The sequence below is a fragment of the Spermophilus citellus genome, assembly GCF_964194105.1.
Source record: "Spermophilus citellus genome assembly, chromosome: 3".
In the NCBI taxonomy this organism is placed as follows: Eukaryota; Metazoa; Chordata; class Mammalia; order Rodentia; family Sciuridae; genus Spermophilus; species Spermophilus citellus.
Window position 1 is genome coordinate 226482458 of NC_138184.1, and position 144179 is coordinate 226626636.

The 144179-nt window shown below is 44.3% G+C and overlaps 3 protein-coding genes across 15 annotated transcripts in view; all 3 read right to left on the reverse strand.

The window, feature by feature from the left end:
- Positions 1–21824: 21824 nt before the first annotated feature.
- Positions 21825–32309, reverse strand: CRYGN (crystallin gamma N). 3 transcript variants are annotated; one of them, XM_081286464.1, is made up of 4 exons: positions 32258–32309; positions 27018–27266; positions 24999–25144; positions 21825–22015 (listed from the first exon to the last, which is right to left on the reverse strand). In XM_081286464.1, exons 2-4 carry the CDS (start codon positions 27180–27182, stop codon positions 21880–21882), a joined length of 447 nt encoding a protein of 148 aa, XP_081142590.1. In that variant the 5' UTR covers positions 27183–27266; positions 32258–32309; the 3' UTR covers positions 21825–21879. The 3 variants fall into 3 exon arrangements, with proteins under 3 accessions (XP_081142590.1, XP_081142588.1, XP_081142589.1); XM_081286462.1 differs by lacking the exon at positions 32258–32309 and adding an exon at positions 29216–29757; XM_081286463.1 differs by lacking the exon at positions 32258–32309 and adding an exon at positions 29216–29275 and having other exon boundaries at positions 27018–27412.
- Positions 32310–53505: 21196 nt separating this feature from the next.
- On the reverse strand, positions 53506–100082 carry RHEB (Ras homolog, mTORC1 binding). 3 transcript variants are annotated; one of them, XM_081282959.1, is made up of 9 exons: positions 99637–100082; positions 79918–79989; positions 77734–77805; positions 71568–71635; positions 65097–65179; positions 58026–58082; positions 57846–57893; positions 57085–57166; positions 53506–54019 (listed from the first exon to the last, which is right to left on the reverse strand). In XM_081282959.1, exons 1-9 carry the CDS (start codon positions 99686–99688, stop codon positions 53927–53929), a joined length of 627 nt encoding a protein of 208 aa, XP_081139085.1. In that variant the 5' UTR covers positions 99689–100082; the 3' UTR covers positions 53506–53926. The 3 variants fall into 3 exon arrangements, with proteins under 3 accessions (XP_081139085.1, XP_081139087.1, XP_081139086.1); XM_081282961.1 differs by lacking the exon at positions 79918–79989 and adding an exon at positions 88182–88366; XM_081282960.1 differs by lacking the exon at positions 79918–79989.
- A 27974-nt stretch (positions 100083–128056) lies between these two features.
- PRKAG2 (protein kinase AMP-activated non-catalytic subunit gamma 2) overlaps positions 128057–144179 on the reverse strand; it is a 268473-nt gene continuing 252350 nt past the window's right edge. For 6 of the 9 annotated variants that reach the window (XM_081283031.1, XM_081283030.1, XM_081283034.1 and 3 more), the window contains 9 exons: positions 144145–144179; positions 142510–142555; positions 140684–140738; positions 139504–139630; positions 136447–136612; positions 136017–136054; positions 134635–134781; positions 131789–131882; positions 128057–129111 (listed from right to left, as the gene is read on the reverse strand). The exon at positions 144145–144179 is cut by the window's right edge and continues 24 nt beyond it. In XM_081283031.1, the coding sequence (XP_081139157.1) occupies positions 129080–129111; positions 131789–131882; positions 134635–134781; positions 136017–136054; positions 136447–136612; positions 139504–139630; positions 140684–140738; positions 142510–142555; positions 144145–144179 (740 nt within the window). In that variant the 3' untranslated portion in view covers positions 128057–129079. The remainder of the gene's footprint in view (positions 129112–131788; positions 131883–134634; positions 134782–136016; positions 136055–136446; positions 136613–139503; positions 139631–140683; positions 140739–142509; positions 142556–144144) is intronic. The other 3 variants (XM_081283035.1, XM_081283033.1, XM_081283032.1) reach the window with 2 other exon arrangements.

A 144179-nucleotide genomic window follows, 5' to 3' on the forward strand; every position in this document is an offset into this window, starting at 1 on the left:
CTCGTAAATCAGCTTGCACCTCAACTTAAGGAGTGTCGACTTCCACGAAGTGACCTTCGCAGGTGCAGGGGAGCAGGTGGAGGAGTAAAGGGCGTTCTAACGGAATGTGGAGTCGTTGGAGGAGAGCAAGGATGGTGGAGGCGGGTTGAACCCAGGCAGGAGGCTCCAGGAGAGAGGACGGCAGAGAGGGGGAGGACGGGACAGGCTTCGTTGTGCCCAGGGTTGGGTGGATGAAGACAGTTTTCAGATGTCCCTAGTGGCTCATCCTGAGTTCATCGCGGGGGTGGGGGGACCTGTGAGCTTCAGGGAGTCTTTGCATCTTCATCTGGCTTGAAGACTGGTGGGCAGCTGACTGTACAGGTGGCCACCAGGTGAGGTAGGCTAGGAGGTCATGGGCAGCTATAGCACCAGCCCTGGGAGAAGGTGAGGTGAGCATGGTGGATACCAAGACCCAAAGAACAGCCAGAGGGGACCCATGTGTTCTGGGCAGAGTTAAGGAAAATCAGGACCCCTCCCAACAAAGAAGGGGAGGGTGTTAAAGGGGAGAGGCCAGGGCGGTGGGATGGACATGTCCGGCCCTCAAGGAGCTTTCCGCGGCCGTGGGCTGGACAGGACCACCTTGCTAGGAGAACAGTTCCACTTTCCCGTGGCCAAGCAGTGTTCACTGAGCAGGATGGGACCCTACGCTTCTGTTCCTCCATCCAGCTGAGGTAGGATAGAAGAAATAGAGAGAGAAAAGAGACTAAGGGTAAGGAAGAAGAGACTAGCGATGAATCTAAAAGCCCCAGGCCCATTTTTTTCTCCAGGCTGGTCACTCCTAAATTTCTGAAAAATCCACAAACATTAGAGTTACTGTAAATAAACTCATTTATGAAAATTCTCTCATTTTGATTTAGAGTACTGTGAGCCCACAGGATGTATTTTCAGATTAGATAAAGCAAAGATGTGCTTTAAGAAACCTGTCATCGAGGCACATTCCAAAGCCTATCTAGACGGAGGAGGTGGTGTGAACCTGAAGACCCTGGAGGGGACGGGAGCTCCCTCAGTGCCCATGATCAGAGAGCTGAGCTCACCAGGCCGGCCTCGTGCCCACGTGCCTTCCCAGCGCCCCCTCACAAAGTTGCCTTTAAAAAAGAAGAGCCCATGGGGCTGCAGCTGTAGTTCAGTGGTGGAGTACTTGCTGGCATGTGCAAGGCCCTGGGTTCAATCCCCAGCACAGGAAAAAAAAAAAAAAGCCAGATACCCTGAAATTGTATTTTGCTTTCAAGATGGCACAGGTTCTGCTCTGAGAATGTGTATCTTCACCCTTCTTAGCAAAGCTCTTGCTCTCTTTGCTAAAACCTGATTTGCACTTAAATTTCTTCTATTTGTCAAGACCCTGGAAGATCCAACTAGAGGTGAGTTCTACCTTTGGAGAGACCTGCTTGATCCCCCTTATGGTGACACAGCCACCAGCAAACTATCCATCTCCATCCTCAGCCTCCAGCATGCAGAAGGTATCCAAAGCCACCAGCTGCCACCAGCTTCCCAGCCCTCAGTCCTCACACTGCTGACTCTACCAACTGCCTCCTTCCAAACTGGATTTTTTGTTCCTGCCTTTCCCTACCCCTCACTGCTTGGGCACAGTGTGGCTCCCTGGTGGGGGATGACCCTTGCCATTCTTGGGGAAGGGGTGTACTTCCCGGTGGATGGGCATGCAGTAAAGGTGTCTGGAGCCAGCCTGTTTCCCTTTTTGCTTTGCCATTTGCAGGTTACAGACTGCTCTGGAAAATCTAACAGGAGTACCAGGACATGGGAAAGTCGGAAGGCAGCACCCAGTTCCCCCATCTTGAGATACAGCTATAGCCATCCAAGAGCCAAGCTGGTTTGCCAGCAAAACTGATATCAGCAATAACTAGTCCCCCCCCCAAATTCCTCTTTACCTCTCCTCCAGAGCCCCCTAGAGTCCTCATACTTCCTGGAGCAGGAGAGCACATTGTTTTACAGAGGGGGACACCAAAGAAGAGGTCCTGGTGGGGTAGGCAAGATTCAGAAGCAGGGAGGGATTGGTGTGTGATCAACAAAAATGGGTGAAATTCCCACCCTGGCACCAGTGGAAAAGATACTTTGCCAGGGAGGGCCATGCCCACGTGCCACATGGATAACTACAATTTCAACTGCTGTGAAGAACCACCTGCTGGGGTTTCTGTGGGAAAGGTGGGTGTTCTCAGGACTGGGAGGTGGCAGAGGGAGGCACCTTTTGGGTGCCGACAGGAAGGGGTCAGAGCTTTTTCAGAATTGTTCTTTCTCTCCTGGTACCAGCTGTACTGCTACGGGGAGGGTGACCCGGCTGTCCCTATCTTCCTTGGTGGGGTACTTAGCATGTGTCAGGTACTGTGCTAAGTGCTGGTATTTCTCAAGAGGATAAATGTTCCCAGCCCATAAGGAGAAGAGTTCAGAATTTCCAGAAGGAAATGGGAAGCCCCTGAAGGTTTTTCAACCTGGATGAGAGTGGGTGACCCATGGTGTATTTTTTGGAAGATCAAACTGATATCAACAGAGGAGCTAGTTGGAGAAAGGCAAGCAAGACCTGGAGGGGTACGCATAAGGAGCTGAAGATGATAAGGTCAGATTTAAAGGTTGCTAATAAAGAACTTACAGGGGGGCTGGGGATGTGGCTCAAGCGGTAGCGCGCTCGCCTGGCATGCGTGCGGCCCGGGTTCGATCCTCAGCACCACATACAAACAAAGATGTTGTGTCCGCTGAGAGCTAAAAATAAATAAATAAATATTAAAAACTCTCTCTCTCTCTCTCTCTCCTCCTCTCACTCTCTCTTTAAAAAAACAAACAAACAAACAAACAAAAAAAAAAAAAACAAAGAACTTACAGGGGCTGGAGTTGTGGCTCAGTGGTAGAGTGCTTACCTAGCGCAGGTGAAGCACTGGGTTTGATCCTCAGCACCACACAAAAATAAATAAATAAAAATAAAGTCATTGTGTCCACCTACAACTAAAAAAAATATTTTAAAAAGAAAGAACTTACAGAGAGGAAGAGTTGAGATGTTGCAGAGAAGGGGTGATGGAGTGAGACTCTGAAGAAAGTGGAGAGGAGGGAGCAGGAGAGATTTGTATTAAATGTGTGGCGAGAATGCCTGATTCTGGATGGAAGGAGGCAGGACTCCTCCATATCAAAAGCACCAGCCTCAGTTATTCAGGGCCCAAGTCAATCATGTGTAATCATGGTGGTGGGAACATACAGCTTTATTATATTGTTCTTAATACTTTACACTTGAAATATAACAAAAATAAGTTACAGCTTGGCATGGATATGGACACCTGTAATTCCAGCTGCTCAGAAGCACGAAGCAGAAGAATCGTAAGTTCAAGTCCAGCTTGTGCAACCCAGCAAGACCCTGCCTCAAAATAAAACCAATCAATAAATAAGGGCTGGAATGTGGCTCAGTGGTAGAGAGCCTCTGGGTTCAATCTCCAGTAGAGGAAGGAAGGAAAGAGAGAAAATGAAAAGTCAATGCACTGAATGGGAGAAAATCATATATCTGATCAAGGCCTATAATCCAGAATATGTGTGTTCCATTTCAACAGTAAAAGCCAACAATTCAATTTTTTTCTTAACCATGAATGTGTGTATGATTTAAAGCCTGCATCACTTCTTGGGATGATGAGATTCCTAAGTCCAGAGCCTGCTGTGTAAGCACCTTCTTCATCCTCTTGGTCCTGAATCTACCTCACTGAAGTTTTGAAGCTCCAGTTCCCGTGTACACCTTCCTGAGCTAGGAGAAGGCCAGAGTCCTCTCAGCCCATTTCCCACCTTCTCTTCTGACCCTTCCTGGATTCCCAGGGCCAGGGCCAGGAGAACCCTTGGGTTCCAGGAAGGCCTGTCCAGCCTGGGCTTTGGGGCCAGTTGGAAGGGTACCTGGAGTACAAGAGGTGGGTATCCACTGCTGCATCCAGTGGCTCCTCACTCCTGCTGCGTCAGTGAGCACCCAGAAATCCAGTTCTAAAATGGAAAAAAACTGGAATAGACGTTTTCCCTAAGATGACATACAAGTGTCCAATGAGCTCATGAAAAATACTCATCTTTCGCTGTCATTAATTACTGCATTTTCCTAAATGCAGTTAAAACCACTGTGAGATGCCACTTCACGCCCAATGGGATGGGTGATTGTAGGATACAACTAATAATAATAAAACAGAAAGCAGGTATTGGCGAGGGTGTGGGAAGACCCCAGCCCTCAGAGTGGCTGGCAGGAGACAGTGCAGTTGTGGGGAAGCAGTCTGGCAGCTCCCATATGCCCCTGCAAGTCCACCCAAGAGATAGCATTGTTTGTAATAGCCAAAAGATGGAGACAGCCCAAAAGTCCATCTGCAGATGAGTGTGACACCATGTATCCATGCAATGGAGTGCTGTTCATCCCTAAACAGGAATAAAGTGCTGATACACGCGTGGAGCCTGATTTTTTTTTTTTGTCCGTTTGTTTATTGCAATGCTGGGGATCGAATCAGGGCCTCATGCATGTGAAGCAAGCATTCTACCATTGAGCTGCATCACCAGCCTCCCAATAGGTGAAAGCTACCAATCACCAAAGACCACATATTGAATGATTTCATTCATAGAATTCTGCAGGTACAGACTTTATTACCCAGTGGTTGCCTAGGGTTAGGGGAGGAGGTTCAGGAGAGTAGGGAGCTGATAGGTAAAGTTTATGGGGTTTGCTTTTGGGGGTGATAAAAGTGTTCTTTATCTGTGACTGTCCTGCACATCACTGAACTGCACACTTGACTGAGCAAACCATGCAATGTGTGAACATCTCCATAAAGCTGGTTTTTTTGTTTTTAAACACACACATACAATGAGATGCCACCTCAGCTCCACTAGGATGGGCATAATTTTAAAATGTAAAATTGCACACCTTGGCAAGGATGTGGAAGAAATGGAGTGCTTACTTGCTGCTGGAGAAAATTGAAAATGGAACAGACACTTTGAAAAACTGATGGTTCCTCAAGAAGATGAAAGAGAATTGCCATATGACCCAGCAATTCCACTCATAGGTATAGAATTGAAAATAGGTGTTTAAACAAAAACTTGAACATGAATGTTCATAGTAGCTCTATTCACAACAGCAAAAAAAAAAAAAAAGGAAACAACCCACAGATGAATAGATAAACAAAAATGTGCTATATTCATACGATGGAATATTATTCGGCTATAAAAGAAACAAAGCCCTGGTCCATGTACAACACAGATGAACCTACAAAACACTACTAAGTGGAAGAAGCCAAACACAACAGGACAAATACTCTGTGATTCCATTTATATGAAATATCCAGAATGGACAAATCCAGGCAGCAGATCAGTGGTTGCTACAAGAGGAGGTACTGGGAAGCGGAGAGAGAATGCGTAATGCCCCTGGTTTCCTTTTGGAGGGAAGTAGCTAGATGACGTCATGACTGCTTAATACCCCTGAATCGCACACACCGCGGCTGCAATGGTAAACTTAACTGTGTATTTTAACACTCACACAAACTTGTGCTGTTTTTTAAAGGCTTTATTAACCCTCAATTATTACTGCTATTTTAGCACTTAGGGAATGATCATCAGAATATTAGAATTATTAATGTTTGGAGACTCTAACACTTGGCACCCCGCACATGCATGTGTCCCAGAAAGTGAGTGACACTGGTGTCCAGAGGAGGCTGGGTCAGCCCTAGGTGTCAAAAAAGCCCTGCAAACTCAGAGCAAGTCCCTGAGTCAGGACTGGTCCCCCGCTCAGGCCTGGCCTGCTCCTACGGCCCCCATTCCCAGGACAGCATTCTCTCCGTCTGGCTCCAAGGGGTCATGGTCCATTTCCAGTCGGGTTCAAAATCAAAAAGGAGCCAGCATTAGGAAACCCAACTGCTTTCTTGTGCTAAAAAATTCCCCTTTGTACTGGCCACTGCTGGCCACCACTCCAGCCGCCAGCCCTGGAAGCCAGGCAAGAGCGCTGCTGCTGGATGCTGGCCCTGGGTATAGGGGGAGGTGCAGAGTCTGGACATGCATGGGGTTCTCTGCGGTCACCCCACATCCGGAATGTTGGGCCTTTCCTGGGTCTCTGACCAGGGCTGTGTTTCCTAAGAGCATGTCTGTTCTGTGGAGAGAAGGCCAGCTGGTAAACACCCCATCCCCCCCCCCCCCCCCAGTTTCCACTTTATCTCCCTCCAGCCTTTTCCTGGAAGCTTCAGAGCACTGTCAGAGGCTGAGGAGACCTAGGGCTGCAGTTTTGAAACAGCTTTCGGTAGTCACTGACTTTGACTTCCACTCTGGCCCAAATGACAAGGTAACAAGAACCGTTCACCCTCCCTCCTCCTGTCTGAACAAAAACGGAAAACACAGAGGGCGGTGGAGGACATAGTTTCTGGGAGACTGGAAAAGGAGGCTGAGCCCACCACCGGCCCAGCCTGTTGCCTTCAGAGAGTGTCCAGACCACAGAATGGGAAGGGGACCCAGATGGGGCCTGGCGTCTCCTGAGCTGAGGAAACAGCAGTGACCGGGAGGGTAAAGTGGCTAGAGTCGGTGGGACAGGACAGAGAGGAGGAACCCTGGAGGGTCCCTCCCCAGGACTGGGTTGAACCCTGTCAGGGCATGTGTATGAGACAGGATAGGAGGGAACTGCCCCACACCCACAAAGGGCCCAGAGCAGTGCAGACAGGTGCAGAAAGTGGTCATTCTGTGTGTTTTAAAGGTCACGTAGGAGCGGAGGGAGTGTAGAGTGCATGCTGAGCTTGTGCAGGGCCCTGGGTCTGATTCCCAGCATCCCCTCCCCAGAGAAAGGTTATGCAGAAGCAGGGACCATGTCAAAGGGCCCCAAACTGACCTTCTAGAGATGAAAGCAATGTCTCAAATTAAACAACACTGGATGGATTGATAGCAGATTGTGAAGAAAATATTAGTAAACTTGAAGGCACAGCAGTAGCTTTCTGAGACAAAAAAACAGAAAGGAAAAAAAAGTGTTTGAAAAAACGAGAAAAGAAGACCAGTGATTCAGAACAACTGAATGGGGGGGGGGTGCGGGGGGGGGAGTACTGGAAGAGATGATGGGTGAAAAGTTGACGAATTTTATGAAAATCATAAATCTATAGACCCAGGAAACTCAGTGAATCCCAAACATAAAAAAAACAAAAAACAAAAAACAACAACAACAAGAAAAGCCTGAATGACCACAGCTGGATCAAGGGTAGACCATGGGATAGCTGTGGATCTTTAAATTTTGAATTTGTAACTGATCATTTCCACAAAGAAGTCTCAAGGCCTATGGACTCCACTGGGGAATTGGGTCAAACATGTAAGGAGGAAATCATAGATTCCTTTTTTTTTTTTTAAATATGTGTGTGGGGGTGGGGAGGGATTCTGGGGATTGTAGCTTTATCACTGTGCTATAGCCAAATCCTCTGTATTTTTTTTTTTTTTTTGAGACAAGGCCTCACTAAAGTGCTGAGTCTGGCCTTAAACTTTCCTCCTCCTGCCTCAGCCTCCGAATCCATAGGTTTACAAGTCATGCACCACCCAGCTAATACAGATTCTTTACAAATTGTACCAGAAAATTGAAGAGGAGTGAAGACTTTTCAGTGCATTCTGTGAGGAGAGTATAACCCTGATACCAAAATAGAATACAAATTACACACCAATATCCATCATGAATGCAGATGCAAAAATTCTAAACAAAACTTTAGCAATCAAGTTCAACAATGTATAAAAACAGTAAAATATTGTGATCAAGTGAGGGATCAATCCCAAGGATTGAAGATAATTCAAAATTGAGTCAAGGTATGACATAAAGATAAATGTATGGATCAATTGAAAAGTCAGACAACCCAAAGATAAACCTGTCCATCTATGTAAATTCATTCACCATAGATGAAGAGAGAAAAGGGTAAACTTTGTAAAAGATGGTTCAGGAACAACTGGACAGCCACATGCAAAAGAATACATTTACACTTGTACCTTATACCACACACAAAATTCAACACATAAATCAGACCTGAATGTAAGAGCTAAACTATAACACTCTTAGAAGAGAATATAGAAGTAAGTTTTCATGTTTTAGATTTGGCAATGATTTCCTAGATTTAATTAATACCCAAAGCATAAACAAACAAAAAATTGGTTTCATGAAAACAAAAAGCTCTTGTGCTTCAAAGTACACTAGAACCAAAGTGAGAAATCAACCCACAGAGTGGGAGAAATTATTTGCAAATCGTACGTGTGATAAAGGCTTACTCCCGTCCACGTCCCATACGTATTGGGAATGCAGGTCCCCTTGGTGGAATGGGCTGGCTGAGAGATAAAAGGTAGGAAAAGCAGAACAGCGAAGAAACCACAGGACAGGAAATGTTTTCAGAAAGCGGGGGGTGGGATGGGCTATCCCATCATGGAGCCCTCACTTGGTTTATTTATACCGGGGAACATCCAAGGCCTTCCATAAAAGGTGGGCTGTCCAGTTCCCAATGGTTACGCCCATCTCCAGAGCTACTATGAAGGATCTTCCTAGTAGAGTGGAGATAAAGGTCCTGTGCCTTGGGCAATTGATCGTGTGGGAGAGCCACTGATCGTTCCCAAGGTTAAACCCAGCCAGGGAGATTTTAGGTTTAACTTTGGGAACTATCAAGTATTTCATGGTGGCTTCCCACAGCTTACTATTCAGAATATATTTTTTAAAAATTCTTATAGTTCGACCATAAAAAGACAGCTCAATATAAAAATTGGCAAAGGATTTAATTAGAAATTTCTCCCAGTAATGGATGAGCAGATGAAAAGGTGCTCCACATCCCTATGCATCAGGGACCACAGGAAGAGATCCCTAGGCACCTGTCAGAATGGCCCCCCAAATAGACCTGACTGCCTGTGACTTCTTGTTGGCATGAACAGGGAGCAACTGGAGTGTTCACGTCTGGCAAGAATATAAAATGGTATGGCAGCTTTGGAGAGCAGGTTGGCGGTCTCCTGATGGACACCACCCCTGACTCCCCCCTCCTCCCTGCCCAGAATGATGTGTCCATGCACAAACTCTGTCGCGCTGATCCCCATTATCCGCAGTAGCCACGATGGGAACAGTTCACACGTTTCACAGATGAGTAGGTAGACGAAGGGCAGAAGGTCCACAGGAAGGGGTGGCCCCAGCAAGGAGCAGGGCTAGGTGTTGACACACACAGTAACACAGGTGGATCTCAACAGCATTGCGCTGAGTGAAAGAAGCCAGATGAGAAGCTGATCCCCACGGACGGGCCTCCCATCAGTGGTTGCTTGGGATAAGGGGAGGGGACAAGGAGTCGTAGGGGACAGAATGACAAAGGAGCAAGGGGGAACCCCTGGGCCAACAGCAGGTGAACTATCTTGCTTGTGATGATGGTTTTACAAATGTGAGCACATGCCAGATGTATTCCAGTGGTGCCCAGGCAAAGATCTCAGGCGTCCTGCACCAGCTCATCCCTCTTCTTGCAAGGGGCTTGTCACAGGATATAGGAAGGCTTCCTGGTTAGAGGGAGCATGTGTGTGTGTGTGTGTGTGTGTGTGTGTGTGTGTGTGTGTGTGTCTGCATGCATGCATGTGAGAGAATGAACTGTGAATGTGCATGTGTGTGTGCAAGAATGCACTTGTGTGTGGGTATGAAGTGTGGACGTGTGCATGTGTGACAGTGTTTTTGTGAACGTGCATGAGAGGAGCCCTGTGTGGGGTCGTGTGTGTGGGAGGAGGAGGGCCGGCAGGAGCCCTGTCTGCAGCATCTGTTTTCCCTCATTCCAGAAGCCTTGTAGCTGCTCACAAACGATGTGTTGGCTTGTCCTCCGTGTGGGTCCTGAAGCCAAGATGAGAACTGGGGTTGTTAATCCTATGGAGGGCATTTTTGGTGAGTTATACCTCTACAGAAGACAGAACAGCCGTGTCACTGACCTCACACCTGCCTTTATCCAGCTGGGGGCAAGAAGGAGGAGGATGTGGATATTGTTCAGGACTCTCTGGTCGCAGCAGAAGAAATTGGAGTGTAATGAGCTTAAGCAACAAAAGGATTTACAGCTTCATGACCAGGGGCACATACCTGTGACCCCAGACACTCAGGATGCTGAGGCAGGAGGAGTGCAAGTTCAAGGTCAGCCTTGACAACTTAGCTGGACTGTCGGGGCGCCCTGAACAGGAGCTGAGCATGCCCCCCAGCGTTGCGTGATGGGGTGTTGAACTGGCATCGCACGCAGTGCAAAGCAAGGGGGCTTCACCTTCGCTGGGCAAGGACGTGCAGCTCTGGGTCTGGACGTCACCCTGTGGGAGTGGGAGTCACCCCCCTGTTTGTTGTAACACAATCCCTTGCCTGATTGGGGTGGAATATTCTACTGAATGTCTTCCCCCTAATAAAAACAGGGCTTTGGGGTGCGCTTGCTCTCTTGCCTCCCTTGCTCCTCTTGCTCTCCGGAGCGGGAGCTGTCCCCTGAGGTTGCAGAGTCTCAGAGCCATCCCTGACCCCCGAAAAAGGTATTTTGTGTCTGTGTGGTCTTTTTGTTGCAGAGTGACCCTGAATCCGTCACCCACACAGGACATGGGCGACACTGAACCCTGTGTCAGAAATGAGAAGGGCTGGGGTCACAGCTCAGTGCGTGTGCAGGCCCCTGTACCAACATAGGGAGGAGGGGATTTATTTACTGGGTGGCGCTGGGGAGGGAACCCCGGGCCCCACATATGCGAGGCAAGAGCTCTGCCAGCGAGATATACTCCCTGCCAAAAAAGGGGGCTTACTAGAAGGAACCAAGGGAAGGCAGGGGAGGGTGTCCAGATTGGAAGGATAAGCTAGGGAACGACCAGGGACCTTGACATCAGAGCTGGTGGCATTGTCCCTGGGTGCTGCCGTGGCTCTGCTCTTCCTTCCCCCTGCTCTTCCCACCAATTTTCTTCCCAAGGAGAGGGAATTCATTTCTCTACCTTGGGTCTAACTTGGCTGGGAACAGAACCCTGTCACTGCAGCCCAGGGAGAACCACAGCAGTTTTGCCGAGGAATCCAACAAGTCATCCAGAGCTGTCCCCCTCTGAGCCGGCTAGGCTCACACACAGTGCCGGTTCACCAGGGTCACAGATCCAGAGAAGCCCCTGCTTCACCTTGGAGCCACACCAAGTGGAGTGACCCAAACCCTCTTTCCTGAGAGGCCCAAGTCCTTGGTGGCCCTGCCCGTGTTCGGGTGCTTGGGCTCCCTTGGCCCTGGTTGCTGGAGCCACGTGGCCTTCGTGGTGGTGATGATGCTTATTGAACCCAGGTACTCACAGGTACTGCTTATTAACCCTGCGCTCACAAGAACTTCTGCAGAGGTCCTGGGGCATCTGGTAACTCTCCCAGGATCACGAAGCAAGCGGAGAGGGTGGATTGTCCCCTGAAGTTAGGTCCCTGCCCGCGAGTCACCATTGTGCAGCAGCAGCAGCGGCAGCATTTGGGAGGTCAGGGTAGGTGCCCGGCAGACTCTCCACGCCCCCCCAGCCTGTGCCTCCTCAGACCATCCTCACAGCGGCCCCCGGTGTCCTAGATCCCATACAAGTTCCCGTGTTTTTCAGTTTGTATTGACCTGAGGAAATGACCAAAGGTCTGAGGTTTAAACACCGCCGGCAAGAGGTCGCGGGACGCACACGTGGTGCGTGTGCAGGCGCAGCAGGGTCTTCCTGCAGGGGCCAGGCTGTGAACCAGCCCAGGCCGGGGACCCACCTGCTCACCCAGTGCCCCTCAGCCAGGCCTCTCGGACCTTCCCGTGTCTACAACAGACATTAGCGAATGGGTGGCCGAGGCCCACTCCTGCCCCCGCCCCCGCGATGCCTGTGGCAGGGGCTCCCCGTCACCCCCTCCTGCTGGCTCTGGGACCCCACTGGCTTGGCAGCAGGCAGTGTCCCCTTAATACCTGAGCTTCCGTCCCCTGTCTACCCTGTTGGGGGGGTCTCAGGGCCCTCTTGGGGGCAGGTGATGTGGACACACGCTGCAGGTGTCCCCACAGCCTGAGAACCGTTCCTCTGTGGCGCCAAGGGTTCCGTCCTGCTGTGTCACTGTAGTGCCCTCACGGCTGCGTCAGCCTGCCCAGCAGATGTGCCCCAAGCCAGCACTCGGAAGGAAGCGTTGTCCCCCAGTGTCCAAGGCCTGCCAGGCACAGTGGTGCACACTTGCCACCCCAGGGACACAGGAGGGTCGAGGCAGCAGGATCCCGAGTTCCAGGCACCTGCACGACCTGGCAAGACCCTGCCTCAGAATAAATAAAAGGGCTGGGGATGCAGCTCCACGGTGGAGCAGCGCTGGCATAGCACGAGCGAGACCCTGGGTTCCACCCACACAGAAAAAACCCTCTGCCCCAACCACGCCCTGCTCCTCTCTGGTCGGCCAGGCCCCCTCGGAATCCGTTCCCAAGGCGCTCCTCTGCCTTTGGCCTGTTTGTCACCAAACTCCTGCGCTCCCTGGGGGCTCCTGTCCTGCAGTTCTACCCCTAGTCCAAGCTGTCCAGCTGAAATCCCCGCACCGGGGATCGAGGATGAGGCCCCCCACACAGGGCCAGTTCACTCTCCCCTCCACGGAGGACGTCTTGGGGTGCCTAGAGGGCTTCAGAGGACTCGTGACTTCTCTTGAGTCTTCCATATCCACCCACAGGTCCCCACTCGGGCCCTCAGGGGCCTCTTTCTCTTTGTATCAGTGCTTTAATTTCACACAGAAGCTCTGAGTAGTCTGTGGATACAACTGGTGCTTTCACTTGGCCGGCGGCAGAACGTGCCTCCCACTGTCTCCAGTAAGATTTAGGTCCTGACACAGAAAGGCCTTGAGTTCACTGAACACCTGAGACAAGCTACATAAGGTTTAATTTTTTTTTTTTTAATATCAGAGAATTGAACCCAGGGCCACATCCCCAGCCCTTTCTTGTATTTTATTTAAAGACTGGGTCTCGCTGAGCTGCTAGGCTGGCCTCAAACTTGTGATCCTCCGGCCTCAGCCTCCTGCACTCCCTTCCCAGGGCTGCCCCATGGACCTGTGGTTAAACACACAACCGGCCATCTCACGGTTCTGGAGGCTGTGAGTCCTCTGGAGGCTCTGAGGAGTCCAGAGCAGGGCTGATTCCTTCTGAGGCTGGGAAGGATCTGCGTGGTTGCTGGCAATCTGGCATGCCCTGGTTGGGGGAAGTGTCACCAATCTTAACCTTTGTCTTTTTTGGGGGGTGGGGGTATTAGGGATTGAACTCAGGGGCACTTGACCACTGAGCCACACCCCCAGCCCTATTTTGTATTTTAGAGACAGAGTCTCACTGAATTACTTAGGGCCTGGCTTTTGCTGAGGCTGGATCCTCCTGCCTCAGCCTCCTGAGCCACTGGGATTACAGGCGAGCACCACCGCCACAGCTTAGCCTTCTCCTTGACATGGTGCCCTCCCTGTTGCATCCTGAGTCCAAACATCCTCCATGTGTAAGGCCACCAGTCAGACAGATAAGGCCCAGCTACCGCAGCGTGGTGGTCTTGCTGCACACTGAGGCATGTCCTGGTTCATGTGGGGAAGCTCTAACCTCAGCGTGGCTGTTCTTGGAGATAAATGACTTTTTAAAGAAGATCTCTCTTTCTCTCCCCCTCCCTCTCCCTCTCCCTCTCCCCTCCCTTTCTCTCTCTCTCTCTCTCTCTCCCCCTGTCTCTCTCTCTCCCTCTCCCTCTCCCCCTCCCTCCCTCTCTCTCTTTCTCTCCCTCTCCTTCTCCCTCTCCCCTCCCACCCTTCCTCTCTCTCTCTCTCTCTCCCCCTGTCTCTCTCTTTCCCTCTCCCTCTCCCCCTCCCTCCCTCTCCCTCTCCCTCCCTCCCTCTCTCTCTTTCTCTCTCTCCCTCTCTCTCTCCCCCCCCCCTCTGCCATGGAAGGACACAATGAGAAAGCTGGGAGGAGACCCTCCCTGAAGGGCCACCAGCGGGGCCTTGCCCTTCCTGGAGATGTGGGATGCGGTGGGTCTGGCCATGTGGCAGTCTGTGCTGACCAAGCAGACCTCGTCCTAACCTGGCTAAGCACGTTGCAGTGACCCAGGTGAAGTCCCAGGGGTCATTCCCTGAGGCTAGGGGTTCTGGGGAGACAAGGCGGTGCTGCCCAGCAGGGAGGGGGATGGCCTCTGGGCCCTCCCACCCCCAGGGCTGGGCTTCCTTTGCCTGCTGGGAGACGTGGCTGCAGGTAGACCCGAGGCCCCAGACCTGGCCTCCCCTCCTCCCCACCCAGCTCCGAACCCAGCACATTTTTCTTCCTGGGGGGCCCAAATGTGGCTCCTAGTGCTGCTGTTTGCAGCCTCCATGTTCCACAGGATTCTCTTCCAAAGAACGTGGGTTGGCCCTGACAGACACTGGGAGGGGCATGTGCAGGAGGCGGGGAACCTGTGGTCACAGTTACTTTCCACAGAAAATTGAAGGACTCAATGATCTGTACATAGTTTTATTGGGAGCAAATTAGGTTGTGATGGTCCTGGGGAACGGAGGGCCAACGAAGCACTGCACACCAGGGTGATGTGACCAACGTCACAAGGTCACCCAGGAGCCACTACGGCACTGCAGCCCTGCAGGGAGGTGAGCCCCGCGGGTCAGTGGACTGCAGTGCACCCGGCAGCAGGAAGACATGCCGCAGAAACCATGTACCTGAGGCTGTGGTTTTGTTTTTTGTTGTTTTGGTTATTGTGTTGATAGTTAGGAACACTCTCAGTTGTAGAGAACCATGTCTCTAACTTGACAAGAAGGTGGCCATGTGACACTGTTTTAGCAGCTTAGAGCCTGCGTCTCCCTAACTCCTTTTACAGTAGTCTCACAAGCATAAGAAGGCTGCTTGCTCCTGGCATCACACCTTCATTCAACGCAGGAAGACAAAGGGGGAGGCTTCTGGTTAAGAAAGTGAAGGCTTTTCCCAGAGTCCTTTTGACAAAGGACTTTTATTCGCTAGAGCTGTGTCTCATGGCCTGGGAGGGAGGGAAAAGAGCTGTCAGCTTTCTAGACCTTTCTGTGAAGGTGTGTGAGGGTGAGCTCCTGGGAGTGGAATAGCAGTCACTGAGCAGCCCACATCTCCTTAAATGCTCGTGTGTTTCACTGTGAGGCGGGCTTGTGTTTTTCAAACTGGAGAATTGTGATCCACTGAGGAGTTGTGAAATCAACTTAGTTGGTGTCTGACCAGCATTATGTTAAAATAAAATAGAAAATACCCATGTTCAACTCAATAGCAGAGATAAGGCTCATTTCATGACACAGCTGTGCCCGTTTTATAGACCCTGGCCCTCACGTGAGTCTCAGTCAGAAAGCTCTGGAAGCCCTGGTTGTAGGGCCTGCTTGAGGCAGATGGCCTGGGGAACTCGGCCTCATTTACCATGTATGGTATGAATCTGGTCAAATAACCTTTAAAGTCTATTCTTCAGTTATAAAAGAGGAAAATGATACATTTACCTTATTCTACGTAAAAACAGGGCCTAATACTCGCACAGTGAATGTGTTGCTGTGTTAGTATTTGCTGAGAGTTAACTACTGTCAGGCCCCCCTTCAAACACCCACTTAGACTCACTTAAAATTAGCTAAGTGAGGCAGATCCTGCAATCCAGCTAGGTGGGAGGCTGAGGCAGGAGAATCACTAATTGAAGGCCAGCCTGGGCAACTTAGCAAGAACTCGTCTGAGAATAAAAAAATTAAAAGGGCTGGCGAGTAGTTCAGTGGTAAGAGCACGCCTGGGTTCAATGCCCAGTACCCCCAAATTAGCTGAATATTCTTATGTAAATAATTATTAGAACGTTCTCTCTCACAAAAATTTTACTTTAGCTTAATACCACTGGCCTAGCCCTATAGGGTATCATCAGCAAAAATGCCAGAGAACTTGCTGTTTTCTTTGGAGGAGGGGTGATGCTGAGAATGTGGCTCGTGGTCATCAACACGGGCGTGGCCGGCCCATGGGAGAAATTCACCTCCGACCTAAGCCCCAAGGACTGCTGTTCTCTCCTGGAGAACTAGTTTCTTTTCTCTTCTGGACTCTGCGGGTCATCAAGTTGATTCCTTTCTGTCTCGCGTGGCCTGGGTCGGGACTTCCACCCACAGAGAGCAGGGCTGTGTAATGGGGGATGTCATGGCCGCTAACCTGGCCCTGGTCTCACCTTTTATTCTACTAAAGAGCTCTCCACAGACTGTTTCTCATTCTGTGTTTTGTGAGTGAGATAAGCGTCCTGCCCAATCTTGGGGTCCAACACCCCATGATGGGCAAAGCTGCTGGGCGCCCCTTCTGGGCTTAGAGGCCCACTGCCCGCTTGAGCAACAAGCAGCCCCCCTGGACGGGCAGCACCCATCCCTACTGCCCTGCTGGCCTCTGTCCACGTGGCTCAGGAGCTGAGGACCCAGGGTTAAGCTGGGCACACTGTGAGCGGGTACCCGCCCTGCTCCCTGTGCCTGGCATCCCGGCAGCCTCTCTAAGCCCCAGGATCCCCTGGTGTAAGGGAAAGGGCACAGGAGACCACCCCCAGCCCACGGCAAAGGCCTGTACCAGTGGGTGGGAAGTTGGGCCAGCTCCCCAGACCTGCTTTGACCCTCAGCCAGAAAGTCCCACATGATCCCATACCCTGTCCCGCCGTCCCTCCCCACCCAGGGAATGCAGGCCTGGTCCCAGGGCAGGCTCGCGTCAGAAAGGTCACCACCACCTGCGGCCAGCCTGCCCACACGCTGCCACACCCCCTGAGACAGGGCTGCCATCGCACCCATCTGCTCTAGTGGTGTCCCCACTCCCGCGCACACAGACCAGGCCAAGGAGAGGCTGCAGCTGGCTTCCGCAGGGTCGTTGTGAACCACGGATGCCAAGGAAGCAGGCCTCACTGCGGTCTCAGAACCACTCACTCACTCGCATTCCTCCCACGTCACCAGCGGTGGAGGATGGGCCGGGAGACAGGGAACCCTAGGTGTCCCCTCCTTGCAGGTGGAGCTGCTGCTTCCTGGGGAGTCCCACGCAGAGGCCTGCACTGGATGCCTGGTGCAGGGGTGTTGCCGGCCCATAAGGTAAGAGAAGCCAGAGAAAGGCAGGTGTGGGGCAGGTGTGGGCAGGTAGGAACTTCAGGTCCCCAGGACCCAGGAACAGCCCAAGCCCTTCAGCAGAGGACTCAGACTTTTGTACTGGGCAAAACCCACAGAGCATGCAATCCAGTCTGCACCTCCCGGAGTGCACAGCTTGGTGGCACTCAGTACGTTCCCTGAAACTCCAGAGCTTTGTTCAACTTTTTTTTTTCCCCCAGGGCTGGTGACGGAGCTCAGGGCCTTGGCCTGCTAGGAAAGTGCTCTGCCACCGAGTCACCCCCAGCCCTGGAGCTCAATCTTAAAGCCTGGCTCATTGAGCGGATCTTGGTTGAAAATCTGTTCAGGCTTCTCAAGGGGACGAGAGATGGAGGTGCAGCCCTGCTCAGAAGTGTCCCCGCAGCAGGGTAGAAGGCAGAGCCCAGAAGCCACCAGCCAAGAATGCACTGTCCGTCAGAGACAGGCAGGGGGGCACCTGGGGTCCCAGGAGGGGCGGGGCAAACAAAGACTTCTAGACCACTACCCCCCTCCACCCCCCCACCCCCCACCCCCCCCCCCCCCCCCCCCGCTGCGGAGGGCTCTTCAGAGTCCTCCCTGTGGTGACCTGGGCCTGATGAGCAGGTGCCTGAGCTGCGGGCAGCCTTTGGAGCACCAGGCTCTCGGCTCTTAAAAGCGCAGCTCTCCAAACTGCAGAGTGGAGACAGAAATATGTGACCATGTGTGGCTTGAGCAGCTCTGTCCTGGGTCCTCACTCCCTGGACAGACTGCAGACCAACGCTCTGGGGCGGGAACCTTGTTTTCCCTCTTTCTGACAAAAAGCAGATCTGCTGACAGATGAGGAAGCAGGGGGCTGGGGTGAGGGGAAGGTCACCCAGCAGCACCAAGCACTAAGTCACCCGCTAATGAGGTGCTGGTGTTCCTGGGAGCCACAGGAGGACTGGCTCTGGCCCTGGACTGGCTGGTGGGCTGCGGTTCTCAGGTGACTACCAGGAACTCCTGGGGTGGATACTCTCCCACTGTGGGCCGAGGGCAGGAGGCAAGGACTGCAGCTTGTCCAAGGTCACACATCCTAGGGAAGTGCCCTGTCAGAGGGCCTCCTCCTGCTCTAACCCGCTCCCACCCGGGAGGCCATAATGCTCCGGGCTCCAGAAATATTCAAGTCCAACTGCTAGGAACACAGGTTTTATTCAAAGTCAGCTTTGAAGGAAGGTGGAAAAAACTTAATTGCTTCCAAAGTTCCAGAACCTTTAAAGGACAGGGGGCCACCAAGGGACAAAAGAGAGGAAGGCACCCCTGCGGACGGAGCCGGCCTCGGCCTCCGCGCCCATTTTCTTGGCCCCTGTCAGGAATTTCAGATGGGAGGACCCCAACTCAGCCTGTCTCAGTGCTTCCCCCAACACCATGTCACTGCTACCAACAACAAATCCTCATGTGGCACCGGCTCCAGGGTCACACGCTTGACTTTTAAAGGTGTATAACAGCGGGTAGGACAGTCACGATGGCATGCATTTTACAGAGCAGGAACTGAGGCTGCAGAGGCTTTGGGTTTGGCCCAAGTTCATGCCAAATAGACCTATACATACAAATGTGCAGTGTGGAGCAAAGTCAAACCTGGGTTGGAGTCCTGCCTGCTGGGTGACCTTGGGCCAGTTCTTAACCTGTCTGGGTCTAGCACTCCTGGTTGGTACAGCAGTGCTAAATGTTATATTCTTGGGGTTACTGTACGTGTGGATTCCACTGACGGCAGAGCCTGGCATGAAGTTAGTTCTCAGTAGGTTTCTGTTAACATCTATTAGCATTATCATCACCACCAGCAGGAAAGACCTGTGAGATCCTAAAGCACAGGCCAGCTGGACACTGCTGACCTTGGAGGTTGAGGGGTAGCAGGTGGACAGTTGCAGGACAGACCAGATGTGCAGGCAGGGACAGGGCCTGGCCTCCAGGAGGCCTCGATGACAGATGTGCCCACATGGAGACAGGCCAGCTGGGCTCACACAGAAAGCCCTACTCTGTGAACAAACTGACAGAGAAACGAAAGCCTCAGGCGTGATTTTAAGTAAACCCTCTTCCCAGGTGAGCAACAGTGAGGGGAGATTTTATTGCCGATTGGTTCCAGGCTCGGAGCTTGGAGGTGGCTGGCTCGTTGCTAGTTTTATGGTGGTTTCTCAAGTTCTTGATTTGAGCCTCGGTACCCTGGAAACTAGGATTGTTGTAGGGACAGAAGAGACAAGGCACCGAAGACAGCAGGAAACAGTTTTATTGGGCTGCAGCCAGGTTCAGAGGGCACAGCTTTTGCTATAATCAATTAATCCCCTGAACCCCGAGTTCAGGGAGTTTCAGAGTTTTATACCCAGCCTGTGAGGGGAGGGGCTCAGAAGTTCCCAGTCTGCAGAAGTTCACATAAAGCAGCTTTTTCTGTCACTGTTCTGGGCAAGTTAACCCTTCAAGGACCTGAGAGGGGGAGAGCTTCTTCTCCCCTCCTCTCCTCCCCCTGCAGCTGTTACCAGGGAGCCCAGTTGGTAACTTCTCTATCCTAGAAATGAAGACATCTCTGTGAAGCCCAGCTCAGGCCAGAGGCCTGTTTACACATTTCTACAAACTACTATACTGGATACGTTTGTGAGAAACTAGTGAGGGGGTGTCCAGCACCTGGAGTGCTGGTATCTTCCCGGCCAGTGGCCAAGTAAAATAGGAAGTTTGTCTACAGTGAACTCTTTTGCAGAGACTTTTTTGCTGACAGACCTAAAATCAGCCATGGTGAGGATTTCTGGAGAAGCCCAGGTAAGAGGAGGGGGTGCCACTACAGGACAAGGGAAACCCTCCTCACTGGATGACCATCCCCTTCTCCACTGTCAGCCCCTGCGGAAAACAGCCCCTGAGATCCAGGATCCCAGGTTTCCCACCCTCAGCTCTGGGTTCCATTCATTAGCAATTCCCCATTCCAAGCCTCTGTCTGTTTATTTTTACAGTACTGAGGACTGAACCCAGAGCTTCATACATGCTATCAAGTGTTCTACCGCTCCGTCATCCTTAGCTCTCCAAGCCTCTTGACTTGTCTCAGTTCCAAATATTCAATATGAATTTAGGGCTGGGGTGTAGCTCGGTGGCAGAGCACTTGCCTAGCACACTGTGAGACCCTGGGTTCAATTGCCAGTACTGGAAAAGGAAGGAAGGAAGGAAGGAAGGAAGGAAGGAAGAGAGGGAGGGAGGGAGGGAGGGAGGGAGGAAGGAAGGAAGGAAGGAAGGAAGGATTAAAATATTTTCTAAGGGGGGGTCACAAGTCAAGTGGCCAGCCTGGGAGTGGTGCTTCCCATTTGGACCCCCTTTACCTATTTAAAAATCTCCAGCAAAATGTGTGGTAAAAACCAGGTGCCAGTGGTGCACACCTGTAATCCCAGAGGCTCAGGAGGCTGAGGTAACAGGATCAAAAGTCCAAGGCCAGTCTCAGCAACTTAGTGAGGCCCTAAGAAACTCAGCAAGATCCTGACTCAAAATAAAAAATAAAAAGGGCTGAGGACGTGGCTCAATGGCGAAGTGCTCCTGGGTTCAATCTCCAGTGCAGAACAAGACAAGAAAGATATGAGGAGTGAGGGGCAGGCTTGTGGCCAGTGAGGAGCCAGCTGGTGGCAGAGGGGCCTGGGTCAAGTGTGGGGTTTGGAAAGCTGGACCAGGAGCCTGACCCACAGTGGGCCTCAGCCTGGTTCTGGCTGGAGCAGGCATCCCTGGGTCCCCCATCCTCAGGGACTCAGTGCTCCAGGTCCTCAGAAGCCCCAGAGGGTCCCAGGTCCTTCCTCTCCTGGGACAGACTGATTCCTCTGGAGGAGGTTGTCTCCACTTGCAGTTTCCATTCAGGATTGAGGCAGGGGGAGGGTCTGGAGCAGGAGCAGGAGTTACCTGGGCTACCCCCAGTGTCTAGCAAGTTCCCCTCCAGGGACTGTCCTCTCACTGGGCATGACGGGTGGAGTTGGGGGCATGGACCCTCTTCCCAGAAATTCCACTGCCTGGGCCCAGGAGTCTCCTGTCCTCTCTTAGGGAGGGTGATTCCCTCCAAGTTCATGCCCACCCCCCAACAGGTGGACCCAGGGGCCTGGAGAGGCCACAGGTAAGTTCCTTAGACTGGCACCTGGGGGTGAAGGTGCCCGTCCTGGACCCAGGTGGCCGGCCAGGCCCTGCCTCTTGCAGGGGCTGGGGTCGGAGCAGACGCAACCTTTGGGCCTGCTTCTTTGGGCCCTGAAGGTCCTCCCAGTCTCCCCTCCTTTCTGTGGAGCCCTCCATTTCTCTTTCCCTCCAGGACCCCTCACAGGGGCAGGTGCGCCCTGGGCTCTCTTCTTCTTTTAGAGGGGCCCCTCATAAAATCAGCTGAGGATAAAATCCAGAGATACCGATGCACAAGCCCTGCCTGGGTCAGGCCTTTGGCCACCAAGCAGACCACGTGGCCTGGCAGCCCTGTTGCTGAGTCAGGGAGAGGGCCCCATGCTGGACACAGCTCGGGGAGAGCAGGAAGCCAGCCTCAGCTCGCCCCACAGCCCCCTTCTCCCCCTCCCTACCTAATGGGCCAGGGGTCCCTGGGTGGGAGGAAGCACCCTGGGCCTTGTCCCACCTGCCCTACTGTCTTTCTTTGGGACAGGAGGCCTGTGGCTGTGTTAGATTAAGGGATTGGTCTCCTTGCCCTAGAGGGTCCCCTCTGGCCCTAATGCAGGCCTCCCAGTGCCTTCCTCTGTCTGTCGAGTCCCTTGGGTCTCAGCCCCTAGGCCAGCAAGGGGCCAGGAAAGCAGAGGCCAGCTCAGCGCTCCTCTTTCAGGACCTTTATTGCCGGCGATCCTGAGGCCCAGGTGGGGCCAAGAGGGGCTGCCCTGTCCCCAGGGCTAGAAGAAGTTGACCACCCTGCGGAGCGACTGCACACGGGCACTGTGGGCCTCCCAGTCGGAGAAGCTGCGGAAGTCGCCCCTCTCCACCACGTACATTCGGCCACGGTAGTTGGGCTCCTCATAGAGGACCCATCTGGAAGCCAGGGAAAGACAGGTCAGGGGACACAGGAATGCCAGGACCCAGCCTCCGATCAGAGGACCTCCCACCAGCCCTGCCACCCCTTCCTAACCCAGTGGATCCCCGTGCTCTGCAGAACATCAGGGTGCGCAGCCGGCACTAGGCTGACTCCCTACCTGCTGCTGTGTGGGTCAGGGCTGGGTGTGGCGCCGGAGAGGCGTGCCCAGTAACTGGCCATGGTTTAAAATTGGCCAGTCCACTCCAGAAGGCTCTGGCCCCCGTGACACAGCCCCATCCCTCCTGCTCTCTGCCAGGACCATCTCACACTGATGGCAGCTGCAGCAGCAGGCAGGACACTGGGCACAGACTGGGGACAAACACCTCCTGCTCATTCATTCAGCAAACACAGTCGAGCTCCAGGCGTGTGCCTCACTGTGTGTTAGGAACCGGGGTGCTCAGGTCCGACAGATGGGCTCCCGTCCCCTTGACACCTCTGCTCCAGGGAACAACAGACTGTGGTGTCTGCAGTTGCAGGAGGGGACAGCCAGGATCCTGGCCGTCGTCCCCAGTGGGGACCTGTCCCCCCAGCTATGAGTGCACAACAGCTGCCTGCAGCCCAGGAGAGACCATGGCCCCTCATCACCCAGGAGGTGTGGGGCTGCAGGTGAAGGGCAGCGCAACCCAGGTGACCAGGAAGGTGTGGTGGGGAGGCTAGAGCGGGGCCTGGAGGGTGGTCTCCATCTGGGAGGGGAAGTGTGGACCAAAAAGCCATCCCTTCCTCTGCCATCCCTGAGCCAAGTGTGGTACTGTGGGGAGGGGCCCAAGAAAGGTAGCACAAGTGTGTGGCTCTGGGGGGTGAGGTCTGCAGCCTGAACTGACCGCCTGGCCCCAGCAGAGGACTGGGAGTCGCCGTGGTCAACAGCGGGCCTCTACCAGGCCTCAACTCCTCCCCTTCACTCTCTCCATGGAAAACTGCCTTTCTCTGCTTTCAGGGACAGGCAGTGGCCTTGGGCAGCTTCCTCTTGGGCCTCCCACAAGGGGTGCACAGACAGCTCTGTCTTTGGGGTCCATGTGGCCTGGACTCCGACCCTGCCTCTTTGCAATGAGTGCCCACCTGGACCCCAGTAATTCTTGCCCACCACCCCGAAAGCACTTTGCTGTTGAAGGAGCTTCTTCCCCATGGACACAGCCCTTCTAGCCTGAGCCCAGCCTACAGATGAGGTCAGGGAAGGAAAGTGAGGGCCCACGGCCGCAGGGCCCTCCTCCCCACTGTCTGCTCCCGCCAGTCTCCTGACCCCACACCTGGTGCCTGGGGCAATCCACTGCTGGGAGAGTCAGGGTCGGTAATGGTCATGAAGAGGGAGGGGGGCGGGGAGTGTGAGCAGGGAGAGGGCACCTACTGGGGGACAGCCTGGTGCAGCAAGACCTCCCACCCCACAGCTGCAGCTCAGAGGGAGTGGGCCAGCCCCGGCCCCCTAGCAGCAGCTGGAAAGGCCCAAGCAGTGTCTTGAGCCACCCTGGGGCTCAGGTGGACGTCCCCCAAACTAATGGGCAGGGAGAGGGCTGGGCGTCGCAGCAAGCTCCCCCCTCCTAGCCCAGCCAGTTGGGGAGAAGGCAGAGAGAGGAAGGCAAAGGGCTCATTCTTCTCTTAGAGGGCAGGGGGGCTGCTGGGGATTGAACCCAGGGCCTGACACAGGCCGGGCAAGTGCTCTACTTTGGCAACACCTCCCGGCCCTGAGGCTCAGCTTTTAGGAGATGGGAAGTGGAAGTGGCAGAAATGCCAGTGTTTTTCCCTCCAAGTGCCCTCCAGGACATGGGACGAGGGACAGGCCAACTGGAACTGCATGGAACCCAGAGGGAACGCTCTTGTCCTGCGGGAAATGGAGGGACCCAGCCTCATCATCACCCAGGTCCCAGGAAAGGCTCTGTGGAGTGTCACCATCCAGACCCAGGGCATCCAGCATCGCCACCCATGCAGCTGCCCCTTGAAGAGGGCTTACAAGTCACAGGGCCTGGGAATGTGGCTCTGTGATAGAGTGCTTGCCCAGCATGTGTGGGTTCCATCCCCAGCACCACAGAAGAAAAAAAAATGAATTAAAGACACAAGAGGTAAAGGAGAAGTGTGCTCTGGGTCCACATAGGGAGTCTACCATTTCAGCTCTGATTAGCTTCCTGGCCACCAAGATGTCCCCTCTGAGGGCACAGGATTCAAGATCTATGCCCCTACAGTCAAACAACGCAAGCCCCTGCCTCCCCCACCTGTTCCTCAACAGCCCTGAAGTCTCCAGGCTGTGGAGAGGCGGGACAGTGTCCTGGGTCTCAGGACATTTAGCATGCCCAGGTGTGTCTTTGCCTCATGGCACAACTTAGCCAGCAAAATTTCCAGGGTGAATTGTTCTGAAATTCTACCCCTGGACTCCCAGATGCCACCAACTCCTCAAACCAAGTCACACCTCCCTGAAGAAAGGTAGATAGTATCTATAGCTCAGTCTGGGTCTCCTTCAGTCCCTCCCGACACCTCACGAGGGTCCCTGAGGCCAAGCCTCAGAAATACAGAAGACTCCTTAGCTTCTTCAACAAGAGCCAAGTTTCTGGACCAGCCATAGAGGGAGGCAGGACCGGGCCTGGGGCTCTTCTCCTGAGGGGAGGGGCTGAAGGCACCGGCTCTGGAAAGCAGACTGCAATCCCAGCAGGGCCTCTCTCCAGGGCCAAGTTAACCTTCCAGTCTCAGTTTGCTCTTCTGTAAAATGGGGACGATATCTACCCAAACAAAGGTTAGAGAGATGGTCAACTGGAAAGTCTCAGGGCAGTGACACTTTACACAAGGGGAGGGCACAGGGAGTATGGGCTGCCCTCAGCTGATCAGAAGGAAACCTGCGTCTGCAGGGGGCGGCCAAGGACAGAAAACGCAGGATTCTGACAGCTGTTTTGGGCCCAGTGTCCCTCACTGAGGCCTTTCTGGGCCATAGGGAGACCAGCAGCCCTGGCCGCCACTCACGCTCCATCCCCGTAGACCTTTACGGCGTTGACGCAGCTCCTGGTCCAGCCCTGGCTCTGCAGGAAGGGGCAGTCCTCCAGGAACTCCAGGCACTGGCCCGTGAAGTTGCAGCCCTCGAAGATCTCTAGCCGGAAATGCTCCCCATGCTCCAAGGCACAGGCAGGCGGAGGGTGGGAAAGAGGAAAATGCTCTGAGTCCCCCACCAGTACAGGTGGGAAGGGATGTGCAGTCACCCAGGGCTCTGGGCACCCAAGAGTTCCTGGGCCTGCTGGGGTGTGGGTTGGTAAGTGGCCCCATCTCAACACACACCCTCTGTTCCTTCTTTCACATGAGATGTGTTGACGGTTTTATGACTTTAAAAAGCTTGGCTGGGGGTGGCGGTGCATGCCGGTGATCCCAGAGGCTTGGGAAACTGAGGCAGGGAGGATTGTTAATTTGAGAGCAGTTTCAGCAATTTAGCAAGGCCCTTAGCAACTGAGACTGCCTCAAAATTTTTAAAAAAGCATTAAAAGAGCTGAGGATGTAGCTCAGTGGTAAAGTGTCCCTGGGTTTAATCCCCAGTACAAAAAAAAAAAAAAGAACAACAACAACAACAAAAGAGCTTCAAAGCCCCTGAATCGGTCTAGTGGTCCAATCTCCTCTTTTTACAACTGAGGAATCCAAGATCCAGAGAGGGGGCAAGACTGCCCTGAGACCAGGGCCACTTGGACCAGGGTTGGGATCACTAACTCCCTCCAGGTGCTCAGCTTTGACTTCTCTGCCCGCAGGCCACAGATGATAATATTTTAGAACTGTAATAGAATCTTTTATTAAAACATGAAGCCAAAAATCTAAAACAAATAACACATCTCGTTTGCTGAAATCCCTGCTGGCCTTGACGTCATCACTCACTAACATCAGTACATGGATCTCTCTGCGTGATTCCGGTGTTTCCAAAAGACAAAGGAGGGCCAGCTCCCCACAGGCCAGATGTGAGGGGGGACGGCTCTGCCTCATAGCTGGCCCCAGGCATGGCCTTTTTGAGAAGAGCATTCACAGGATGCCTAGTATATTTTTAATATAAATAGCATTATACGGGATCCAGGGCCAACCATTTTAATTCCTTTTTCCAAATGCCCAAGGCCTGGCAGAGATACTAAGAAAGTATTCTTACATTTGAGAAGCCAAAGTGCAGCCCGTTTTGCAGCTGATAGGAGAGGGGGCCCCAGGCAGAGAGGCACCGCCCCCATGATTCCTTAGGTGTTTGCCAGAGCCCCAGCCCAGGCGTCCAAGGGAGGGCCCTCTGGCCAGCAGTCTCTGAGTAGGGCTGCTCACTGTGAGCTTGGGGACTGGTCATTTACCATCCAAAGGACCAGAACTCAGAGCAGGTCAGATAGTGCTGTGACTTGGGTTAAGCCTCATTCCTCAAATCCTACCCTGAGTCATGCAGCCATAAAAAGCCCCTCCCCACGGAAGAGCGACACCCCTGGTTTGTGCCCCACCTGTGAGATGAAGCCACTTGTGCAACTCCAAGGGACCTGCCCCACACGTCCTGCTGACTGGCCTGTGATACTTCAGCTTCTTCCATTAGCAATTCCAAGATTAGGGTTTGGGAGGTGCGCAGAATGGCTACAAGGCCATGTGCCCAGCAGGTGCCCAGATCCAGGCAGCCTGACTTAACTTTTGCTGAGTGCTCCACCTTCTGGTCACAAATCCAAACTTATAATTTTTTTTTCTTTTTTTGGGTGTTGGAGAGGGAACCCAGAGCCCACGCTCTACCACTGAGCTACACCCTCCAGCCCCCAAACTTCTAATATTTTCAACAGCATTTTAAATAGAGAATTTAGCTACATGTTTGGATGGGAAATTTAAAGTGGTTTCCTGAGAACTCCCAGGGGCTCGCCTGCCTGGTAGCCCTGATTGAACCCCAGGTGTCTCACCCTCCTGCCAGCAGGGGTCTGGGTAGGGCCTTTTAAAGTTGGGAGAACCCTCCTACAGACTCCAGGAAGGCCCCAGCCCCCAGGCGGAGTGGGTGCTCACCATTCCTACAGGCTGGCAGGAGCCCATGTGGTCATTGTGGCCGTTCCAGCGGAAGAAGTCGGGGTAGTCACCGTGCTCCAGGATGAACTGCTGGCCCCGGAAATCGGGGTGATCAAAGCAGACCCAGGCGCCACTCTCTACCCGGATGGAGTTCACTCTGTTCATAAAGCCTCGGTCCTGGAAGTTGTCACAGTCCCCGAAGACCTCCAGCTTCCGGCCTGTGAAGTGCTTGCCCTCGTAGAGAGTGATCTAGAAGGCCAGGTCAGAGCCAGGGTCAGGCTTCTCTCCTTTCAGTTTGGGGGGTCTGTCCTCTGGGACCTCTGCATCCTCTACGAAACCCAGATTCCCAGGCCACCAAGCCCGGCCCTGCTGTGCACAGGAGGTGCCCGAGACATCTGCCGATTGGGCAGAGGATGAAAGGTCAACAGGCTGCTGTCAGACACAGCCACTGCCCAAGCCCCCCGTGGAGCAGACCAACTGCAGCCCCTCTCTGGGGACAGGAAGTTCCCCTTTGTCGAGGTGTCCATTTGAAAACCTGCTCGTCACAAACTTCCACCACATTTGTTAAACTCAATTTTTGTTTATTGTTAAAACAACACATTCATAATAACATTAAAGGAAATCTTTCCAAAAGAATAAACTTCACCTACTACTCACCTTTATGTTTTGGAAAGCCAGGTTCCTGGGGCTGGGCCTCCTCAGCTGGAGAGGCTGAACCTGTGGAAGCCAGGCCCAGGAATCCCAGCCCAGGGTGAAAGTCCTCAAAAGCACACTCTATAAGTGTCACCTTGTCCTTTTTTTTTTTTTTTTTTTCCTTTTAAGGCCTGACAGACAGATAACTAGGTAGCATGGACAAGTTGTCCTTCTCCCAAACTTTAGTTTGGACGGGAGACCCTGGGGCACTTTACCACTGAGCTACATCCCTAGTCCTTTTTATTTATTTATTTATTTTTAATTTTGAGACAGTATCTTGCTAAATTTCTTAGACCTCTCTAAGTTGCTGGGGCTGGCCTCAAACTTGTGATCCTCCTATATCTGCCTCTTAAGTCTCTGGGATTACAGACAAATGCCATTGAGTCCAGCTCCTGTCCCCACACTTAACAACTCAAGCAACAACAACCCCCTCAACTTATTTCCTGCCATGGAACCTAAAATTCCAAATACTCAATAACTCTTGGGTCTCAAGAATTGTGGTCCCAAGGGACCCTATCAAGGTATAGTAACCCAGTAACTGTTGTCATTTGTGCTTTGTAAATGCTTCCTGTTCTCCCAGGCCCCTGGGAGCTAGGGCAGCTGAATGCTCTGGCCAAAGGAATGTGTGTGGGAATGGACACTTGCAAGCCAGTGCATGACTGATTTGGGGGTCTCTTCCTTTCCCTTTCTCATGTTACTGTCAGCCTGGGGCATAGGGAAGGGTGTGAGGACAAAAGTACTTATACCCATGATGGATATGAGGTGCTAGGGAGGCAGATACCCTAGTTGATGTATGCTACCAAGCTACTGGGGTTATTTGTTTCTGAAACATAACCTAGCCCATGCAGAGGACTCTCATGGTGCTCTCACCACTGAAGCACTTGAATGGAGCTTCTGGAGCCCAAAGGCTTCATGGGATTACCCAGGACAGGGTCACTAGAGGAGGAGAGAGGTCTGAATTGGCTACCCTTCCAGCACAAGGCAGGTTTGATAGAGTCACCCAGACATTCAATGAGACCTGAACACCCTAAGGATTTGGAGGTCCTCAAGGCTCAACATTTTGCTGAGAAACAGCCCCACATACCCGTGAAGACTGGAGAGCAAAACACACACTTTGCCCATCCTCTCATAAAGAAGAGGCAGCCAGGGTGGGCCCTGTATGATCGGCAAGTCTAACCCACCCCAAGCCAGAAAGCAGTAGCCAAGTTTGACCACCCTCCCTGCTCGTGACTTGGGGGAGGTGGTTAGAACCCCAGAACACCTGAAAAAGGGGATGGAAGAGGGCGATCATCCTCTGCACCCTCACCAGAGAGGCCCGCAGCCAACAGCCAGGCAGCTCCATTTAATTAAGAAATTAAGCCAGCTTTGCTTGGGCTTGTAGTCCCCAAAGGGCGCACGGAACAACAGTTTGCATCTCCCCATGCCCGGTTTGCACCCTCCCGCGCACTGGGGCAATCGCCAGCCCCCTGCTGGTTTGCATTGGGTGGGGAAGGGCGAGGACTCACCTTTCCGGAGCGCTGCGCCATGGTGCGCCGCCGTCCTCCACCGGACTCAGTATATACCCGGCGGCGCCCTGCTGGCTCAGCGCCGCCAGGGACAAAAGATTTGCTTGGCCCGGCACCGCCGAGTTAGTGCTGTCGGGCGTGCTAAGCCAGAGAGGGGCCGCCGGGCGGGCCGCTGGGACCCGACCCTCGGCCACCCTGCGCCACCTGCAGAGGGCCCCCCCGCCCCTGCCAGCCCCCAAGACCTCCGTTCCCGGACCCCTCCTTCCCAGCCCACCCGCTCTCCTTGCTGAGTCAGGACCACCGCACCACCGCGCCCACTGCGATTGCTGGGGGCTGGGAAGGGGTCTCCCAGGCCCTGCGCCTCTTCCCCAGGGCTGCACTTGCGCCCCTTCCCCACTCCACGCCTCCCTCCTTTCTAACCTCCCGACCTCCATCACACCCGACCTCCATCACACCCGGCTGCACTCTAACCTGTTCCCGCCTGGTTTCTTTGGGACCTAGGATGGAGTCCATCCAAGCTTCCTGGGGCAAAGAAAGTCTTCCTCTGCCCCTTATAACTAGCTTCCCTGATCTGAGCTCCCAGCCCCAGCCCCTGGCCGCCCTCCCTCCCCAGCCTGGGCTCCCGCGTCCTCCCTCTTTGGGATACTGTATCTCTACCCCTGGAGATCCTTCCCAGGTGTCCCCTGATCCATGCGGCACCCTATGCGGGGGTCGGGGGGCCGCAGTGCTCTGCGTCTGAAACTCTACACTAGTGCACAGAGCAGGCCACCCTGCGTGACCGTGACCGAGGATGAGTCTGCAGAGCATTCCCAGGGCTGAGAAGATTGTTTATGGAGTAAATGGAATAAACACGGAGGCCACAAATCACTGGGGAGATGAGATGGGGTAATGATTGGTGGGCAGTGTGTGGGGGGTCGCGGGGCAGGCTCTAGAGCAAAGGAGAAAGAAGCCCGGGGCTGCGGGGTCCTGGAGTTAGTGGACTGGTTTCTGTCTTTGTTTTTCGCGGGTGGGGGATTGAGCAGTGAATGCAACTTTTATTCTTGATTTGTGAGAGACTCACAAATTAACTTCTCAATCTGCTGCACGGGGAGATGGGGTAAAGGAAATGAGGGGTGGGTAGGTAAATAAAGGGGAGGAATATTCATGCCTTTTCTGGGAGTGGGTGGCGATTTTCTGGGACTCCAGGTATTACCTCTTTTTCTTTTTAGTACTGGAAATTTAGCCCCAGGGCACTTAACCACTGAGCTACATCCTCAGCTCTTTTTTATTTTGTTTTTGAGACAGGGTCTCACTAAGTTGCTTACAGCCTCAATAATTTGCTGAGGCTGGCCTTGAACTTGTGATCCTCCTGTCTTAGCCTCAGGAGTCACTGGGATTACAGGCTTGCTCACCAAGCCCAGCTCTCTTTTCACTCTTCTTATGGTTCTTTCCAAGTCATCGGATGGCCACTATCATAGCTCTGGGGATATGTCATTTAGCATGCAGATGGATTATCATGAAGTCAGAGGTGGTCCATCTTGACCTAACTTGTTTGGGCTAGCCCACCTGGAGAGGAACTTCAGGTCTTCAGGTATCCTGTCTTCAAAGATAAACAAGAAAAGGACCAGGTAGAAATTCAGCTAGGTCACTGAGGCAGTACAGACTCGGGCAGGTAACAGGGCTATGCACCTAGCCCTGTCCAGTGTATTTTTATCGTCATTTCACAAATGGTGAAGGGACAGCAGGTCACATGATTCTTGGGGCAGAGAGTGACCTTGCCCTTGCCCTAAGAAGTCATCAAAGGCAGACAGGGCATGGACTGGATCCCACAGGTCACCCTCTTAGCTGTCATGCCTTCCCCCAGGGCAGCTGCTGCCTCCACAGGTGGCCATCCACTCTCCAGGCCACACCTTCCAGCGCTTGCCTCTGGACATGGGTCGTGTGGGGACATATCATTAAAAACAAAGTTTCCTGCCAATCTAGAAAAGTGGTAGAGAAAGAAAACAGTCATTATTAAGTCAGTTTTAAGCCAGAATGTGATGGGCTTCACGGGTGACCTGCTAAGACATTGCAACATCTCAGCCTAGGGGTCAGTGGCAGGGCTCATCTGTAGCTTGAGTAAGGCCCTGGGTTTGATTCCTAGCACTTCGAGGGAGGGAGATGGGGAGGGAAGGAGAGAAAAGGAAGGGGAGGGGAGGGGAGGACTTCTCAGAGTTGGACCTGATATGGTGACCAGCCAGTCCACAGTTTGATCAAGACTACTTAATCATGGGTATTTCTTAACTCCTGCTTTTGATTTCTCCCAAATTAAAACAGAGCTCTGTCAATACTCCCCAAAGACAGGGCTGAGGATTCTAGTCTTCCCAGTCTGGCTATACTGAATAAATATTTCTTTTCTTTCTTTTTTTTTTTTTTTTTTTTTTGCACTGGGGATTGAACCCAGGGGTGCTTAACCACTGAGCCATATCCCCAGCCCCCTTTTTATATTTTATTTAGAGACAGGGTCTCGATGAGTTGTTTAGGGCCTAAGTTGCTGCAGCTGGCTTTGATCCTTCTGCCTCAACCTCCAGAGCCACTGGGATCACAGTCAGGTGCCACTTCACCTGGTCTGAATAAGTTCCTTTCCTTCCTTTTTTACCACCAGCTTTTCTGCTTGGATTTTGAGGCAAGTAGCTAGACCCGGTCAGCAGGGACTCCCTTATGTCAGGTCCCTGTCTGTCCCAGAACTCTGATAACAGAGCCCACAGATTTTGTATCACCATGAAGGTGATGTGAATGGAATATAAAATATTAACAGTGATTTGGAGCATTTTCTGAAAAGCATACACAAAAAAATGCCACCACAAACTTGACTCAAAGAATTGGTAAAAATGAACAGGTGGATCAGATTTCAGCAATTTCAAGTCCTCCCCCCATTCCAAGGGCAGACACTCAAGTCTCTCCCACAATTTCCATTACAAGTTGGTCACCAGAGGAAGGCTCTGCCATGCCCTGTAAGACCCCTTGCCGCAAACAGCTACATAATATGTAAATGCCACCCTTAGAGTTAAATCATTCCATTACCAGAGTCCCGGGTCAGGGGGGCCTGACTTCACAGGATCCCAAAAGAAGAGCTCCAGGATTAACTAAGGGACAGAACAAAAAAGTGTGGAATGGATAAAGAAATGTGGTATATATACACAATGGAGTATTATTCAGCCTTAAAGAAGAATGAAGTGATGACATTTGCTGGTAAATGGATGGAGCTGGAAAATATGCTAAGTGAAATAAGCCAATCCCCAAAAAAACAAAGGCCAAGTATTTTCTCTGATATGTGGATGTTAACTCATGATGGCGGTGGGGGTGAGGTGCTAGAGAAGAATATAGGTACTTTGGATTAGTCAGAGGGGAAAGAATGGAGGGGAGGGGTATTTGGGTAGGAAGGATAGTAGAATGAATCAGACATTATTACCCTACATGTATGTGTGACTACATAACAAGTGTGACTCTACATCTTGTACAACTAGAAGAATAAAAAGTTATTCTCCAGTTACGTATGTTGTGTCAAAGTGCTTTCTACTGTTATGGACAACAAATTACAACAAGTTTAAAAAAAGTGTGGAGCTGGGCACAGTGGCACACACCTACAATCCTAGCAGCTTGGGAGGCTGAGGCAGGAGGATCACAAGTTCAAAGCCAGTCTCAGCAACTGAGTGAGTCCCTAAGTAACTCAACAAGATCCTGTCTCTAAATAAAATACAAAAAAGGGCTGGGATTGTGGCTCAGTGGTTAAGCACCCCTGGGTTTAATCCTGGGTACCTTAAAAAAAATTGTGGATTCCCCCCGCCCCCACCCACTCCTGGTACTGGGATTGAAACAAAGGGTGCTTTACCACTGAACTATATCACCAGTCAGTCCTTTTCCACTTTTTTTTTAAATTTTGAAGCCAGGGTTGGCACATGACTCAGGGGTGGAGAAGTCAAGGCAGGAGGATGGCAGGTGTGAGGCCAGTCTCAGTAATTGTGTAAAATCCTGTTTAAAATAAAATTAAAGAGGACTGACCTTCCCCACAAAGGTGAGATCTTGGAACCCTACACGAGCACTACAAATCTATAGGGTAAAAACAATAACACACTAGATCCACAGAGTTGGAAAGGAAGACACATGAGCAATGTGAAAAGACAGGGAAGAAAGAGCCACAAACAAATCAAACAACACATCATTAGAAGCATTGGTAGCTACAGCAGAAAAAATGACAGAAAGATTTCAGGATATACATGGTTAAATGTTTTGGGATCTTAAAGAAAACATAAGAGAACAAATACAGGCAGTGAAAGATCACTTCGACAATGAGCTACATAAACAAATCCAAGAAGCAAAAGATCACCTCAACAAGGAGATAGAGGTTGTAAGACTGGAAGACACCGCACCACACTACACCACGCGACACAGATCACCTGAGAGGTTCCCCTTTATTACCAAAGGCTGTGTGTTTATATAGGTCTAAGGAGAGGTAGCAGGGCTGAGGTAGATAACAGGTCGCCCGTTTATGGGCAAGCTCTTCCATGTGTCAGTTCCGGAGCCCAAGAAGTTAATTCTTATTGGGGCTAAGGCTTCCCACCAGCAGGATTTGAACATTGGCGCTGACGGGAACATTTTGCGCCAGTGAAAGAAACAAAGAGGAGAAAGAGGGTCATTAGACGCCATGTTGGGGTTTTTCTCTGGGGTGCTGCTGCCGTTATATGTTTTCCCAACAGAGGTTATATAAAACAAACAAATAAACAAACAAAAAAACCAAACAAACAGAAATCCTTGATATGAAGGAAATAATAAACCAAATTAAAAACTCAAATGAAAGCATCACTAACAGAGTAGACCACTTAGAAGATAGGACAATGAAGATCAAATAAATCATCTTGAAAAGAACATAGACCACACAGCAAAAATGATAAGAAATCAGGAGCAGAACATTCAAGAAATATGGGAGGTCATAAAAAGACCAAATTTAAGAGTTATTGGGATAGAGGAAGGCACAGAGGTCCAAACCAAAGGACTGAACAATCTATTCAATGAAACAATCAGAAAACTTTCCAAACTTGAAGAATGAATTGGAAATCCAAATTCAAGAAGCCTACAGGACGCCGAATGCGCAAAATCACAACAGATCCATACCAAGGCACATTATAATGAAAATGCCCAACATACAGAATAAGGAGAGAATTTTAAAAGCCACAAGAGAAAGGAATCAGATGACTTATAAGGGAAAACCAATTAGGATAACGGGCAGATTTTTCAACACAGACCCTGAAAGCTAGAAGATCCTGGAACATATATCAAGCTCTGAAAGATAATGGGTGCCAACCAAGATTCTTGTATCCAGCAAAACTAAGCTTTAGATCTGAAGATAAAATAAAAACCTTCCACGATAAAAAAAAGTTAAAAGAATTTATAGCTAGAAAACCGGCACTACAAAACATCCTTGGTAAAATATTTCATGAAGAGGAAATGAAAAACAGCAATGAAAATCAGCAGAGGGAGGTAGTACCATAAAGGAAAAACTAATCAAAGAAGAAAATAAAGTCAAGTTAAATAATGAAAATAAACAAATATGGCTGGGAATACAAACCATGTTTCAATAGTAACCCTAAATGTTAATGGCTTAAACTCACCAATTAAAAGACATAGGCTAGCAGATTGGATTTTAAAAAGTCCCAACAATATGCTGCCTCCAGGAGACTCATCTGATAGAAAAAGACATACACAGACTGAAAGTGAAAGGTTGGGAAAAATCTTACCACTCACATGGACGTGGAAGCAAGCAGGGGTGTCCATACTCATATCAAATAAAGTAGACTTCAATCCAAAGTTAATCAAAAGGAATAAAGATGGACATTACATACTGCTCAAGGGAACAATACACCAACAAGACTTAACAATTATAAATATATATGCCCCAAACAATGGTGCAGCTATGTTCATCAAACAAACTCTTTTCAAGTTCAAGAGTCAAACTGACCTCAACATGATAATCTTGGGGGTGACTTTAACACACCTCTGTCACCACTGGATAGATCTTCCAAACAAAAGCTGAATAAAGAAACTTTAAAACTCAATAACACAATCAATAACTTAGACTTAACTGACATATATAGAATATTTCAACCTGCATAAAGCAGATACACTTTCTTCTCAGCAGCACACAGATCCTTCTCTAAAATAGACCATATATTATGCCACAAAGCAACTCTTAGCAAATACAAAAAAGTAGAGATACTACCATGCATTTTATCAGATCATAATGGAATGAAATTGGAAATCAATGACAAAATAAAAAATAAAAATTTCTCCATCACCTGGAGACTAAACAATATGCTACTGAATGAACAATGGGTCACAGAAGATATCAATGAGCAGATTTAAAAATTCCTAGAGGTAAATGAGAACATAGACACAACATATGGAAATCTCTGGGACACTATGAAGGCAGTACTAAGAGGAAAACTCATTGCATGGAATTCGTTCCTTAAAAGAAAAAGTCAACAAATAAATGACCTCACACTACATCTTAAAGCCCTAGAAAAAGAAGAACAAGCCATCAGCAAAAGCAGTAGAAGGCAAGAAATATTTAAAATTAGAGCTGAAATCAATGAAATCAAAACAAAAAAAAACATTGGAAAAAATTGACAAAACAGGGGCTGGGATTGTGGCTCAGCAGTAGAACGCTCGCCTAGCACGGGCGGGACCCTGGTTCCATCCTCAGCACCACATAAAAATAAAGGCACTGTGTTGTGTCCATCTACACCTAAAAAATAAATATTAAAAAAATTGACAAGGAAAAAAAAGCGTGTCACATTAGATTGGATAGAGAGAAAGGATGGGAGAGGGGAGGAGTAGAGAGGATAGAAAGGGCAGCAGAATGGAATAGACAATATGATTGATGTATGTACATTCCATGTATGTATTATATATCAAAATGCATTCTACTGTAATATATGACTAAAAATAAATAATAAAAATTTAAAAAATTGAGAAAACTAAAAGTTGGTTCTTTGAAAAAATGAATAAAATTGACAGACCCTTAGCCATGCTAACAAAGAGAAGGAGAGAGAGAACTCAAATTGCCAGCACACGTGATGAAAAAGGCAAAATCACAACAGACACTACAGAAATACAGGAGATAATTAGAAATTATTCTGAAATCTTATACTCCAATAAAATAGAAGACATTGAAGGCACACATTTCTTAAGACAAATTTGTTAAGTTATATGATTTGCCCAGATTGAGTCAGGAAGATATACACAACTTAAACAGACCAATATCAAGTGAGGAAATAGAAGAAGCCATCAAAAGCTTACCAACCAAGAAAAGCCCAAGGATGGATACACAGTCGAGTTCTACAGACCTTTAAAGAAGAACTAATACCAATACTCTTAAATTTATTTCAGGAAATAGAAAAAGAGACAGTAATTCCAAATTCATTCTATGAGGCCAATATCACCCTGATCCCAAAACCAGGCAAAGACACATCAAAGAAAGAAAACTTCAGACCAATATCTCTAATGAACACAGATGCTAAAATTCTGGCAAATCGAATACAAAAATATATCAAAAAGATTGTGCACCATGATCATGTGGGATTCATCCCAGGGATGCAAGTTTGGTTCAACTTGTGGAAATCAATAAATATAATTCATCACAGCAATAGACTTATAGATAAGAATCATATGATCATCTCAATAGTTGCAGAAAAATCATTTGACAAAATAAAGCACCACTAGAAAAACTAGGGATTACAGGAACATATCTCAACGTCATAAAAGCTATCTATGGGCTGGGGATGTGGCTCAAGCGGTAGCGCGCTCGCCTGGCATGCGTGCGGCCCGGGTTCGATCCTCAGCACCACATACCAACAAAGATGTTGTGTCCGCCGAGAACTAAAAAAAAAAAAAAAAAAAAAAAAAAAAGATTTCAGTTATAAAAAAAAAAAAAGCTATCTATGCTAAGCCTCAGGCCAACATCATTCTAAATGGAGAAAAATTGAAGGCATTCCCTCTAAAAACTGGAACAAGACAGGAATACCCTCTTTCACCACTTCTATTCAACATAGTTCTTTTTTTTAATATTTATTTTTTAGGTGTAGATGGACACAACACAATGCTTTATTTTTATGTGGTGCTGAGGATCAAACCCAGGTCCCGGGCATGCTAGGCGAGTGCTCTACCGCTGAGCCACAATCCCAGCCCCTCAACATAGTTCTTGAAACACTGGCCAGAGCAATTAGACAGACAAAAGAAATCAAAGGGCATGTATAGGAAAAGAAGAACTTAAATTAGCACTATTTGCTGATGATATGAATCTATACCTAGAAGACCCAAAAAACTCCACCAGAAAACTTCTAGAACTAGTAAATGAATTCAGTAAAGTAGCAAGGTATAAAATCAACACCCATAAATCAAAGGCATTTCTGTATATCAGTGACAAATCCTCTGAGAAGGAAATGAGGAAGACTGCCCCATTCACAATATCCTCAAAAAAAAAAAAAAAAAAAAAAGACACTTGGGAATCAACTTAATGAAAGAGGTGAAATATCTATACAATGAAAACTTCAGAACCCTAAAAGAGAAATCAAAGAAGACCTTAGAAGATGGGAAGATCTACCTTGCTCTTGGATAGGCAGAGTTAATATTATCGAAATGACCATACTACCTAAAGCACTATACAGATTTAATGCAATTCTGATCAAAATCCCAATGGCATTCCTCATAGAAATAGAAAAAACAATCATGAAATTCATCTGGAAAAATAAGAGACCCAGAATAGCTAAAGCAATCCTTAGCAGGAAGAGTGAAGCAGGTGGCATCGCTATACCAGACCTTAAACTGTACTACAGAGCAATAGTAACAAAAACAGCATGGTATTGGCATCAAATCAGACCAGTAGACCAATGGTACAGAATAGAGGATACAGAGACTAACCCATAAGATTATAATTATCTTATATTAGACAAAGGTGCCAAAAACATGCACTGGAGAAAAGATAGCATTTTCAACAAATGGTGATGGGAAAACTGGAAATCCATATGCAACAAAATAAAATTAAACCCCTGTCTCTCATCATGCACAAAACTTAACTCAAAATGGATCAAGGACCTAGGAATTAAACCAGAGATTCTGCGTCTAATAGAAGAAAAAGTAGGCCATAATCTTCATCATGTGAAATTAGGCCCTAACTACCTTAATAAGACTTCTATAGCACAAGAATTAAAACCAAGAGTCAATAAATGGGATGGAATCAAACTAAAAAGTTTTTTTCTCAGTAAAAGAAACAATCTCTGGGGTGAACAGAGAGCCTACATTCTGGGAGCAAATCTTTACCCCTCACACATCAGATATAGCACTAATCTCTAGGGTATATAAAGAACTCAAAAAGCTAAACACCAAAAAAAAAAAAAAAAAAACAAAAAACAAAAAAAACCAAATAACCCAATCAACAAATGGGCCAAGGACCTGAATAGATACTCCTTAGAAGAGGATACACAATCAATCAACAAATACATGAAAAAAATGCTCATCATCTCTAGCAATCAAAGAAATACAAATCAAAACTACCCTAAGATATCATCTCACTCCAGTCAGAATGGCAGCTATTAAGAATTCAAACAACAATAAGTGTTGATGAGGATGTGGGGAGAAAAGCACATTCATACATTGCTGGTGGGGCTGCAAATTGGTGCAGCCAATATGGAAAGCAGTATAGAGATTCCTTGGAAATCTGGGAATGGAGCCACAATTTGACCCAGCTATCCCTCTTCTTGGACTATACCCAAAGGACTTAAAAACAACATACTACAGGGACACAGCCACATCATTGTTTATAGCAGCAGAATTCACAATAGCTAAACTGTGGAGCCAACCTAGATGCCCTTCAGTGGATGAATGGATAAAAAAAATGTGGGATATATACACAATGGAATTTTACTCAGCAATAAAAGAGAATAAAATCATGGCATTTGCAGGTAAATGGATGGTGTTGGAGAAGATAATGCTAAGTGAAGTTAGCCAATCCCCCCAAAACAAATGTTTTCTCTGATATAAGGAGGCTGATTCATAATGGGGTAGAGAGGGATACATGGAACGAATAGATGAATTCTAGATAGGAAAGAGGGGAAGGAGGGAAAGGGAGGAGGCAGGGGATTAGCAAGGATGGTGGAATGTGATAGACATCATTATCCAAAGTACATATATGAAGACATGAATTGGGTGTCAACCTACTTTATATACAAACAGAGATATGAAAAATTGTGGTATATATGTGAAATAAGAATTGTAATGCAAAAAAGTACATGTATAAAGACATGAATTGGCGTGAATATACTTTATACAAAGATATGAAAAATTGTGCTCTATATGTGTAATAAGAATTGTAATGTATTCTGCTGTTGTGCATTTAAAAAATAAATCAATAAAAAATAAATGAAAATAAAAAATTAAAGAGGACTGGGAATATATATATGTGGTAGAGTGCCCCTGGGCTAAATCCCCAAAATGCATTTTTTCTTTTTTTAATTTCAAGACAGGTTCTTGCTATGTTGCCAAGGCTGCCTTCAAACTTGAGATCCTCCTGCCTCAGCCTTCCCAGTAGCTGGAATTACAGGCTGCACTACTGCACCTGGCTTGCAATTTGTTTTTTGTTGTTATTAGTAACAAGATTTTCTGAAATGATAAATGAACAATTCTTGGTAAAGTTTCCTAGAAAACTAAGTAAAATATTCTATCTGCTTGTTTAGAAAATGGCAAACTCTTGCCAGGTACCCTGGCTCATGCCTGTAAACCCATTGATTTGAGAGGCTAAGGCATGAGGATTGCAAGTGCAAATTGAGCCTCAGCAAACTAGCAAGGCCCTAAGCAACTTAGCAAAACCCAAAATAAAAAGTAAAAAAGGCTGGGGATGTTGCTCAGTGGTAAAGCACCCCTGGGTTCAATATCCAGTACCAAAACCAAAACCAAAAAAATGAAAAGTGCAGACTCTTTGATGTGTATTTAAACAATGCAAAAATGCTGTGTGCTTCTTTTCTAGGCAACATGGTCAAGTCCATGTTGTGAGACATCCAGCATTTTCCCTTTAGATACAGCTTTTTTTTTTTTCTTTTTTCCTACAGGGGATTGAACTTAGGGTTGCTTTGGCACTGAACTACATCCCACAGCCTTAAAAAAAAAAAAAAAAAGAAAGAAAGAAAAGAAAAAAAAAGAAAGATCCCCCTTCAAAAAATTTTGAAACAGGGTCTCGCTAAACTGCCCAGGATGGCCTTGAACTGGTGGTTCTCTGATTCTCCTGCCTCCAGCTCCCGAGGCTCTGGGGTTGCAGGCATGTGCCCCCACTCAGCTCCTCAAGGTGCTTTAATGAGGCTCTACTAAATGTGACACAGGAATTGAAACAGGGATGGGAGGCTGCTGTTACTAAAAGCAGATTCCTGAGACTTTTACTTGGGCCTGGAGGTTGAGGGGTGTCCAGCGTCCCAGGTCCTGCCCCTTGCAAATCTGCCAGTCCCCTGGCGTTCTGACACAGGAAGCACCACCAAGTTCCGAAGGCCCTTTGGTGGTACGCACTTGACAGTGAAACAGCCTCAGCCATCAGATGTCACAGCAGCATGTAAAAGGGCCCTGCCACCTCCAAACCATTTTTGGGGCTGGGAGAGGGAGGTCCAGCTGCTGTACATCTGTTCATGTATATGTTGTCCATTTGGATTTGCTCCTTTATAAATTGTTCTTCTTCTTTGTGTATTCTCTGATGGGTTAACCCACCTACTCCTTCAACGCATGTGTTAGTAACGCGTGTCTGTCTGTTCCGTGTGTTAACCTGTAATCCATTCTTTTTTTTTTTTAATTTTTATTGTTGGTTGTTCAAAACATTACATAGTTCTTGATATATCATATTTCACATTTTGATTCAAGTGGGTTATGGACTCCCATTTTTACCCCGTATACAGATTGCAGAATCACATCGGTTACCCATCCACTGATTTACATATTGCCATACTAGTGTCTGTTGTATTCTGCTGCCTTTCCTATCCTCTGCTATCCCCCCTCCCCTCCCCTCTTCTCTCTCTACCCCCTCTACTGTAATTCATTTCTCCCCCTTGTTTTTTTTCCCTTTCCCCTCACTTCCTCTTGTATGTAATTTTGTATAACCCTGAGGGTCTCCTTCTATTTCCATGCAATTTCCCTTCTCTCTCCCTTTCCCTCCCACCTCTCATCCCTGTTTAATGTTAATCTTCTTCTCATGCTCTTCCTCCCTACTCTGTTCTTAGTTACTCTACTTATATCAAAGAAGACATTTGGCATTTGTTTCTTAGGGATTGGCTAGCTTCACTTAGCATAATCTGCTCTAATGCCATCCATTTCCCTGCAAATCTATGTTTTTGTCATTTTTTAATGCAGAGTAATACTCCATTGTGTATAAATGCCACATTTTTTTTTTTATCCATTCGTCTATTGAAGGGCATCTAGGTTGGTTCCACAGTCTTGCTATTGTGAATTGTGCTGCTATGAACATCGATGTAGCAGTGTCCCTGTAGTATGCTCTTTTTAGGTCTTTAGGGAATAGACCAAGAAGGGGAATAGCTGGATCAAATGGTGGTTCCATTCCCAGCTTTCCAAGAAATCTCCATACTGCTTTCCAAATTGGCCGCACCAATTTGCAGTCCCACCAGCAATGTACAAGTGTACCCTTTTCCCCACATCCTCGCCAGCACTTGTTGTTGTTTGACTTCATAATGGCTGCCAATCTTACTGGAGTGAGATGGTATCTTAGGGTGGTTTTGATTTGCATTTCTCTGACTGCTAGAGATGGTGAGCATATTTTCATGTACTTGTTGATTGATTGTATGTCCTCCTCTGAGAAATGTCTGTTCAGGTCCTTGGCCCATTTGTTGATTGGGTTATTTGTTTTCTTATTGTCTAATTTTTTGAGTTCTTTGTATACTCTGGATATTAGGGCTCTATCTGAAGTGTGAGGAGTAAAGATTTGTTCCCAGGATGTAGGCTCCTCTCTTATTGTTTCTTTTGCTGAGAAAAAACCTTTTTAGTTTGAGTAAGTCCCATTTGTTGGTTCTAGTTATTAACTCTTGTGCTATGGGTGTCCTATTGAGGAATTTGGAGCCCAACCCCGCAGTATGTAGATCGTAGCCAACTTTTTCTTCTATCAGACGCCGTGTCTCTGATTTGATATCAAGCTCCTTGATCCATTTTGAGTTAACTTTTGTGCATGGCGAGAGAAAGGGATTCAGTTTCATTTTGTTGCATATGGGTTTCCAGTTTTCCCAGCACCATTTGTTGAAGATGCTATCCTTCCTCCATTGCACGCTTTTAGCCCCTTTATCAAATATAAGATAGTTGTAGTTTTGTGGATTGGTTACTGTGTCCTCTATTCTGTACCATTGGTCCACCCGCCTGTTTTGGTACCAGTACCATGCTGTTTTTGTTACTATTGCTCTGTAGTATAGTTTAAAGTCTGGTATCGCTATACCGCCTGAATCACACTTCCTGCTTAGAGTTATTTTTGCTATTTCTACAAGAAATGCCGTTGGGATTTTGATTGGCATTGCATTAAACCTAGAGAACTTTTGGTAATATCGCCATTTTGATGATGTTAGTTCTGCCTATCCATGAACAGGGGTATATTTTTCCATCTTCTAAGATCTTCTTCTATTTCTCTCTTTAGGGTTCTGTAGTTTTCATTGTATAAGTCTTTCACCTCTTTTGTTAGGTTGATTCCCAAGTATTTTATTATTTTTGAGGATATTGTGAATGGAGTGGTTGTCCTCATTTCCATTTCAGAGGATTTGTCGCTGATATACAGGAATGCCTTTGATTTATGCGTGTTGATTTTATATCCTGCCACTTTGCTGAATTCATTTATTAGCTCTAATAGTTTCTTTGTAGACCCTTTTGGGTCTGCTAGGTATAGAATCATGTCATCTGCAAATAGTGATAATTTAAGTTCTTCTTTTCCTATTTTTATGCCTTTAATTTCTTTCGTCTAATTGCTCTGGCCAGTGTTTTGAGAACTATGTTGAACAGAAGTGGTGAGAGAGGGCATCCCTGTCTTGTTCCAGATTTTAGAGGGAATGCCTTCAATTTTTCTCTGTTCAAAAGGATGCTAGCCTGAGGCTTAGCATAGATAGCTTTTACAATATTGAGGTATGTTCCTGTTATCCCTAGTTTTTCTAGAGTTTTGAACATAAAGGGATGCTGTACTTTGTTGAATGCTTTTTCTGCATCTATCAAGATGATCATATGGTTCTTATCTTTAAGTCTATTGATGTGGTGAATAACATTTATTGATTTCCATATATTGAACCAGCCTTGCATCCCAGGCATGAATCCTACTTGATCATGGTGCACAATTTTTTGGATATGTTTTTGTATCCGATTCGCCAGAATTTTATTGAGGATTTTTGCATCTAGATTCATTAGAGATATTGGTCTGCAGTTTTCTTTCTTTGAAGTATCTTTGTCTGGTTTAGGAATCAGGGTGATGTTGGCCTCGTAGAATGAATTTGGAAGTTCTCCCTCTTTTTCTATTTCCTGGAATAGCTTGAAAAGTATTGGTATTTGTTCTTCTTTAAAGGTTTTGTAAAACTCTGCTGTATACCCATCTGGTCCTGGGCTTTTCTTAGTTGGTAGTCTTTTGATGGCTTCTTCTATTTCCTCAATTGATATTGGTCTGTTTAGGTTGTCTATATCCTCCTGACTCAATCTGGGTAGATCATATGTGTAGTCCATTCTTTTTGTGTGTATTACCTTGGCAGAACCCCTGAGTGGATTTCTCTAAAACGGACATCTGTTCCTGGCCACCCTAGTCCCTGCCCCTCTCCCTGCAGAGTGTTCTTTCTTCTCTCCTACAAAATTATAAATTATTTCAGGCAGACAAAAGATCAACACTAGTCAATCTGCCTTTCAGGTTAAGAAATAAAACTTCACAAAAAGTTGGGGATGCTGGGTGCCTCCCCCTAATTGGAAAAACCTGTTTTAGCCACATCAATGTTTATAGCAGCACAATTCATAATAGCTAAACTGTGGAGCCAACCTAGATGCCCTTCAGTGGAAATGGATAAAAAAATGTGGCATATATACACAATGGAATTTTACTCAGCATTAAAAGAGAATAAAATCATGGCATTTAGAGGTAAATGGATGGTGTTGGAGAAGACAATGCTAAGTGAAGTTAGCCAATCCCCCCAAAACAAATGTTTTCTCTGATATAAGGAGGCTGACTCATAGTGGGGTAGGGAGGGGGAGCATGGGAGGATTAGATGAATTCTAGATAGGGCAGAGGGGTGGGAGGGAAAGGGAGGGGGCAGGGGATTAGCTAGGATGGTGGAATGTGATGGATATCATTATCCAAAATACATATATGAAGACTTGAATTGGGTGTCAACATACTCAGAGATATGAAAAATTGTGATATATATATATATGTGTAATAAGAATTGTAATGCAAAAAAACCAAACAAAGTACATGTATAAAGGCATGAATTGGCATGAACATACTGTATATACAAAGATATGAAAAACTATACTCTATATGTGTAATAAGAATTGTGATACATTCTGCTGTTCTGTATTTACAAAAATAAAATCAATAAAACTAAAAAAAAATGATAATGTGTTCAAAAACAAAAACAACAACAACAAAAACCCCTAAAATCCTGACCAGCACCGGAATCCCAGGGAATGGAGAGGCGGCTGAGGTAGGAGACCTGGACCCTGGCAGATTTGAGGCCAGCCTGAGCAATATAGCGAGACCCTGTGTCATGATAAAAAAGTAAAATGGCTGAGGATGCCGCTCAGTCTCCAGAAAACAAAATCTGACCGGGCCACCTTCCTGCCTGAAACCCCTGGGCGGCTTCTCCTGCCAGCCGGGAAAGCAGGGTACCAAGGCCACAGCATCCGGAGCATGAGAACCTCCTGAGGTGCTGTGCCTGGGCACCTCCCTGCACGGACATGGCTCTCCTGGCCCCCAGTGCTGTGCGCTCTGGCCAGGGCCAAGGGCGCCGGCCTGTGGCAGCGGAAGGGCGGGGAGGCTTGGAGGCTTGGTCCCACGGGCGCGGAGGCTCCTTGAGGCCGTCCAGACGTATTTATACCTGAGGCCAGGGAGGGAGAGGGCAGGAGCCTGGCCAGGGCAGACACCGGCGACTTGGGGACCCCACACCCAGCCCAGCAGCAACCACTGGCCCGGCTGGATCCTGGAGCTCGCCGAGGTGAAGGACGAGGGAGGGAAGCCCCGGGTGGTGTGCGGGTGGGAAAGGCGGGTGAAGCCCCCTCCTCCCTGCAGGCCACACCGCAAGCTCCCAGGCTCCCCATCTCCAGGCCTTCCAGCCTTCCACCTTGCAGCGTGCCTGGCTGCCTCCGCCTAGGAGGGTCCCTTCTGGTGCTCCAGGGAGGTTATGGAGGAACAAATGGACGGCAGTGAGCACACGCAGGCGTGCTGCCCGAGGCGGGGCTGGACCTCCGCATGGGGAGAAAGCACCTCTGAGCCAGTGTGTGCCCTGCAGATGGGACGGCCACAGGCTCTGAGTGCCCCCCCCCCCCCCGCCGCCCCGCTCGGGGCGCCCACCTTTGGAGCTGGCTTTGGGAGATGAGTTCTGGTCTTCTCCCGGCCCTACGTGCGCCCCTCCGAAGCCTGACCTAGTCTCCTTCTCTGGGCACGTTATCCTCTGTCACTTGCTGCCTCTGTAAGGATGATTGGCACCCAGAGAACCAGGCAGAACAGTTGCCTCTCAATGTTGGGTTTCTTCCTGCCCCCGGGGAGCCCCATTTTCAGATCTCTCTCTCTCCACCCCAGAATCTGGGAAACCAGAGAAGGAGACTAGGGAGGAGAGTGAAGAGGGAGAGAACCGAACCCCTGGTACAGCAGGAGCCCTGCAGGGAGCCCGTGGGACAGGCGGCAGGCAGCTGGTTTTGGCTTCTTTTGATGGCTCAGAGAAGAATCTGACCAGACTTCTCTCCCAGTTTTTGGTGTTCTGGTGACCTTTGGCAAGTCCTGGCATGTGGAGGTATCTCTCCAACCTGTGCTTCCATTTTCAAGCAGCTTTCCCGGGTTGGGTATCTGTCTTTTTGTGTCCAAATTTATTCTTTCTTTTATCTTATTATCATTATTATTTTGGGGGAGAGGGGATAGAACCCAGGGCCTTGCATGTGCTGAGCAAGCACTCTGCCACTGAGCTATATCCAGGGCACTCACCACAAACTTTTTTTTTTGGTACTGGGGATTCAATCCAGGAGTGCTTTACTACTGAGCTACATCCTTAACCCTTTTTATTTTTTATTTTGAGGTAGGATTTTACTAACTTTCCCAAGCTGACCTTGAACTTGAATCCTGCTGCAGCCCCAAGTTGCTTGGATTACAGATCAATACCATCTCACCCATTCCCAGCCCTTTTCATATTTTGAAACAAACTAAATTAGTCAGGCTGGGCTCAAACTCAATCCTGCCCTTTCTCCTGAGCAGCTGGGATTATAAGCTCCTGCCACTGCACCTGGCTCTAAATTTGTTTTTCCTCCAAAGATACTAATCACTGGACTGGGCTCACCCTCATCCTGTATGTACTCATCTTAACTTTTCATTAGTAAAGATCTGATTTTCAAATACGGTCAAATAGTATAAGAAACCAGGTATTAAGGATTAAATTGAATTCAACCTGCTACACTTGCACAGGGTGGTTGATCACCGTAATATGCTTTTTCTTGGTACTTAGGATCGAACCCAGGGGTGTTTTACCATGGAGCTATATCCCTGGACCCTTTTACTTTATTTTTCACTTTGAGACAAAGTCTCATTAAATTATCCAGGCAAGCTTGAATTTATAATCCTCCTGCCTCAGCCTCCTGAATCCCGAGGATCACAAGCGTGTGCCATGTGCCTGGCTACACTCTACTACACTTTCAAATCCTGTAATCCAAGATTCCCACCTGTGAATTCTTATTAGAATGTTATTCTAAGAATTCTCTCTCATTATTTCCAAGTCAGTGGTCCTTGAGCTCACTGCAGCTGCCACAGCTGGGGAACTGCGAGGAAGGCAAAGGTCTCAAAATCCCCTTGGGTCTGCGGGATCTGGCCCTGTAGGTGACATACACGCCAACATTGGGGACCACCAAAACAGGTGCTCCAGGGAGTCAAGGGGTGGTGGCAGCCTGATTCCTAGCAGTGACCATCATTTTAGCTTTACACACTGCTATGGTTAAGCACAGAGAGGGCTGCGCCTCTAAAGAATCTGCCACGTGTAATGAAGATGCCGTCAGTGCGGAGGAATGTGACCTTTCCAGCTGCTCCAGCTGTCAGCGGCAGGCTGTCCTACTTCAGCCTTTTAGGGTAAAGTTCAAGACACATCTGCCTCACCAGCCGTGACACACACAAAGCCGTAGATCACTGTCCATGTTTTGGAATTCCTCGCTAGTCTGACACGGATGAGGACAAGAGGGGGTAAAATGATAAAGCAAATCCTCAGGATGCTGGCCACGCACAGGGCCTCTCCCTGCTGGAACAGGGAACTGCGCAGGTTTTGTTCCAAGAGACACAGCGCCACCTGGGCCTTTTTTGGGCAGCCGGAAGAACTGGGTGAAAGGTCTTGATCACTGAGGTCACAATATTTCTAGAATCTGTGCTAGTTTTTGTGAAGTTACATATCTTAAAAAGCATAGAGTTGGGCCAGGTAGCTGTGCCTGTAGTCCCTGCTACTGAGAAGGCTGAAGCAGGAGGATCACTTGAGTTGAAGGCCAGCCAGGGCAACATGGTGAGATCCTGTCTCTTAAGAAATAAACCAAGAGGATGGGGGAAGGACATGAAGGAATGGAGGAACTTTAGATAGGGCAAAGGGGAGGGAGGGAAAGGGAGGGGGCATGGGGGTAGGAAAGATGGTGGAATGAGATGGACATCATTACCCTAAGTACAAGTATGAAGACACAGATGTGTCTTTGTGAACAACCAGACATGAAAAACTGTGCTGTATTTGTGTATTATGAATTGAAGTACATTCTGCTGTCATGTATGACAAATTAGAGTAAATAAATACATAAAAAGAGAAAGAAAGAAAGAAGAAAGAAACCAAGCCAGGCATGGTGGTGCACACCTGTAATCCCAGCAGCTCAGGAGGCTAAGGCAGGAGGATCAAGAGTTCAAAGCCAGCCATAGCAACTTAGGGAGGCACTAAGCAATTTAGCAAGACCCTGTCTCAAAATAAAATATAAAAAAGGGCTGAGGATGTGGCTTAGGGGTTAAGCACCCCTGGATTCAGTCCCTGAATCAATCAATCAGTACGTACATACATACATACATACATACATACATACCTCTCCTAGGTGGTAGCAGATGCGGAGCCTTTGGTGTCATCTCCCATGCGACTCCCACTTCAGTGAATAGCTGAGGTCCCGCCACTTTTTCGAGTTGTCAGCCTCCTTGAGGTGACACACTCCATTGTGCTGCAGCTGTGTTAAGCTGAGCAGGTGTGGCGCTGAACTCCAGGGCCCAGCCAGCAAACACTGGTGCGTGCACACGGCAGGCCTGCTTCTCCCATCAGGACAGGAGAGTCCCAAGTTCTTGATGCCTTGGGTCAGGCTAGAATATTTTTTCTCAGATCTGGTAAGCTTGCTGGAAGAGGTCACTGTGGCTCTTAACATTGCCTTTTTGGATGTAGAGCCCGGGGGTTGGGGTGGGGGGGAATGAGAGGCAGCTCTGCAGGAATTCCAGTTACCCACGATGCTGGCTGCTGTTGAAGATACCCAGGCAGCTCCAGGACAGACCTCAAGATGGTGGTGGAGGTCAACGTGGTCCTCCTCAAGACTGTGACACTGTGTTCCTATAGAGCTCTGGGAGCACCCATATTTGCAGACTTCTGGCCATCACACCACCACCCCACCCCACCCCACACAGGATGGTTTCATGGATAGAGAAGACCAGAGTTCAAGGGAGCTGCCCAAAGACACAGTCAGTAACAGAGTAGGGCCAGACCTGGGGTGTTCTGAGTTTCAGTCCAATGCTGTTTAACTGAGGTTCCCTGAGGGTGCCGGGGGTCAGGCTCATGGCCTGTGTTTAAATGTAGCATAGTACGTGGTACAAGGGGAAGACCTTACCCGTTGCCCCTTGAGAGCAGCTTTAGGTGACTTCTCTGGAAACCAAGATGTTGAGCGAGACCTTGGATTCTTCTCAGTTTGATTTCTACAGTAGGCTTTAGTTGGTCATATCAGGATCTTATCAAAGTTGAGGAACAATAGTATAAAGCTGGCCCTATTTATTCAGTAGCATTGAGAATTGAACACAGGGTCACTCTACCACTGAGCTACATCCCCAGTCCTTTTAAGATATTTTCACAGGGTCTTGCTAAGATGCTGAGGGTGACCTTGAACTTGCAATCCTTTGCTTTAGCTTCCTGAGGAGGGATTGGCAAGGATGGCCATTTTGCTTCATGTTAAAACTGTGCCCTCTTGGAGGATGGGAAGGTGCTGAGCAGCTCTGGAATTTCCAGGGGAAGGAATGCTTCGGAAGGCCTCCAGACAGCCAGGTGGTCTCAGGGGCTCCTCTTGGTGTACACACAGACCTGGCCAGATGGAGTTGCTGGCTGCCTGCACAAGCTCCTTCTGGAGGTTCCTCAAGTATCACGTGGCTCTAGGCGTGGCAAGTGGGCATGGAGGCAGCAGCACACAAATCTCCCACGTGCAACACAGCTCTTTTCTTGGGATTGTTACTAGATAGTAACGTAGAAAAGCAGCAGCATGTTCTGGGTCATCTGGATGGCTTCCTGATCACCAGCTTAAGTTGCGAACTGAGCTTGAGGGCACCAGGTAAGTTGGCCCTTCCTTCTTAGGAGGCATGAGAGGACCAACATGTAACTCAAGGTCAATGGCATCACCACGCACCCTGCAAACAGTAGGGGCTTTCCAGCTCAGCAGACGCAGTTCAAATCCACAAAAACCTGTCCAGAAGCAAGGCTAGGGAAAATTCCTATTTACCCTATAGGGTGGGGCAATCAGAAACAGTGCACAGGGACCTCAGAACACAGTGAGAACCTGGCAGAAACTGTCCCCAAACCCAGCTTCCTCAGAATCCTGAAGTTAACTTTGTAAGTCTGGGAGTGTCAAGAAGGATGGCAAAAAAAAAAGTGACAGTCTACCAAGATGTTTACACCAAAAAGATTATCCTTGAAAAATGAAGAAATGAAGACACTCCCAGACAAACCACCACGAAGGGAATCCCCCCAAGCACACTTCTCTCCCCAACTCAAGGAATCCTGTAGGCTCAAACCAAGAGACACTAGATAGGACCTGGACTCCACCTGAGAAACAAGGGGCACCCACTAAGGTAATGAATTGCAACTTTTTTTTCCACTTCTATTTAAAAGGCAACTTTATAGAGCAATTACCCATCTATTGATGGGCACACAACCTATGCCATCTATATGACAGAGCAGCACAAATGACCCAGGGGGGAAATAGCTGAACTTTCCTATATGATTGGAGTCAAGCTGGTATTCCTCTGAACTAGAGTTGTAAATTAATGTTAATTCCCGGGGGGACCACTAAGAACTACAGAAACAGAGTAAAAGAGACAAGAGACATTAATATTACAGTGTAAACTTCCTAGCCCTGAGGAGTTTGGAACAGAGGGGTCTGGGGCAGTAGCTGTTCCTGCTGTGTGGCCTAGTAACACACAACAGACACAAGGACTCAGATGATGATCAAGTTATGCTGCACACTGTCCCCTGGGATAAAATACAGGTTCAGATTCACAGAAAAGTGCTCTTCAGGGGAGCTTGGAAGGCCCTGGGACAAGATGATATGGAGGAGTCCAAGCCCCAGGAAGGCTGTCCCCAGGCAGAGGGAAGAGCAAGTGCCGAGGTTGCAGGGCCAAGAGCCCCCTACTTCAGGGAAGGAGCCACACCAGTTTCTGGGCCAGTCAGGGCAACAGATGGGAATGCATTGGGCAAGATCATGTCTGGCTTTAAAAGAAGGGAAGTGTGGATATGGCACAATTATTTGTGAAGAGTTCTAAAAAATAGCAACACAGTTTGTTGGAGACCATGGCTTTGGCTTCGGGGTAACCGTGTGGAGGGGATGCAAGTGGATGGAATACAAATCACATCACCCAGGACTGGCCCTTGGGATCTCTGTGTGGGGTGGGCGTGGGGGTGCTGGGGCTGGGCAGGGGACTCAAGGCAGGAACTGAAGGAGGCTCCCAAGGTGTTAGCTTGAAATATAGTATTTAACTGAAAATATTTTAAGCACAAGGCTGGCAGTTCCAAAAATTGCTTTAGAAGCTTAGATGACACAGTAACTTACAGGGACAGGGTGAATTTGATCATTAAAAAAAAAAGTTAAAAGACAGGATCTGGCTAAATTTCTTAGGGCCATGCTAAGTTGCTGAGGCTGGCCTGGAACTTGTGATCCTCCTGCCTCAGTCTCCTGAGTTGTTGGGATTACAGGCATGTACCACTGTGCCTGGCTATTGCTCCTGTTTCCAGTTGTGTATCTTAAATAATCACTTAACATATAAGACAGTTTCCTCATGTGGAAGTAGGTGTTACCTACTTTACAGGGTCAATGATTGGTGAAGCAAACCAGGACATGAACATGGGATTTGCACTAGTGGTGCCTGCTGTCATGACTTGGGGCCTCCCAAACCTAGCAAGGTGTTTGGCACATGTAAGCAATTCAAATGTCTCATGGTAGGGTCACTTCTGGGCCCACAGTGGCATCTCCAAGGCTCAATGTAAGCCCCACAGGGCTACGGAGCTCTGCTGTGTTGATATCACTTCAAACAGCCCCTGGCACATTGTAGGTGCTCAGGAACCAACCAAAAAGCAGGTGGACCACCCCATGCAAAGGACTGACACTGTGCTCCCTGCAGCCAGGAGGTCCAGTGCTTCAAGGTTCACTTCATGAAAACAGAACTAATGTCTAGTTTCATATTTGTACAACCTTCTAGTACAAGATTCTGTGAGAGTTTTCTTTACACAGAAATAACTTTTTAGATGCAAAGGCTGATAGGATGAACTGGATCCACATTTAATGTGGACCCATATATTTTGAACCAACATTTTTAGTTCTAAGATTAAACCCCATTAATTACTGTCCAAATTAATACTTCAAAAGTATATATTTGGTGGAGGTCTTCTAAGGCTTGAATTTCATCCAAGGATGTTAAATGACATAAAAACCTTAAAGATTCAAAAGAATAAATAGCATGCTCTAAAACTACAGTTTTTCATTAAAAATCAGTTGTAAGCCAGGAGTGGTGGCATGTGCCTGAAATTCCACCAACTCAGGAGGCTGAGAGACTGGAGGACTGCAAGTTCAAGGCCAGTCTCAGCAGTTTGGAGAGGCCCTATATCAAACCCTCAAAATAAAAACAAACTAGGAATATAGTTTAGTGCTAAAGCACTCCTGAGTTCAATTCCCAGTTTAAAAAAAAAATAAAATCAATTGCAAAGCAAAAGTATATAGAGTCAATGGTAGCATTTGCTGATGCTAGAAAACAACCCTGAGAAATTTTAACTGGGAAGAAGTCTTAATTTAAAAACCACAGCTCAACTCCAGGTTTGACTTAAAAGACCAGGTGAGGGCTACCCCAGCCTCAGCACTCACCCTCACACCTGGACCTGAGTGAGGCTACGAAGTACCAGGATAAGATGCTGGAAACATCCACATCCTCTAAACTGCCAAACACTGTGGACAAAGCAAATCTAAAGTGTCTCTTTTATTTACTTTTAGGTGGTGCTGAGGATTGAACCCAGTACCTCACATGTGATAGGAAAGTGCTCTGCCACTGAGTTATAGCCCTATAGCCCTAGCCCTATTTTGTATTTTATTTAGGGACCAGGTCTTGCTGAGTTGCTGAGGCTGGCTTTGAACTCGTGATTCTCCTGCCTCAGCCTCCTAAGATGCTGGGATACAGGTGTGTGCCACCACACCTAGCCTTAAGATGCTTCTTAATGAATTTTCTTCAACTCACACACAGAAAAGGTGACAAGAACATTCTGCCGGGGAATTCCATGGCCCTCCCTCCCTGCTCTCAGCATCAAGTCACAGTTCAGGGCTCAGAGCTAAAGGGGACAAGAGTCATTACTAGGGAACTACCTCTGCCCTCAAAGCCTCTCAGTTCTGGTCAGCAATCCATCCCATCACTGTCTGGGCAATGACAGTGCCCTGTGGAGAGAAGGTACCTGGGAAAGTTATGGGCCATGTCTTCCACTCATTCCTGGGATCCCTCAGAGTCCTCCTGAACAGCAGGAAAGAAACTCAGGTTTTCCTTCAAAAGTCACATTATGTAGCACAAAGAATTAAGGTTTGCAGCTATTTATTTACAAGTATACATTTAACACAATGAAATAAACACTGATATATTGAAGCCTCCTAGTTAATAGTAGTGTAACAATATGTATCATTTGGATGATTACATTATTTTAAACAACAAACTACACTGAAAAATTAATGCCGATAAAATTCTTGGTCATAATATTATTAAGAAATACAATATATAAATTGAAAATATGATTGCTTAAAATTTGAACATGGAAGTGAACTCATTTGGACAGAGTCAGAGTTTAACATAATCTGAGGGTCGGGGGGAGGGCTCTGACCCAAATGATATCTTTCAGGTTAACAGAAGAAAAAAGAAGCATAGTTTATCTTAAAGGATAACGGGCAGTTGGCTTCTTCAGGTAGAATATATTCCCAGTGTCCTCAGGTTTGCAGCAGTTATTACATCACTGAGCACGAAGACTTTCCTTGTGAAGCTGCCCCATCAATTTTTTCTGCCTCCAAAATTATCCTTCTAAAAACATCAACGGCAGTCTGAAAAGGAAGAAAACCAGTTAGAAAGCTAGTTTTCAAGTAGACAGTTTCACTGTGGACAGGATGAGGAAAGAGCTCCCACTACCATGGCTGCAGGAGGGGGCTGGAGGGCTTAAAGAAGTCCCAGGACTTTGGGGCCTCCTCATTTGGACTCCCATTCTGTGCCATCCCATATCTTCTTCAGGGTCCTCTGGACCTTCAGGGCCCCTCTTCACTGCTGGCTCTAATCTCCCTTGTAGACCTTGCTTTCTTTCCCTGCAGCTTTCTGTTCCCGAATCCCTGACTCCAGGAAGAGAGGTGCTTTTCTTGTCCTCTCTGTCCCTTCAGCCCCTCTCTCCCTACACCTTCCAGCCAGCTTCGACTGACACCTGCAAACCCCAAATTGCCTGCCTCCCTGCAGTCCTCCTGGTTACCACCTATATATCACATCTGCCTCCTGACTCCTTCCAGCCCCACTGTCTCCTCTCCTCTAATGACTGTCATCTCTACCCCAGCGTCAAGAACCTCATGGTCCTTCATGAGAAGGCATGCCAGCTTGAGTGGGAAACCCTCTTTCACTGAAGAACTAGGCAAATTGCCAATCCCTTCCTTTAAATGCACTGTGATGATGAAAAATATGCTGTTCTCAAAGTCCCACAGGTGGGCCCCAGCCCAGGTGTCGTCATCACCAGCAGCACCCTCCTCCGTTACCCACCACACCATCTTCCTAGTCCATTTTCTCTTCAATTCCCAGATTCTCAATCCACAGGAACCTGATGTGCTGATCTACATTTTTCCTGTCCTGCAGCCGATTCTTATTCTCATTTTCCTTCTGGGCCAGCTTAGATTCCACAGTTCACCCTTGTGGTCACTGAACTTCATCACCCTTCTCTCCAAGTGTCCACCTGCACAGTGCTGCAGGCACAGCCCAGAGGAGCACACAAAATGGCTGCTCACTGTACACCCACAAGCAGGAACTTGGGGGACTCTTGGTGCTACCCAGCAACCCAACCATAGCCCCCCACCCCCATCACTCCCAGAAGCAGGCTCTAGGTCTGGCCCTCTCCAGACTCCCCCGCTCTCAGCTTCGCCTGATAACCTGCTTGACATTTCACTGGCAACATAAGCTCCATTCATAAGAGGACTCTGCATCTTCCATACACCAAATGGACCCACCCACGTACTCCGCCTTCCAGCCTGTTGGTATGAATGATGTACTTGTGTTCCTGACTGATCTCAAGCAGGAGCAGGGACCATCCTTCTCATTTAATCAAGGTCACTGGCTTAGGATCACACCTCACTATCAGAAAACATTGTGTACAGGAAAAAAGATGAGATTTGGGTTAGATTTAAATTTAGTCCTAGTTCTCCTATCATACAGAGAGAGCTTGGGGGAACTTATTTAACTTCTTTAGACCTTAATTTTCTCATTTCTAAAATTAGATGATTCAACTACATAAAGACAGAGCTGATACCCAATAAATGTTGAATTCAATTTTTAAAATGTAGCCATCTCTCATTTACTAATCTCAACTTTTGTTACATAAATTCTTACTATCTGTATTCCAGAACAGAACAGATTCAGATAAATTGCGTGCTATATGGAACCTGGAAACCAATTACAGATTTAATATCCTCCAGGTTTGAACACAGGAATGAAAGATTTAATGATCAAAGGATACCTGGATTGATAAAAACTTACCGAACACAAAAACATTGTACTCAACAGTATGGAGAATATAAAGGTGAGTGAGACTTTTGGATCTCAGAATGAATTAGGGGTAAGAGAGAAGAAACGACTCTAAATTTTAGGTGGATGAATCAGGAAGGGGCCAGTGAGAAGGTGAGCCTTGAGGGCTAGGAATTTCATCATGGGGGAAGAAGAGGAACATGACAAGAAGGATGCCAGCTGACTGCTGGCCTCATTGACCGGCCACCAGCCACTCTTGCTGGATTGCAGTGTCCTCAGAAAATGAAAACCATATATTTATCTTGCTGGAAGATCAAATTAGATCATATACAGAAAGCACTTTATAAACTAGGCAACACCACGCAAATGTATGAAGACAGGAGACAAAGGACATTTTGGGCCACAGACAAGACTGAGCAAAGTACCCACTGTGTTTAAGGGAACAAGAAGCATGGAGTGACCAAGAAGCACAGGGACATGTGAGACCCTGTGAGAGAAGTACAGAACCGAGCACTGGGGCATGAGGGCTGCTCCACACACAATGCCAGGAACTGGCACTTTGCAAGCAGAGATGGCACCATCGGTTTGCAGGTTTAAAAAGTTCAGGGCAGCAAAGAGAAGTGGTGAGAAAATTGAGGGCGGGAGACGAGCTTGGACACTAAAATATGCACTCAAGAACAGGAGTCTGAACTAAAGTCACAGAAGAAAAAGGAAAAGGCAAATATGTGGAGCCAGAGAGAACAGGCTGACATCCTTCCTAGGACATGCTGCAGGGCCGAAACTGATAATAAAATGGCTCCTAATAATTTCTGTGTTAAAAATAATAAATACATGACTCACTTTATTCTATAGAAAAGAGGGAGGGAAGAGTTACAAAATTAGTGATTTAGTTCTGTCTCATTTCTATACTAACAATAAGAACAAAATTAATATGTTCACAAAAGGTAGTATTTCCTTTACTATTCTGCTGACCCTACAAATATTATAGGTCCTACCAGAAGTAGAGTACCCACTGAACTTATAAAAACAACATTACTATCTTTCTAAACCCAAACAAAGAAAGCTTAGTTATTAGAAATGGTGAAAAGTGCTATGCATGTCCCTATAATCCTAGTTATTCAGGAGACTGAGGAAGGAGGATTACAAGTTCAAGGCCAGCCTGGGCAACTTTGAGAGGCCCTGTCTTAAAAAAGAAAAAAAGAGCTGGGGATGTAGCTCAGTGGTAGAAATCCCCCAGATTCAATCCCCAGGATAACCCCCCACCACACACACACCAAAATAACAATAAAGAAAAATAGATGGCTGAAGACTAAAGTTTAAGTGGGCTTGATAAAGACAGGGGTCAAAATGCCTGTGACTGAGAAGGTATGCAAAATGAGTTTTAGAAACTACATACCTGATTTTCCTTAGCAGAAGATTCCAAAAAAGCTGCATTCCAAGATTCTGCCAAAGCTTTCCCTTCTTCATAACTGATCACCCTACAGGAAAAAGAACGTTCCAATTCTTTGATCTTTATTGGATAAAACACCTCATTACAAAACAGGCTCCACTTTGATCGATTTTCTTGTGAGGCAGAACCATACCCTGCTAGACACCACCAAGAAGAAACAGAAGAGCACTGATTATGCCTGGGTTGGGGAATATAAAGGACCTTGCCTTATGGGGTTACCCACTCTCCAGCAAGCTCTGGGTTCAGAGAACATGACTACATTTCCCAGTATTCCAATATCTGTAACAACTGCCTACTTCATAGCAGGGATGTGAGGGCTTGCAGTTCACTTGTGCTGAGCAAAGGTTGCACAGGGCTCCTCCACCCTGCTACTGGGCTCCCTGGGTATGTGGACCCTGCTTCCCAGTTCATCACTGCAATCCCAGCCTCAGTACTCAAAGTATTTGGTGAAAACAATGGATGCTACTTTTGTCACAGCAGATAATCTCTGGAGAGTTTTCTACACAGTTTGCTGCCTATTCTAGAGAAATGTGGTGGTATTTACATTGTAGTTTTGCTTCTGCTGTGCATGACTGCAACACTGCTAAACAGAGAGAAACACTACAGCTAAAAAGACTATCAAACAATACTTAAAACTGGCAGCTCAGTGACTAAATCAACTTGGACTTGATCTTATAAATCAACAAATGATTTAAAAGGCGACATACCTTTCCATATGCAGGTCTTTCTTATTTCCCACCAACATAATTGGTATTCTATTTATAACAACAACAACAACAAAAAAAATAAAAGCCAACAAAACACAAATTAGTGACAGATTTTATTACTCAGATGATGCTATTATAATAAGTTCATGTAAACAAAAAAGATAAAATAGTGCTACTTACTGTACTTTCCCCACCATATCCAACAATTTGCCATGGATAACTTTAATCACTTCAAAACTATAAGACAAAAAGTATGAAATCAGACATCTACTTTAATGTTTTCAAATGTAAACTGTTTACAGTGGAAGAAAAATACCAACTAATTGTTTTAACATAGAATTATTTTCCCTACCAATCCTTTCCCACATGTATTTGACACTCTTTTTTTTTTTTTTTTTGTAGTTATGGGAATACCCAAACAGGTGAGACATTAAATGGGCAAGTTTAACAAGAGGCCGAGAAACACAAACTTTAACCTCAACTCATTTAGTAAAGAACAAAGTATTTAAATAAAAACTTGTAGTGCTTTTGCAAGCTGTTGTGTCTTGCACTCAGCCCTGACACCTCCTTTTGCTTACTAAGCATAGTCACTCTTTCTGTGAGAGCAATCTCTTTATTCAATGTGCTGATGGTTTTAGACTGTAGTTGGGTCTCAATCACACATCTCTTGGACCCAACTATGCATTTTTATAATGTCACAATGATAACTTAAAATCTGCCATTGAGATTATTTATGCCACTGACTGCTGGCAAATGACCACAAACCATTCTTACCCTCCCCCAGAAAGCCCGTCATCAGCATTAGCCAGCACACTACAATCAACCTTCACAGCTGTCCAGAATCAGAGTCTGACTTCTTACCCCTTTCATCACCCTGGCCCAGCTCCGAGCCTCCCCTATTGCAGCCTGCATTACCTACTGCTGCCCCTTCCCTCCAGCCTCTGCTCAGCACAGCAGCCAGAGGGATCTGCAGCAGCAGCCTTTAATGGGCACCCACCTCAACTTGGCAAGGCCCTCCCACCACTGACCTATACCTCCTTCTACCCCCACCTAACTCCATCCACCTCCATCCTGAGGTGACGCCACCTCTTTCTACCTACATCCATCATGCCATTCCTCTAGCACTGCCAGAGCCTCCAGTCGCCTTCCTAACACTTGGAATGCTCTTTCGGTTGAGATTCCCTCACTTCTTTCCAACTCTCCATTCAAGTGTCACTTAGAACTTTTCTGCTCACCCTACATGAATTCACAAATTCCCTTCATACTTCTCATGCCCTTGCTGCTTTCTGTCTCTTGAATAGAAACAATCTCCAAGAGGGCAGGGATTTTGCTTTGTTCACTGCTGTCTTTAGCTTTGGAACAAGTACGCCTGCTGAATGCATTCCACACTATGCTATTTTAACCTATGCACACTGTTACTTGGGTAAAAACCTAAAATAAACTTAATTGCCTTCCCACCACCACAGGTCAACAATGGATAGGATGTCCCAAGCACTGCAGGCTGCATTACAGAACCCTGGTTCCCCTAGAATGTGCTGTGTTTGCCTGAATCTAAAATGCACAAGTTCTTGGAAGATGGTGGTCAGTCACATGAGAGGCAGTTGAAAGGACTGGGACTGATGGTAGGTGGTGTGAGGCTGGTTCCTCAGCTGCCCTGCTCCGGGAGCTATACCCTGTGCACTCTCCTAGAGGGCAGGACCTGGTGACTTGATTCTAATGAACAGAACATGATAAAAGTAATAAGAAGCCACTTTTAAGTTTAGGTTATTGGAAACTGTGGCTTTTGCCTTGCTGAACATTCTCTGTCACTTCCTGTGTCCTGATAGAAAGTACCACCTGGTAAAGAACTGAAGGCAATCTCTGGCCAGCAAAAAACTGAGAACTCATTCCAACTCTCAAGGAACTGAAACCCAACAATGGCCACACCAATGACCTTGAAAACACCCTCCCCTAGCCAATCATCTGCATGGGACAAAGTCCTAGCAGACTCTAGCCCCTGACTCTGCAGCAGAGAACTGAACTAAGCTCCATCAATGTTCCAGATCCACAGAAACAATGAGGTAAGTTGTGTGTTGTTTTAAGCTGCAATATTTTTGGATAATTTATTATGCATCATCATACAGACATTCTTTTAAAGGCAAGTAATCTCTATTTTTGCCTTCAAACATTGCCAATTTGTTATGTGAAAAAAACAAAACAGCACTTTTTTTTTTTTTAAAGAGAGAGTGAGGGGGGGGAGAGAGAGAGAGAGAGAGAATTTTTAATATTTATTTTTTAGTTCTCGGCGGACACAACATCTTTGTTGGTATGTGGTGCTGAGGATCGAACCTGGGCTGCATGCATGCGAGGCGAGCGCGCTACCGCTTGAGCCACATCCCCAGCCCCAGCACTGTTTCTCTATAGGTCTTAAAAGACCATGTTAGGGCTGATGAGGGAACACTGTAGCAGACGAAATTCAGAGCCTGTCTACAAGATGAGACAAGACAAAAAGATATCCTGGAATGGACCGATTGTGCACAACAAGCCAACAACTCCCCAATCCATTCCAAGAGTCCCTTGGATTCCCCTTAACCTTGAAGCAGAACTTGACTGAAAGCTTAACAGACATGTTAGACCCTCTCAGCCAACCCCTACTTAAATGACTAAAAGGCTGACAACAGGTCAGATGGTTGAAGTCAGCAGATTTTAAATTAGGATGTTATCAATTTATAGGTTTTTGAAAAGTTGCATTAAAAAAAATGACATAATGCCTTGCACAAGAGAAAAGAATCAGTAATATCATTCTGAGAAACACTGTCAGTGCACCACAGCTGCCTCTAGCTAAAAAACATGATAAAAGATCCACCTGTTTATGCCAGTTAAATTCATCATAAAGTCACAATTTATACAATAAACTCTTAAAATGAGTATAGTTTTTTGTTTCTCTAAAAACTAAAAGTCAAATACTGTGGACCAATTTACTAAAGATACTGTTCCTTGTTCCTTAGTGGGGGCAGTGGTACATGCCTGGAATCCCAGCTACTCAGGAGGCTGAAGTGGGAGGATCACAAGTTCAAGGCCAGCCTCTCAGCAACTTAGCGAGACCCTGTCTCAAAAGAAAATAAAAAGGGCTGGAGGTGTAGTTCCGTGGTAACCACACACCCCGCCCCCCCCCCAACAACACACACAAAGGAAAGAGAGACAAAACACTACTCCTTAAGAAGGCAAGAAGGTGCACCAAAATTACTGCAAAAAAAAAAAAAAAAAACCTAGGGGAAGAAAAATGTACAAATCTGTAAATAGTCCAGAATTAGACTGTTTCACAAGTATCTCATTCTTAAGAAACTGGAGATCAAAGTTGTCACATTCTGTGCAAGTGATATAAGAAAGGGAGACACAGAACATAAACGAGTAAGCTCAGACTCATAGGCAATGATTCCAGAAAATTAATGTCCGAACATGTATTTATGCTTTAAAAGAAAATACTATAGAGATTCATGATCTCCTTTATTGATTTTTTTCCCCATTAACCACTTTTGCGAATGTGGAATTAGAAACTGAACCCAGAGGTGCTCTACCACTGAGCTATACCCCAGTTATTTTTATTTTTTTGAGACAGGGTCACTAAGTTGCTCAGGCTGGCCTTCACATGAACTTGCAATTCTCCTGCTACTTTTTAGCCTCAGCTTCAGGAGTAGCTAGGATTCCAGGTGTGTGCCACCACTCCTGGGCCATTAACCAAAGTTTTTTTTTTTTTTTTTTTGGTGGTTGGGTACTAGTGATGGAAACCAGGAGTGTTTAAAAACGGAGCCACATCTCCAGCCCATTTTATTTTTTATGTTGAGACAAGGTCTTGCCAAGTTGCTGGGGTTGGTCCTCCTGCCTCAACCTCCTGAGTCCCTGGAACTACAGGTGTGCACTGTCATGCCCTGCTAACCAATGTTTGTTAAGTATGTATCCTGAATGCCTCAGACAGGAGTTGTTTGTTTAAACAGACCTAATTCATAATTTACAAAGGTGACTCATCCAACATTATCAAAGGGGATAAATGAAAACCCAAACATTCCATTTTTCAAATCTGGGTTCTTTTCTGTTTCTAGGATTAATTAATTAATTAATTTTTGGTGTGTGTGTGTGTGTGTGTGTGTGTGTGTGTGTGGAGTGTGCCAGGGATTGAACCCAGGGGCACTTAACCACTGAGCCACATCCCCAGTATATATATATTTTTAATTTTGAGATAGGGTCTCACTAAGTTCCCAAGGCTGGTTTTGAACTTGCAACCTTTCTGCCTCAGCCTCTGGAGTGGCTGGGATTACAGGTGTGTGCCACCACACCTGGCTCTATTTGTAGAAATTATAAAATGGAACGTATTCTTCCTTTATATTTGGTCAGAAGAAACAATTCTTTAGGGACTTTATGATAAAAAGGTATAACTTGATAGTTCTGTTTTATTTCACAAAATAATGAACAATGATTATAATTCAGGTAGAGGCTGAATTCAACAAAAAGACAATAGTTCTGATTAACAAAGTTTTATACAGATTTCTTTAAAAAAAATTAAACAAACAGCACTCCTCCCTTATTTTCTCATGTTTGAGATGTACTGAGAATCCTCATTAAACCAGGATGAAAAGCATCACTCAAACAGAACACTCCTACTTCACAAGAAAAAACATGGTCAGAACTTGCAAAGGTACCACTGCGATGACATGGGACACTTTTTTCTCTGCTTTGCATTAGGTCATAATATACAAAGTCCTTAGTGAGCAAGTTTTCATATTTTTAAATCTAGTTCAATAAATTTTCCCCAGTGACAAATACGGAATTTCCAACTTCAATGTCATCTATTCTATGGACACCAAAAAAGGAGGTTAAAAAAAAAAAGAAAAAAAAGTAATAAACACATTAAGAACATTTTTTATTCACTATTTTAACTCCTCAGAGTGATAATTTATAAAGTAACAAATATTATTTTTTAAAAAATTATATTTACAAACAATGAAAAAAACCTGAATAGTGTTTTCCCAAGTAAATCAGAGAAATAATGGAAAACTCACAATCAAATCTGATCTTGCAACATTCATCAAATTATTGGTATATTGTTTTGGTCAAGGCATTATATGTCAGGTATATAAATTGAAAATTGTAGAATATATTCTTTTTTTAAAAAAATATTTATTTTTTAGTTTTCGGCGGACACAACATCTTTATTTGTATGTGGTGCTGAGGATCGAACCCAGGCCGCACGCATGCCAGGCGAGCTCACTACCGCTTGAGCCACATCCCCAGCCCTGTAGAATATATTCAACAAATGAAGCCTGGACTGAGTTTTGTGTGTAATAAATAAGTTCTAAAAACACATAACACAAATTAGAAAAATATTTGTTAGTATGAAAAAAAGAATGAACGTTTCACTATTTAAGGTATTCTTCCAAGTCAAAAAGTAAATTAACTGGTACCAAATTAAAAAGAAGGCAGTGATTTTATGTATAAAATCTAATCCTTGTTTAGTGACCAAAAAAAATAAAACATACAGGTAGAAAAGTGTCCTTCTACTATTGAACAAGGAATCTTATATAACCACTTACTGTTTTCAAATAGTAAGAAACATGGGAAAATGTATATGGTAAATAAAAATATGAAACCATGAAAAATAAAGTATAAAACAGCATCCAGAGAGCAAATATAAACAAGAGAACAATCTACACAGAATAAAACAAAGACCAGAAAGAAACACTCCAAGATGCTAATAATATCTATGTTTGGGTGGCCTCCCCACTTTCTATTTCTCACATTTCGCCAGTTCTCTTTAACACATAGTTCTAATCCTTGGTTTTGTCTCACTTGTAGGCTTTCTCAGGGACTGCCAGTGCGGGGTCTATTCACAAGAGTGGCCACAATATCCAAACAGTTTATAGTTAAATCTTAACACCTCAAAGTATGTTTCCCTGCCATGGAGAAAAATGTTAAGTAACACATTCCTAGAGAAAAGGAGACTACAATTTTCACTGGCAGGATAGTGTACAGCGATGAGGAGCCTAGACACTGTCCAATATGGCAGCTGTCAGCCACATGTGGCTACTGAGCACCCGAAACGTAACTAGTGTAATTGAGGAAATGAATTTTTAATTGTAGCCATTTAAATAGCCACATGCAGCAAGCACACTACAGACTTCCGTCACTGCTGGAAGTTCTACTGGACTGTGCTGGACTTGACTGTGGCATTGTAGACGTGGATATGAATCACAACACCGTCACATACCGTCAATGCCCCACTGAGCAAGTTACTTTACCTCTCTATCAATCTACCTCTTGTCAATTCCACCTTCTACTGAAGGTAGAAAACAAAACATTTCTGATCAAAGATTGTTTACGGTAGCAAATAATATATTATTAAGGCAGACTGCATAGCAAACTCCCTCCCACTGACAATGACATTTCCATTAAGTCGAAGAAGACAAGCTATTCCTAATGCCCAGGGGTCTGCTTCTACATAACCATCTCCATTCTGTTCAGAGTCACTAGTGACAATACTTGCCAGCTTTGGTAATGGGAGATAGCAAAATAAATACATGGCTAGAGGAACCAAAAATCCACCTTAGCAACAAAAACAGTGGCTTCATTTTTATATAGATGAGGCTTTATTACATAAAACCTTATTTTGCAAATTCAAAGAATAAAGTATTCACCAAACTCAGCTGCCCAAATTGTATTGGAAAATCTATTCCAGATCAATATGGTGAAAACACAAAATGTAAAACCAATTCACAAATCTCCCATACCTTTTCTTTTTTCTTTCTGGTATTGAAGGTTGAGCCCAAAAGTGCTTAATCACTGAGCAACATTCCCAGTCTGTTATTATTTTTTATTCTGAGACAGGGTCTTGCAAAGCAAGCTTATGCTCGCTTTGAACTTGTGATCCCTCTGCCTCAGTCTCCTAAGTCATTGGGATTACAGATGTATGCCACTATGCCCAGCTGTAGTTCCCATTTTAATTAGCAGAAAAACTCAAGTCATGTTCCATCACTATCTAGGCAGCCTAAAGTAAGAAAAAAAAAAAAAAGATTTTATTCTATTAACATAACAGAATTTGTATGGGTGACACTAATTTTCCCCTAATAACCTGACCGCTTTAGGAGGGGAAAAAAAAAAAAAACCCACTAAAATACATTTTGTATAATAATCAAGTCTAATTGTTACTACTACTAATTTAGCATCATCCTTTAAAAGGATTTGTGCTATCTATGTGTAACAAATAAACTGAAGCCTTACCTTTTGATTGATGTAACAGAATACACAAGAATATAACCATTAATATCTATGGAGTATGTCTGAGGAAAAATGGAATATTCATCCTGTGAAAGAAAAAATAATTAAAGTCTTCATAGACCATAACAAACACACATTTACCCAAAGTTTTTCATATACTACAGAAATCAAAGAAAATCAAAGAAAAACAAATAAACACAAAATGTATTATTATCCTAGAAATGTAGTTTTCATACTGAAGATTTAAAAACGGTTTAGAGGTGATAATGTGCTTAATGAAGACATTCATCTTAGACCTCATAGGAAATTATAATGCCTACTAGTTATACCTATCTGTATTTTCTTAAACTGTCAAATTATGGCTTGTCCTATTCTCTGCATATAAGTCAAGTGGCCTGGGCATCACTTTATGGGTTGTTTGAAAGCTGCTGCCACCATTTGAGGGAGAAAGAGAGTAAAGAAATATTAGAACTAATCAGTGTATTCAAGACCTTTGAGGACCAAAAGAATTATTTCTGAACAACTTTAGGAGTTAAATACGAAGGTACACACTATGCAATAACATCTCTAGTCTTATGAAGCAGTTTCACAAAATTTTGCTTTAGATACTAAATTGTTAAAGTATATAAAAAGTTCTAATATCAACATAGATTTCATCACCAGGAGTCACTGGTACAAACATTTCATTCTCAGTTGAATGTAACTGTCAACATACCACATACCCCAAGCACCCAAACACTATCAGAGAAAACTCACCCCACCATCAGATCAAGCAGTGTCTGCTGACTTTGCAAACCCAGAGTATGGTCACAACTACTGTTCATGGCCCAGAATCATGGGTATGGTGGCACACATCTGTAATCCCAGCTACATGTGAGGCTCCCAAGTTCAAGGTTAGCCTGGGCAACTTAGGGAGACTATCTCAAAACAAATGCTAAAAAGGGCTGGGGATGTAGTTCAGTGGTAGAGCACTCGCCTAGCATGTGGGAGGCCCTGGGTTCAATCTCCAGTACCACCAAAAAATAAATAAATAAACAAATGGGTTTTGTTTTAAACTTCTTTGATATTAAAAAAATAGCCATTAATCATAAAATAGCTTTTCTACTTCATAGAACTTACTATATATGCAAAATTAAACAACTGCTTTCACTTATCAGTACAACTTTCATTAAACCAGTATTGAAGATTGAACCTACCATTGAGCTAAACCCCAGCCTTTTTTTGTGTGTGTACTGGGGACTGAACCCTGGAACACTTAACCACTGAGCCATGTCCCCAGCCCTTTTTTGTATTTTATTTAGAGACAAGGTCTCATTGAGTTGCTTAGGGCCTTGCTAAGTTGCTGAAGCTAGCTTTGAACTCGCAGTCCTCATGCCTCAGCCTCCTGAACCACTGGTATTACAAGAGTGCACCATGGCGCCTGGCCTCCCAGCCATTTTTAATTTTTACTTCGAGACAGGGCCTCATTAAATTGCCCAGGCTATCCTGAATTTGCAATCCTGCTTCAACCTCCAGAGTAGCTGGGATTACGGGGTTGTGCCACTATGCCCAGCTCAATATTGACATTTCAAATCAGTAAGAATAAAAATGTATAGGAACAAGTACAGAGCAGTCTTGGGATGGTTGGTTATGTCAGATCTGTGATATGCACTTTGGCAAAAATGTAGTTGAGAGGAATCAAGTATTTAAAGATGAAAATTTAGAGTAAATGCAAAGCAGGTGGGAGAAATTTTAAAAAATCAATTAAATAAATGAAAAAATCAATAAATTTCAATGTAAAAATGTTCTTCATGGCTGAAATCTCAAACAAAAGCCATAAACAAAAGACAAACTGAGGGGCTGGGGATATAACTTAGTGGTAGAGCCCTGCTTATTAAGCATGCGTGAGGTACTTGGTTCAACCCCCAGTACTATCATAAGGAATAAAACCAAAACCAAACCCAAACAAAAAAGACAAACTAAAAACAAAACAAACCTTGCATCTCAGGTCATAGACAAACTGCTAATTTTCTGCACCATAGTAAGGGATCTCTAAGTCAATAAGCAAAGACTAAGCACCCAATAGGTAAAAAATGGCAAAACACACAAACAGGATAACTTACAGAAAGTGAAATACAAATGTCCTCAAACATAAGAAAATAGAATCAAAGTCCCTTCTAATAAGAAAAAAAAAAAATTAAAATTACACTGGGGAGCAATTTCCCTCCATCAAATTGGCAAATATTTAAAGATCTGGTAACACATGGTGCTGGTGGGGGGCTGGGAAGCAGGCATTCTCATTTGCTGATGGCAAGAATGTAAACTGGCCTTATGCAATATCACACCCATAAGTTTCCTTACATATATACTCTTTCAGATCTAAAAAGACACCTGGCGTGACACCTGAGACATTCACAGCAACATTATTGGTGGTGGCAATACTGGCAACAACTTAATACTAATTTGCATATTCATGTACAAAATACTTTAGAAGCATATACCAAAAACAAAGAATAGGGGTTGTGAAAGATGCTAAGAGTGGAAAAGACTTTAAGTTTTCTATTTATTTTCCTATGCAAATTTTATTTTTGTACCATGTGCATTTAAACTGATTTTTTTAAAAAAATTAAAGGTGAATTTAAATTCCATTTTAAAATTGACCGTTACTCACTGTCTTGTCATTGAATTATTTCAATTACTAAAATAGAACTTTTTCTCCTCAGAAGTGGGGATTTAACCGAGGACCTCATGCATACTAGGAAAGTGCTCTATAACTGAGCCATATCCCCAGCCCTTTTAAATTTTGTTTTATTTTTCGAGATAGGGTCCAAGTTGCCTGGGCCGGCTTTGAATTTGCAACCCTCCTGCCTTAGCCTCCCAAGTACCTAGGAATGAAAGGTCCAGCGACAGCTCACATTCTTACTCAAAAAATCATTTAAGGTGTATGCTTTCACCTCAAAATTAGGCCAAGCCAAAGTACTTTATACAAACTAAAAACAGTCCTGTTTTTAAACTAAGCTCATCATTATCCCTAGCTGGGCAATGAAACCACAGTGCTATACAGTCATGTACCAAGTTAACAATGCTTTGGTCAGTGAGGGACCAAATATATCGTGGTGGTGCTGTTAAGATTACAACTGAGCTAGAAAATTCCAATCCCTTTGCGATGCTATAGTTGTAGCCATCTTAACAGAGTACCACAACACACTTTGTGGTGATGCTGGTTTTATATGACTGTACTTCCAACCTAGTTGTATAAAGATATACAACACATATAGTCATATAATCACCAATGAAGATGACAACAGTTACAGGTTTCTATACTTACACTATAGTATGTTTTTTGAAATTTTACAGTATACTCCTTCTATTTATTTTAAAACAGGGGGAGGGTGTAGCTCAGAGAGCGAGCATTTGCCCAGCATGTTCCAGGGCCTGAGTTCAAATTCCAGTACTACTCCTCCCACATATAAACAAGAGAGAATGAAAAAAACAAGAAAACACTGTCTCTTGCATCATTTTTCTCTTCGGTTGTTTTGTTCCCAGCCCTAGGAGAGCAAGTCCATACTACAGACACACACATACACTGTACAGCCTAGGCTGCAGTAGACTATACAAGTAAATTGTACTCTATGATGTACACACAATGGAAAATGGCCTAATATTGCATTTTTCAGAAGATGTCCCCATCTCATCTACTGATCAAATACCACCTGCTATCTGTGTTGCAATTTAGCAATATACTGAGTGTAATTTTACTCCTAAAAGGAGTAACAAGTAAACAAATTTTCTCTGCATCACCTTTTTTCTTTTTAGGGGGATGGAATCTGACTACATTGTCCAGGCTAGTCTGGAATTCCTAGAATCGAGAGATTTTGTCGGCCTCCCAAGAAGCTGAGACTACAAGCGGACACCAGTGCACCTGGCTACAGATTACTTTTAAAAGAATTTGCCCTTTCATCATTTCTCCCTACTATTATCAGTCTTAACCCCAGAACTAGCTCAGTTTGAATGCAAATGTAGGAGTTTCATTTTCATCAGGTTTTCTACAGAATGTGGGGTAGAACCAAGGCAGGAAGATGCCAGTTATTTCACCCTCATGAATCATAAATACAAGCGTATCTTATTATTTTTATCTCCCAACTGAATATTATCTTTAAGAACTATCAGCTGCAACAAGAACCAATTATTCAAAGTCATCAAGTATAGGTATACTTTTCTGTAAAAATTCTCTAAACACTGTTTTCCAGTAGTAACAGAACCCAGAGAAGCAGCAGAGCTGGTAATGTAACCTCTGCTCCTGTTCTATCATATACCATATCCTCACTCCTTTAAGTGTGATTCTTTCAGTTTCATTATCTGTATTACAATATCATTAAAACACTTGTGAATGTTTCAAGCATAGGCTCTAGTGTAGAATAGTACCTCCAAGAACAGATCTTCTAGGCTGATAAGGAAAACCAGCATCAAAACATTTCCTCTCCAGCTCTGCCAGTGTCTAGAACCCTGTGCTACCACACCCCCTTCCCCCCAGACACTCATGGCTGTCGATATCAACTGTTATCACCTAGGTCTCTTCCAGTCTCAGCACAAGGACTAGAGAGAGTAGTGTATGATAACCTATGATAATAGTCTATGAAGGCAGATGACACTGTCTCCACCCCTTTAAAGACGAAGGTGAGGGCCCAGCAAGGCTCATTCACTTTCTTGAGGTCACTGGGTAAGAAATACTGTGTCTCAAAGCCAGGCAGTGGAACTGTCCACACTCTAGATACCTGGGAAGCCCTGGGTCCCTACTGGCTTGATGTAAATTTCTACAGCAATATTCATGGAAACGATTTATCAGTTTACAAAGTTACCTCTACTTTTCAGGAGCTTAAATAAGTTCTTAAAGAACATTTCAAATAAGGATATAAAAGCAAGCCAAAATCTTAATGCCAGAATCCCAATATCAACGGAAAGGCCATACTTATTGGCCCAAGATACTCTAAGCTTACACCTGTTGCCATTACCAGCAACACCCCCTCCACTAAATGTCTTGGCTCAGGCAATAAATGATCTAGTTACCTTAACCATAAAGACAAGACACAGAATCCCATACAACTCCCTGCCCAGAGGCTCAGGGAAATCTTGTCAACTGCTTCTCCTCTGTTCCAGTTAGCCCCAGTTTACATTCTGCCACAGAACAAGTGCCTTGCAGGGCAGAGCCCACAATGGCTCTGCTTGAACAGGACTGCCAATACGTCCTGATCCAATACGTCCTGATTATACTAAAGTTATATTATATCCACCACCAAGTATGATTACATGGGGTGAGGGAGGGAGGTGCATCCCACAGCACTATGTATCAGCTCAGAGATGGACACATTTGGTTTATTTTCATCCAAGCTTTCAGAATGCAAACTCCAGGGTTTCTCCAGTGCTAACACCACTCAATATAGCTATTTCTTGTTTTATGAGGGGGACATACTTTCCTTCTATATTCACTTCAGAACATAAAGCAGAGGGAATTTATTCCCAGACCACAGGGCACATTACATTATCCTGGGTATACTCCAATTTCCCCAGATTCCAGAGAAAAAGTCTTCATTCAATATGGCAGATCAGATTATACCACCCACCTTGCTGCTAGCCTAGTCCTTTGTGATTATGAGATGCAAGGGAAGGAGGTGTGAGGCACTGAATTCTCAGTTCTTTACACTCCCCACCCTCCAGTGAACAGGGATAAATTCATTCTAATAGAATGGTTTCTAGTAAAGGCGGTCCTGGGTGCCATGGAAACCAGGCAGCTAAGCTGTCAAAAGGGCTTTTTTTGTTTCCAGCAATACTCTTCTGTCTTTTCCCTTGTTCCCAAGTCAGTTCCCCTGGTGATCCATTTTACACATCACTGCTATAATGATTAACCTGTGAGTATCCTTTTGGAGGGATAATTTAACTTGGGGCAATTACCTACTGTCTAACAACTCAAACTGATACTCTTTAATCTAGTAATCACTTTCAAATCTGTTCTCATCATATAATCTAACTACATAAACTAAAGACAGCACTCAAGCTGGATCTTAGGCTCCAATTAAATCAGTGTTCCAGTGCCCAAGTCTGTGTAAGTATAACCAGCTATTTTTGCCCCTTACTCTTCTCTTGCTGGTCCCCTGAGAAACATATGCTTTTGCTCCTAATGTAGAACACATAGGATGGAGGGAGCGCTGATGCAATTATCTTAATACAGAACTGAGGTTCAGAATATAGAAAAACACCATCCTGCAGGAAGTGTCAACCCTCACAATGCTAAGAACACACAATCCTAAAGTAGAAAACCAAGTGACTTGGAAACCTGCCATATGTGTCTTAGAAAAGACAAAACAGATAGCATATTAACATTCTGTTTTACACAGAGCATGAGGGGTTTTCTTGGCATCACTGCCGTGTTTGGAACTCTATTAGGCTGGGGCCATTGGACATGCTGCATGAGATTCTGAGGCTCCAGAGGTCACTTACTTGCCCAGCCGTGTCTACAAGTTGAAGATGATATTCTTGTCCATTTACTGTGATCAACTTTGTGAAAGCTACAGGGAAAAAGGGAATTAAGTATTAGTTTAAATAAATTAACTCTAGACTACTTAAAAGTTTGAATAATGACAACTCATCAAGCACATGGTCCCTAATAATCTCACAAAAAGGTTCCATGAATGAAAAGAAATGAGTCTTTGGAGTTGTATAGATTCTCCCCTACTTCCGTTATTTAACTAAGAATCACTCAGGCTGACCACAGTTCAGCTTGGGAAAACCCTGAGTCTTTTCCAAAACAAACTGTAATTAGACAATTGATATCCAAGAAAAATAATCTGAACGCTCTGTGATGAGTCCTTTCTCTTGTAAATAACTGTAATGTACTTCATAAAGTCTGAGGTCTAGAATGAAACAAAACCACAAAAACTTTCCATTAATTTATAGATATTCTGGTATCAAGAGCATAAATAACTAATATTAATTGAAGTGCTAAGAATTTTTAAGCACATAAAAATTTTAAACAATTTTATCAACAGATAAAGCAACAATGCAACAAATGCTCTGTACTGAAACCACCATTCCTTCTTAAAGATCAAAGCAATTGATCATCAACTTCTTTACCTTACCAAGGGTGACGGGGATCAGATTTTAATAACTTTGGGAAGTCAATTCAGAATTCTAAGGAGAGAGGCTCCAAATAAACATTCACAAAAAAGAGGAAAAAACCATCAACAGTAACAGAATATTGTATACCCAGTCCCAGCCTATCTCCTGGCTGGTCATTCCCTGTGATCAGAGCCAGGCGGCAGAATACACCCCTTGCACACCTGAGGTCCTACTCTGGTTCTCATACCCAAAAAGAAGAACAAAACAATAAATGCAAATTATTCAAGAAAACTTTACATTATAAGGAGGAAGACAGGAAATCCCATCTTAACTATAAAAGTTCCACAAGAAGAGATGGTGGCTAACATCACTAGCTTTACTCTCTTCAATACAAGCAGGAGTGCCAGCAGGCCAACACTGTACACTATCCTCCAACCTTTTCTGAAATGATCACTTTAAGGAATCAGGTAAACCAGATGAAAACTGAACCGGAGTATTTCAAGATGGGAAGTGCCAATGTGACCTGTTCACTGATTCTAAGAAAGAATTGCATTGTGATTTTTCCAACTTGGGAACAACTGGCACTGCAGGACCTTGAAATCACTGTCAGCCAGTGGGCTGTCTGTGAGAACCTTTCAGTCAGGTGTCAAAAAGTGTACATTGCCAGGCATGGTGCTACATGCCTTAATCCCAGTGACTTGGGAGGCTAGGGCAGGATTCCAAGTTTGAGGCTAGAACCAACAAGACCCTGTCTCAAAATAAAATAAAAAGGGCTCAAAAGGTAAAGGGCCCTAGGGTTCAATCCCCAGCATCACCCTACCCTCCACACAACTGTGTGTTTCAATCTGATGAAAATTATGAGAAACATTGGTGAGCAATAAAACCAATGACCCTTAATTAGAACTCAGCACAGATGGTTATGATGTGTAAATAATTATCACAAAATTCCTGAAACAAACATCACTCATTCATTCAAAAACTACTTCTTTGCTGTCACTACCAGCAGCACTGTTCTATGTGCTTGAGATGCTATAGGTTCCTGACTGGCAGCTGACATGTCATGAAGAGACTCGCATACCTACCTACCCTGCTTGGTATCCAGTGTGATCTGGGGAAAGATCATTTGACACAGGTCACAGGGAAGTGAAAAAAAGCAATAATGTCAAAGCTCCTGAAGCTAAGAAAGAAGGCAGGTAGATAGCTAGCTGGAGAGTTATACAGTTTGGAAGAGTATAAGGTGGCCTTAGGAGACTTTGGATCTTTATTCTCAATGTGATGGGAAACCAAGATTCTTGAGTAGGAGAGTAACCTGATCTGATCTATATCCTTAAAAGGTCACTCTGGTAATATTCACCTGAATAACAGGTGAAAATGAACACAGCGGTAGTCAAAAGGTAGTCAAGCAGAAGCCAACGACACAGTAACCAGCAATCCTGACTAACTAGACTGCTGTGATCTCTAAAAGATGATGATGGACTGGATTGGGGGGGGGGGGGGGGAGACAGACTCTGGATGTGCTCAGAGGCAGAACCAAAAGGATCTGACTGGTTAGAAGTGGGTCATGAGAGAATAGAGTTGGGATGATTCTAAAATTTGGGTTTAATAGTAAGATGAAGAGAGCTTTTGCTAAATCTAAGAAAAGACTGGGGAAGAATACTGGGGGTCGAAGAGAAAGGGGATGAATAGTTTGGTTGGTTAAGCTTGCAATGCTTGTTAAATAACCAAGATAATGAGGGCAGTTAAATAAACATATCAATGAAGAGAATGAGGCTGGGGAGGCACATTTGTGGGTCTATAGCAAACTGAAGAGGGAAGGTCACGGGGAGTGCAAAGCAACCTATACTGCTAAATCAGGGAGATGCACAAGATCAGTCAAGGAGCCTGGGGAAGTACTAGCCAGTCACCTAAGAGCAAGAGGGCAAGAAATATATTGTGCCTAAAAAATAAAGTAAAGAAAATACTAACATTCAAGGAGATCTTCACATATAAAGGGATTTAAATTCCTTTACACAAAGCAGAAAATGAAACTGAAGACCTTCTATTTTATCATGGGAAAGGGCCTCTGCTGGTACTGTAGAAAAAAATGGAAGAGAGGACAGAACAGCAGCAAGTCTATTCTGTCCTCTAATTCCAACCAGGAGTAGAAACAGAAAGCTGACTTTCTCTTGATATCACTCTCCTTAAGCCTTCTCTATCCTCCTTTTTCAATTACTAGAGAAATGAATACACTCCATTCTAAAACCCTCAAATTCCCTTAAGTAGATTAATAGCTATTTACCAGTAGCAGCTACTAGGCAAGCTAACAGAGGTTGCTAAAATTTGGCATTCATGAAGTGAGATTTGTGTTACTTTAGTAACACAAATCTCACTTTGTAATGTGCTCAGTATTGTTTTTAATTCATATCCCACTGAGAAAATCTAGCATCAGGCAAGCTTGATAACACTGCAAAACTTCTAGAATTTCCCAAATTCTCATAGGAGCTTTATCATTCATCAATAGTGCTACTGTGAGATGGCAGAGGTTATAAACTATTGCTATCTTTGCTTTTTAAATGATAAGCTCACATTTGTTTAATTTTACTGTATCAGTAAGTCTGTATTTTGTTTGATTAATGCAATAGTAGATGACAAAGCACTTCTGCATATGCATATTTCTGGCCTAAAAGTTTTCCCAAACTAGAAAACATGTGGTTTTATTCAAGTTATTTTCTTATACCCCTATTGTTAAAGATGACAGGATCTCAAAATTTTAGCTTTTACAGTAATACTTCATTGAAATCTGACACCACTGAATGTCTACTATAAATAGCCCATTCTCCCACTGTAAAGATAACTATAAAATAAATTGCTATATAATTTCCAGACCTAGGGAGTACTGTATTTTTTAAAATCCGAAAATCATCCATATTAGCAAAATGTTCACAATAACCTTTTCCTCTCTTTAGAATTCACTGTTATTGCTAAAATGTTTTTCCACCAAATAGAATCAGGGTAGAATAGATAGTCTAGCAAAGACTAACAGAAACATGATGTTATTGTCCAGGTATGACATGGACCCTGAAAGCACATGTGAGACAAAGAATACTGATAAGTGAAATGCTTGGGAAAGCTATAACCTAACCAGTGAATTCATCCATTTGGTGGATTAATAATTTGAATGGATTAGTGGGTGGTAATTATTACAGGTGGGTAGGACATGACTGTAGAAAGTGGTCCAGAGGAAGCGCTTGGGGATTATGTATTTTGTCTTTGACTCCTCAAGTGCCTTCTCTGCTTCCTGGTTACCAGGAGGAGAGCAGCTTTCTCTGCCATGCCCTGCCATGATGTTCTCTCCGCCTCACCTCTGGCCCAGAGTAACAGAGTTGGCTAATCATGGACTGAACCTCTGAAATTGTGAGCCTAAAATAAACTTCTCCTCTTCTGAGTTGTTCTTGCTAGGTCATCGTGACAAAAAGCTGACTAACACAGAGTGGACAGAAATTGAACAGATTTTCATGCCAGAATATGCCTCACAAACCCTCAAGGGAGTCATGAAATTTGACATTCATCTCTGCTCTTGCCTAAAAAAGACTTTAATGAATAAACTGAATTCATGTTTGAGATTAAAAAAAAAAAAAAGCCCTCACTGTTGAGCATTTAGGGAAAAAATTTAAAAACACAAATAAAGATGACATTGACACTGTTGAGAAGTCTAGCCAAGAGAGGAGGTGTGTGCCTATTGTCCCAGCTACTTGAGAGGACACTGCTTGAGCCCAATAATTGGAAACAAGCCTTGATGATATAGCAAGACCCCATCTCAAAAAAAGCAGAGTTATACCATTCTGTTTCTAAGATAATTTTCTCAGATAATATGTAAGTTGAACTTTCTTCTATCAATTACTTACCTATGAAGAAAATCTATTTATATAAAACACCATGATCTTCCTTCCAACTCAACTCTAAATGGCACAAATCTACAATTATAATAACCATTATTACATGCAGAGCTACCAAGAAAATGATCTTCTACTATTCTATGAATAAAATTCCCAAATCAGCCTTATCTTTTTAAGACCATAAAGTCCCAATTTACTATATTTGGCAAATATTAAAGCTAAGATCTTTGTTTTCTTATGTTCTTATTCCAGCAGATAGATAACCAAACCATTCACCTTAGCATCAAATTAATGTGCTTATTCTCTAAGTACCCAGCTAAATGCAATACAGCCTGTTCAGGACTCCTCTCTGCAGATAACCAGCAGTGCTTACTTCCAAAAGTGGGTCTTGAGTTAGTTTAGCAAAGGACAGATTTCCTTTTTCACCAGGATAGTGGGGCACAAAAGACAATTTTAAGCCAGCAGTTTAGCAAACTTTCCCTGTAGAGGGCCAGAGAGTAAATAGTTCAGGCTTTGTAAGCCACACAGTTTAATTATGCCACTATAGAGCAAAAGCAGTCAAAGATAATATGTAAAGAAATAAGCAAGGCAATAACATAAATGTTCCAATAAAACTTTATTTCTGGGTGCTGAAACCTGAATTTCATATACTTTTCACATGTCACAACATTCTTTGGACTTAAAAAAAAAAAATCATTCTTAGCTTGCGCTATACAAAAACAAGCAGTGTGCCCTTCTAACCTGCAGTCTGCAAACCCTCTGTTAAAAAGCAAAGCACTGAAGTACTTCTTTTGCAAGATGCAGGCATGAACCGAGTTGTTCAGTCTGCTTTATGTCTACCATACCAGAAGGTTTTGATCCATCCCATATTTAAATCTGTGTTCCTGCTGACAAATCTTAGATCTAAGACCTGATTTCAAGAATCTGAGAAGACTGGTTCCAGGGTTTACCTAGGATTCTAAAATAGCTTGAAATAAGATCAGTTTTACTCCCAGCAACTCAGCTTCCCTGGATGTTACTATTTAGATTATCCTCTGTGGTCCCTAGAATTCTTGTGGAAGATTTTTAAACCATTGATTCAAACTAAACAAAGGTTGGTTGTGGCTGGTTCTGGTTGTCTGTGCTTTTTTTCTGCACATGGCCCGAAATGCCAACAGGTTCCCTGAGCCAACTTCTTTTTAATGCTATAACTATTTGCTCCAACCCCAGAATAGCTTGTTTCTCTGTAACCTCTTTCATGTCTTTAGGGCTGGAAGTGGTTGGGGGTAGCTAAGCTTCTGCAAGAGTAAGAGATTAGGGTATGGAGTGTTTTCAGCTTGAACTCTCTAAAAAGGCTACTTCAGAGAGGAAGAAAGAAAGGAAACAACAACAAAAAGAATGTGCTCTCTACTACTATTTTCTTAAAGCATATTCTGCATATGAACATTCCAGGAGAGGACCAGATCCTAGTGACATGAGTAACAATTTCTACATGGCAAGGAATTTGGGCACTGAATGAAAATAATCATTCAGTGTAAAGTAGAGAAAGTTTCTGGAAACTTTCTTTGACCCTAGTTGGAAAAACACAGATTAAACTGAATATCTCCCTACAATAAAGGCCTCCAGGAATACACACGACCATCTGTATGCAAAAGAAGCCTTCTCAACTTAGAAGAACTCAAAACAATACTTACTGTTTTCTATGGTTGGATCATAGGAGTCCACAAACTGGCCTTCAACAAACTGAATCGTCAGTGAGGATTTCCCTATGGAAGAGAACAACAGCTCAGCATGTACTGGCATGTTAAGGTAGACAGATTCTGCTTAAAAAAAAAAAAAAAAAAAGTCACTCTAAATTTGAAGAAACTAAAGGACCAGGGTCAGAAAACATCTGTAATTATCATTTGAGCAATTTCAAAAAGCAAAGTACCGTTCCTTAATTTGCTTTATATAAGACTTAAAGCAATTAAGCCATTATGAACTAAACAATTCTAAGACATTAACAAGTATCACTGACCAATAAGGACATCACATATCCAGTTAAATTGTAAACTCTTCAAGAAGATCTAAACTAGGCTGACTTCCTCTGGTGTCCTCGAAATCTGGCTATTTAATTTTATTATGAAAATGTTGTTTACATGTGCTCTTTTATATATGGCTGTTAAAAGCGTTACCAGGTATAGCTTTCAAAATCAGTAATATGAAAACATGTAACATAAGCCTTTTATTTCAAAAACTCCTTCAGATAGAAATCCTATTCCAATTGTTCAGCATTAAAGACCTGGGAGTGTCTAGAAAATTAAGAAATATTTTAGGGGCTGGGGATGTGGCTCAAGCGGTAGCACGCTCGCCTGGCATGCGTGAGGCCCGGGTTCGATCCTCAGCACCACATACAAACAAAGATGTTGTGTCCGCAGAAAACTAAAATTAATAAATATTAAAATTCTCATTCTCTCTCTCTCTTAAAAAAAAAAAAGAAATATTTAGATTTCACCAGTACCAACTGGGCCTACATGTTAACACAAGAACTTCCCACTTCCCTATTTGTTTTCTGAAATTTCTACTGGAGAACTTCAGAACAGGGTATGTAACTATTCTGGGAAGAAACATGGAGAACTCAAATCGATTAAATTATCATCAAGATGGGATTGTGGCTCAGCGGCAGTGAATTGTCTGGCATGTGTGAGGCACTGGGTTTGATTCTCAGCACCATATATTAAATAAATAAATAAAGGTCTAACAACTAAAAGAGAGAGAGAGAGAGAGAAAGTTGTTCCTCCCTCATGTCACTTCTAAACCTTTCTCTTTCACATCCTCAGAACATTATTAAACACATGCTCCACATGCTTGCCATATTCTCTTCCATCTCAAAAGGTATGTATGACAATCACACCCTGCACTGCTAGGGTCTGTAATGATGGGCACAAAACCACAGGGAGGCAGACTCACAAGCTGTGAAAGGTTTTCACACCAAGACATTCCCCACAGGCTCAAAAATTAAATCAATTCATTAAAAAGCTGGAATAAAAGCAGGATCTGCTGGGAGACAGCTAGAAAATCGTCAGACCCATTGACTCCTGCTGCAGTCAGAATGAATTCTCATCTCTGACCACAACCTGCCAGTTCTGGCTGCCTTTCTGGCCCCTGAACCCCCCAGGCTCCAGTCACATCCCTGGTGTTTCTGCCAAGTTCCTACTACCTTAGCCTCTTTATTCTAGCTACCAACCTTCCAGATCTGATGGTATGACTCATTTTTGTCACTCTGGTCTGTGCTCCAACATCAGTTCTACAGAGAAGGCCACCTGACTTAAGATAGCACCTAGCCCCTAACAGTCTCTTATCTATCCTGTTTCACTACTTCTTACTACTTCAGGTTAGCTGAAATTGTCCTCTTATTTGTTCACTAAGACCAGTGTACTACCTGACACATGTAGACACTCATTTCTTTTTTTTTTTTAAAGAGAGAGAGAGAGAGAGGAGAGATAATTTTTTAATATTTATTTTTTAGTTCTCGGCGGACACAACATCTTTGTTGGTATGTGGTGCTGAGGATCGAACCCGAGCCGCACGCATGCCAGGCGAGCTTGCTACCGCTTGAGCCACATCCCCAGCCCCTAGACACTCATTTCTAAATCAACGAATGAGATTAAAGCTCAGACCCCAGTCTTCCATTCAGATACTACAAAAGATCTTAACTTGATATTGTTCATAGAGACAAAGGAACAATAACTAGTATTCATTGGCATCCAATCATGGGTCTGTCTACCATATAGGGATGCAACAGTAGTTTAGAAACTCCATCAATTTCAACTAGATTGTGTTCAAAAGAAATCATGCTGTATGGGACTGCTATTGTAGCTCAGTGGTAAAGCACTTGCCTAGCATGTGTGAAGCACTGGGTTCGATCCTCAGCACCACATAAAAATAAAAAGTATTGTGTCCATCTACAACTGAAAAAAAAAAAAAAAAGAAAAAAGAAACCATGCTGTATATGCTAGCCCACAAAATGTAACAATTATTTTAAGTAGTGAACAGAGAGAAAAAAACCTTGTCAGTGAAACTGAAAAGGGAGTTAAAAAAATTCTTATTTATGTATATCTAACATTATTACCTGAAGAAAAAAAACCTTTAACCTTATGTAGGTATGAGGCACTGTATGTACATCTTACAAATGAAAAGAAGGAAGAAAGCAGAGGACAAAATTTACCCTAAGATAAAGGTCCAAGTTATAAAGAAAAAAGGAAAGAGGATAAAAAGAGTCCTGTAATGTTGCTAAAAGTAGGACTGGATTAAAAGTAGTAGAAGCGCTGAACATGATCGTACATGCCTGCAATCCCAGCTACTGGGGAGACTGAGGCAGGAGAATCACAAATTTGAAACTACTCTGAGAAATTTAGCAAGACTGTCTCAAAAAAAAAAAGGGGGGGGGGCTGAGGATGTAGCTCACTGGTAGAACACCCCAAGGTTCAATTCCTAGTACTGCAATCAATCATTCAGTCAACAAATAAAACAAAAGAAAGAGGTCATATATGATATATAAGATCCCCAAAGGTGGGAAACTAGCAGAAACCCTGGAGATGACTTTCTCTGCACTGGCCTCTATACTGGCCCTAGAAAAACTTACTAGGAAGGGTGAAGGAGGGGGTGAACAGCCTCTAGAACTACCATATGAAATGCAGAAATCCACATTTAAGCAAAATACATCCAAGTTACATACATTAAACAAGATAGCATGAGAGAAGGGCTGGGCACAACAAAGTGAAAAAATGGATAAATAAAAGGGCTTGACTATATTTAAAAGATACAATATTGTTACACATTCAGAGTTCCCTATTTTTATTATAAAGGGAATAAATTGTTTGACAGACAATATTAACATTTAACTTGAAAAACATAAGTAATCATTCTGGCAAAAACAAAATCCTGACTGGTGTCTGTCTTGAGTTGGGATACCAGAGTTGGCATAAACTGGATTTCTCAATCAGACAGCCCCTGGGAGGACATTAGCATAAGTGGGACTGAAGAGAAAAGATGATTTTCCCTTGGACTCTCCCCCTAAGGGAGATCATTAATTATTAAGACTTTAAAAATGGACACACAAAAAAGCTCTATTTGCTGACATGACATAGCTATTTTACCCCATTTTCATTAAAAGTGGGATTATTAGAGAACTAGTATTTGAATCTTTATAAGTCAGCATTGAATATTAATCTTTGTAAGCAAATCCCCCTACTTATTTTCAAGTGTTCTCAGCTCTGGCTACCAAATTTTCTGGCTTTAGGGGATGTCTCTGAGGAAGCAGTTCAGCAACTGCAGTCCAGCTCTGTGTGCAGCTTGCAGGCAGCTACTAAAAGGCCAATGCTGATCTATAGCCAATTATGTTCTTCATTGTGATCATTTTTTAAAAGCCTCCCTCATACTTTCACGCATTAACTTGGCTTTTGTCCTTAAAAAAACCAGGTTCTGAAATACCAACTATTTCCTAAAGATGACTTGGCGCTTAGAAGGCTTATAAATCTGTACAACTGAAGATGAATCCCAAACTCCAGATCAACTCTTGGGAGAAAAGAGTTACATGACAAGAATCCAAGAGAGATCTGAAAAGAGAAAAGCAGCACATGATCAGGTGTAAGCATATCTGCACAGTAACAGACATAAATCACTCATTTCCTAACACATGTTACCAAAAGGTTTTAAAAGAATACATCCCAATCTCCACAAACAATTTCCACATACTCTTCCTCCAAACCAAAAAACACCAAATATACAAACCATAAAAAATCATTTAAACTAGGCCTGGTGATGTACACCTGTAATCCCAGTTACTCTGAAGGCTGAGGCAGGAGAATCCCAAGTTCAAGGTCAGCCTAGGCAACTTAGCCAGATCCTGTGTCAAAATAAAATCAAAAGGGCTGAAGATGTAGCTCAGTGGTAGAGTGCTTGGTTCAATGCCTCATTCCTCAAAAATACCAAAAACCAATACAAAAGCCAAAAGTAAAACACTCTTCTGAACTTTTAACAGGTAAAAATGGCAAAGATAAAAAACTGGCAAGACAAAACAGTACCCTGCAAGGTTTTTTTACCCAATATTTTAGCTATAGAGGGTGTGCCTTCAAGGTTGTTAGCTGATACTTATACTTTGTGATTACCGAGAAACAGGTACTGTTTTACACAACTACTTTAATAGTTTTCATATTAATTTTGAACTTGTTTTCATGTGTTCTGAAAAAAGAAAAACTAATTGTACTATCTGTCCTACCCCCACCCTCCACTATTCTCTAGAACAGTTTACATATTACTAGTTCACTGGGATGATGGAGAATAGGTTTTCTGTCTACTAATTAGTCTCTCAAGTCTCATATACTGATTTTCAGGACTGCCCTCTTCTTCCCTAGTTCTTTTTCAGTATTTATTTATTTGCTGTAAGGGATTGAACCCAGGGCCTCCAGGCATGCTAGGCAAGTGGCTCTGCCACTGACCTACAGCCCCAGTCCCTAGTCCAAATTCTTAACATTGTTTCAAGGAATTTTGATGTTCATGCTAGTACACTCTTGAACAACTTAGCCTCAAAGCCCAGTGGTCTTGCCACCAGTATGATCTCCATGCCACTTCAGTAGCCTGCCTCCCAGTGCTGACCAAGTACTCTGGCAGTGCATTCAGACCACCTCTGAAGCAGTGTTTCAACACCACTGGATCATGAGATCAACTTAATGAGCCATGACAAGAACACTGGGTTGTAAGTAAAGGTGTCATGAAATTTGTCTTCGTTATACACATTTATGACTGAGTAACAATGTAAATGCATTTCTTACTGGGTTGCAGTCAGAAAGCTTAGAAATATGCTACAGTAAACCATGACCCTAAATCACCAATTCCATAGGTTTCACTTCCTTCTGTATGTAGCTTAAACTCCAAGATAAATCATTTCCCATTACCCTTTTGTCAAAAGCCTCCAATTTCCTTTTTCTGAGCCTTCTGTGATCTTAATCTACTTGAATGCTATTGCCTAACTGTTGGAAAAATCCCCTGCACCTGTGTGGGCTGGTGACCCTTAACAAATCAGGTCTTCCCCTCTCCACCCAATCTCCATAGGCTCCTCTATGGGTGACTCCTTTTCCTCCTATACTAGCAGTTCTACATGTTTAAGTGTGGGCAGAGAGGACAGCCCAGCATTAGCTCAGGGTACTTGTTATAAATGCAAATTATTAAATCTACTTAAACCTCCAGGATGGAAAGCTCTAGGAAGAATATAAACAAGCCCCAGAGGTGAAGTTTGAGAACTACTGCCCTTGGGCAACAAGTTCAACTATTACAATCAGTGGCCTCAGCCTCCAGGGAGTTCCCTAATACTCCAGTTCAGACCAGGAGCTCAGATCATGAGCATTTAAAGAATACATAATAGGGGCCAGCCAGGATTAAGACACAGCCATGATTAAAAGATACATACAGGAGGCACTCTCTACTCCAAATCCTCTCATCCACCCAGTCTTCGTGCACATCAGACTCTGAATGGAGCCTGAATCCTGTGATGCAATCCTGTGATGCAGGCCTGGCTGTTATTAATCATCACTGACTCAAAGAAATAGGCTGGCACCAGTGCTTACCATAGCTCTTCTCTTTTCTCTACCTGCTCCCTCCTGGTGTCCTCTAAACCTTTTCATAAAATAGTTCAGCAGTCTCATTATTGAATAATTCCATTCCAGGTAGCTTGTTATAACCCTGCCTCTGAAATATATATATATATATTTCAAAAAAAATACATATATATTCAAAAAAATACATATATATATATATATATATATATGTATATATTTTTTTTTAAAGCCAAAGGTTTGCACTAATTTGTGCTCCCTTTTGCTGTATGGTTGGAGAAAGATCTCAATAGGTGCTGTTGCAATTGGGTGCTGCATGTTTGACCCTGAAGATGAGTGCAGCCTATAGAAAATAATCTTAGCCACTTACAACTCCATCCCACCAATCCAAGTTAAATAAACCCATGGGGGTGCAAGTACATAGTGTGTGTCCTACAGGAAACTGGCTATAATACTTGACAATAGTATGTAGATTCTAGTTTGAGGAGTCTTGAACAATAGGTCAAATAAATAGAGGTTCAAACTCTGGAAGCAATTAAGGAAAAGAACCAGCTCTCTAACTTTACAAAGGAACTCAGACATCAATGAAACCTGCAGGAAAACAACTGAAAGAACACAACTGAATTTAAAGAATCAACTAGAAAACTACTGGCCAGAGGCAAGCTGCGACTTCTGGATATTTATCTCCATAGAGTTAAATTATGACATTTCCACAGAAGAGGAATTTGGTTTATTCACCTTTCCAATTCCCTGGAGCTAAATGAGTTAAGCATTCACTTGACCTTCTCATTTCTTTAGATAAAGGCAGAACTGCTTTTGTAAAACAAGATCAGCTCCCCAATATGTCTTTCTTCCGTTTCTACCTCCTACCAGCTCTAATTCTTATAATTCCAAGCTTGGTAACATTTCATTCCATTCTGATACCCGAATGCTCATGCTCTATAGATTAAGACATTCATAAAACTCAATTATTTTTAAAGCAGCTATTATGTGCCAGCAGGCACAACTTCAGGTAGTGGAATACAGTGAACAGATGAAACGCCTTCCTAGGTACAAAAAAAGATAATCAGGAGAAACACACTCAAAGTAAGTGCAATAAATGGGAGAAAATCTGGATATCTATTTCCTGTAACCAAGAGGATACAGCTTCAGCAGTTACCATGGTTTTTTAAACTAATAAGTAAATGTAGCTAAGCAATAATGATCACCAGCAATTATCAACACCATAAGGAGAGAAATACTCAGATTTTATGTGCCTTCTGATGGAAACACAGACCACCACTCTGCAATCAGTGGGGTGAAGGGAGAAACTATCCAAACCTGATCAAACTGCTGTATCTAATTACCAATTTACAGCAAACAAATGAACATGCTAAGTATATATGGGGATACAGTAGCCAAACCTGGACCTGGGTAATACTTTAGGACGCCCCCTCCCCCACAAATCAGAATTTCTAGAGATGGACCTATGCTTCAGTATTTAAATCTTTAAAAATCCATCCAGTGATTCCCATCTGCAGCCAATTTTGAAAACCAGTATTCTAAAGCAGTGTTGTCCAACATTAATGCAAAGAGTTCAGTGCAGATTCATAGCTCTGAAGTGAGGTGTGGGTTTTCTCTAGCAAAGTCTCTGGACCATACTTGGAGAGGCAAAGCTCTGGAGAGTTTAGAACACTGAATCTCAAACTTGGCTGCCCCAGGAATCACTTAGAATTTCCAAAACTACTGTCTGGATCTCACATCCACTGATTTTGATCCAACTGGTACAGGATGTGAGGTCAGGCACTGGGTCTTTTAAAAACTCCCTCCCCCAGATGATTCTAATATTCCACACCATCTCAAAGTCAACATCATCAAGGAAGACAGAAAAGGAAGGATGGAAAGAACCTGTTTTTGAGTTGACTGTCCACTCAATCAACCTCTAGTCTTCCATCCATCCATTCTGTCTAACCAGAATGACTTAATTTGCAGTCAAAACCATCCTGATTACAATATTAACTGTATGAAAATAGAACTGAAAAAAAGTATAATATCTCCTTAGGAGAATCATTCAACTTACTTATCTTCTAGCTCATAATTTTGTATTCCACAGTGATAAGCACCTTCAGCCACTTCTACTTTATGGAACTTTACCTACATCACTCTGACTCTACACCCACTCTTGACAGTCCAGAAGTAAAATTCCTCCATGAACTTTTACTTCTCTAAAAGACACAGGCAATCAGTGCTGCCTTCTAATAATTGGTTTAAGTGATCATCATAGGAAGATTCTAGAGCCAGAAATCTAAGAAAGCAGCTGAACAAGTATGGAACCATGTTTTTTTTTTTTTTTTCTTTTCTTTTTTTTTCCTTGGTGCTGGGGATCAAACTCAGGGCCTTGTGAATGTTAGGCAAGCACTTTAAGAATGAGCTATATCCCCAGCCCTTTTCTGAGACAGGGTCTTTTCAGTTGCTTAGGCTGGCCTTGAACTTGTGATCCTCCAGCCTCCACCTCCCAAGGAGCTACAATTACAGGTGTGTGAGCCACCATTTATCACGCATTCTGGTAAAGACAAAATTACAGGGTTGGGGTAGGGGTGCAGCTCAAGGGTAAAGAGCTTGCCTATGCTGTGTGAGTCCCCGAGTTCCATTCCTAGCACTGTAAATAAAACAAAATCCACAATTACAAGGATGAAAAACAAAAAGTGGGGAGGGACAACTAGAAAGAGGCACAGATCATCTTCGGGGTTCTATTCAAACTACTTTCTTTCGGAACTATTCCATATCCAGATTGTAGTCACACAACTTTGTCAAAACTCGCTGAAAGAGAATAAATTTTCTATATGTAAATTACCTTGAGTTTCAGAAAATCTTCACAAAAATCTGAAATTAATCATAAACCCACTTCAAAACCATAAAACTTCTAGAGGAAAACTTCTGAGAAAATCTTTATGATCCTTAGGTAGGCAAAGATTCCACACATGATACAAAATAAATAAATCATAAGCAAAATATTTACAATATACATTTCTGAAAAGAACTTTTACTCACAATATGTAACAAGAAACAATTCTTACAGAATATGAAGAATACTACATCCAAAGACATATACAAATGCTTGTGACAACTTTATTCCTCAATAATTAAGTACAGGAAACAACCAATAGGTGGATGGAAAAACAAATGAAGGTACAACTATACAATGGAATACTACCCACAGTACAACAAAAACTTACCACATTATTCAATTTGTGAAATTTCAGAACAAATAAAACTAATCCACTGGGATGGAAAGGAGATCAGCACTTGCCTGGGAGAGAGGTGTGAGGGACTAACTTAAAAGGGTGCAAAGGATCTTTCTGAGATGATGCAGATGTTCTGTTTGATTGGGATGGAGGTTACACAGGGGAATTTAACATCTAACTCTACACTTATAATTTACATATAAGTATCCATTCTAACTCAATATTAACTTGATTTAGGAAAAAAAACCAAGCATGGGGAAAGTGGAGAGAAGGCATTTACATTTTTTTTTTTTAACTAAGCAGGTGAGGATGGTGACTACTATCTTGACTTTCCAGTGTTCTTGAACTATTTCCTCATAGTAAAATGGAGGTTATATAGGACCTACCTTCTAGAAATATTGTACATAGTAAACGAAAATACATGTAGAATACCTAGGATGTATTTCTGTGCTCAATAAGTGTCACCATTATTACTACTACTAATAACCCCCCATAAGACAGATATAAGCTTAGTGAAAAAGTGTTTTCATAACTACATCTAACATTAATTTGAAACTACAGATGATTTATAGTAACTACTTTAGTTGAAATCTCAAAATAACATGATAAAAATATCATTAAATACAAGCACACATAGGTCCCCCTCAAGCAGTAAATTACTATTTCAGCTATCCACTGCTACATTTCAAACCAGCACAAAGCTTAGTCAATGAGAGCAACAATCGCACTGTTCACTTGCTAGTGTTTCTATAGCCAAGACTCACTGGTTCTGAGTCTCACTTGGGTCATTCTTCTGGGCTCCTTGGGCTGGGCAGCTGGAGGGGTACCTCTGGCATGTTACTTGAGGCTCCCAAGAACATAAAAGCTGAGGCTGTTACCTTCTTTAGGCTGAAAGCCTGGAACTAACACATAGTCTTCTCTACTGTGTTCTACAGGCTCAGGGCAGAAACATCAAGGCCCTTCGCTATACGAGGTATTAGGAGGAAATCAAAAAACAGACTGGGTTTCAAACAGCAGGGAAGACTGCAGAATCACTTGTGGTTATAAACAGACTAGAACTTATTGCTGTAAGGGCTAGAAAAACAATGGATTATAAAAAGATTTCTTTTTTAACAATGTGTTCCTCATATGGTGATTACTTGCTTTACAATTATATGTACCCACTTTAGGATAAAAAATGTAATTCTGTCAGTGGTAAGACTGAGGGCAAGGAGTAATTATGTATATATGAAGATCACTAAGGAAGTGTGTTCTTAAGAGAGCATAGCTATTGGAGCATTATAATCTTAACAGGATGTTTATCACGACCATAATGTTAACACCCACCCTGTGGCCAGCACATGGTCAGATGAGGGCACCTGGTGCAGACAACCCCATCTTCAACATTTCACACAAGGCACTGTTTTAGAGTCTGCAAAGCATTTTCACATAATTATCTCACTTGATCCTATGAATTAAGCAGGGTTGACATCATCTTGCTCTTTCTCACACTCGTTTCCCAATTTTAGATGCTGGTAGAGAAAAAAATGAGGGGAAAAAATTAAGGTGCAATTATTATGACAAAGACATGGCAGAATAACTAAGTAAAGGTGGCTCATAAAATTATTACTCACTCATTCAAACATGTATTGTGTATCTACTACTGCCAAGCACTAAGTTACCAAAAAATATTCCATTGAGGAAAGTAAGAAACAAGTTTATGTATTTTTTAACATGAATGAGTTATATAAGTGAAGAATTTTATTAATTGTCAGGAATATTAATCTAAAAAAGAGTGCTGCCTAACAAGCCCAGAAAACTAGATGTTTTAATATTTTAAACATGTTTTAAATAGAATATTAATACTATATGATGACTTAGAGGTAAAGCCAGCTATAAGACAAGGGAATAGATGATGACAAAGAATGAGTTTTCCTAGATTTGGGCCAAAACTGGGGAGGTAGGCTAGAAGTGGTATTGAGGGTAGGAAATAGAGAAAAGCAGAAAGAAAATCTCAAAACACAATCTTTAACATATTAAAAGAGCATGAAATTTAACATTCTCAAACTGCTAATAACAAAATAGGAGATTTTTAAAAAGTATATTCACCAGACAGCATGAATGGTCAAAATATTCAAATTTATGAAGATAATTTCTTCAAAAGTCCTTAAAAATCTGCACTGACCTTACCTCCCAACACCAGTTAACTTCTCACTACACATGTGCAGTCCAATTCTAGCCTGGAGCCACACCTGGACAGTTAGCACATGAAATGTAGCTAGTCCTGAGATGTGTCACTGTGTAAAATATGGAAGAGACTGAGGATTTAATATGAAGATATGTAAAAGTATCAATTACATGTTGAAATGACAGGATTTTGGACATCTTGGGCTAAGTTAAATATATTAAATTAGTTTCACCTGTTTATGTCAATGTGGGCACTAGAAAACCTAGTAACATGTGGCTTACATTCTATTTCTATTGGAAAATGGCGCTCTATGCCACAGGCTTAAAGAAACAGGAACATCCTATTTGTATAAACTCAGATGTTATGTTAGCTAAAAGTCATAAATTTAGCTCTAGAATGACTTCCACAGAGGTCTAAAAAATTGAAGGTCGTCTCATTTTGTGTACAGTGGCAATTTTTTTTTTAGGATACTGCACATCCAGAAACTTGGCTAGATTAAGGAAGCAGTTTATTACTATAAATGTATTCACACATCTGTGCAATACAATTATGCAGAACTAAAGATCTAGAGATGGAGCTGAAAGAGGAATGATGAAAACATCCTGCTGCTAGACAGGGCCCCTCAGACACCCTGCCTGGCTGAATGGACTGTGTGTGTGTGTGCGCGCACTTGTGCAAGTGCACTCCACCACCCACCTGGGTCCTGCAACCTCATTTCTCTCTGAGGTGACAGGGAAACAACCTGCAGTGAGAGGATGCTGCATCATACCCTTGGGTGATATGAGGATCCAGGACCAGCAAACCCCCCAAACCATAGCTGGAGGCAGCCTTGTTTCTAGAACCACAGGAACTGAGCAGGCCATTGCTAAGGCCTTGCTGGAGAGAAAGCAAGGTAGGTGTGGGGATCTGACAGTCGCCTAAGTCAATCTGTTCCATCCCCTAAACCTGGTCCTGTTCTATTTTAGCCAATGGCAACATTTCCCTCTTGCACTAGAAATCAGAAGGTTATCCTTAACAGCTCCCATATCACAAAGGCTTCTTGCCCATTCTAATGAAATCTCAAATGTGTGTCCCTCCCAACCATAGAAGTCTACAACATCTTAGTTGGTCTTCCCATTTCCACTCTCTTCTCACTTCCCAGAGCACAGGAGGCATCTTTTGGAGGATGTAAGGCAGGATCAGAAACTACAGATCAGGAGCCAAATTTGGCCCTGAGCCTGTTGCGTTTTTATACAGTCTATGAGCCAACTATGTCCTCCCACCCTGCCAGCCCCTTTCTTCATCTTTAAATGGTTGGGTTAAAAAAAAAAAAAAAATCAATGGTATTTCATAACGTGAAGAAAATCAGATGAAAGTTCCAACATTACATCAATGCATAAAGTTTACTGGCACTCAGCTACAGTCACTTAATGCACTGTCTATGACTGCTTTCATGCTACAAAGGCAAAGGTGAGTAATTACAGCAGAGGCCACTTGTCCAGCAAAGCTTGAAATATTTACTTTTGGGCACTTTGCAGAAAAAGTCTGCCAATTGCGGGTATAGATCATTATCTTATTTGTTGCTTAAAATCCTTCAGTGACTTCTCACTGTTTCTAGAAAAAAGTATGAAAATTTAAATAGAGCCTATAAAGTTATTATTCACAGACAGGTGGCACACAGTTAAGCCCAGACTTCCTTACCAATCCTTGCCCCCGTCTGCAATTCACTGGTGGAGCCAAAAATACCTTTTCTTTGGAGACAATCCCCCACCTCCATTCCCATCCACAGGTATGTTAGCTATCCCTCTCTCAAGCACTTACCCCAACTGCATATCAATAATTTTTGTAGTAACCAGCTAAAGTGTGCCAACTCTTAAGCCAGGCTCAGCACTACCTGTAATCCTAGCTACTCAGGAAGCTTAGACATAAGGATCACAAGTTCAAGGCCAGCTTGAAGTAAATTAGGCATGGTGGTTCAAGCCCGTAATTTTAATGACTCAGGAGGCTGAGGCAGGAGGATCAGAAGCTCTGAGGCCACCCTCAGCAACTTAGGGAGATCCTATAATTTTATATATAAAAGGAGGGGTTAGTACTATAGCTCAGTGGTAAAGCACCCCTCAGTCCAAACCCAGTTGCACTAAAAAAAAAAAAAAAAAAAAAAAAAAAGTCCAGTTCTAGAGTGACTGCTGGTTTCAGATAGTGGTTTTGTCACTTAGTAAACTTTTCACCCTGGGTAAGTCACTTAACTTTTTTGTACCCCCCGTTTCCTTTTCTGCAAAATAAGCACAGTAACTGCACCTACCTCAAAGTTTAAGGGCTATTAAGAAAGTTAATTAGTACATGGATGGCACTTTAGATAGTGCTCCATATTAATCGATGGCTTAAAAAAAAAAAAAAAACAATTACTGTTAGTATCATCATAATCACTGTTTCCTGTGGGGCCCCCCTCACTAGATTGAAGAAGCTCCATGAGGCAAGGATCATCACTGACCTAGTCTTAGAGACTAAGTCCTTACTGTGTACTTGGTACATGGTACAGACTTAATTTATGCAAGCATTTAACTCACACATATTTGAATGACATTTAACACTTTCTTAACATACACATTCTTCAACCAATAGTTCTGGTGATTCAATCTTTTGGGGGAACTGAAATAGTTTTGAATAGTTGATAAAAGCCCTGAACTCTTCTTCAGAAAATAATTTCAAGGATTGCTCAGCAGATCCAAGGGAAGAGCCTTCACTCTAGGTTGGCAAATGACACCCAGCACTGAGAAGAATGTTCTACATGTGGTTCAGTATGGCTGAACTGATTCACAATGAAAATACAACCTGCTAAATCCCTGGAATATCAGGCCAGGTCTCTCAACTTGGATGCACACTGAAACTTTTGTGTGTGTGAAATGTAAACACAAGAATTTACGGTTGCATCTTGAATTTTGTGGGCTGTCTTTCTCCAGAAGAAAATGTAAGGATACTCTGGTCCAAAATCTCTGCACAGTTTTTATATTCAGGGCCAGGTATTCCTGCCCCTGTTGTATGTAGGGTCACATGAGCCAGGGCGTAAGTTCCCTTCATCACACTCGGGTGTTTCCCAGCAAAGAAATGGAAATTCCACTTCTACTCACACTATGAAGGCTGCCATCCCAGGTGAACCTTTGCCATTTGTTTATTTCAGTCACTCATACGAATCATAACTGACAAAGAGAACCTGAATTTCAAAATATTCTTTTAAAAATATTAAATGTAATTTAGATTTTAAAACCAGATACATACATACATGCAAGACATAAAAGCCTGAAAAAAGCATTTTCATTATATAAAATTCATGTAGGACAGTACTGTATAATACTTAGTGAATGTAAAACCTCTTGTAACTGCTTTAGAAGTGACCTTACTTTTTTAAAAAATATTTTTTAGTTGTTGATGTACTTTTATTTATATTTATTTACTTATATGTGGTGCTAAGGATCGAACCAGGTGCCTCACACATGGTATGCAAGTTCTCTGCCATTGAACCACAACCCCAGCAGTTTTTGTATTCTTAAGTAATCGTGCTTTATCAGAGCTGTTTAAAAAAAAAAAATTGGGGGGGGGGGTGCTGGAGATTGAACCCAGAGGTGCTTAACCAGAGAGCCACACCCCCAGCCCTTTTTGTATTCTATTTAGAGACCAGGTCTAACTGAGTTGTTTAGGGACTCCCGAAGTTGATGAGGCTGGCTTTGAACTTGTGATCCTCCTACCTCAGCCTCCCCAACCACTGGGGCATGCACCAAAATGCCTGGCTTCAGAACTGTCTTTAAGGTTACTCTAGAATATTTTCTTTTTGGATAATAATCAAGAAGCTACTAAAAAAAATGGTGCCAAGTATCACAACAATATCCAAACAGAACTTTGCTGTTTTCTTTTATCTTTCCCCCCCTTTTTAGTGAAGTGTGCTGGATATCTCTACAATTTTGTTCAGAACCTGGAAATGCTGCTGCTGCTACTGATGTATAACACACTGCTATTATTGGTCCTTTAATATAGATATAAAATTTGAATTTTTTATACTCCAGCTGTGCTGTCAACTTTGGAAAAAGTATCTCAGCTTACTGTATTTAGTTGGAATCGTCAGCTTACTGTATTTAGTTGGCACCGTATAGAAATTAATAGTCATACTGGTTTAGAAATGTTAAACTTAATTTTTTTCTGTTTGTGCAGGGATAACACACAAACAGAAAGGCAAGGTCTTATCGACATGGGTTTGATTACAGAAAATAAAAAAATATTCTCTAAATAATGAAAAAAACCTATCAACTGTAAAGACCAGTATTTGCATCTCATGTTCACAAATAATTTATTATTCCATCCTGTAGTTAACATTCAGCTCTTCATCTTACAAAAAAAGCAGAATTACATATCTGTAAAAGTATCATTTTGTTTCAAAGAGCCTGGAGGAGTCTTTCTGTAAACAAGCACAACAAAAAAGAGAAATGTTGGCAGGAGACCCAACCATAACAGTTAAAGACAAAAACAAAGTATGCACATGCAGGAGTTAATTTCATCAATCCCCTTAAATCACCCTTCTCTTACTTTTCTGCAGGGCAAAGCAGGGCAAAATACAAAGGTTTCTAGAGCTTCCAGTCTAAAACCAATTTATGTTTAAAATTACAATGTCCTACAGGGAACTCTTATTATAAGCCAATATACATTTAAGAATATTAAAATAGTACTCTAGGACCTTCATGTTTGAGATATTTATGATAAAATTACCCAGCAATTTACTGCCAGTTAGCAGTTTGAGATATTCTATGAGGCAAGGCACAGTGGCACATGCCTGTAATCTCAGGATTAGGCAGGAGAATTCTAAAGTAGATGCCAGTCTAGGCAACTCAGCAAGACTCTGCCTTTAAAACAAAACAAAACATGACATTCTCTGAGAATACTAGATCAACTGTTCAGATTTAATTTGGTACTTCATAAATAAACTAGAACTAAGAATAACTGTTCTTTCAAGTGTGATCACTAAAGATTTCATAATGCTTTCACTTGCACAATCATGTCCAAGTTCAGTTCTGACTTATTAAATAAATACAATTCACTCACAGACAATATTAAAGCTATTCACTTGTTATTTTGGACCTCAAACTAAGAAAACCAGTGTGCATTTCATAACAAAAAATTTTACACTATTAGATTATAGGACCTGGAATGATACCATCTTGTCAATTTTATTAAATCTTTGAAGCCACACTATTACTGGTTCCAAAGACAACTCAAACTAAAAGTGAACCACAACCAGAAGCCATGTTAACAGGCACACAGATATCCTAATTTTCCCAACCATTTTTGTAACACATTGCTTACTACCCAATAAACAGTTTCCCAATGTCCCAGCAAAGCCCTGCGTAATGCATCTCCTGACTACCTTTCCAATTTCATTTCCTACTCCCACCTCATTATGTTCTTGCCACCCCTGTACTTCCTTTCACTCTCAATCATGCCAAGTTCTTTCCTGCCTCACCAGCCTGGGCTCTTACAAGAGCCAATCCCAGCAGACTCCTCTAAGATAGAGTTATCCACATCCCTTTCAACGCACTTAGGATGCAGCTGCAATCAATTAACTTAGTACAACAGTAATAGTAAGATCTTGGAATAACACAATTCTCAAAAGGGTGGTCTGTGAACGCCCAGAGGTCCAAACTGAGATATCTATCTGCTTTTATATTATGTTCATAGTTGTACTAGCAGTGCAAATGCAATGGTGGTAAAACTGCTAGAGTGGTACCCTTTAGCATGAACTAAGACAGTGGCTACAACTAAATGGTAAATCATTTTATTCTTCACTACTACATAGAGAAGGGGGGGAAAGTCCATTTTCACTTAAAAATGCCCTTTAGAATGCAGTAAAAATAATTTAAGTTAATTGAATCTTGATCCTTAGGTGTGTGTCTTTGTAATATTCTGCTTGACAAAACGGGATGTACAAATAAAGTACCTCTGCTACATACTGAAGTATAAGAGTTATGACCAACAAAAAGCACTTGGGCAATTGCTTGAGAAGTGGTCTGCACTAGCCACTTTTATCAGGGCATACTTATTATTTTTTTTTTACTTCCAAGAACGACAAAAACTATATATCAAATTAGCAGATATTTTTCTGAGAATTAAATGAAGTTGTAAATTGAAGGAAAATTCAAATCTCAAGGGGATAATAAGAATTTTTGAAAGTTTTTAACAATATCCCAATACTTTTTGAGATTGGTGGCAATACTAGCAAATGTAATTTTAAAATATATGTATACAAAAATTAACCAACTGGGGCTAGGGTTCTATGGTAGAGCACTTGCCTACCATGTGTGATGCACTGGGTTTGATCATCAGCATGACACAAATAAAGATACTGTGTCCATCTATAACTAAAAAAAAGTTATTTAAAAAAGAGGAGAAAAAATTTTAAAAATAAAATTAACCAACAGGGGATAAAGATCTATGTAATAGTGAACAAGTGCCAACTAAAGCATGATGTTACAAAATCAAACAAGGATAGAAGATTCATTCAAAGTGTAAAGCAGTGCAATGGAGTTTAATATAACAGAGCATGACAAATTCATCCATATGAATTCAGACTGTACACAACAACTAACCTTCAATAGACTCTCATGTATGAAGTTTTGGTGAATATCAAAGAATATCTACAGTTATCTGAAAAAGCTAATGCTTGTCCCTTTTCCAACTACACATGATGTGCAAGGCTGGATTTTCATCTTATAAATCATTAAAATAACATTGTAATGCAATAGTGAGGAGTAGATATGAGAATTCACTGTTTTTTAAAGCCAGTCATTAAAAGATTCTTTCAAAACCATAAAACACCTTATCAAAATCCCAGTTGCTTTTCTGGCACATATGACAAGTTGGTCTTAAAATGCATGTGGAAATGAATGGGACTCAGAATAGCCAAAACCTGGGGGGGGGGGGGGGATTTCCATGTCCCTATTTCAAAACTGACTATGGTACTAAGTACTTGTGTGGTTCTGATATAAGGCCAAACATAAGAGATCAATGGAATGGGAGATTCCTTAAATAAGAGCTTAAATTTATGGGTCACTTGATTTTCCACAAGGGAATGAAATACAGACACATACTACAAAATGGATGAAACTAGAAAATACAACAAATGTGAAAGACACAAGTCACAAAAGGCCACATATATGATTACATTTCTATGAAATGTTCAGAATAAGCAAACCTATAGAAACAAAGTGTATCAGTGGTTGCCAGGAGTTGAGGGGAGGAAAACAGGGGGGAGTGACTGCTAACTAGTGGGGTGATAAAGGTTATATATGGAAAGGTGCAACAAACATTAATATTAAAATAACATTCGGCACTGGAAAAGTCATAACGGCAAATGTGAGCTCTGATTATTCCTTGTACAGAATAACAAATGAGACTAAAAAAAAAAAAACCAAAGTAATTACAAACCTCAATAAGAATTGGCCACTACAGGACCACCCCAACCCACAAGCACCCATCTGAATGTTATTAAGCAGCAGTATATATCGTTTCACACAATGGTAGATTTTATACATGAAAAATGTTTTTACCTTTCAATTTTTTTCCATAGACTATGTCAGAAAAAGACAAGATAATTAAAAATAGTCCAAAAACAATCTGTGTTTTACTACAAACAAAATATCTAATGACATCTTTCTCTGTGAAATATGCAAATTCTACCTGAAACATTCCCACACAGTGATAATGTGAGCAGTTTTGATGAATTGCCTTTTGTCAAACCACACAGTTGTTTCACTTTCTTATAATCTTTCACATTCCTGTGATCCCATCCTCCCAATTAACCACATAAGAGGCTTATACATGACAAATAAGCTTTTAATTAGGGTCTAATGGTAAACCAGATTACCAAAGCTCTCTGTGTAAGATTCCAATACAAGATGTACCAGATTGAAAATAGTTTGCCTGATGATACAATTTTAACTTAATTTAGTTACCTCAGATTATGAGACTGCTCAGCTGTATTAGAAACAATGGACTATGAAGGAGCTGGCACATGTGGTCACCACCAAAACACCATAAAGCACTTCCCTGAAAGCCAGACTGAATTATAGGCGACATGTCCTTAAATGTTTTAGCATTGTAAATAACAGGAAAATTACTTCAATAGAAAAAAAGTTACCCAAGAATTATATTTTCTGTATTATCAATGTTGTCAAAAATACACACAAAACTTAAAGTCAAGCAGTAAAACAATCATGGCATTTCAGTTTTAACTTAAGAAGGACTTTTAAAATAGTTTGTGGTATGACCAAGTTACAATGATAACTATTCAAATCAAGAAAATTTAATCAAGAGAACATTGTAAGGAAGGTGTGAGATGAGCCTATTACTGTGCTTTCTTGACAGTCAACACAACAGCTTAGCATCACAACCTAGAAACACATATACTAAAATTTCTCCACTGTGGTACCATTTGTAAGCTCCAAGAAGTCTTAATACAAAAACTCCCAAGAGTGGCTAGTACATGGAATCATGCTAACAAAAGACCAACCTTACCTCCCCCCAAAAGGAACCCACAAACTATAAAATATCCTGGTTCATAACAAAGGTAAACAACTTTATAATCAAATGCATGACTGGAAATAACTTAATCCTCCAAAATATCTTTTAATCACTACATTTGAAAATAAATATGGAGAAAACTAAGTAGGTTGTACAATGTGACTTATCAAGGACAGAGAAAAAAGGGCGTAAAAGTTATTGTGTATGCCACTGCAGGTTAAGTTAGCACAGCATTTAACAAAGAGCAGTTTAAATATTTATGAAGAAAAGCCTTAGGGGTAGCAGGTCACACCTGGTTTTTAGGAGGATGCTGACTAAAAGGAAGATACAACAATGAATTTCTATTGGAAATTAGGAAATTCTTTAGCAAAAGAGTGACAAAACACTTAGACTTTGCTCATTAAAAATTGCAATCATGAATCATATCCCCGCTAAGGCCCTCCTCCAGTTTGGGATATGAACCCAGGGCCATCTGCATGCTAGGCAAGCCCTGTACCCTCGATCCACATCCCCAGCCTTTTTATGTTGAGGAAAGGTCTAGCCAAGTCGGCTCTCTAGGACTTCTGCATCAGCTTCCTGAGTCACTGGGATTACAGGAATGCACTACCACACTTCACATAATTTAAAAAGTCAGGATCTTTAGGACATACAGGAGCTACTTATCTTCCATTAGTTGCTACTATCTGATGAGAGCAAGTTCTCTCAAGAGTCAGCCCATTTCATGATCCCACTCTACAAAACGCAGGGGAAGAAATTCAGAGAAAAGAGCAACAGCATGGTAACTCAGGCTGCCAAGAGGGCTGGATCCAGGGTTCCACACGGGTCCTGGGGAAGTAGCCTGTCAGTGACTTTAAAAGCCTCAATTGGATGCACGGTCAAGGCTACAGCTGTTCGGCTTCCCCATAATACACCTGCGATCTGGCACCGCACAACACAAGGACTGCCCCTAGGACTCCTGGCGCGCTCAGCCTTTGATCCCCCGCCACACTTCCCCCAGCAATTTAGGGCGACGGTGAAAGGATGAGTAAGCACGCTGGAGCTGATCTCGGTCAAAGAGCACAGACCCTGGCACCCGCGGTGGAAAGTGGGAGTGAGGAAGCGAAGCGAGCGGGGAGTCTGTCCAGCTGCCACAGGCAGTTACAGACGTCCCTGTGGCACTTATTGGCACCTCGTTCCGCAATCGCTCGGGACTCAGCCCCTTGCCCTCGCCAGCCCTGCCCCTGTGGTCAGGTGCACAGCCGAGTCACTTCCTAGGATCGGCACCGAAAGACGAGCCCAACTTCCCCGGCTGCTGGCGGTCGAACCCGCTACTCCCCGGGAGCACGGTCGGGCCTCCACTCCGCGCACTCAGAGCGGACACCGGGAGCTCGCCCGGCCCTGCGCGGCAAAAGGCCACCGGCCGGGACCACTTTCCGACATCTGTCAAACGCTCCGGAACCGAAGAGGACAAAGACCTGTGAATTACCGAGCAGCCTGACAAGTATCTGACCTTATTTCTTCCCTAAGAAAAATAGGGCAGCGCGGGATCCGGGCGCCTTTCCTCGCCCTCCCGCCTGGGCAGTCACCCAGGGGGCTCCGCACGGGTCCCGCGTGGGGAGCCGGCCCTGGGCACCCGGCCCGCAGGACACCCGGGTTCCCGGGAAAGGCCGAACCGGCCGCGGACAGAGGCACCCCGGTGCCGTCTCCTTTGTTAAGACCCCACCGACTCGCGGCCGGGGAGGGGCGAGGGAAGGCTGCACGGCCGCCAGAGCAAGCGGCCAGGCGGGGACAGGTGCGGCGGCGCTCCGGGAGCGCGGCGGCGGCTCCGAGGCGTCCCGCGCCTCCGCCGCCGCCCCCGCAGCCCTCGCAGCCCTCGCCCCGGCGGCCGCCGCCCGGGCTGCCGCCACCTCCGCTCAAAATGGTGGTTACGAAACGCGCGGCGCCCGCCCGCCACATGGCCGCGCCGGCCCCAAACTTCGCAGGCCGGGCCGCGTCCTGGCGCCCAGGCAAGGCCGTGGCGCCGGCGCCGACCCTGGCCCTGACCGTGGCCCCGGCCCGGCGGCGCAAGGAGGCCGCGAGGCGCCCACCACTCACCCACAGACCGGTAGCCCAGGATCGCGATCTTCCGGGACTTGGACTGCGGCATCTTGGCGGCCTCCTCAGCCCCGGCCCAACCACATCAACCTCGACGATGGCGGCTCCTGCTGCTGCGATCGGCGGCGGCAGCGCCAGAGGAGAGCGGCATACAGAGCTGGGGCGGCGGCGGGCGCGGCTGCCTCCTGCTCTCTTGCTCGCGCCCAACCGCCCGGAACCGACCGCGCGACGGTGCCCCTCCCCCCCAACACGCCCACGTGACCCCGCGCGGCGGTCCGCTCTCGGCCCGCGTCAACGCCGCGCCCCTCCCGCCGCCGCGGCCGCCGTCTCCGCCCGCCGAAACGCTCGGGGGGTGCGTCGGAGCGACGTTTTACTTTAAAGGGAAAAAAAGGGAACGCAGAGATGCCCCGGCAAAGTCACGACTAAAAGTCGCTGCGTCACGACCCTCCCACCTTCTTCCGCCGCTTTTTAATTACGCCAGTTCTCCCCGAGCGGTGATTGGACAGCTCCTGTCTGCCCGCGCGATGACGCGACGGAAACTCCGTTTCCCATTGGGGGCAGCCAGAAGGCGGAGTAGGGGGCGGGGCTGCTTGCCTTGGAGTTAAAAATACACCCAGGCTGCGAAAGCACTGCTGGGCTTTTGCGCGGTTTGACGGCTTCGAGCTACCACTGGGTGGGGGCGGGCGGCTGAGGGGAGGGGGAAAGAGAAGGTATCTTTCCGGTGATTGGCTGAAGTGGGGAGCGGGGGCGGGGCAAGCGGCGGGAAATGTGGTAATTGGCGAAAGGCTAAGCGATGGGCGGACTCGCGCCCGCTGAACCCTGAATCGGCGTGGGGTGCGTGGCGATTGCGGGCTGGCTGTGGGTTGGCTGGCGCCGCCCTGGTTTTTGTGTATTTGACTCTTTTCTCTGACTACCGTCTTGCTGTATCAGCGTTAGTCAGTCTGGGCTTCATGTAGGTGGTGACTAACCGTCATCCGTGGCTGAAGGACTGGGGGAAGAATGGAGTCTGCGATCATTGAAAATGTCTGGAATTTCATTAAATCGCCGCGAGCCGCCCAGGGAACGCCTGAGGCCCGCGCGGCGCGGCGCACCTCCTAATAGAGCGGGCACACGCCACGGCCGTCGCCCGGGGCGGCGCGGGTGCGGGGCGTGTCGGCGACCGCAGGCGCCGGTGGACCCTGCCCCGGGGAAGTGGTGAGGGGGCGGGGCGCGGGAAGGAAGCCCACCCGGCCCGGGGTCGGGGAAGGGGAGTCGGAAGCCAGCCCCGAGGCACGCGGATGCCGTGGAGAGACAGGACGTCTACTTGTCCTTCACGGTGGACTTTCTTGACCTTGGTGGTTGCTAAACGGGCCACCTACCGCGCCCACGACTACCCTCGTCCTCGGCCCTTTTGACCGCGTGTTCGTGTCGTCCCCCGCCCCCACTAGCGGTCACGGCCCCGTGCCCTTTCCCAGTGGCCCAGGGGGATGGGTGGCAGGCCTCGAATTGGTGGGTCTGAAGATTTAGAGCCCACTGCTCTGTCGATAGCCTTGTGGGACCCAAACAGTCCGAGGAAGACTCCCTCCACCGCCCTACCCAGGCCCTTCTGGGAGAGCCGTTGTGGACATTTGCCTCCTCAGAGGTCCACAGATTGCGGTCCTAGGCAACCAGGGGGAAGCGACAAATATCTTTGAAGTTGTGCCTTTTAATGAAATTTGGCATTCTGCTGTTTAATTTGTGTACATGTTTTCATTATGGGGTGTGGGGGTGTGTGCTGGGAATCGAACCCAGGGCCTTGCGCTGTACCACGGAGCTACATCTCCAGGACCATTCAAATATATTAAAGCATCAGGTCTTAAGATGGACTCTCCAGAAAAACGTAGCATGTTTATCCAATGGATTTAGATGTCCTTTCCAAACTATGTTTTTGTTTTGTTTTGTTTTGATACTGAGGATTGAACTCAGGGTCACTCGACCACTGAGCCACATCCCCAGCCCTTTTTTTGTATTTCTTTAGAGACAAGGTCTCACTGAGTTGCTTAGTGCCTCCATGTTGCTGGGGCTGGATTTGAACTCGTGATCCTCTTGCCTCAGTCTCTGGAGACATATGCCACCATGACTTCCCAAATTATTTTTGAATTTATGGCACCACATTCCTTAGTGGATTGTAAAATCAGTTTAATTGGTGTTACCTTAAAAAAAAAAAAGGAAAGGACACACTATGTATTGTAAGGGTTAGTATGTATTATGTATATGTACTTTTTTATAGATACATACATGGCATATCTATGTAAAATATGGTACTGGGATCCATTATAAATTATAAAATATATATTTTACTTTGAATTGCCTCAAAGTTTGAAAGCACTGTCCAAGCCTGGAAATATTAATATTTTCTAGATTGAGAAGCACAATTGTAAAGGACAAATTCACTCAAGAAGTTTTCCAGTTATTGTAAAGCCCTTTTATGTCAGACCCAAGAATTTAGAAGATACCTTTATTCCAGAGTGGAGAGAATTTGGTATAAGAAATGTTTCGGGGGCGCTAAGACTGTGGCTCAGCAGTAGAACACTTGCCTAGCACTTGTGAGATGCTGGGTTCCATCCTCAGCACCACATTAAAAAAAATAAATAAACAATAAAAATAAAGGTATTGTGTCCAACTACAAGTAAAAAAAATATTTTAAAAAAGAAATAACTCAGATTACCAAAAATAATAGGAATCAATGATCCAGGAGACCTGACTACAGCCACACAGGAACTTGATTGGTTGAAAGGGACTGTTTTTATATCTAAAGTGCCTCTGCTAATTGAAATATAGCCTTAACTAGCCGGAAGTTCTGTCCCCGGTCAACTTCTCTGCAGGTTCTGCTGTCCTGTGGTCTCCACTTGATGTCTTCTCTTCGTGTGTTCTTCCACTTTGTTCCTTTTTTCTATGAGCTAAGAACTTGAGCTCTCCCATTTAAATTCCCAGAGAGAGGACATAATTGCTTCAATTAATTATCATCATCCCTTGAGTGAGAAGCTCATGTTAAACATGTGGTTGGCCGGTAGTCTCTCCTGGCCTACACCTCTGATATTGGTGTCTATGGAAGTTATTTGAAATTTAACCTGTCTGCTGTTGTGGTATTTTTATTACCCTTCTGTGACCATACACACACATATATGTGTACATATTTATGGAACACATAAAAAATATATATTTAATTTCCATAGATAACATACAAAACAGTTTTTCCTACCATTGGATTTTCCTATCATAAGATAGTAAATCACTGCTGTGTTAGTTTTTACCAAATGGACATTTGTGAAATTATTTTGCATGGGAAAGGGTGACCCTAATTAAAATACACATTAAGGAGGTTTGCTGCTGTTTGAATATTTGATGAGGGAAGACTCGAAAAGCACTTCTAGAATCATCTTGGAATAAGCCAAATCAGATCAATCTATTATTCTCACATAAGGTGTTCAAAATCAAACTGCAGATTTGGAGAAACATTGTCATTCTAATATGGGATCAAGTTGTTGGAGTCAAAGGGACAGCTCTTACCGGTGGGTGGGAGGTGCTTCCTCTGCAGGGAATTGGTGGTCCTGTTCTCAGCATTTTAGGATGAGAGTCATCTGGGGGAAGGCAACTCCTTTGACCTTCACCAGGATAAAAGAAAATCCTGACCTCTCCAAGGCAGGGCTCAGCCTGATCTACCCTCTGAAGAATGGAATTGCAAGGGGTCCTCCAAGAGATGGAAAATGGAGTGAGCCAGCCCCAATCCACGGAGGCAGCCATGTGTGAGAAAGCTCCTCAGCAAGGAAGTCTGAGGAAAGGTCTAGGGCTATGCAGTTGTTTTAAATTGTCTCAGCTGTTATGGGTTGAACTGTGCCCCTCCAAAAAGGATATGTTGAAGTCCCACCCCTATCAGAAAATGATCTTATTTGGAAATAGGGGTGCTGCAGGTGTAATTAGTTAAGGTGAGATCATATTGGGGCAGGGTGGGCCCTAAAGCAATATAACTGGTGACCTTACAAGAAGACAAGAGACAGAAGGAAGATGGTCAAAGTGACAGATATTGGAGTAATGCTGCCACAAGCAGCCAGGAACTTTTGGGGCTACCTGAAGCTGCAAGAGTCAAAAATGTGGGGATGGGGCTGTGGCTCAGTTGTAGAGGGCCTGCCTTGCACATGTGACGCAGTGGGTTCGATCCTCAGCACCACATAAATATAAAGATATTGTGTCCATCTACAACCAAAAAAAATATTTTTTTAAAATATTTATTTTTTAGTTTTAGGTGAACACAATATCTTTATTTTCCATTTATGTGGTGCTGAGGATCGAACCCAGTGCCTCATGCATGCCAGGCGAGCACTCTACCACTGAGCCACAACCCCAGCCCCCCAAAAAATATTTTTAAAAAAGAGTCAAAATGTATCTTGTCCTGAGCCTTCAAAAGGAGTTTGGCGTTGCCAACACCTTGGTTGTAGTCTTCCAGTGTTCATAACTGTGAGAAAAAAAATCTTGTTATTTTAAGCTACCCAGTTTGCAGTACTTTGTTACAACCACCACAGAAAACTGATACACAAACTATCCTCGGCTGGTCAATAAAGTTTTATTAAAAGTTCAAATCTGGTTTCTCCTGGGTTGTGGTTTTTGTTGGCCTCCTCCCCACAATCTCTAGGACAGATGTTTGTAATAGGAATTTCACCAGCAGAAGGTTGCAGTGCCCCACAAAGCAAATCTTTTTTTTTTTTTTTTTTTTTTGAGATTGTCCACTGGTGGCTGTTGCAGAACTTGTGGCACTTATTCCTAAGGACCTGTAAGAAGGTACCAGGGGGATGCTCAGGAAGGGATAGGAGGTTGAATCCTTGCAATAAAACAGGCGACAGCTTATGTCAGTCCAGCTTGGATTATGTATGTTCTTCAAATGTGCCTTAGATGTGGAATTTAGTCACAGTGTTCACAAAGCCACTGAAAGCTATAATTAACATTTGAGGCACATATTCACCGTTGGTTCAGCTTATGTGAAGTGTTGTCTCAGTGTTGGATTGCTGCAGGGACTTTCTTTGGATGGTGTGCACAAAAAAAAAAGCTAATTTTCTGAACATTTTTATAAAGGATAAAATAATTGAGCTTTGCTAATATGTATTAGATGACCTGACCATGGCACCCTCACCACAATGCATATGTGGTATAGGGATTGATTGGTACCCTCACCACAATCCATGTGTGATAAATGATTGAGCATGGAGTCCTCACCATAATCCACATGTGATACATGGATTGACTGACTGGCATCATCATCATAATCCATATGTGATGTATGGATTGACCCTGGCACCCTCAACATGATCCGTATGTGATACGTGATTGACCATGGTGTGCTCATCATAATCTGTTTGTGATACACAGATTGATTGACAGTGGTGCCCTGGTTTAGTCAACCTTTTTTGCTGCTGTGACTAAAAGACTGACAAGAACAATTTTAGAGGAGGAAAAATTTATTTGGGGGCCTCACAATTTCAGAGGTCTTAGTCGATAGATAGCCAGCTCCATTCTTTGGGGCTTGAGGTGAGGCAGTCGAGGCAGCCCATCATGGTGAAAAAGCATGGTGGAGAAAAGTGGCTCAGGATGTAATCAGGAAGCAGAGAGAGACAGACTCCACTTGCCAGGCACAAAATATATACCCCAAAGGCAGCCCCCCAATGCCCACATCCTTGACTCACACCCGACCCGACTTTCAGTTACCACCCAGTTAACTCCCATTAAGAGATTAATTCACTGATTGGGCTAAGGCTCTCATAACCCAATAATTCCACCTCTAAGTCTTCTTGCATTGTCTCACACATGAGCTTTTGGGGAACCTCACATCTAAACCATAATATGCCCTCACCATAATCCATATGTGATACACAGATTAACTGTGGCACCCTCACCATAGTCCTTATGTGATATGTGGATTGACTGTGGCACCCTCACCGTAACCTATATATAATATATGGGTTGACTGTAGCACAATCACTGTGTGATTGTGGCATGTCATGACTGGTGCTGAGTTTTCACAGCAGGGAGGCATTGGCAGGGTTACCCTCACTAGTTAGTATTCAGAATGTTATATTTTGCTTTTGTCTCCTTTAACTCCTTTTTTTAAATATTTATTTTTTAGTTTTAGGTGTACACAATATCTTTATTTTACATTTATGTGGTGCTGAGGATTGAACCCAGTGCCTCATCCATGTTAGGCAAGCGCTCTACCACTGAGCCACAACCCCAGCCCCACTTTAACTCCTTTTGACTGTGACAGTTTCTGTGTTTTTGAGTATTTGGTAGGTGTTTTGTAGAATGTTCCTCGGTTGACGTTAGTCTGTTTTTGTCAGGTTTAGACTGGGATATACAGATGGTTGACCATGGCATCTTCACCAGAATCCACCTGTGATATATGGAGTTTGGGGAGGAAGATCACAGAGGCGAGGGACCATTTTTATCACACTCTCTCAAGGGGACTTACTACCAACATGATACCTTGATCATTTGAGGTAATGTGTTGAGTTTTCTGCCATGAAGTACAAAAATCTTTTCCTCTTCTTTTCCATTCTGACCTCATTGAGAGGAAGCCAGCATGCTCAGCCCCATTAAGGAGGAGGGCACTAATGCTTTACCCCATTCCCTTCTACCTGAAGAATTTCCTTTAGCATTTCTTGCACTCCCCTGGAAACAAATTCTCTCAGCCTTTACTTATTCAAAGTATCTTTTATATTTAAATTCTTTAACTTTTGTTTTGAAGATTATAGATTAAGAGAGTTCAAATAATAGAACAGAAAGGTTCTGTTACCTTTCTTCCAATGGTAACATCTTCTGTAAACATAGGTAATGTTAAACCAAGCTAGAGCTCCACAGAGTGTATGCAGATGGCGGCAGTTTCTCCTGCACTCTTTTGTGTTTTGTTTGTGCAGTTCTGTTCAATTTTACCTGGAGATTCGTGTAACCAAACCTACAGTCCAGATAGAGAGTTCTTGTGTCATTACAAAATCTTCTCTCATGCTATCCTTTTACTTATTTTCAATTTTGAAGGATATTCTGACTGGATATAGAATTTTTTTCTCAGTACTGGGGCTGGAACCCAGAGCTTGGAACACGCTAGCCACACCCTCTACCACTGACCCACACCCCAGCCCCGGAGAGAGAACTTTAGGTAGACAGTGGTGTGTGTACGTGTGTCTGTGTGTTTTCTTTTTGTACTTTAAAGATGTTCTAGTTCCTTCTGGCCTCTTTTTTCCCTCTGGTGTGAAGCCAGCTATCATGTTGCTGTTGTTCTTTGTTGTGTTTCTCCCCTTCCGATTGCTTTCCAGCCTGCCTCTTTACCTTTGGTGCTCCGCAGTCGGACTGTGATACATCTGTGATTTTTTTTTTTTCTTTTAGGCTGTTTGAGTTTTACTGAGCTTCTAAATTTGTGACTTGCTGGTTTTGATCCAGTTTAGAAAACTTTCCTGTGGATATTTCTGCAAGTGCTTTCTGTCCATGCTCTCTCTCCTCTCACTGGGGGACTCTAATGTCATGTATCTTAGATAGCTTGATAATGTCCTAGGAGACATGGAGGCTTTGTTCACTTTTTTCCCCCAATACTTTTCCCTTTGTAGTTCAATGACTTCTGAAAAATTCTGGAGGTATTTTTTCAGCTCTAGGATTTCCATTAGGTTCTCTTTTACAGTTTCCGTATCTCTCCTGAAGTTCTCCTCTCTTCACCCCAAATACCCATGTTTTCAATAAGTTCTTTATAATTAGCACAGTTAAAGTCCTTATCTACTCCTTGTAACATGTGGGCCATTGTAGATCTGCTTTTATTGAATGGCTGTTCTGTTAACTATATATTATATTTTTTGCTTCTGTTCACATCTACTAATTTTTATTGCATGGTGGACATTATGGATAATACATTGCAGAAATTCTGAATGCTTTCTTCTGAAAACTCTTTAAGTTTATCAAACTTTTTGTTTTGTTTATTTTATTTTATTTTTTACAAGAGTTTATAGAAATATAATTGATTTTTTAAATTTTTTATTTTATTTTTTTACACAAATGTAGCACACTTTTAATTATCTGGTTGTACGTGATATAGAGTCACACCATTCATGCAATCATACCCATACATAGGGCAATAATGTCCAGATCATTCTACCGTCTCCTCCCCCACACACTCCCCATCCCTTCCTCTCTTCCCCTCTCTCCTCTCTGCTCAATCCAAAGTTCCTCCCTTCTTCCCTTGCCCTCCCCCCACCCATTATGGATCAGCATCCACTTATCAGAGAAAACATTTGGCCTTTGGTTTTTTGGGATTGGATTACTTTGCTCAGCATGATATTCTTCAATTCTGTCCATTTACCCATAAATGCCATAATTTCATTCTTCTTTAAGGCTGAGTAGTATTCCATTGTGCATATATACCACAGTTTCTTTATCCATTCATCTATTGAAGGCCATCTAGGCTGCTTCCACAGTTTAGTTACTGTGAATTGAGTTGCTGTGTACATTGAAGTGGTCGCATCACTGTAGTGCGCTGATTTTAAGTCCTTTGGGTATAGACTGAGGAGTAGGATAGCTGAGTCAAATGGTGGTTCCATTCCACATTTTAAGGTATCTCCATACTACTTTCCAAAGTGGTTGTACCATTTTGCAATCCCACCAGCAATGATTCAGTGTACCTTTTACCCCACACCCTCACCAGCACTTATTGTTGCTTGATTTTTTGATATTTTTTTTGTAGTTGTAGATGGACAGCATTCCTTTATTTTATTTGTTTATTTTTATGTGGTGCTAAGGATTGAACCCAGTGCCTCACATGTGCTAGGCAAGTGCTCTGCCACTGAGCTACAGCCCCAGCCCCATAAATAATTTTTGATAATTGATTTTTTAAAATCCTGTGACTTTTCTAATGTTACTTATTAACATTAGGCTTTTGGTGGATATTTTCTACATAATCATGTGATTTTGATATCACTTTTCATTTTGGGTGCTTTTTGTATGATTTTCTTTCCGTGTTGCACTATGGTGCTGAACACAAGTGGTGAATGCCGACAGCCAAACTTCATTCTAGGGGTAAGAGTCCACATTTCACCATTTAGTATGATGTTAGCTGTAGGTTTTTATAGATGCCCTTTATCATTTTGAGGAGGTTTTCCTTCTTTTCCTAGTTTGCTGATTGTTTTTATCAAAAATGGATGTTGGATTTTCTCAAAATAGTTTTGAGCCCATTGAGAGGATCTTAGGGTTTTTCTGTACTCTTTGATGAGTTACACTGATTGATTTTCAGATGGTGACTTAACCTCACATTTCTCTATTCCTGTGTGACCCACTTGGTCATGTTCTGTTATTCATTTTACATATTCTTGGATTAGATTTGTTAAACATTTGTCACAATTTTTTTGCCGCTATGCTCCTGATCATGAACTGAAGTTTTATGGTCTGTAATTTTCTTTTACTATAATTTCTTTTGTCTGGTTTTGGAATCAGAGTAATTTTAGCCTTATAAAGTGAGTTGGGAAAATGTTTCTTCCTCTCTATTCAGGGAGAATTTGTGTTGAATTGGAGTTAGTTCTTTCTTAAATATTTGGTAGAATTCTCTAGTATTGCTGTCTTAGGCCTGGGATATTTTTGTGGGAAGGCTTTTAACTACGCAGTTAATGTCTTTATAACAGGCTAGGGCTCCTCCCTCCCTCCCTCCCTTCCTTTCTTCCTTCCTTCCTTCCTTCCTTCCTTCCTGTTTTTTTTTTTTTTTTCATGGTACCAGGCAGGGAACCCTGGGGTGCTCTACCACTGAGCTACATCCCCAGCTCTTTTTATTTTTGGGCAGGGTTCCTCTAAATTGCTGAGGCTGACCTCAAACTTTCCGTCAGCCTCCTGGGTAGCCAGGGTTACAGGCATACGCAGCTATATTTCTTCCTTTTTTTTTTTTTTTTGTGGTGCTGGGGATTGAACCCAGGGCCTTGTGCATGTGAGGCAAGCACTCTCCAACTGAGCTACATCCCCAGCCTTTTATTTCTTCTTGAAGCTTTGAAAGTTTATGTTTCACAAGGAATTGTCTATTTCATCTAAGTTGTCACATTTATCAGTGTAGTGTTGATCATATTGTATATCATTACTCCTTTACTATCTCCACGATCGATATTATCTTTCTCATCCCTGATCTTGGCAATTGTGTCTCCTCTGCTTTTTTTCTGATTAGACTATTAAACTTTCACCAACTTTATTGCTTTGTTCAAATATTTAGCTTTTGATTTTATTGATTTTAAGTTTTTTGTCTTCTATTTCCTGATTTTGTTCTGTTCTTTTATTATTTCCTTTACCTTGTTTATTTGGGGGTTTAATTTATTCTTTAAGGTAAAAGCTGGGATTCTTAATCTGAGAGCCTTGTCCTTTATAATACAGGGATTTGGTGTTATAAATTTTCCCCTAAGTATCCCCTCACTTTCTTTATTTTTTAAAATTTATATATATTGTCTATAGGCCTTTATTTACTTATATGCGGTGCCAAGAACCGAACCCAGTGCCTCACACGTGCCAGGTAAGTGTGCTACCACTGAGCCCCAGCCCCAGCCCTGTTTTCACTTTCATTCAGTTCAGCATGCTGTCTAATTTCTGTTTGGATTTCATCTTTAACCCATAGGTTGTTTAGAGTTTATTTTCCATATGAATTATTACTTATGGATTATTCTTTAAAAATATGTAGCTATTAAACCCAGTCTTAATATAAATGTGGGGTAAACAGTGGAAGCAAGAGGGATTTTTAGTGGGAAAGAGATGGGGGCAGAGGGAACTATCAGGAGTTTATTTTTGGTCAGGGTATGTTTGAGATTCCTGTTTGGAATCCAAATAGAGATGCCAAATAGGCAGCCAGATATATGTGCCAAGAGTTTAGAAGCAAGATCTGGCTAGAGAAATATAGTATATTTGGGAATTGTCAGCAATTAGACTGGTGGATAGAACTGTGAGACTGGATACGATCGCCAAGGGAGAGGACTAGTGAGAAGAGTTCTAAGGAGGAAAGCGGGTGGACGGAGAGGTCGCGAACAGGCTGAGAAGGAGGGCTGGCAAGGAAGAGGCCCCAGAGAGGGTGTCCTGGGAAGCAAGTGAGGGTATTGTTTGAGGACAGGGAGCGGCCTGGTGTGTCAGAGGCTATTGGCAGGTCAAGTAAGATGAGACTGAAAAATGGCCACTGGATTTAGCAACACAGAGGTCACTGATGATCTTGACCGAGCTCTTGTGCTGCAGTGGTGTGGCCCAAAGCCTGACTAGAATGGGGTTTCAAGGGCAGGAAGAGGATCGCAGTCTGTAGGCATAGGCACCTCTCACAGGAGTTTTGTTGTAAAGGGGAGAAGAAGAGTGGAGGCAGCTGGTGTGAAATGTGGAGTCCTGGGAAGATTTCCCATTTGGGTATGGAGGACTGACCGTGGGCACTTTGTCACTGAGTCACGTCCCCAGCCCGTTTTATTTTTATTTTGAGGATCTTGCTAAGTTGCTTAGGGCCTCACTAAGTTGCTGAACCCATCCCTGAACTTGTGATCCTCCTGCCTCAGCCTCCTGAGTCACTGGGATGACAGGCATTTGCCATGGCACCCAGCCAGGCAAGATTTTTTAAAAAGCATATTTGTAATGGAATGTTTTGGGAGGGAAAATTTTAGGAGCCAATTAGTGGTTGTAAATAACCCACGGGTCAAATAGTTTACATTTTAATACCACTGAGTAAACCTTGGTTCAGATTTACATCATATTTATAAGGGGAGAGTAGTCCTTGAAATGTCCTAACGTCTTGGGGATGAGAGGGTCATACCTGAAGTTGACAAATCAAAGTCCTTAATTGTTATTTGCCTTTTGTTTCATAGCTAACCCCACATTTTCCTCATCTCTCAAGCAAAATACTCTCATGGATTCTTTATATGTATTTACTGATTTGATTTGTGAAAGATTAAAGGTGTTGGAGGAAGTGTAAATACAATTTTTACTATCAGTATTAATTTACTACATTCGATTTTTGCTTCATGTTTTATAAAGAATTTTCTCACCTATTATTTCCTTGAATACTTGAATAATTTGCTTCAAGCTAAATTATCAATGAACTGGCAGATAGGAAACTGTTAGGTTAATAGCCTGGGTAATTTTTTTTCCCCCAAAGAAATACCAACCATAACTTCCTTCTTTGAAAAAGCAACAATCTTATTCAATGGAAATAAGAAAAGGTACATTTTAACATTCAGTGTAATTAAATGGTCATAATAACAAATACATTTTGGTCTTCATTATAGACTGAATGTCCCCCCAAATTCATATATTGAAAACTAATTCCCAGGTGATGATGTTTGGAGATAGTAAGTTCACCAGGGTGGAGTCTTCATAAATGGGATTAACACCCTTATAAGAGGCCGAGACGAACTTGCTCTCTTTCTGCCCTGTGAGGTCACAAGAAATTGGCCATTTGCAACCTGGAAGGAGGCCTCACCGGAATCGGCCCTGCTGACTCCCTGACCCCTGACTTTGGAAGCCTCTAGGTTTCTCCAATCGCTCTTGTGTGTTAGCCATCGTCTCTGGCACTTTGCCTTAGCCGCCTAAATGGACTAAGAGAGTCTGAAACATGAACTTTCATTTCTCTGCAGAGATGGTCCTGTGGGTGTCAGAAGTTGGTTCTTCTGAGGTTGTTCCTTGTGGATGGCATGAGGCTTCTGCCCGTACTGATGCTCAGCAGATTGACAAGGGATGAGTGTCCCTGGAAAAATGGAAGCTGGGGTCAGAAGAGCCTGAGTGCCAAGGTAGAAAACATTGGGAAGAGGGCACCCTCTCTTCTGAACCCTGTCTTTTTATAAAAGGCTTTGTTACGCCTGAGGGCCTGACTGTCCATTTGATGACTAACTGTCAGACTCACTGCCAGGGCCTGATTTGGAGAGGGGGGTATGGCTTATTACCACAAGGTCAAGACACAATTGGCTTAGACTCCCAGACTTTAGAGAGACAGGTTGCACCGTAATCATCGTGAAAAGTGAGAAGTTGGCTGGTAGGCCAGTTTTACTCCCGGAATGTCTTCTTGTCGAGGTGGTGCCTTTAGTGTAGAATGAGAGCCCCCTTTTGGTTTGAATTCTGCTCTGCCACTCAAAATCTGCACACTCTGACAAAGTATCTTGATTTTCTGTGCCTTCCAGGGCCACTGTGAGAACTGAATGACATCCCATAACCTCTTGTCCCCTTCTGATCCCTCTTCTTGGATTGGGTTAATTTTTGATGTGTCCTCAGTGATATACAGTATATGATATGATGAATATGAAGTTTCTTCTCGACTTTGTTTTCAAGTTTTCCTGTGATATTTACTTGTCCCTGAATTCTTTCATAATAGCAGTTCCTTTCTTATTATTTGTTTTTTATTGTGTTTTTTATAAAGGTTTCTTCCAATTAAAGACCAACTTTTCTTTGATTATGATGGAGGAGAGATTAAAAGATAAATCTTTTGAAATTAAAGCAAACCAATTAAAACCCAAACAAAAAGAGTATTGAATGTTTCCCTGAACAAAAGGGGTTCCTATCTGGATACTCCTGATTTGGGGGATGCCTTACTACTTGACTTTAAAGGAGGTAGCCCAGAAGAAAACTAATGATAGTAGTTTAGTGCAAGCCAGGAACAGCAGCTGGATAGGAACTAACGAAAGGCCTCAGAAGCAGCTCTTGGCTGGAGGAGGAAAGAGGTCTGACTGCTGCAAGCTGCACAGAAGTCCTGCTGTGACCTGTGTAGCGCCAGGAAGCTTTGGAAATCTCCACTGTTAGTCAGATGTCAGTGTGACCAAAGCCAGGGTCAAACAGAACTTACAGAGGTTGGATATTTTAAAAAAAAGTGTGTGGGGGGGGTGGTCCAGATAAAAGCCAGCTCTAATTTATTGTGTATAAGAAATTTTGACTATTAATTTCCAAGAGGATTATGATTTTTAAGATTAATGCAAGTATAAAATTAGCCAACTGTCTCTAGCACAAGAAAAATTGTCATTCGGCCTGCCATCTACCAAAGAGAAAAAATATTCAGTTTGAAAATAAATTTCATGCCCTGATTGAGCAATGGATCGCTTTTGAGAGCTCAGCGGCACATAATTCTGAATTGAAATATCTGGTCCTTATTTGGAATGTAGCTTTACTTCAACGTTTGTTGAGCTGTAGAAGTTCATTAGTGACCTGCCAACTAATAGCTAGATTCGGGTCATAAGACTAGTATGTTAGGTCTGAATTGATAGTTTTCTTTCAGATGTTTTGGGCAGATCCACCGGGTGCTTGCTGGTTAGTGATAGAGCTGTTTTCTGGGGAGATATTACTAAGGTTTTTATGCCTATAAGACCCTTCTGGAGGCTTCTTTCTGCAGTGTGTGATGTGTCTCAGGCCCCAGCCCCTAGCTGATTGGGCCAGAGATGGCCCCTGACCCCAGGGCTGTCAGTTGCCAAGGTGACCTAGCCCTCAGAGCTCTGCTCTCATGGGTGAGTTGGGCTGCATGATGACGGGCTTGGTCAGTCAGGGTCCCTCAGACATGTCAGACATGGACAGCCAGCCCTTGGAAGAGGGAAGGAGCCGGAGGACACCCAGGGAGAGAGCAGCCCTGAGGCAGCAGTGGCCACACAGCAGAGACGGCAACAGGGGGGTAGAACTACGGAGGTCCAGTGACCGCTTCCTGCTGCTCGTGGGAGACAGCAGAACCAGGGCAGGAAAGCAGCTTCCCTCCTCCAACCCAGGTCGCGTGGGAGGGGGGCTGTGCGGGGTGAGATCTCTCCTTGCCTGGCTGCTGCCCGCTTCCCTTCAGTGGAGTCCTGTCCCCAAGGTAACCAGCCCACAGCTGCTGCTCAGGAGCTCAGAGACCAAGCCTCACCTTCAGGGCTCTACTGCTCGCTCCCCAGCCGCCCTCAGTATCCCAGCGTGGGTTCGGGAAGTGCTGGCCTTTGTCCTTGTCAGTCAGCGTTCACAGGGAGAGGTAGGTGGGCCAGCCCGTCCCGGAGCTCGAGAACTTCTAGGGCTTGGGCAGTAGATTCTGTCAAATCGGATAATTTCTGGGAGTTCGGTACTTTTTGCTGTTATTTTTGTGGTGCTGGGGGTAGAGCCCAGGCCTGTGTGTGCCGGGCAGGCGCTTGACCACGGAGCTCCACAGCCTTCCTTGTCCTTGCTATTTTTAAATCTGGGGTTGTACGAGTACATTTCTGTTCAATGAGAATTGTTGATTGTGACAATCACCAACATTTTGTCATTTGGTCTTGTGATGCTTTCACTCACGAAATCCCTTCGGCACGCGAGTACTTCCACTGTGAATAGGGTGAAGAGGCAGAGGCAGCGAGCTGTTCACAGCCACGGGACATCCGTGCCCGTGGTCTCGGAGCCGGACTTTTTCTTAAGGCATTAACTGGTAAAATTATTTTTGAAAATTATATTCTGTATACATGTGTAATATAAATGTAATTAAGAAACAATGCCAGGGGCTGCGGTTGTGACTCAGGGGCAGAACGCTTGCCTAGCATGCGAGGCACTGGGCTCCATCCTCAGCAGTGCATAAAAATAAATAAATAATTAAAGGTTTTGTGTCCATCTATAACGAAAAAAAATAATAAAGAAGAACTAATACCAAGAAACTCTTCTCCCTTCTCTGCTCTGGGGTCCCGTCCTAGGGCCTCTGCTCTTCCCACCCCCTCATTTGGCCTCCATGCTGGAAAGCCAGCAGTTAAAGAGCACCCGTGCTTACAGAGCAAAGGGCCAAATTCCAACATCCAAAGGTACCATTATTAGTACCTTGGCATCTGATCGTATCTCTACATATTTATAGTCTTCAAAAATGAAATTAAGCCAGGTGTGGTGGTGCACGCCTATAATCCCAGGTACTTGGCAGGCTGAGGCAGGAGGATCTAAAGTTCTGGACAAATTAACAATAAATAAATAGATAGATAGGTTGGTGATATAGTTCAGTGGTAGAGTGCTTGCCTCGTATGGGTGAGGCCGTGGGTTCAATACCCAGCACCACAAACAAAAACATAACAACAAAACTATGCTGTCTGTTTCATTTTGTGCCATCTTGGGCAAATGTACATGTATCTACTATATAATTTTGAATGTAAAATTCAATCGTATGCCTATTTCATCATATATTGCAATAATAGAATTTATAGAACTTTCACTTGGTTTTAAGTGCTTTGCAATGCATTACCTCGGCTAACTCTCACACCACTGTCCTGTTATCCTATGAGATAGGTATGATGTATTGCCTCCATTTAACAAGCAGGAAACTGAGGTTTAGGACTGTTATCCTGCTGCAGGTTGCTCATCTATTGTCCATCAAGCGGAGATTAGAACATAGGCTAAGTGACCCCAGAGCACACATTAACAACTGTGCTTTGTACTTCCTATAGTTGGACTCTTTGGTGATTCCCCGAAAGCTACAAGCTCATTATTATTTTGGTATAACCAGAATTTCTTATTAAAATAGATGAAAAAAAGTTCAAAAAGTAAAATCTATAAAATTTTAAACCTTCCCCACTAATACTTGAATGACAACTTGTGCTAATTCTGTTCTTTGAGACAGATCGCTGTGTTAACTCTCTCTACTCCTCTTCTGTGGTCACCCAGTCCAGATGGGGATCTGTGGTTTGGAGGCTGCTCTGCTTTCAGAGAAGCTTTGGCAGAGTTCCTCCCTGCTGTCTTCCCCAGACCCAGAGTGAGGAAGTGCACCTAGAATCAAAAGCACAGAGCCTCCTCTCCCCTTGCCTCTGTGCTCTGGGGTCCTGTCCTAGGGCTTCTGCCCTCCCCACTCCCACATTTGGCCTCCATGCTGGACCAGCAGTTAAAGAGCATCCGTGCTTACAGAGCAAAGGGCCCACTCGCTCCTATTTTCCCCAGTAGGAAAGAAGCCACTTCCCACTTGCAGGAGAGCCCAGCACCTTTCTGACAAAGGCTATTTCTAGAAAATGCTTGCTAGGTGTAACCTGAACCAGATACAATACCTCTCCTGGGAGCAGAGTGAGTTCCTACACCGGTAGAGGACTCACTCTCCTCATTCTTAGATTGTGACACTCAGTGAGGTTGGCGAATATTTTCCTTGGATTCAGATTATCTCTGAGAAACGGTCACTTTGATCCACTTTCCCAGGATGCCGCTTTGGTACGCCCATTCAGCCTGCTGCATGAGTGGTGCTGGCTAGAAGAAACTAGCATTGTACTCAGAAATGCTGTGGGTTGAACTGGTCCCCTGCAGTCCCAGTATATGTGAAAAAGAATTGGGGTCTTCAAATGGGAGCACAGGTATGCAGAAGCTGTCTGGGAGATACACAGCAACAGAAAATTTGTACTTTCTTGGCTTATATGTATATATTATGTCCAGATGGATCTTTCTGAAAATGTTCCTGAGTTCCTTGTAGCTCTTTTCCCACTTTACAGAAGATGGCTAGACCCTTTGCCAGTTTTAGATCCTCCTGGGTTGCCATGTTCCCAGGATGACTAAACACTGGGAACTGGGTAAAGCGGATTCTCCTTTAGTGATTAATGGGAGCAAGACAGACCCCAGTGCTTCTGCTCTTACCTTCCTTCTTATCCTTGGTTTGTTAGGAAGGGGCATTCTGGCCTGAGTGGAGATGTTCAGAAGCAGGGTGGGCTGGTGAAACCAACCATTTTCATTGGCTCCCTGTGCTGTCCTCAGGACCTCTCAATTTTGAGAGAGGGTTTCATGAGAGCAAAGCAAAGAGAAGAACGTCAATAAGAAATAATGTACAGGGGCTGGGGTTATAGCTCAGTGGTAGAGTACTTGCCTAATGTGTGTGAGGTACTGGGTTTTATTCTCAGCACTGCATACAAATAAATAAATAAAATACAGGTCTATTGACAATTAAAAAAGTGCTAAAACCAAAATGTACAAGCTGTGTGTAGTGGCACATACCTGCAATACCAGCTGCTGGGGAGGCTGAGGCAGGAGGATAGTGAGTTTAAAGCCAGCCTCAGCAACTTAGTGAGGGCTTAAGCAATTTAGCAAGATTGGCTCAAAAAAAAAAAAAATAGGGCTGGGGATATATCTCAGTGGTTCAATCCTTGTTACAAATAATAATAATAATAATAATAATGTACATAAAACCCACTTAAAAAGGTATCAGAACATAATTCTTTTCAGCTGTTCTCAGTATTTATCTGTAGGATGCCTTAGTGAGTAGAAAGAAAAGAACTTAAATAGCAAAGCAGGATATGAGGGTTAAGCTGGTTCTATTTATGCAAAATAAGTTAAGCAAAACTTGCCAGAACTACAAAGAGAAATAGAAACCATGTGGGATATATTAATGCCCTTCTCTTGGTAATGAGGAAATAGCTTTTACAAATTAGTAAGGACAAGAACGAGTTGAACAGTCGAGGCAACAAGCATGGGTAATGGTCACCTGTAGAGCACTGCACTCAACAAATGGCGAGCACATATTCTGCTCAAGCAGATATAAAAAAATTATAAAAATTGACCATGTAGTGGGCCACAAAGCAAGTCTCAACAGATTTTCAAGAATTCCTCACATCGACCACATTCCCTGACCCCATGCAATTAAGCTAGAAATCAATGACCACATAGAAAGAGAACCTCGTACTTGTGGAAAGCAGGAAATATGCTTCTACATAATTCATGGATCAAAATGAAAGAAAGGAAATTGAAAATACCTAGACCTGCATGATAGAAGAACAGCCCAAATAAACACTACGAGTCAAAATTCATGGGATGCCAGGAAAGGAGAATGTTGCTTTGAACTGTTTACGTTATGGGGAGTAACGTTAGCGAGCTTCTCTTGAGGGGGTCAGGACAGGAGCAGCACAAAACCAAGAGAAGCCCAGGGAGGAAGAAGAGCTGGGCTAAAGACACAGGAAGCTCCACCTCAGCAAGAGGCAAGATGTCGGTTCTGGGCAGGACTGACTACGAGCCGGCCTCTGCCTGGGTAGCAGGCTCAGGGAAGGTCTTGGTCCAGACCAAGGCAGGAAGGTGGGAAGGTGCAGGGGGGACACCGCTGGAGGTGGAGACCATGGGTTGTCGGGTGTTGAACTTGAGTGAGGAGACTAACAGGGTTTGGTTTTTCCTTTTAATTTCCACAGCAGCTGCACCATTTTGCATCCTGAAACAGTGGACCAGGGTCTCCTTTGGGGCCACAGGGGGCAGAGCAAGGGGGCTCAGATGGGAGCTGGAGGTGACCACAGTAGCAGCAGATGGCAGGGGCACCAGGCACAACAGTGCTGGACTGAGGTAGAGGAAGGTAGCATCCTTTCTCTAAGACAAACTGCTAACAAAAAAGGTCACACTGTTCTCTTAAATGTTTCTACTTCCTTAAAAAAATGAGCTTATTTTTTTTTTAAGCATTTGGGTGGACTAATTTATAGCATAATAAATAAAACTTTCAGGTGTGTGGGTATTATGAGCACATAAAAATTATTCAGCACCAAGTGTGAAGATGTAGGAAATCTATAAAATGGTTACTTGTGAGCACCTTTCTTTTTGACGTGCTAATAATAGCAGCGTGCCCTATTTCTAAGGAATACATTTCTGGCAAGTACTGGCAAGTGAATCTCTGTTGCCATTTGAAAAATCTCAAGTGCCCATTTTTAACTCTCAGCCATATCTTTCCAATCAGACACATTTTAATTTTAATATGTCTGGGTTAAAAGATAGTTACTTTAAAAGGAGAGGAAGCAATTTACTTTTGTAAAATTTTTTTGGTAAGATTTTAAAAACAACTTTTAGTTATGGCACATTTCAAATATGTTCTTAGCATCTGGCCTGTGACACAAAGCAGGGCCTGGTCAATCTTATTACATCTGTACCCTTAGCCACTTCCCGTCTCTTAGTCCTCTGGATGATTTTTTTTTTTTTTTTTTTTTGGTACTGGGGATTGAACTCAGGGGCACTCGACCACTGAGCCACATGCCCAGCCCTATTTTGTATTTTATTTAGAGATAGGGTCTCACTGAGTTGCTTAGCACCTTGCTGTTCTGAGGCTGGCTTTGAATTAAAAATCCTCCTGCCTCAGCCTCCTGAGCCACTGGGATTACAGGTGTGTGCCCCTGAGCCTGGCTGTTCTGTTTTCTTTTTTAGACAAGGTCTCTCTATGTTACCGAGGCTGGTCTCCAACAGATCCTTCTGTCTTAGCCTTCCAAGTAGCTGGGAACATAGGTTCCCACCACCACATCCAGCTTAGGTGATTTTAAGGCAAATCCCAGTATTTTATAATTTCATTGGTAAATATTGCGGTACAGATCCTCAGTAAACCCATCATAAGTTGAAAATATCATGGGTTGAAAATGTAGTCACTACATTGTTTTAGTCAGCTTCATGTGGCTGTGACCAAGAGACCTGATAAGAACAACTGGAGGAGAAAAAGTTTATTTGGATCATAGTTTCAGAGGTTCAGCCCATGGTTGGCCAACTCCATAGCCCTGGGTGTGAGGTGAGGCAGAGCATCATGGTGGGAGGGTGTGGAGGAGGAAGGCAGCTCAGGACATGACAGCCAGGAGAAGAGAAAGAACTTGGCTCACGAGGGACAAAGCCTAACCCCCCAAAGCCTGTGTCCATGACCTACTCCTATAGCCACACCCAACTCGCCTTTCCTTTATATGTCACCAGCCTTGAGCATTCATTCTATCAATGGAAAACTGACTACCCAGTTAGTCTGTATCAGTGGATTGATCCACTGATTAGGTTGTAGCTCTTCTCATACAATCATTTCCTCTCTGAATGTCCTCACGTTGCCTCACATGTGGGCTCTTGAGGGACACCTCATGTCCAGCCATAATACACACCTACCCTCCTGTGTGTCCCAGCTCACAACTCGGCGCACTGCGGAGGCTGGTTGTGTGGCTGAGGGGAGCTGCCTGGAGAGAATCATGCCAGAGAGCATCACACCCCATATCTCTAGCCTGGGAAAAGACCCAACTTCAAAATCAGAAGCACAGTTTCTACCAAGGGGGTATCGCCTTTACACCGTGATAAAGTGGAAGGTTGTTGTCAGGGAGTCTCTACATTTCTAGTAGATGAGGACTCTTTTTTTTTTTAAAGGAAAAAATAAACCCCAAATCATATTCATAATATCATGGTTCTGTCTAAAAACCCCTGTATTTCCTTAGTGTTGTGAACCATTCAATCAAATGGTATTCAAATTTCTGAAATACCCAATAATTTTAAATAAGGATCCACAAATTGAATCCAGCTAATATTGTCTCATTATCCTCTGGCCCCTTTTTTGCTGTCTTACAATGAATTTTTTGAGGAGTGGGGTATATGGGTTTGGCCTATGGCCCCTCATTCAGTGGTTTCCTCTGCCTGTTTCCTATGGCCAGGTAATTAAGCCTAGTGGCTTGATCAGGTTCATGTTTGATTAAAAAAAAATTGCGGGGGCTGGGTGGGGGGGAAAGAATATACCATAGTTTTGACCATGGCTCCATCTGAGGTCTTCCTTATTTAAAAAATTAAAATAGAGAGTATACATGAGGAATCTCCTATGGTATTGGAAAAGTACCACATGACCTTCATATGACCTCCCAACACCAAGTCCTGGCAATTTGGGGAGGAGGAGCAGTGGATATCACTTCTCATGTGCTGTGTTTTACTTACATTGTCTCATTTAAACCCCCCAAGTCCTTTGGGAAGGAGCCTCTGCTATCCCCATTGTTCAGAGCTGGAAACTGAGACCCAGCGAAGCTAACTATCCTGCTTCATGGCTGTGGAGGGTGCAGTTTCGGTGTGTGCTCCTCACTGCTGACTACATACCCACGACCTTCAGAAATCAGCCAAGAGGCAAACCAGGAGTGTCCTGGGATTGCGTGCAGGATTGCTGCTGCTCTGCTTCTCCTTCAGTCCCTTGTTTTCTTGATGAAGTGTTTAGGATGGGTAAACTCAAAGTGACGCTTAAATTCCGCTCCCAACTAGGAAAGTTTTCTTTCCCTGTAGGGGTCGGGGTGGGACATGCTCCCAGGGCAATGACGGATCCCCCCTCCCTTGGTGGAGAAGAGGCGTTCCCTGTTGTCATGCTTGGCATCCTCTGCGGCTTCCTAGGCCCTGTCTCTCTGTCATTAAGATCTAGGCTTCAGTCTCAATGGCAGAAAAAATGAAAATGTCAGATTTGTCTTGCAGAAAAAAAATCTGTAAACTAGGTTGTGAGGGAAAGCATTTGTGTGGGCTTCCTGGGGCTCTGTAATGACCTATCAGAAACCGGGGGCTTAGAACAACAGAACTTTGAAATTAAACAGAACTTTGAGATTCTTTTACAGACTGGAGAATGAAAGTTGAGGTTTCGTTGGGCCGGGCTCCCTCTAAAGCCTCCTGGGGCCATCTGTGCAGGCCGCCTGAGCTGTTGGGGTTGCCAACGATCCTTGGCATTTCTTGGCTTGTGGCTGCATCAGTCATGTCTCTGCTGACGTTTTCACATGGCATTTTCCCTGTGTGTCATGTCCAGATTTCGCTCTTGAAATAAGGACACCAGTCATACTGGATTGGTGCCACCCTAATGACCTCATCTTAACTTCATTACCTCAGCAGAGACCCAGTTTCCAAATAAGGTCACAAGCACAGGTAACCGGGCCTGAGGATATCAGCAGGTCTTTTTGGGAGACACAGTTCAACCTACAATAGCCGTTTATAACTAGGATTGAGAGCAGAAGACTTGGAATTAGTTCCAAAGGGCTCAGATTCGGGGTGGTATGGAATTGCTTCTGTGACAACAAAGACCACCCCACAATGGTAAGGAGAATGTGGACCTGGGCATGTGGCTCCTCCCCCTTGGCTTCCTTCACATTGATATTTGTATTAATGGTGATTATTACTAGGCCATGGTCAAAACAGGCCTCCTGGAGAGAGTGAGGTCTGAGCAGGACTGGGGGAGGTGATGGAGTTAGCCGAGCCCAGGCGAAAGGAGACAGTTGGGCACTTCTAGTCCCTCTCTCTTACTCAGCTTTGCTTTGTTTTTCTTTCCTTTTCTTTCCCCTCTCCTAAGGGCAGGCATTTGCTGCATCCCCAGATGTGTCCTGAGGCAAGGCAAGTATTAAATACATTAATTAGTCTTGAAGCCGGGAGGAATTGGAGTCTGAACAGCTGTTGTCTTTGGTGCAGTTCTGAAAATGTATGAGATGATGTGTCCTGGGGCCCCAGGAAAGGCACTCAGACCAGGCTGGTTTCCTGGGGAATTGAACCCAGGGCCTCCTGCATGCGAGGCAAGCACTGTTCCAACTGAGCTACATCCCCAGACCCCTAAGGGCTACTTTTGAGTAACTCCTTCTCCTCCAGGGACCAACTACCTATCCTCTCTGATTAGGATCTATGCTGGGAGCTGTTTCTAAAACAGTGCTTTTTAAGTTTCTGGAAGTGGCTTCAGCTGACAAATGAACACATGGGGCGGGGGGGGGGGCACATGGAAAGGCCAGATTATCATGGGACAGCTGCTGTGGGAGTTTGAAGAGGCTCAGGAGTGAGCTCCCAGCCTCCCTGTCCTTCCACAGAGGTGAGGGGATATCTTTCCCCTCATGTCCCTCCATTCCCGTCTACTCTCAGCTCCTGAAGCTGGCTCCTTCTCCTTTCTGAGCAGGGGGCTGGCCTTCCTCTGTTCTCCTAGAATGGGCGCTCCCACCCACATGGCTCCATTGTATCCTTTGTCCTGTGTGCTTGCCTGCCTCTGCATTTGTGGGTGACACCCTAAATTACGTGGATCTCTTTAACTTTGTCAAGTAATCCAGCGATTTGGAGGGAAACACTTCATGCATGTGACTGGGGCTGTTCACCAGTCCCCCAGGAGTCCTAACAGATGACAGCTTTACCAATCACTCTAGCACTGGACAAACACTGACCAACATCTGCCATGTGCCAGGTCCTTGGCAGGGGTTAGAGTACAGCAGTGGAGAGGAAATTGTTAGCTCCCTGAGGGAGCCTGCTGACCAAGCAAATGATAACTACTGTGGCTCTCTGTCTAGTCCTTCAGAGCTTAAAGGGCTATGCACAGACACAGGATGCACACAGTCATGTGTGCAATTGCACCAGGCTAGAAGATGGGCACAGGTTCTGAGAAACGTCATCTACTGGGCAAACATCACAGGTACTTACATAGGCTGAGATGGAATAGGTCAACCACTGGAGGCCCCTTGATGAAGAGTCACCGCACACAGGAGCAGATGAGGCTGCTCCAGTGTAACCAGCAAACGGCTTCACGGTCAACTTTTTTCCTCCTAAGTAGAGTGTATTCTAAAATAACGATTAAAAACCGATAAAGAAATAAACCGAAACCACTGTTTATCATCATCAAGTCTTACATTCTATGTAATTGGAATTTTTCAGCTCCATTTTAACCTTAAGGGACTATTATGGTATAGGTGGTCTGTTGTTGGCTAAAATGTCACCCTGCAGCGCGGGACTGTATATTAATCCCTCTTGACAACCTCACAGAGGCGAGAGCCCGGGCTGAGCAAGGCAAGGGAGCTTACCACATTTCCTGGTAAGATGTCAGCCAGCTTCGCCCACCGCTCTGCTGGCCAGGAAGGAAGCAGCTGGGAGTGGTGTGATAGGGCTCCAGAGCACCAGGCAGCCAGTGCCGTCTGCTGGGCAGGGAGAGTCACCTGAGCGCTGAGGGCCTTGGGAAACGGGCTGGTTTCTGTAGGTGGGGAGGGAGAAGGGGGCTGGCAGCAGGAGCTCGGTGGGGAGGTTGGGGGGCAGGGCCCTGAGGGGCGAAAGGGCCTTCACCCCCCAGCGCAGGCCAGTGGGGAGGACTTCTGAGCAGTGAAATGAAATGACCAGGTGTTTGGTTTAAACTGCAGTCTACCCATGAGGACTGTGAGTTGGAAGGGACAGTTCTTAGGGCTGATCAATTTGAAGACCTTAGAAAGCTGTCTTGGGACTGAGGTTGTAGTTCAGTGGTAGAGCGCTCACCTAGCATGTGTGAGGCCCTGGGTTCGATCCTCAGCACCACATAAAAATAAATAAATAAAATAAAGGTATTGTGTCCATCTACGACTAAAAAAAAAATTAAAAAAAAAAAGAAAGCTGTCTTTTCAAAGGGGCAGAGAAAAGGGGGATAAAAATCATACAGAAAACTTGGGGTTCTAGCTTCTCTGCTTGTGTGCAGATGGCAGAGGTGACAGGAGACTGTGTTGGAGATGGGCAGTGTGAGGAAGTGGGGTGCCCTGTAGGCAGTGAAAGGCCAACCCCAGGGGTCAGGGGGCCAGAGATGGAGACAAGACTCTGCTGAGGACCCTTTTCCTTCCCCTGGGAGGCCGAGGTGAGGCTGGTGGGCTGCAGGCAGAAGTCAGGCTAAGGGCCACCCTGAAGGCCTGTCCAGAGGCCTTCCAGTATAAAGAGGGCCTGGGGGAGGTCCCCCATGCTGTCCTCAGAGCGCTGCTGGCAAGAGCTTGGCGGACCTGGCCTGCAGTGGTTTAATGTCTGTGTTTGTCTTGTGTAGCGGGAGGCAGGGTCCCTCTAAAAGCCTAGGTTACTGACAGTTTTGGGTCTCACAGGCCTGAGCTGCAGTGAAGGGGGCCTGCAGGAAAGAAAGGCGGTTCTTCACGCTGCCGCAGCCAGCTGGGGCCCTGCAGGCGTGGGACCAGGTGGTTGCTCTGATGAGCAAGGAACTCGGCCCGGGGTAGACAAGCAGCACCTTGCCCACTTCAGGGGCACCCCCTCGGCAGCTCCAGGCGGGAGTGTGACCCTGTATCCAGGAGAAGCAATGCCTCCAGGTTCAGGTGACAGCTCCTGGCAAACAGATTGTGTGAATGGGGCGTCTGTGGGCAGGATGGGATAGGAGTCCTCAGGACGGTCTGTGTGGGTGACCTGTCTCCTCCGCCTGCCATCTGAGGGCAGGTGTGCTGGGCATAAGGGCAGACTCACGGCTCTGCCTCTGGTTGGAGAGGTCCGGATGGTGGATGTGGGGCGGGGGTGGTCTTGTCACAGAGGATGCGTGGGTGGCAGGAAGGGCCCTGAGAGGTGACGGGTGGCTCTGCTTGCCCGTGTCAGGAAGTTGCATCTTGGTTTCCAGGGGTTGATACTTCCCTGTCTGCAGAGGGTCTCTGAGCCACAAGGGGAAGCACAAGGTACCTACAGGTGATTCCCTGACAAGGACAAATAGGGACAAATATGGGGCCTGTTCTCTTTCTTGCCCCAATACGGTAGGAACACGTGACGATGGCGCTCAAGCCTAGCGGGCTTGTTTGCTAACTGGCCTCTGGTTCCGGGACTCTGAGGATGGGCCCAGGGCTCTGTGCGTCACTGAGCAGGAAGTCAGGTGATTTCATTGTAGGTCTGGGAGGAAAAGCACACTTCGGGGTTTCAGCCATTTTCCAGATTCTGATCTGCAAAAGCCCTCACAGGTAGAAGCTAGTACTCAAAGCATGGAGCTGTCTAGACAATTTGGTACCTGATTTCCCCAGACTTCCCTGCAGGACGGAACCCCACTTTGCTTTGAGAGATGAACAACAAAAGCCCCTCCATGGTTTTATTGTGCCCTTGCTTAGGTAGACTGTAAAGCGGGGTGATGAGTATCCAGCACCAGAAGGAATCTATGGGGGTCAGGTGAATTTTTTTGGGGGGGGGTACCAGGGATTAAACTCAGGGGCACTCGAAATTCTCCTGTCTCAGCCTCCCAAGCTGCTGGGATTACAGGTATGTGCCACCGTACCTGGCTAGGTGAATGTGTTTTAAGCCTGCTCTTCATGTGGACTTATAACTGTACCAGTTTTGTAGGTAATTTTATGTGAAAAAACAATTTTGGAGCCTGTTCTAGATTTACGAAGTAATTTATTTTCCAAGTATTTCCCTGTGGGTAGGAATTTCCTCCTGAGGATACTATTATGCAAAGCAAAATTCCCTTTTTTTGGGAAAATCTCTTTGGAAGGAATTCATGACAAGGGCCATGGAGATCTGTGGAATTCACCTGTGGGGTATTTCCACAGTCCCTTAACCTGATTGGCTGACTGCTGAGGTTTTCTTCCAACGACAGGTGGAATCAGTTAGAGAACAAGAAATGTAAAGTACCCAGAGATTCTACTTGTTTGGAGTGCTTCACTGATCTGGAGCTGGGTGGCTGCTGTCGGGGCATCTGGGAGTCACAGTTTGTCCAGTGGCACTCTGGCCTCTGCTCTCTGACACCTGCAGCACCCTCCCCCCTGCATGACCCCAAGTCTTTTTTTTTTTTTTTAGAGAGAGAGAGAGAGAGAGAGAGAGAGAGAATTTTTAATATTTTTATTTTTTAGTTCTCGGCGGACACAACATCTTTGTTGGTATGTGGTGCTGAGGATCGAACCTGGGCCGCACGCATGCCAGGCGAGCGCGCTACCGCTTGAGCCACATCCCCAGCCGACCCCAAGTCTTGATAACCAAAAATGTGTCCAGTTGCCAAACATTCCTGGTAGACTGCTTATGAGTCTCCAATAAAATGTTATGTTGTCGGCTGAACAAATTTATGTTGCAAACCTTTCTTAGAGGTTAGAATGTAAAACAGAGCAGATGCCCTACATTTCTGGAATGGAGGTGCTATTTCCAACATGCTCCTGCCTTGCTGGCTGCAGCACGGGTCCTGGAGTCCGAGCTGAGGCCCCCGGCACTGGGGCCTCCTCACACGGCCCGTGGCTCCGCCAGCAGACCCCCTGCAGGCACCAAGAGGGAGGCTGGCACCAGCACAGGGCTGTCCAGCAGGGCTTCTGAGGTGGGTTCTTCTATTTTAGGCTCACCTGGCTTCTCTCCTCCACGCACACGTTCCACTTTCCCTCACTCCCAGGAAGGCACTGAGAAGCACTTGCCTACACCAAGCCTTTATAGGAGGCCTGTAGACGGAAAGAAACTCCTAACAGCCAAGTTGGGCCTGCTCCCAACCCTGGTGGGCCTGGCATGCCACAGAGGGAACAAACCCTGACAAAGGACGCTGATGGGAGCCAGAGCCCCTGACCCAACCCTCCCAGGAGCAGAAAACGCGCATGTTTTAAAAGGGCCCCAAACTGTTTCCTAAAGCAAAGACACATGCTACACCTGCACACCTCTGTGCCTGGAGCCTCTGCACTCACTGGTGTTGCTACAGATGGAGTGGATTCATCAGGTTCCTCCAGAACTTCACTGCTTCAGCAACTCTGAGACACGTTCCCTTCCTCCCAAATATTGCCACTAGTTTAAATCAAAAAACCACAACTGCTTCCATGGGGAAAACACAGTATATATTCTTCCTCTCACATTTGGCTTAAGAAACAGACACCTAGCACAAGAAAATCTGTGTAGCAATTTTTAAACATGTTCATATTTAATAATGGAGGGAAAGAGGTCATGAGTTAAATCATGAGTTTTTTTTTTTTTTTCCTGATGATGGATAACAGATGAGAATCCAGGTGTTCCCTTATTTGGGGAGAAATAGCTAAGAGGAAAATTGCATGTAGAATTTTAATTAATACACGTAGAAATACATGGTATTTTAAAGAACCTCTTTAACAAAATGGTAGATAGTAGGATTTATTTTTTCAATTTGAAAAAACAAAAAAAAAAAACCCAAAAAACAAAACCTCAACCTCTCCTCATATATATACAGCGTCAACATGTTCAGAGCACTTACATCAGGCAATGTTGTTTTGCTTCAACTCCATAATAGCACTGCTGTGCCACAGTCAGATTTACAGTCTCATCAACAGTCACACAAACATCATGATTTTACAGTTCGATACACAAGAAAAAAATAGACATCCTCCCGGCACTTTGTTTCCTCCCGGCCACGGCCTGTTTCCACGTCTTTAAATCCCAACAGTGGTTATTTTACAAGTCCTATCCTTTCCAGATCCAAAATTAAATAATGAGAAATTTGCCATTTTGAAATAACCAAGAGTTTATTAAAGGACATGGCGAAGTTTACCCACCAAAGGATGTGTAAAAAAACTGCATGAAAGTAAAAATAAATAAAGCTGTCTGTTAGCTCAGACACTTACAGAAGTGTCATTGAAGTTGTAATTATTTATATTCAAATTACAACTTTTTGATGAACCTAATTAAAATAACTGATTTGGTAAAAGGTTCAAAGACTTCCACATTCAAGCTCGGTGTCACTTCATGCGCACTCTCGGGCGGGGCGGGCAGCAGCGATGACATATTGCTGTATTCGGACATAAGGCACTGTGATCTAAACATGCTGTACACTCACCTTATGTCACATCACCTGTTCCATACCAGTGAATTCTTGGAAATGAAAAATAATAAACATTTCAGGACACAGTGCACTTTAATGACATACAGCATTTAAAATCCTTCAGATGAAGGTCTGAAAACAGTCTAACGCAAGGCTGAATCTTCAAGCACAGAAAAATCTCTCTTTTTTTATGCTTACAACACTGGAAAAACACCCATTACTAAACCCTGATATACATTCTTCGCCATTTTACTCTCTCCCACTTGCAGCCAGTGTTCATGAGGCAAATCGTGACCCAGAAACTTTGTTCAAGTTCTCCCACGAGGAGGTCTACATTCTCTGCCGTCATTCTGTTTCTGCCTCCTTTTGTTTGGCACCTGCCAAAAGATGGAAAAGGAAAGTTTCAAAGCTTATGCTAACAGTAGAGTGCTCTGCACCACTGGCTTCTACGTGCCCAGCACGTAGGACAATGGTCCGGGGGGGAAGGAGCAGGCAGCTCCCAGCTCCCCCCACCAACATGCTGCTGTGCTGATCCACATTACAAGTTGTGATTCAAATATGTACGATTCCACTGCTAAAAACTTCAGAAGATGTATGTAGGTAGGTTTTAGCATAGGCACAGAGAATTTCAGTTGTGCATACCTACAAAAGTCTAAAACACAAAGCATGTCTAGGGAAAATTCACGCAATGCCTACAAGAGTCTGGCGAGGGTATTTCACAATGGGTTGGTAGGGAAAGCGACTGTTCTGAACACAGCAGACGCTAGACTTCAGGAAGAGATTAACAATCTACTAGGATAAGGGGCTAAAACCTGGCTGTTACTACCATCGGATTGCTTGCATGCTCATCCGGTGTGAGTGCAGCTACACAGGCTCACATGCAGTCTAAGTTTCAGCAATGAACTATTGCTGAAAACTTTGGAAAAAAAAAAAAGAAAATATTATTGTATTGAATCAGTATCCCTAACAGCGAACTGTGGCCCTTTTATGGTGAAAAGAATGGCCACTGGCACTTTTCATTGCATCACAGCAGGTAGGTCTCAACAGTCCTCTGACTATTCTGTAAATGGCCACCCAGCGGTGCTCGTCCTGGGTGCCCTGCCAAGCACCAGTGGCTTTCATTCATGGCTTCTGTTTCATCTCTTGGAATCTTAGTAGGAGATGGGACTGTGTATCCTGCTCACTCTACAGATGACACTGAGGCTCACTGAGGTGAGGTGACATTCCTGTGTTCAGAGAGCCACAGCGGGCTGGAACCAGTGGTGCCAGCATTCAGCTGCTGAACACATGGGTACCTCCCCTGATGTGCGGGTGCTGCTGACTGCTGTGGCGGATGGACCTGGGTCCTGTGAGCTCCTCTCCAGGAGCTCACTTGCAGTCCAGCTATCAGGGTCACAGAAGGTTTCCCCTAACGAATGGGGTTGTATCCAATATGCCATTGAGAATGCCAATCCAGTGATTTCTAAGTGAACAAACACTCCAAATTCCAGCCGTGAAACAGACTGCCTCACTGTCTCAGCAGGGGTGGGAGGAGTGTGAATGACTTACAGTTTTGAAATACCAAGCCTAGAGGCAATTTAAACTCATCCAGCTCGCCCTTCTCATGCTTATGGTTTGAGACACCAAGGCCCAGACGATAAGTCACTTGATGGGTTTACTTGGAGTTTTTAATGCCCCAAAGATCTTGGTCAAAGGGACAGTTGCCCTGGGCTGATCTTCAGACAGACTCTGCTGGCAGACTGCTGCTTTGGTCCCGGGCCGGTCCCTGCAAAGGGGATCTTTCACTGGAGATGTCAAGCTATACACCTGTGGGGCTGAGTCTGCTCATTGAAGAAGCTTTTTCCTAATACACTTGGAAATTTATATACCGGCATTCCCTGGTGTGGGTTAGTGTAGCCTCCTCTTTGCCGTGCTGCTGGGGCAGGGCGGGGGGGGGGGGGGGTTCTGCATCACCAGGCAGGTAGCTGTGGCTCACTCTTGGGGCTGTGAGGATTTCACTGGTGAATGACACAATTTATCCATTCTTCTTTTGAAAGATATTTGGGTTATTCCAATTTTAGGGTAATGCAACAAGCAATCTCATACTCGTTTATACTATTTCATGATTATGAAGATTATTGTGAGTTTGAAGCTCTCGAACACTTGGAGTCTGAAAATCACTGTATGAGGCCCGTCTGACCCAGCATCTGTTTCTGACTTACTACATGCATGGTGGTCCCCCCACAGCGTTTCTAATAAGTTCCAGGTGAAACTAATGCTGATGCTGAAGCCCAGGCCATCTGTGAAGGGGACTGCTCCACAGGGAGAGCTCTCTTGGCATTCGCAACTAGTAAGAATGACTCAGGTGGTGGGGACTCCATTAGGGTGGGCGTTTTTAGGTTACAGACTAATTATAAAAACTAGTGTCGGGGGGCTGGAGTGCCGCTCAGCGGTAGAGCGCTCATCTAGCATGCGTGAGGCACAGGGTTTGATCCTCACCACCACGTATATAAATAAATAAAATAAAGGTATTGTATCCAACTACAACTAAAAAAATAAAAACTAGTCTTGGCTGAATTTGATTGATTCTGAACTGAAGCAAAATCAATATCATACAACATGCATCATTTACTGCTCCCCTCCAGAGAGTTCAAACAATATTAAGTGCCACTTATTGTCCCATCTTGGTTTTGGGTCTGTGGCCCTGCAAGGCTGGCTTGCTGACATTTGATCAGGACCAGGAGGGAGGGGAGTGGGAAGAAGAGGAACAGAAAGGGAGGGGCTCTGGTGGTTTCGAGACCTGTAGAGCCCATCTCACGACTGAATACACAGCACGTGAGAAACCCCAGCTCTCGGGTCCCCGCCACCCTCCTCCCCTCTGGGAATATCTCCTATAACTTTCTTCCTCTAAATGGAACGTCAAAATTTCAAAACTGAGACGAGAATGAAAATGGAAATGGATGACAAGGTAACACACAAAGCCTCGATCTGGAGCGGGGGGCTGGAGGAAATGGGAGAAAACACCATTCACCACCCCACCTCCCTCCCTTTCAAGACTGAAGTCAGCATTTTTACCTGCTGGTGTGAGTATCAGGGCTTGCAGAATGTCTGACAGGGAGATAATACCCACAATGCTGTCTGCTTCGTTTACTACCACCAGCCGGTGGACCTGCGGAGAGGAGAAAGCAGGCTGCGTGTAAATAAAAAATGTTTTAAGAGGGATATTGGGGAAAATGCCACTCATGCACTTTAGTACAATGAATAAATCCCACGAACGAGAGGAAGCAATAGTGGATTGAGCCAGAGAAAGGCCTGGGGCTCTAGGGTCAAAGTGCAATGCTGTCCAATGCTTGACCCTGCCCAAGAAGTATAAGCCAACTATATCCTATTGAGTTTTAAAATTTCAGAACATTGATAAAAGGCACGTTCAGCACAGAAGTACAGTGTAGCTATAGACATTCTCTTAAGCACAGCAGTTTTACTTTTTAAAAGGTAAATCTGTTTCTAGTAGCCATCAGGAAACCTGTTCTACATGGGAAAGAAATCCAGACTGTTACAGAAACTAGGAAACAGGGCCACCTAAGATTGCCTTTTATTTTCTATAGTGTCTTTTCTCTATGAAATTCATAAGAATAATATTCAGAAGGATGAATGAACTATAATGAAGTGAAATGGATACTATTAACCTCTAGTTTTCCTCTCTAAACTATTTTATAAATGAATGGAGGACGTTCTGCAGCATTACTGTAACATCCTTCCAGCGGACAGCATGGCAAGAGCACGGTACTCTTCTGGCCTCTCTGACTTAATCTCCAGAAGCAACCGCGGGCCAGCTGGCTCCCCGCAGGATCCTCTCCACAGGACAGGTGGAGCCTTCGCACAAAATTTGGACACAGGAAGGAGATAGAGAATGGGGGAAATTCTGCTTTTTAGTTTGTCTCTAATGACATGATGTTGGTGATGTTTTTGGTATCATAGTTTGCTTTAGGTTAATAAAAGTCACTTGGTCATCTTATATTGAGCAACATAGATTTCTTCAAAAAGTTTTCTAATAAGCTTTCAGGTTCTTCAATACCCCTGTGATATAACACAGTATAATTACTGACCATAACTATAAATTAAAATAATGGTTTATATCTAGGATCAGAGAATGTTTTAAATTCTATGCTAGACATATTTTATTATCAATATTTAATAATTGTAATAATATCTCTTGATCTACTGAAGGTCAAGGGAAATCATCTCCCCTAGAGTGCTCACTTGATTCTTTATAAACGAGAACCAAAAATAATGACAACTATTGCTGAGTCTGAAATCTACAAGTGTTCCTTGTCCCAGGTACCTTAAAGTTAGTGTTGTTTTTCCTATAAACCGAGTCTTTATTGACCCTGTGAACCCTCTTCTAACAAACTACATTAAAGTTAAAAATTGGTTTCATGCTCCAATAGGAGTCATCTGGTCAAAGAATTTTAAAGAGGGAAAATGTGAAGATGTGTAATTGAGAAAACTACTTAGTTGTATTATCAATTTCCTCAATGTCCTCTTTTGTACTGCAGAGATTTCTACTGCCTTCAGGTGAACAGAGAAGAGCACAGGCCCTCCCCACATCACCCTGGACTCCACTGCCCAGAGACAGCACTGTCAGTCCTGTGCTGTGTGTGTGTTGGAGCCTCTTCTCTGTGCAGATGCACATGGAGTCCTGCTGGGCACAGTGCCCGGCCTCTTCTCTTAGCAATGCCTTGCTAGTGGGTTTCAGCATCAATACCAGTGGATATTCTTCAATGTGTAACATGATTTTTAATTGTCATAAAGGACTCTGTCACATGGATGTCCACTGTCCTCACACATAGGGAGAGATACCTTACCTGTTTCTGCTTATCTTCAGAAGGTACATAATTCCAAAGACATTAATAAAAAGTTAGGGTGTATTCCCAAGTCAATTGACACCTTTTGAAAACAAGTGGTGAACTCAAGTAGAACAAGGGAAGGCTTGCCTCTGAGATGCTAGTGCAGCAGTTAAAAGCCTTGATCTGGGGGCGGAGCTGGGGGCTAACTCAGAGTAGGAAACAGCAGGTGGGGTGCTTGAACAGAGTTAAAGGAGGGCTTGGTGGATCTCTAATAATAACAATGGCCTTTGATGCAACTTTGCATGTCACTATCAGAAAGCAATGTAAGGTCACATGTTATTAGCTTAAAAATAATCAGGAACTTTGCTTCTTGGCCAGTTCTCTTACATTTATAATAATATCAAAACAGACTTCTCATTAGGAATGCATTTTGTTTAACTAGGGGCTCTTCCAGAAGGAAGAGAGTCGTAGCTTTAGCTGTAAAGACTGACACAGGACAACACTCCTGGACCTGCCTGACAGGACAGGAATGACAGTGGGAATGGGTATGCTGAATCAGGCAAGCCACACGGAGATCCTTCCCCTCTTCCCTACAGGGTCCTGCACCACGCATACTCGCACACCCACTCAGCCGCAGAGTACAGGGCTATGGGTGCCAAGGCTCAGGAGACTGGGGGCTGCTAGGCCATTGATGATGATCTAAATCAGGGAAGAGAGAGATTGGTATGAAGAGAGCAAATTAACTTTAAAAAGTTCTCTTTCATTGATTTACCATTTACTTTGTTTAAAATAACATAAGTCATACATTTTAAACTTGGAATTCATAAATACTCTGAGTTTAAAGCTTCTGGGGCAATTTTTGTTTCCTCGTGTGCACATTTTTCAGGCTGTGAAAGTATCTCACCAGTGTTTTCAATTCAACTATGATATTAGAATTATTAATGAACTCACTTCAACTCAACGACCCTTTCTGGATCACCCAGAGGAAGCTGCGCTAGGCCCTGGGCAATGGCAGTGGCCTGCTCCTTGCAGTGGGACGGGGAGGAGGTGGACGGGTGGGGCCGGGGCTCTCACCTCGGCTCTCACTATCCTGTCCACGATGGTCTCCAGTGTTTCCAGCTTACTGCACTTCACAACACCTTCAAAATACTGTGATCGGTGCTGCAGGGCCTGGGTCACCGTGATATCCAGATTATTGTAGGTTTTCTCAGCAGCAAGATTCTGTAACAGTCACAGATCAGAACCCTTTCATTCTGATCCACATTAATGGCAAAACTGCGTCAAGTTTAAAACAAGCTGATTTGTAAAAACTTTAATATTTATCTTATCTGGACACCAAAAGTTCTTTCTAGCTTGTATCATGCCACAGTGCTGTATTTCACCATCTTATCAATCATAATTAAAGACTTCACGTCACGAGGTACACCTTAACTATGGAGTGCGTTGTAAGTGTTAGTGACGTATCCCGCCAGAGGCTTTTCTCATTCTTACCTTTGAGTGCTCCACACTGTGCCTGGTAGCATCTTTTGAGAGGACTAACACTTGTAAAGGGTGACAAGTACTACAGAGGTAGGGAGCCTGCATCAATAAACTTTCCCAATGAGCTCCCCAGAGACAAGGCTTTTGCCAGGAAGGCCTTGGTGGTGGTGGTGGTGGTGGTGGCAACAGCAGTGGCCCATCAGAGTCAAGAATTTATGGGAGAAGAACAGGTCTGATAAGTCAAGTCTCATAAAGCCAAATAGTGTCTCAGGGTTCTGATTTAATTTTAGTGGGTCCCATTCAACCAAAATTCCAATGAACATATATTTTGGTGTCTATTATGTTAAACAGAATAGGATGAACCAAAGATTTGAGACAGATGCAAAAGAGTATTTAATGCAGGGGTCAGTACTGAAGCAACACATGGTGTGTACTTGGGAGCAAAGTATCTGTTCCTTTTCTTAGAAACAGTGTCAAACTCCTTAGAGTAAATGGGAAGAAAGGAGCTGCACATGGAAAAATGCAGAATGGACAGTGAACCTAGGAGAATTAAGTCAGGATTCAAATATAGGACTCTATGTAATGCTATTTAATAAAAATTCACTTGTAATCTTGTTCCGAACAGTGGCTCCCAGTCAGCAAGCAGGAGGGTGCATTTGGCAGGGCATCCACAAACTCCCGTGTACACTGAGCACGCGCCTACAGACAGCATGACCATTTCAACACATGCTACGGTGACAGGTCTGTCTTTTGTTGGAAAGACAAACAAGTACTAAATGCTACTGCACACTAACATATGATTCATTGCTAAACCAATGAACATTAAAAGTCTTTACTATGGGGAGCCTGAAATTTTCTAAGATTTTTCATCCTCAAAGAAGTTAGGAATTATTAGGGAACAAGAGAAAAACATAAAAATAGTTTAAATAGGCTTTAAGATATATTCTAAGAGGTTTTAAAAAATTAAAAATACTTACAATTACATCAAATTTGGAATAAATATCGACGACTTTTCCTAAAAATGAAAATATGTGTTAGAAAAATATTTGAGGAACAGAAATACTCTTTAAAATCAGTCTTAACTAAGCCATTACCAGGGATTAAGCACTGATAGACCTGTCTGAGCTGCCACTCACAAGCCCTGACTCCACCCACCTCCGTTGCCTGGCTGCTCCTTGGAGGACTCCAGTTTTTGTCCATGAAGAACAAAGATCATGTCTATTTTAAGATGGACATGAAATCATATTTTAGTGAAACTATGAATATAAACGAGTTTAAATTTCTTCTTTTCCAGAGAGCTCCTAAGTGCTGAATGCATTGCATCTAAAAGTTCATTCTCTGCTTCTCCCATACTTTGCCTTGAGGAGTAAACAGGGACTATGGTTTGGCAGGGACAGTTGCACAGACCTGACTCGTCCACCACGGGCAAAGCCGACACTCGTCTCTCCACAAATATGCTCAAGGCTCTGATGATGGGGGTGTCTGGGTGGATGAAGGCGATGCTGTGGTACGTTCCTATTCCCAGCTCGTCCAGGTTCTGCCTCATGAAGGCGGGCTTTGGCATGTCAGACATCTAGACAGGGAGACAAACGCAGACGTTCCAGAACCACCACAAACCCTCCTGATGGTCAAATGTCCAGATCTGCATGGAAAACTATGTCCGATATATCAAAGTTGCCTTTCTAACAATCTGCTTGGATGTCTCAATTAACATGAAAAAGTTACATAACAATTGTATCTTTCATTCAAACCAGTTTGCACATCTATGCCTATCTTTAAAGTATTCAAAGCATTTTAACATTATAACATTTCTCCTATACATTCACTGAAAAAGTGGGTAGATGAAGGGAACAACAGCTCTATTTGGGAAATTAAGGCTTGGAAGCCACCAAGAACAGAACATTTATTCTTAATTATTCACATTAAACTCGTTGGTCCTTGCTGGTGGCGCTGAGTAACATCTATGAAGAACCCAGAATTTGCAAACCCCAGACCCCTGGCAGTGGCTGAGCCCTGGAGGCTAGTCCTCACTCCACCCACTCCACACCCTGACCACTCCTTGGAGGACTCCAGGTTTTGTCTATTAGGAACAAAGAACAAGCCAGCTGAATAGAATTAACAGAACCCTTAAAAATTAATGTTCTTTTCATGGGCAGTTTTCAAGGAGGAGGGATAAGTCAGAAGAGAAAAGTCTAGGATCATGTTTGACATAACAAAATAAGGTCTATGGTTTCAAAGATCCACCTTTTATAAAGGGTACAGTTGATTCCATCCTCCTGGTGTACCTTATAATTATCAGGAAAAGATGAACAATTAGAAGAAACAAAATGTTCAAGTCAAAGAGTTCATCAATATTCAAATCATGAGAATCCTAGAAATTTAGAGAAAAAAAAAAAAAAAAGAAAGACCTATTAGGTCATCTAGTCCATCTCAATATAGGATATTCCCTGTTCTAAACTCTAGGCTTTGGCTAATTTTCAAATATCCTGAAGGGTAATGCTACCTTTTCTCAGACTATGATCTCATTAATTCAGTAAAAATCAGATCCTGAAGTTTCTTTATTTAAATTCCACATTTTTATCTGAGAACCTCTAGCTGAATATTCTAGTAGCATGATTCTAATTACCACATTGGCCCAAATATAAGGCAGTACTGGACAGAGGCAACCTCCTCTATTTTTATAAGGGAAAAATCTGACCTAGCTCTGCAGAGGGACACTCTCACACCTGTCCTTTGGTGTGGCGGTGATAGTATGGGTGGTCTGGGCCTGCAGAGGCTCTTGGGTTGCAATTCACAACTTACTGCCTGGGCAACTCTGGGCCTGTCGCCCCTGTGTACAACCTCACGGGCCAGCAGACGATTGTCAGAGGTGGCTGCAGACCTGGAGTGCTTGGTGTGCATACCAGCTCTGCCACCTGCCAGCCACAGAACCCTGGCCAAGACACTTCACCTTGCTTAGGGGCATCACCTATAAAATGGGCTTAATAATAAATACCCAGCTGATGGGGCGGTAGTTCAGCCTGTGAAGTGCTAGCCCAGTGCCGGGCACCAGCAGCTCTCATAGTTAACACATTTCAGAATTATGACTTTTAAGGATTAAGTGCACTATAGGCCTAGGACATGTGGAGTCTGAAAATGTGCCTCTTGGGCTGGGATTGTGGCCCAGTGGTAGCGCGCTCACCTAGCATGTGCCAGGCCTTGGGTTCGATTCTCGGCACCACATAAAAATAAATAAACAAAATAAAGGTATTGTGTCCAACTACAACTAAAAACCAAATATGTTAAAAAAAAAAGTGCCTCTCTACCCCACACCCGGTGTTTCTGCAAAACCTAAACGATAAGGCTGCCCCATTCCCAGATTACAAACTGATAAACAATGTCAATATGTCCCTCATTTTTTTCCCTAGACTGTCTATTAAACTTCATGTTTTTGTTTATTTTTTTGGTAAATTACTCTTCTTCTTCCTATTTCATAGCATTTATTTAACTATGAAGTGTAATTTATATATATATATATATATATATATATATATATATATATATATACTATTTTAAAATATAAGACTGGTTTGATGAACAAGATATTTCAAGGCTGCTTCCAGGGGAAGAGCTTGGTCAGCCTGTGAATTACACTGGATGCAATTTTAATTCCTACACAGGGCTGTGGAATAGAAAGTGGAAGAGCTACTTTGAAGTAGATTTTTAATATCTACTATGTTCTTTAGGAAAAAACAACTTTTCAAATGACCTCCTCTGAATTACCAATGCTGCCTAGGGATCTGACTACTTATGTGTAACCTTAAATTCAGTGACAGTAATAAGGGGGAGCAGAGAAGCTGTCTCGCTTCTGAGCCTCTTTTCACATTGTGGACCAAAGAGGTTGTGGGTTTTAAATGACTATGAGACCAGCTAATTTCAGACACCACTGAGAAAACGAATGGATAATAGAGGCCTGATTTGGACCAACAAGGTGTTCTCTTGACAAAATTTTATTTGCTTTGGGATTTCCTAGTATTGCTGTTGTTTATAAGAAGATAACCTCAGGGACAGTATTTTTTGAACATGTTTCTTGAACCATAACACCGATCAAAGCATCATGAAGCAACTTTTGTCCTAAACATTGGTTCGGTTTACTTGTACAGCAGTCCTTAATTAGACTGACTTGTCAGCAGTTTTACCTCCCCCCTTGGGTATTAGGTGATAAAATGTTCTAATTTAGGTGGAGAAGTAATTCCAAATGTTTTTATTATTTTGGTACTTGTACTTGAATGTGATTGCTTTTTAACTGAAATCAACTTTGAGAATGTACAATTCAAACAGTAGTTAGGTTGAAAAACTAAAGTTTAGAAGTGGAGACCTCAAAACTAACAATCTACTACTGAGAGTAACAGAAGCCAATTTACTTGAAATGAATTAATTGAAGTAAATGCAACTATGTCTTTAGAAACACTAAATACTACTTACAAAAAGCTGGAGGAACTTGAGGATTCTTTTGTGAGTAAGTATATAAAGTGCATTCCCACTGATAGGGTCAATAACTGGCAATCTGTGGATTTTATTTTTGATCAACGAGTACACAGCATCGAAGAGGCTGCGGGAAAAGCCATTAAAGTTGTTAGGAGGCTTTAAAGAAAAGTCAGAAATCTTTGGACTATCCCAGCTTTAAAGCATTTCCAGTGTTTGTATATCACCATAATAAAAGGTTTATCAACTTAAAATACTGTTATGATTTTTTTCCCCAGAGCTGGGGATGGAACCCAGGGCCTCATGCATGCCAGGTGAAGGCTGTACCACTGAGTCACACCCCCAGCCCATGGACAAGTTTTAATCTGGAGACCACAGTATATTTTTAGTTTTTCACAATCTGTTAAAATATCTGAAACACAAGTGCTAGCTTCAAGTCTGTAGGGAGTACTCCTTCGCAGTGTATTTAGGGACCTGGATTAGGGCAGACCACATAGCCCTTGGGGAGCTAGGGGCCTGGGGATCGCACAGAGGCCAAGCTAGCTGGTGGGCTCCCAGGGTGGGAACTGGCACCTGTGGCTCCGGCCACAGGACTGGGTGGAGCCACCTTCTGCCTACTCACTAACTCCCCTATGACTGGCTCCAAGAAGGCTATTGGGTGTGTCTTCCTGTTAAGATTTGGAAATGAGAAAAAAAAAAAAACCCAAATAATTTACCTTTTCTCTCTAGAGTTCTTGAGATTTAAAAATGTCTTCTAGACTATCCTTTTTCATGAAAGCCTTCCAGGATCAGAGTCAGTACTGTTTCTATGCCATTCCCAGGCTCTGTCCTCTTGGACTGCCTGAGCAGGGTGGGGTGAGCCCAAGATTTGGCAACTGCACAGCTCCCTACTACTGACCCAATACAGGAGATTGGACGTTCAGGACTGCGTAGTGTGACCATCTGCCTAGGTCATGTCAACCTCATGCAGGAACATGGTTGTGACTTCTCTTGTCCCTAACTTTAATGAACTCAGATTTGGAGTTAGGGAGGCCGGCCCCATTTAGAGTGGAGAATGTTTTGTTTGTTTGCTTCTATTTATCTAACATGATAATAAAACAGATATATATATATATATATATATATATATATATATATATATATATATATGAAAATAAAGGGAAAAAAACTACACGTTTACCTTGCATCTGGAGATATATTCACTAAAGGCTTAAATGTTTCTTGTAAATAAAGCTCTGTATTTATAGAAAGAAAATGCGCAGTTAGTTTACATATTTGCTGTTTGCCGTTATCACAGAAATTCAAATACCCTTCGGTTTACAGAGAATTAAAAGAATTAAAAATCTACATCAAAAGAAATTTTAAAAACTATTCTGTTAATTATAGGTATGGCAGTATTAAGCAACTTTGATTGTTCTCTGAATGTTGCCTTTGAAGAAAAACTAAATATTTAAAAACAGGATTTTAATAGATATTTATAACCTTGGGGGAAAAGTCAAGCAATCTGATAAAAGAGCAATACCAGCTCTTTTATCAGAATGCTATCAACTTAAAATTATGCTCAAGAAATGAAGCATTTACAAAATCCTTTAATTTTCATAAGTTATAAGATAAAATTAGTTAATAATAAACTTTGCTCTTTAAAAATGTTCTTGTTTCATTTTACTAAATTAATGCTCACAACCTCCTGAATCCTGGGAATCTTTCCAGCAAATGGAAATTTTCTTGGTAAAGATATCAACTGTAATTAATTTGCTTTCCCAAGGTATGCACACAGAAGGTAGTTGAGAATACCTAAGCACTTTTATTTCTACCAAATACCATGTATGAAATATGTAAATATACTTATACCTTGGTCAACAGTGTGTATAGTATCATTTGATAAGAATTATTGGTCCTGATGTTAAGTTACACAATCACATCGTAACAGGCCATATGGATTCCATGTTGACTTAATTCATTCAGCTTGGACTGAGAAAGCGATAATAAATCAAATATATCACTCAACAAAGCCTCTAACTCATTAAAAGGGCCTGCAGAGCTTTTGAGATACTGAGCATTGTTCTCAGTGACCATCATTGTGTATTCTCTGGGGCATACTATGGGAAGTGCAAATCCCATAGTATGAATTTCCAATCTGAAATTTCCCTTCAGTTGTTCCCTCCATTTCTTTTCTCTCTTTTTCTTGGGTGGGGGTTCTGGCAATTGAACCCAGGGGCACTTTACTGCTGTGCTACATCCCCAGCCCTTTTTTGATTTTGAGATGGGTTCTCACTAAGTTGTTTGGGGCTTTGCTGAGTTGCTGGATTAGAGCGTGTGCCACCACGCCTGGCTGGTCCCTCCATTTCCATCCAGGCTTTTCCCTGGATACCCGCCCAAGGGCTCTTCATTCCACTCAGTCTGGGTCCTCTCACTCCCATCCCACCCCTCTGCCTGCTCCACCATCCACTCATGGGCTCAGGAAGACTCATTCGCAATCACAAAACAAGAATTCAAAAAATGGTTCCACTGCAGAAAAGTGTTATGATTGAAAAGGGTGAATTTCAATGTGACAAAAAAATAGTGTTCCTGGAATTATTTCCTTGGTTTTTGATCCAAACCATTCAAAGAGTTAAGGCTTACTTGTTCTGTGTTTTGCCATAATTTGGAAAGAAATAAGTTTAAATCAGAACAGACCCTTACTTCTGTGAAGGTCTGGCAGGTCCTTGAAGCATTTTCTGTACAAGGGCAGGTGTCAGGGGCTGGCTCTGTGGTCAGCTCACTCCCTCTACATTGCCAGCCCGAGTGCCAGGCCTGGCTTGTGTGGGTACTCTACATGCCCATTACCAGAATAGGTAGCCAGACTTCCAAAATGAAGACAAAAAAAAAAAAACCAAAAAACAGTATGTTTTCTCTAATGTGTTATTATCATAGAGAAAAGAACGTGTGATACTAAAACATACTTTACACACTAAGTTTAACATTTCTCCCGGATAGTAAAGATTTTTAGCACCTAGTAGTGCTTACCCCTCCATGTTTCAATCTTATGTTCCTCTAATTCATAAATTTGTACCTGCAAATAAGAAAAATTCTTATTTACAAATATTAACATATATAATACAGGAACAAATAAACTACTTGGAAAATGATACGGCTTTTATAACAGCATTTTTCTGTTTATAGTTAGAAAATGAGAAGAAATGCAGAGACAAACATGTATCCAAGTATTAAGAAAAACTTTGGGCTTTATATTTAGATCCAACTGCTTTTCAGCAATTTTGATTTAATAAATCATTGCTGAGATTTGTCACATGGGATCTGGCTGTACTTTATCAAAATCCATCCATTTAAAAATCACGCTGTAGGCAGGGGATATTGCTCGGTGGTAGAGCGCTTGACTAGATGTACGAGGCCCTGGGTTCCATCCCCAGTACTGGAAAAAACAACAACAACATAAAATATCATACTTGTGTTGAGTTTTCCTAGTCCAAAAGCAAAGATATGACCCCTAGTATTAACCTGCCTTGGTGGCGTTCAAGAAATCAGAATGTCGCATGACATAAAATAGAGTATTATAGTCTTTGTTAAAACTTCCTTCTGAGGGCGTGTCTCACCACAACTCGCTGTTGTATTTTACGTAGAAATGCTACATAATAGCATTTTAGGCAAGGAAGGACCACACATGTGACTATGGTGTAAGACTATCGCCCAGTGACATATCTTAATTTGGGTAAAAGGTTCTGCCATGTTCACACAAGAAAGTCAAATGCCCACACACTTCTCAGATGGTGTCCCCTTGTTTAGTGATGCATGACTGTAGTGGACAACTGGCCAACAGTATTAACTGAATTGATTTGCACCTTTTAGATGCCCCATGTAGTGCCAGTGAAATAAAGTATACAACTCTGCCCCCTCCTCATGCTCACAAAAAGACAGACCCAAAACTACACCAGTGGAATCATAAACATCTCAGTGTTTGACCAAGGACAGAAGTAGTTTTCAAACTACGCTCTTGCAGAACAGGGGGGCAGGCTCCTTGGGCTCTGCTGCTTACTCACATCAGCTAGAGCAGTCTTTCCTTCACTGGCAGAAAAAAGCCAACCTGAATTTTTTCAATTTTAATCTCTACTTTCTTTTTTTGTCCTTTAAAACCATAAAGCACACATAGCTCTTGCCATGAAATTGCTGGGGAAACTCATCAACCTCTATGCACATTAATAGGCCTGCAAAGATAAACCCTATGGTTTCCCACCTTATCTCAGGTGTGAGGCCCCATTGGTCTGACCCTCTGGACAAGAGCAGTGGGAGGTGTCCCTGTGCCCAGCCCAGCAGACGCCCAGTACCCTGCTGCCACAGGATGCTCTTGGAAGTCAAGCAGCGTCTACTCAGTGAAGTTTACAGAACATAGGGTCCACTGACTTGAGGAACTCTGAGAGCGGAACGTGGCAGCTATTTCCCTTCAGCTTTCCTGAGCAAAAGTGCGCCAAGCCATGAGTATGTGACTGGGGTTAGTAGCTTCACCTTGCAATTCCCTCTTCGTATATGTGAAATAACGAACCATGCACCCCCATCTCATACCAAAAAGATCTTAAAATATGCCCCCTCCCCAAACAGACATATACAGTACCAATTAATAAAATAGTAAGGATCAATGCCACTTACCATAGGTGACTTATAATATCTATGCAGTATATTTA

Coding starts and splice junctions, on each gene's coding strand:
- CRYGN (XM_081286462.1), bottom strand. CDS start 29,236: ATGGCGCAGCGCTCCGGAAAG. Junction 25,145..27,017: donor CCTGCCAGCCTGTAGGAATG/GTGAGCACCCAC, acceptor TGTGCCTTGGAG/CATGGGGAGCATTTCCGGCT. Junction 22,016..24,998: donor AAGGTCTACGGGGATGGAGC/GTGAGTGGCGGC, acceptor CCTGGCTTCCAG/ATGGGTCCTCTATGAGGAGC.
- RHEB (XM_081282959.1), bottom strand. CDS start 99,688: ATGCCGCAGTCCAAGTCCCGGAAGATCGCGATCCTGGGCTACCGGTCT. Junction 77,806..79,917: donor CAGTGCTTCACACATGCTAG/GCAAGTGCTTTA, acceptor TCTCTTCCATAG/GGAAATCCTCACTGACGATT. Junction 57,167..57,845: donor AAAGACCTGCATATGGAAAG/GTATGTCGCCTT, acceptor TTTTTCCTGTAG/GGTGATCAGTTATGAAGAAG.